Raw genomic sequence first — 127941 nt, 5'->3', positions numbered from 1 at the left:
CACTCACCTGCGCTGCGCCCTCTGGTCGGAGTGAGCTGCTGCGCTCGCGGCGGGCGGGGCGGGACGAGCTCAGGAGGGGCGGGGGCGGGGCGAGCACGAGGGCGGGGCGGGGCCAGCGCGGGGGCGGGGCCAGCGCAGGAGGCGGGGCGAGCAGCCTCCTAGGCTCCACCCCCGCCTGTCCGTAGCCCGCACCTCTCGTCCCGTTGGCGGTCACGACGACAATCTGCCCCACCGGTCCACCCCAGGCTCTCTAGCGACCCCGAGAGCCTGAGGAGGATGGAGAGGTCCCCACTCAGGGGAGGGCAGCAGGCGGCCCTGGCTGGCTTGGTGGTCTTGGGTGTCCAGGACGCTGCGTCACCCACTGGTCTCCATCCAAGCGGGGTCTCACCTGCGTAGGCCACAGACCCACCTGGGAGCCTCCGCCAGGTGCCTACTCGGGTCTGCGTGGGCCTGGGAGCCTGCGCTTCTGACTAGGCCCCAGGTGTGCTGGGGCTGCAGGCCCAGGGGCCCCCCTTTGCGAGCCCCCGCCAGGCACAGAGAGCTGGGGGGCACCTGGACGCTCCCCCAGGACAGGCCGCCAGCGCCCTTACCCCCCACCCAGGGGGCCCATCTCTGGCCAAATGACACACGGTGCCCCAGACGATGGCAGAGCCCCAAGACCCGCCGAGGGGACATGGGGACAGCTCGCGGTGACCAGGCTCCTGAGGGTGGGGGTGCTGGCGGCTCCCTGGGGGCGGTGCCTGGGCTGTTTCCCTTTCCTCTTGACGCCCCGGTGACTCCACGTTTCCCTGGAGGAGGAGGGCTCCGTCTGTAATCCAGCACATACGCACAGTGCGCCCCTCCGGGGAGGCTGTGGCAGCCCCTTGTGCACACGCGGACCCCTGCCCAGGCGGTCTCCAGCACTCCTCCGGCCGGGCCCTGTGTTCGAGGGGTCCTAGGGCTGCACAGACCTCACCCATGTGGATGCTGCCCCAGCCAGATCCCCGGCTGAGGCGAGATAGAGCCCGAAAGCAGAAACCCTCCGTCCCCAGGACGCCCACCAGTGGCTCCGTGGGCGGAGGCAGCTCCATGACCTGGAGAGGGGCTGATGCCTTTGTTCCCTGGGGCTCTGCAGGCAGCCATGCCCCCTGCCCCCCCCCCACGCTGCGGCAGGCACAGCCCGCGCTGGGGCCCAGACCCAGACGTCCCTGTGAGGCGGTGGGGAAGGCCTGGTGGGCATGGGGTGTGGCGGGGGTTGGGGGCGGGGGCGAGGAGGCCAGCCAGGACCACTGCGTCTCACTGGGCCTGTGGAGTAGGCAATCTGCCGGCGCCCACACGTGTGGCCTGTAAGCCGCCCCCCCCCCACCAGAATCCAGACAAACTCCCGCCAGACACTCAGGCGGGAGACAGTTTCTGAGCAGCCCCAAGTGCCGAGCCGAGCTCAGCGATGCGGACACACCTGTGGCCCGACAGGCAGCCCTGCTCTGTGACAGCCAGCCGAGAGGGGAGAAACGAAAAAACAATTTTTAGCAGAGGTTCTCGTAGGTTGTGATAAATACAGTTGCTGAGAGAAGCAGGGCAACAGGAGGGGCAATAACACCCAGGGCTCCGCCTGGTCCCGTGGCAGTGGCTTCCCAGGCAGAGCCTCTGGGAACCGCAGACTCCTGCCCCAGCCCCACCTGCCCCTGCCCAGCCTCCCCCCTGCTCCCCATCTTGGGGTCACACCCCACCCCCAGCCCTTCCTCCAGCACCTGCCTCACCTGTAGGGCCCCCACCTGGCCCGAGTGTGGCGTCAGGTCTGCCTGGAGGCACTGGGTGCAGGTCCTGAGTGAGGGTGGGGGCACAGCCGCGTGGGTGGGTGCTCGCCTGGCCACACCTCCCGAGTCAGGCTGGGCACCCCTGACCCCCAACCACCCGGGCCGTGTTGCCCGGCCCTCCTGGCGCCTGGTGGAGCCCAGTGTGCTCTGCAGCCCCCAGGCACCCTGAGCCCCGGCCCAGCCTGGAGGGTCAGACCAGGTGAAGCCCAGGACAGGTGAGGATTAGTGGTGCTGCGAGCCATGGCAACGGGACGATGGCTCCCGGAGGTGAGGGGGGCCCCTCCCTGGGTCCGTGGGGCCCCTCCCCAGAGGCCGAGGCCGGGGGCTGCTGGACACAAGCCCGGGCACCCCGCCCTGGGGGAGGCCTGGGGCTCACGAGTGTGCCGCCCAGCGACCGCTCAGACGCCAGAGGCCAACCCCAGTTCACCCGGACACCCCTGCAGCCCCCGTCTCTGTCCCCAGCTGGGCAGGCTCTGGGGTGGTTGCGAAGATGGAGTGTGGCGCTCCGCGTGCCCCGACCAAGCGGCCTCCTTCTGGCCACAGAAGCTTTGCCCGGCTGTGCCGGCCTGGTCCACCCTCCTGCCCTTCTCCAGTTAGCCCCCATGACAGCTCGAATGACCCTTCCTCCAGGAAGCCCCCCCCCCCCCCCCCCGGCTGCCCCACACTGCTGCCTGGCTCGCCCCTCCCCCGCAGATGCTCACGGAGGTGACAGGGCCGAGTCTGGGGCTGGCCCACGGCAGGCTCCCGACAAACACTGGGGCGCCACGCTGGCCCGGCGAGCGGAGGTTGGGGGAGGTCAGCGTCCTGCCCGCAGCGCCCTGGTCCTCCCGCCGCCTCCCAGCGGGAGCTGGGAAGTTGCGGCCTGTGCAGCCGGCTCAGGCACGTGTCTGGGGAGGTTCCGCAGCGTCCCCAGGAGGGAGGGTGGACTGCCGCCTGGGCGGCAGGGGCTCCCGCAGGGCGGCCTGAGCCAGGTCTGGGCCGCAGGGCAGGCTCCGGGCAGCGAGGGTTTGAGGACAGCGCCTTCGGAGGGGGCCAGAGTCCTGCACCTGGGGACCTGGGGGTGGCTGGGCTGACCCCCCTGCTGTGGTCTCAGGCTTCAGGGGGGCCCCTGTTAAGGGGGGGCACTAAAATGCAGCTTCCAGGCCGGCCGGTCTCAGGACAGCTTTCACTGCTCGGGCTCACGGGGAGGTGACCGTCAGCAGGGACCCGGCGAGGCCCTGGCAGGGCTCTCCGCAGATGGCCAGGAGGGGCATGCCCTGCGCTCGCTCGGCAGGGCAGGCCTGGGCGGGTCCTGGATCCAGGACAGGTGGGGGAGGGGGGATGGCAGCCCCTGTTCTTGGGGGCCCGGGGGGAATGAGGCCTGGGTGCCACACAGGAGCCCTCGGATGGGCCCTGGGTGCAGGTCCCGGGGCAGGGTTGGTGCAGGGCACGGTGGGGACACAGCCCCGTGTGTGGGGGCTCGCCTGGCCACACCCCCTGTGTCCGGCTGGCACCCCTGACGCCCGAACACCTGGGGCTGTGCTGGCTGCACATCCCGGGCTGCGGGCTGGGGGGAGCCCAGGCGGCGGGGGAACCCGGCAGGGCTTGTGTGCGTCTCCACGTTCGGCCAGTTTGATGCCGACTCTTTGGAAGCTCATTTAAGCCCCTTGATCCCCACCCTGCCCCCCGAGGCAAATCAGAGGAGGAAGTTTCCTTTGGTTTGTTCACATCAATCAACGTTCACATCAATGAGAACCCGTGTCTCTCCTGGGATGTGCACACACCGCGTCTTTTCTAGCGTGTCGGGAGGTAGCGGTGCATCAGCCGGCTCTGTTTCAGTCGAAATCCGGGCGTCAGACGGTGTATGGAGACAGAATTCCTCATGCCAGAATGCGGCCGGACGAGTCAGCGTGAAGTTGCGGAGCAGAGCGGAGCGTGGCTCTGCCCGTGTGGAGGCGTGGTGTCCCGTGCTCACGGGGGCGGGGACTTGCGGGCGAAGCTCCCCTGTGACCACCAGGGTCGGCTGCCACCCGTGGCTGTGCCCAGCGCCCCCCCACAGACCCGGCCGCCCACGGGCCTCACGCCCAGGCAGAGACTGCAGGGAGCCGCTTGCTCCTCTCGGACGGACAAGCACCTCTGCATCCTGGCGGCACAGGGTGGCCGGGCCACCTGCCGTCCCCCTCAGCTGCAGCCGACAGCACCTCTGAGAACACGGGCCCGCAAGGCCAGAGCGTCTGTCATTTCCAGGAAGCCTCTGGTATTTAGCGATTGCCCTCATTTGCAGGAGCTGCGGCAGGCTCAGCAGCGGAGTGTGCGTTCCTGGTCCTGCCGGGGCACTGTGGGCGGAAAGAAGTTCACCTGCACGTTACCTGTGGGCCTCAAACTGCCCTCTGTGGCTTCACAGGGGCAGCTGCTCACGCCCCACGTGCCGGGTGGGGCTGGGACACACCTGCCACCCCTCCCTTCCCCTCTGGGGCCCTCAGGCTGGGGTCCCCCCCCAGCCCCTGGTGGCAGGAGTGGGCACTGGGACGCCATCCCGTGCCTCAAAGGACGCTGGGCAACTCCCCCATGGAAAGCCACGGGTGTTGCCGGACACCCCCGGGGGCTGGCATGGGCGTGTCCTCGTCAGTAACCTGACGGCTCACTGGGAAGACCTGGCGTGCGGCCGGCTCCTGACCTCGCCAGCTCACGGGCATTGGCTAGAGGGCAGGACTGGGCACGGCAATCGCAGGTCGGGCCGGGGGTCTGAGGCTGCTCCATCCGCAGGTTGCGGGGGCGGGGCGGCTGCTGGAATAAACGCAGCCAGAACCAGTGTTTACTCTAGCCGAGCCTTTCGTACCTGCACATCTGTCTTCCACTGGGTTCTCTCGGCACCTGTGAGGAAGGTGGGGCAGGGACGCAGGTGAGGGGGCTCCGGGTGGGGGCTCCAGGCAGGTGCGAACGCTCTCTCTTGGCCACACAGCGGATGATGGCCGGGCTGGGATTCAGACTCAGTGCCGAGGCCTGAGCCGCTGCCTCTCCCCGGGGACACCACGCAGCTCAGCAGGTGTGGGGGGGGGGTGGCTGAGCTCCAGGAAAGGCAGCTGTGACGCCCAGTGGAGACACCCCCATCCCCGGGCTTGGGCTCCTGGGGGGAATCTCCCCCAGGCGAAGATTAGCACAGCACGAGGGAGCTCGAGGATTAGGAATCACAGTAGCGAACAATTCACAAAAAGTGATACAATGAGCATGAAATAATCAGAGAGACTAAAGTGAAAATAGAAAACATTTCCATAGCATGAAAAACAATCTGATGGAGTTTTAGCGTGAAGAGGGTAGTTACTGGTGTAAAAACCGGTGGTTTCAACTGCAGGTCAGATGTAGCCAAAAGAGAGTGCCCAGCTGGGAGACAGCCCGGAGGAAATCTGCCCTCCTCCCTTCACAATGGGTGTGGGGAGGGGCGGGGGGCTCCGGGCCCTGGCAGGGCATGTTCACAGCCCCCCCCAGGCTCCCAGACAATCCACATCACACTGACACTGTGAAAATTGGCCACAAAGACCAGTTAAGGGGCCTGCCCAGGGCACGTTACAGGTGCTCAACAGCCTGCAGGTGGTGGGGTGGGGTGGGGGAGGGGCTCCAGGCACAAAGGTCCATGGGCAGGACCCCCCCAGCCCCCCAGGGGCTTCTAAGCGCCCCTCTGAGCATCCCACTCTCTGACAATCCCCCCGTGGGTCCTCTTCCTGGGACCCCCATGTCCCCACCCTGTACCTCATCTGCCCGGACCCAGCACCCCTCTCCTCCCAGCCCCAGGGGTGGGGATAGCTCATTGCCTCCTCTGCCGCCCTGCTGTCTGCCCCTCCCCCCCCGGGAGTGGAGGGGGGTGGGGTGGGCGGGGTGGGGGCTGCAGGGGGGCTCAGCACCCACCCAGGACAGGGCTCTGCGGGTCGGGCTCTTGCTCACGTGGCCGGGAGCCCGTGGGCCAGGCCAGGCTGCACCATCCACTGGCCGGGACGCCCCTGCGCCCACCCCCACCACCCCAAGCCCCTCTCAGCTCCCGGCCTGAAACAGCCTGGAGGAGCCGCAGGGAAGGTCTTGGTCAAACCGGGGCTCCGGATCCGCCGGCCTCTGGTGCCACCTGGTGGGCACAGTGGTCACTGCGTGAGGCCGGGGCCAGGCCAGCGCCAAGGACCAGACTGGGGCGGGGGTTGTACCGGCCATGCTCACCTGCAGCCACGGCCTGCCTGGACGAGGGCAGAGGCCGTGGGGCCCGGATCCCAGCACCTCCTGGAGGCCCCCCCACCGCCCGGCCACCCCACGGCCTGGCAAGGACGGGTCCCCGCAGCTCCCGCTGTGTGGCCCTGATAACCATTCTCTGAGCCTCGATGTCGTGTGCTGCCCACCTGGCCCGGCCTGAGCCCGCATCTCCCCAGACCTCCTGCAGCGGGAGCTGGGGGCCCTCGTGGAGCCCTTGACAGGCCCCGCTCCCCACAGCCCTTCCCTTGGGGATGGCCCTGCGGCTCCATGGGCCCCAGCAGGTGGAGCGTGGGCAGGGCAGCAGGGGTGCAGGGTGGGGGCCGCCTGGACCCGTCACTGCTCCTCCCACTCCTCGAAGACCCGCCCCAGCACTGTGCTGAGCGAGGGTGGGCCCCCAGGCCTCGCGGCCACCCTGGTCTCAGCCAGGCCTGGTCGTCCTGAGCCCAGCACCTCCCAGGATTACCGGCCGGGGTCTGCACACCACCTGCCCGGCCTCACCCCACGGCAGCCCCCGCCACACCCGTGTCCAGCCTCGGGCTCCCCGCCCCTGCACCTGCCAGTGCCCCTCAAGGGCGACTCGCTGGCTGCCTGGCTGTGAGGGGGCAACCCCCTGACCCCGGACTCTGTCTATGCCCAGGGCAGCCCCGCCAAAGCTGCCCCGCGACCAGCTGGCTCTCGGATCCTCCGCTGGGCCTGATCCTGGCGACCCCAGCCCCAGGCAGCCTCCTCTCCCGGCCCCCTCCTCCTCTTCAGCCCCCCAAACCTGCTCCCCGACTGGGGGACTCCAGAGCCGCCTCTGAACCTGTGTTCTGAGAGGACCACACCCCTGCGCAGCCTGGGTCTCTTCTGAATCCCCTGGGCCCCCATCAGCCCCGAGAGACACGAGCAAAGCTGGCACTGGTCGCTGGGGGGCAGCCGCTCGGTTCTCAGAGGCTCCCCCAACTGGACCAGCGGCTGCCTGCCCAGCTCCCAACACTGGGGGAGGGGTGCTCCCGCCTGTGCCTGCTCCTTCTGCTGTGGGGCCAGGACTCCCCGTGGGGCAAAATCCCAGGGCGGGGAGCCCACCCAGCTGACCTCGGCCAGGCCACGGGGCCTGGAGGAGCTGGACCCATCTCGCTGGTGGGGTGGGACGGAGACCCTACTGCCCACCCGCCCCCCCAGCCCCGCCTGCCTGCTGCTAGCTTTGCCGCCTGGCCAGGGGCCAGCCTGGGCCCCCCTCCCCACCCCGCCTGCAGCAGCTGGCTGGCCACCCTCCAGTCGGGGACCAGCCACACCTGCCACAGCAGCTGGCCCAAAATCCCCAAATCCCGGCAGACCGGCCGCCTGGTCCCATACTGGCCGGGCCAGCGCGTCCTTGGCGGGGATGGCCGGCCTGTCCTTCGCTGAACCGGCTGTCAGGGACTGCTGCCAGGTGGGCAGGCACACAGCGTCCAGGCGCCCACAGAGGCCCGGGCGGCCAGCTGTGCAGACCCTGGCCCTTCGCCGGGTGGGTGAGCCCCCCCACCCCGGGCACTGCTGGAGCCTGTGCCAGGGTCTGACCCCACGGCCAAGGCAGGGAAGGGGAGAATCGGGGGCGTCTTCCTTCCAAGGCCCGGTGGCCTCCAGAGAGGCCTGGTCTCCCACCCCTTGTCACCGGGACCTGCAGGCACCAGCTGTGACCAGGGGGGCAGGCCGGGCTCAGAGGCCAGGGACGGGGCCGTGCTGGGGGCCGCCCAGGCTGTCCCCGACTACCTGGGGTCAGGCTGCAAGCAGCGAGACTGTGCGGTCAGTGTTACTCCTCTAGCATTTACTGGGCGCTTACTGTATGCCGGTGCCCAGCTCTCCTGCTGAGGGGCCCCAGCCCAGCCCCCGCCCCGGGTGCTGATGGCCGTGAGCTCCCAGGATGCACCTGCTGGGGTTGTGGGGGGCGTCAGCGCAGGGTAGGGTCAGGGCAGGGCCAGTGTCACCGTGAGAGGGGCTTTCCCTGTGCTGGGCTGGCCGTGGTCACTGGGCCGAGACTCTGGGCAGCCTGGGGGAGGGGAGGCTTCCTGCACAGCGTGAGGCAGCCCTGGTCGGGGGATGGCCCCAGGATCCCCCATGGGAGACGCGGTGCCAGGTGGGGGTGGGGAGGCACCAGTGCTGAGCCCCGTCCTCCCACACCGGGGCCCACCCCGGCTGCCCACATCTGCGTGCCTGTGCCCAGTCCCGGGGGGCAGGCGGCCGGGCCCTGGGCTGTGCTGGCTCCCGAGCCTCCGGCCAGCTGTTGGGGGGAGGCCGCGTCTGTCCTCGGGGCCGACAGCTGCAGGCCCGGAAGCCCCCTCCGCCAGCCCCCAGAGCAGGTGTGCCCGGGCCCAGCCGAGCCGCTGGGGACGGTCCCAGGGGTGCGGGGCCCTCGCCCGAGTCTGCCCTGCCTCGGGGCCGGGCTGGAGTTCGGGGTCCCCTGAGCCGAGACGGCCAGGCTGGCCGAGTGCTCCCCACAGCCACGTGCGCCCAAGCTGGTGAGGCCGGGGAGGCCAGGGAGGGAGGCTGACCCGGAGCACAGAGATCCCACCCGGCTGACGCCCTTCGGCTGGAGCACGGGGCGCGGCACGTGCATCCCCTCCAGTGACCTCCCGGGAAGTCCAGGCTGCGCCAGGCCCCGCCGATCGCCACCCCCGTCCGGCCTGATGCCCACACTGTCCTCACTGGCCGGGGCCGGGGCCACGGCCTGCCGTGCCCGCCTGGGCAGGACTCCGCCCTCCTGGGCCTCCACACCGACCTCCCCACCCCCACGCCCTGCTCAGGGCTGGGCCGTGGCACCTGCAGCCCGCTCTGACCCCCGCACCCAGGGCCTCCTGTCCCTGCCAGGACAGGGCCTGGCGTAGACTCTCGAGGACGAGGACCGGAGCAGTGCCCACCCGCCTGGCCCCAGGGCCCCGTGGTGCCGAGGAGAGCCGAGGCTCCGGGGGCTCCCAGGGCTGGCGCGAGTCAGGCCTCTGCCCCGTGCGGGTGCCCCTCCCACCGTGGTGCCCATTCTGCGCTGAGCGGCAACTCCCCAAAATCACATCCACCCAGAACCTCAGAACTCGGTCTTACTTGGAACTGCGTCTTTGAGAATTTAATTAGTTCAGATGAGGTCATCTGAGTTAGGGTGGGCCCCGGGTCCAATGGCAGGTGTCCTTGTAAAAACAGGGACTGTGTCGAGCCCAGGGGAGGTGTCGGGCCCACAAAGTGGGGGTGTTGGGGCCCAGGGGGTGTCGGGGTCCAGGGGCTTGTGGGGGCCCAGGGGTATCAGCTTCCAGGTGGGTCCCAGGGCCCAGGGGTGTTGCAGCCCAGGGGGGCTCCTGCTCATGCTTCTGTCACCCCCAGCGGGAGGCTGACCCCACCTTGGCCTTGGCGCCCTGACGTCCCAGCCCCCCAGTCCCCACACTGAGACCCCGAGGGCTTCGACTCCGGCACAGCGAGGTGTCTCCCGGTGCAGAGCAGAGGGGTCCCTGGAGCTGAGCAGGTGCTCGAGGGGCCTGGCCGAGGGGCCCTGGGGTTGGCCAGAGCCAGATGCCCGAGGACGGTCCCCAGCCGGTGCACTCGGCGGGTGGCAGACGGGCAGGGTGGGCCCTGCGTCTCCTCCAGGGCCGGGGTCTGTTGGGCTGACGTGACGGGGCTGCCTCCTTCGGGCCTGATCAGCCAGCGGTGGCTGCAGCCCGTCTCCGGCGCCCCTGACAGCGCCAAGCACGGCCGGGCTGGCCGAGGGCGGGAGGAGCCCCCAGCCACCCCCGGGAGGGGCTCCCGCCTCCTGGGCCCCTGTGCCGCAGTGGAGCCTTCCCGACCCCTGACCCCGTGCCCCGGACCCTCCGTGGGCTCCAAGGGCCCAGTGCAAACCGCGGCTGTCACTGGGCGTCACCGCGCAGGCCCCGCAGACGGACGGCAAGGCCGGGCCTCCACCCAGCTGCGGACTCGCCCCCGGCCCGGCCTGACACAGATTCCCAGGCTGCGGGGCTCGGGGGTGTCAGCCCCGGCCCGCCCCCCCCCGCCGAGCAGCAGCGCCCAGCTGGCAGCCAGCGAGTGGGCACCGGGCAGCCTCGCGCCCCTCACCTCCCCCACGCGTGTGCGCAGCCGCGGCCGGGAGGAAACACGCAGGTCTCACAGGCCCCAGGACTCAGAGCTTGTGGGGGACAGCCAGGTGGGAGTGTGGGGGGGCGGGTGCCCCCAGCATGTCTGCAAAGGGAGGACCAGGCGGGCTGCTCTGGGCTCTGGGCGCAGCCAGGGCAGGGGAGGAAGGCTGGGCAGGAGGGGACACAGTGTGGCCGCAGGGTGACAATGTGCAGGATCTGGAGTCTGGACGTGGGCCGGCCCCGGCCCGAGCCCCACCGCCTGCCGCACGCTGCCCCGAGGGGCAGGGACCTCGGGTCGGGGTCCCCAAGGAGGCACTGTCTGCTTGGTGGCCCCAAGGAGGCACTGGCTGCTCTGGGGACTCTGCTGTATGTGCCAGGCCAGAGGGACCAGGGTCCCTTCAGGGCAGTGCACAGCCACAGGCAGCCGAGGCTGGTCCTGGGTCCCTGGAGCCTGGTTCCCCCCGAGGGAAGGGAAGGAGGTTACCTCTGACCTCAGCCCCTGCCCAGGATCCACTCAAAACCTTCTGTGACAAACGGCACAAATATCAATCTCCCTGATTTAAACGAAAAGCACAAACTTGGGGGTCATGAAATTAGAGGGATGGCTTCAGGAATGGTTAGATCCAGGCACTAGGCTCTCCTGCCTGCCCGCCTGCTCAACTCTGCTTCTCTGTGCCCTCACTGTCCCGGGGAGGTGGCCTCCTTCATGCACTGAGCTCCCCTAAGACGAGACGCCGGTTCCCCCTGTCCAGTTCAGGGGAGCTCAGGACAGAGCCGGGGGCTGTATCATTTGCAGTGTTTCCTGCCGGGCCCTGGCCCCGAGGAGGCTGAGGCCTGGGGGCCCAGGTGAGGCCTGCAGGGGACCGTGGTGACACACAGGCTGCTGAGATGCCCCGGGGTGGGGGTCCTTGGCAGGAGCCGTCACCCTGGAAACCACCCCCCAGGCAGGCAGAGCCTCCTCCCCAGGGCAGGCTGGGCAGGAACCACAAGGGCCGGGGCGGCCGAGGGCGGGTGGGCGGCCGCGGGCTCCCTGCTGCCCCGCCAGGGCGGCTGCCCCACACTGCGGGGCTCTGAGTCCAGGGCGGGCCGAGAGGCGCTGCCTGCCGCCTGCTCACAAGGGCCCATTGTGCGGCCGCGGCTGTGGGCAGCAGGTGGCTGCCCGGTGCCACACGGGGAGGCCCTGCCACCAGCCGCGCGGACAGAGGAGGGCACCGCGGGTGCGGGGGGTGGCGCGGGGCCCGGGCGGGGCGGGGCTGCAGCGCAGAGCCCGGCTGCAGCATGAAGGCGCCTATTCTCCCGGCCGGCCCCGCCCGTGTGGCTGTGGCTGGGGCCCCCACCCCTGGGCCCCGGGCCAGGGCCTGGCTGCGCCCGGAGGTGGCAGGGCTGTGGCCTGGGCAGTGGCTGGGGCTGGGGACAGCGGTTTGAGCAGAGCAGTCCGGGCGGCCGCGGGAGGCGGTGGGAGGAATCGTAGGAAGGTGGGCGGACCATGTGGGAGGGCAGCCCCGGAGCCCCCGAGGCCAAGGGTGGCCCCTGCCGGGCTGAGTGAGCCTCAGGCGACACCCACACCCCCCTCGGCCACCCTCAACCTCCACAGTCGACAGCCCTTCTCTGTGCCTCAGTCTCCCCACCTGTACAGGGTGCAGAGTGGCCAGTGGCTGCATCCATCGGGGGCTGAGGGGTGACAGGAGCTGGCCAGTGGCCCGGCTGGTCACCGTGTGGCTCTTCTCAGAGCCCAGTCACAACCCCAACGCGCCTGTCCTCCCGCTCCCCGGCCCCTCCCCGGCGAGCTGGGCCCCGGTGGGTGGCCCCTGGTCGCGCCCCGAGCCCACCCCGCTCCCACTCCCTCGCGCAGGGCCAGCCCCGGCCGGCCGGGCGCTCCAGGCAGGCGGAGGCTCCTCCTGGCTCCCCCCGCGGCCCCCACCCGCTGGCCGGGGCACATGTGGAGGCGACGCCAGCCCCCCCCCCATGGCGGCATTAGGTAAGGACAGCTGGAGCCAGCCGGGGCGGCCACACGGCCGGACGGTCAGACAGGCCTCTGGCAACCACCTCCGGCCCCTGCCCGGGAGCCTGGGCCAGGCCGCCCTCCCCCTCCGGGCCGCGGGAGGTGCCGCCAGGCTGCCGGTGCCGCCGCAGCTGCCCACGCAGGGGGCGCCCGGCCGTGGCTTTCCAATGCACACGGGAGGCAGCAGAGGCAAACGCCAGCCTCGGCCCCAAGGCAGGATTCGGGTTGGAATAAACCTTGGCCCTGGGCCTGGAGCTCCCTGGACGCTGGCTCAGGCCGTGGGGCAGCCGGGCGGGGCGCGTCCTGTGCACCCAGGAGGCCCCCACCGCGCTGGACACGGCCACCGCCGGGCAGCACCTCCCCAGCCCCTGTGAGCACCACTGGACGGGCCATTCAGCAGACGGGGAAACGGGCTCAGGGCCCGCCTGGGCCTCGGGGCTGCGTCTGGACTCCCACCCAGGCCCCGGTGGCCGCCCCTCCCAGGGGGACGCTCCCGGGACCCACACGGCCCCTCAGAGCCTCCTCCCGGCCGGACCTCCCTGGCTGCCTGGCGGGTGGGGCCTCCGCCAAGCTCCCGGCGCAGGCCAGGCGCAGCGGGCAAACCGCTCGGCTCTGAAAGCCTCTCCCCTCCTGGCCCCGAGCACAGGCCTCCCCGTGGGCCTGTCCAGCTCCGCCCGCCCTGGGCCCGAGCCTGGCCGAGAGGCCACCTGGGGCTGGTGTCTCCGGAAGGGGCCCCAGCACAAGGCAGCCCGTGGGGCAGAGTGGCTCCAGGCAGCGGGGACTCTGGAGCAGAGACATGGTGGGGACACCCCTGCCTGGAGCCAAGGGGAGCGGGAGGGGGCAGGAAGGGCGTCTCATTGACTGACCGGAGCCAGGTGAGGGCTTCCTTTCCAGGCCTGGGCAAGGGAACTCCCTGCTCCGCCTCTCAGGCACCAGCTCAGCGCCACCTCCTCCAGGAAGCCCTCGGGGGCCTCCCCTCCCTGGAGGAGTGTTGGAGTGAGGGGGCCGAGGAAGGGGAGCAGGGCCAGGCTGTCCGGGCCACGTCCCCTGGGTCCCTGTGCTGGGGGTGCTCAGAGCTGGGAGTGCTCTCGTTTCTGGGTCCCGAGTCTGGCACGGTGCCGTTGGGCAGAAGGAGCCCCACGTGGTGAGTGTCACCCCCAGACGCCTGTGCGGGGCTCCTGTCTCTGGGCGTGTGTGACTCCCAGGTGACCCTACCCAGCACCCTACCCGTCCCCCTTCCCAGGTGCCAGCAGGCTGGCCGGGGGCACAGGTGGGAAGGGTGTTGGGAGCCTCGGAGCAGAGGGTCCCAGGGCAGGGGCTGGGGGCAGGTCAGGGGCTCCCCGCCTCGGTCACCTGCGTCTGTCGCCAGGGACAAGCTGCTGTCACGTGGCACAAACCGATTCTCTCCCGATTTCTTCCCGGGCCAATCTGGAGAAGGCTCAGACCAGGAATCCCACGGCCAGCCCCACCCCCACAGCCACCCATGGCCCAGGGCGCTAATCCCAGCCCGGTTACCTGCCCTCCCCGCAGCCCTGAGGCCCCTGCCAGTAGGGTGGGCAGGCAGCCTCATGCCCTGCTGGAGTCCCCAGGGCGCCCCCACCCCCTTGGACTGCAGCCCAGTGGCGCAGCGGCCCCTCCCCTCCCCTCCCCTCCCCGCCCCTCCCCTCCCCAGCAAGATGACTCGGCCTGAGAAAAAACTGCCGCAGACTCGCCTGGTTGAAGGTGACAAACTCCCGTCTCCACTCTCTGGGGTCCAGGAGCCTGAGATGGGCGTCGCGGGGTGGGCAGCTTGCGCAGTTACGGTCAAGTTGTCAGCTGGGGCTGTGGCGTCAGGGGCCAGATTGGGGCCGGAGGGTCACAGCCCCCCGCGTGACGGGGGACGAGGGTGCCCTGCCGACCGGCCGCTGCTGTCCCCAAGCAGGTGGCCGGAGCAAGAGCCACGTGGAGCGGAGATGCTCTAGGACCTGGCTTTGGAAGTCACACTTGTCACGTCCGCAGTGTCCTGTCCACGGCCCCGGTCACCCCTACTCCGTGCGGGAGGGGACCGAGCAGCGGCGGGAAGACCTGGGCTGAGACCCGGGTCCCCCGGAGGCTGGTGCCACGCGGGCTGCGTGGAGCTGATTCCGGTCTCGCTGCACAAAATCTCACCGTGTGGGCGAGTGCGCCGTACCCCGTCCACGGAAAGGTCCCGGGGGGAACGTGCACCCCGACATTCCTGGGGGCGCATTTGTGGGGGCCATCATCTGTTATCCTCTCTGCCGTCGTGGGCAGTGCTGCAGAGTCTCGCAGTGAGCACGACAGCTCATCACGGTTGAGCGTGACAGGTTTGGGAACTGGATGCAAAAGGGAAATCACGTGGCCCAGCTCGGAGACTCGCGCGTCCCGACCCTAACGCTGCAGTCGCTCGGCGGATCACGAGCTCAGCGAGTGCGAGACGCGGCTTCCCGGCGCCGGCCAGGGGACAGGGGCGTCCTGCAGTGGACGGGACACTGCGCCCCACGGTGCCCCTGGACTCCACGGCCCAGCCCGGCTCCCAGGACCCCGTGGGGAGCCGTGTCGCGGGATGTGCCCACCTGCCCCGCCCAGCACGCGGCAGCCCAGAGGCGGGAGGGGCTCGCCAGGGCTCCTGGTGGGACGGTCGGGACCAGGCCCCCTGCTCCCCTCCCCCGTGGGCCGAGCCCCCGCAGCCCCGCTCAGGAGCCGTCCACTGCCCCGGTTCCCTCCAGCCGCAGCTTGTGACTGGCAGTTACCAAGGAAAGCCACAAACCACCGTGCATAATCGTCCCAAATCCCCACAGCAACGAGGCACACGCCACCCCAGGTAGGGCCAGGCCAGGCTCGGGGGCTGGGGGGCAGGCAGGCTCCAGGCAGACCTGAGTCTCAGCCGCGGGGTCTCCGGGCGCCCTGCCTGGCCCCCAGCGAGCACGCCTGGGGCGTCTGCCCTGCCCTCACCTGCAGGAAGCTGGGGTGCCCCTGCAGGGAGGGGCGGGGGCTTCCTTAGGGGGTGAGGGTGGGGAGAGCCCCCAAATCGTGAGTGTGCGGGAGACGGAGGGGCGCAGGCTGGTGGGGCTGGCGGCCGAGCCATCGGCAATGCGTTACGGCAGCAGGGCCCCCCATGACGCTGCCCATGCCGCCCTCCGCTCTGGGGCTCCGGCCTTCACCTGCTGCTGCTGCCGGACCCCACGCCCAGCCCCAGCTCTGCGGATCCCAGGTGGGGTTGGGGCTTTCCCGACAGCCCGGCCGGGCCGCACACCCGCAGGATGAAACTACAGAGGACCCTGGGCCGGTCCAGGGGCTGGAGCCGGCGCAGGCAGGACCCCACCCGCCGGGGTGGGTGGCAAGCAGGGCCCTACAGACCCAGCCTCGGGGACACAGAGACAGGGAGAGGCGGCTCAGGACCCTGGTGGTGTGCAGGCAGCCTCCGTGGGGGCACTGGCTGTACAGTCAGAGCCTCCGCGGAAACCCTGGGGGGGGTTGCAGCGCCAGTTCCTCTGGGTGGTTCTCGTGCCCCTCCCTGACCGCAGGGGGTCCGGGGGCCTCCGGGGCCCGCCCACTGGGAGACCCGTGAGCAGCAGCCACAGGCGGGGTGTGTGTGTGTGTGTGTGTGTGTGTGTGTGTGTCATCCCCTGCTCAGCCGAGGGGCCCTGGGCAAGGGTGTTGGGGGTCCCCACCCCACACAGGGCCGCAGCCTGAGCGGCTTGCAGGGAGCAAGGGGGGGACAGGGCGGCTGGGCCCCCTCTGGGCCGGCAGGAAGCCCTGGCGCTCGCACACCAGCCCCTGGGCCCTTCTGGTGGCCAGGGGTTGAGGCGGGAGCGAGGGGGACACTGGCGGGGGCACCCCGTGGAGGGAAGTGACAGCTCCACGGATGAAGAGAGCCCAGCTGGGCAACTGCACACAGGTGGTGCTTAATCGGTGCAGATGCTCTGAGGGTGAGGGTGGCACCACCCTCCCAGCACCCAGCCAGAGGCTGCACACAGCAGGCGCCACGCTGAGACTGCCCCAGCCCCCACCCTCCCCGGCCTCACGGGGTTAATGATGGTGGGGGAGGGGCTGTCCTTGACCGGCTCTGCCCCTCCCCCTGGCGCCCCGTCCGTCTGCCCACTCTGGACAAGGCCCCCTTGTCCCTGCGGCCCACACTGGGGAGGGACACCGGCCTGGGCCTGAGCGCTTGAGCCCCGGCAGGCAGCGCTGGAGCCTGCGGACGGGCCCAGCTGCCGCCTCCTCCTGGCTCTGTCCAGGGCAGGGGCCCGGGCTGGCCACGGACGTGGACCGCCACCCCCAGCCACGTGGCATGGCGCCGGCAGCCCCACCGGCATCTCCCCGGCGGCTGGGCCCGCGGGGGAGACCACGGAAGTCACGATGCCCAGACCCCTGAGAGCCACCTGTGCGGCCAGCAGCCTCCGGAGCCTGGGGAAGTGGCCGCTCAGGCAGGGTCAGAGGGCACCGGCCAGGCCTCTCCAGGACATTGCATGCCCCTCCTCCCGCCCCTCCCCAGCCAGCCCCTCGCTGGGTCCAGGGCTCGGGCAGGCTGGCCACGCGTCCGGTGCCTCCGCCAGGTCCCCGCTGCCCGGGCTCCAGCACCCCCTCCCTGCTGCCCTCCCCACCGCCCCTCCCGCCCAGGCTGGCACTGCGCCCCGGCCCCACAGAGTCCTGACCTGGGGGTGCTGCGGCCCAGGGGATCCCCTGCCCGGTACAGCCCCCCCACATGCCCCCCATCCCCCCACACCCTCGTCCCACTTTCCCGTCCTCCCCGGTCGGAATCAGCTTGGACCCCAGACGACCCCCTCCCCCCCTCCGGGCTCCCGGTCTGCAGGAGGGCGAGGAACCGCGCTGCTATAAACTGGAAATGCTTTTCAGCTGCAGCGACCGGAGCCAGGAGGCCAGACCCCCACCCGGAGCTCAGCTGCAGGCTGGGCCGCCTGCCTGGCGCCGAGGAGGCCTGGGCCCCGAGGAGGGTGGTGCGCAGGGCCAGGGCCTGGCCGGGGCCTCCTATCCTGTGCTGCTCAACAAGGCCAGACGGGGCCGACGGGTGGACAGATGGATGGATGGCTGGACAGACTGACAGAGGGACCGACAGACGGGTAGAAGGATAGATGAGAGGATAGATGGAGGATGGATGGATAGATGTAGGGTTAGAAAGATGGAAAGATGGGCCGGGCGTGGTGGCTCACACTTGTAATCCTAGCACTCTGGGAGGCCAAAGCGGGAGGATCGTTTGAGCTCAGGGGTTCCAGACCAGCCTGAGCAACAGCGAGACGCTGTCTCTACTAAAAATACAAAGAAATTAGCTGGACAACTAAAAAATATATATATATATATAGAAAAAAAATTAGCCAGGCATGATGGCACATGCCTGTAGTCCCAGCTACTCAGGAGGCTGAGGCAGGAGGATCGCTTGAGTCCAGGAGTTTGAGGTTGCTGTGAGCTAGGCTGACGCCACGGCACTCACTCTAGCCCGGGCAACAGAGTGAGACTGTCAAAACAAACAAAAAAAGGAGGATGGAAAGATGGATAGAAGGGAGGGTAGAAGGACAGATGGTGGAGGAAAGGGCAGATGGGAGGATGGATGGATAGATGGAGGATTAGAAGGATGGAAAGATGGGAGGACAGAAGGACGGATGGACAGAGTCAAGGGGACCTGGGAGGTGGTGGTCGGGGAGGACAAGAGTCTTCACCCCCTTCTCTGATGGGGGCAGCGAGGGCAGAACCAGCAAGCCTGGTGTGTGGCCCTGGCCGCAGAGCCTCACGCAAACCTGCCCTCCCTGGCTCAGCACTCAGATGTTCCACTGGCGGGGGTGAGGGCTGGGCCCCATGTGGCCCAAAGTGGGCTCCAGCTCTGCCTTGCAGGATGTGGAGGTGGCGGCTGCGGCCGCTGTCCCGTGCTGCCGAGGACGGGGGAGGGGGCAGGCGCCCGGCCCTTCCGCGCCAGCGGGAGGGAATCCAGCCCCAGCTCGGGGCCCCACCTGTGCACCCCGAAGCTATGGGCTGGAGGTGTCCCCTGCGTGCCGTCCCCCAGAACCTGCATGTGACCTCATTCTGAAAAAGGGTCCTTGCAGATGTGAAAGGCCTCCCCGACCTCTCTGCGCCTCAGTTTCCCCTCTGCGCAATGGGGACAGTAACTGCGGCAGGAGGCATGTCCGGGAAGCTGCCACTGAGCCCAGCGCCCCTGGAGGGCCTCTCCGGGCAGGCCCAGACCAGGGTGCCCGTGTCCATGTTGTTACCTGTACCCCACGGCCCAGAGGTGCAGCTTCTGGCCCCGCCATCCCTCCGGCCTATGCGACTACCGAGAACTCACTGCGCCGTGCGCCCGCCCCAGCCGAGTCCTGCTCCGAGTGGCCTGCGAGGAGGGGGCCCCTCCCCGGCCCTCGAGACAGACACTTGCACGGCTTCAGTCAGGGCTGAGGCCGGACAGGGGCGGTGGTCCGGGGCCTCCGGAGGGGCTGGAACTCGGGTGCCCCCGGGGCTGCGGCCTGTGACCTGGGAGCCTGCCCCCCAAAGCCCCTGAGTGCCCCTCTGGCCTGCGGCCACTCCACCCTCTGAGGTCATTTTCCTCCCTGGCCCGCCCGCTGGAAGGAGAGCCCAGGACACCATGCGCAGGGCCAGGAGGCCGGCGCTGCCTGGTCGCCAAGCCGGAGGGGAGCAACGGAGCGTGGGAGCCGGACCAGGCCCAGGCTGAAATGGGAGGTGCAGCGGCCGCCAGGCGCGGGCTCCTCTGGGGGTGCCAGGGGGGCTGGTGGAGCCTGGGGGGGGCCCAGGGCCCGCCTGCTCAGGGCAGGTCTCCACGGGCCACACGGACGCTGGCTGGGGTGGGGGCCGGAAGTGAGAGACGCGGACCTCGCCCCGGGCCCGTTTCGCAGACGCACTTGGAGGACCTGGGCCCAGCCTCGCTGAGCCGCGTCCAGACCTGCTGGCCCCGTCGGGTGGCCGGCCACGGGCCGGCAGGGCAGGGGCGCGTGTGCTTATCCTGGGGCCGCGTCACCAAGTCCCGCACACGCGTTTCCTCGAAGGTCTGCAGCGGGAAGCCCGAGACCCGCATCCGCAGGCCGAGCTCTCTGGACAGCTCTGGGCTGGGCCGTCCCAGCCTCACCCGGCCTCTGGGTGTGGCCGGCCCCGTGGCTCGTGGCCACGTTGCTCCAGTCTCGGCCTCCACGGCCACGCAGCCTCCTCCCTCCCCGTGTGCCCCATGCGGCAGTGGCAGCTCCCTGCCGGCCACACGAGCTGTTCGGCCCCCGCACGCCCAGGGCCTGGTGGAGGGGCCTCGGCCATCTCTCTGGGAACCCCAAATCCTCTCCCCCTCACCCGTGGTGCTGGGACAAGAGCTCTGAGGGGCGTCCTGGGGAGGGGAAGCCTCGTTCTGAGCTTGCACCCCCAGCACCGAGCCCGGGCCCTGCACGCCAGGCTCGCTGTGGTGCCGGATGGCTGCACAAGGCGCGTGTGCTCACGGCGCAGGGAGCCGGCCGGAGGCTCCAGGGACAGACCCGGCGGTTTTCCTGGGCGCTTCCCGCTCTTTTGTCCCGGCAGCACCTGGCGCCCTCGGCTGGCACAGCGGGTCCGTGCACCTGGCGGTCTCCCCTGAGCGTCACGCCGCCATGGCCGGGCTGCTCCTGGGTCCCCAGGCGGCAGGGGGCCGGTCTCTGGGCCCCCCCAGGGTGGGGCGGCCGGGGTCCCAGCCTGCCTGGCTGTGTGCTCGTTGGTGAATGCGCAGTGACAGTTGTCGTGTCTGACAATCGTGTTCACTAGCTGACATGATGGCGGCCATGTGCCCAGGGAGCCACTGTCCCTGCCACCACCACGGCATCATCGCCAGAACCTTCCGGAACTCACAGCCCACAGGGAAAAAATAGCAAGGGAACAACTGTTGTGGGAGGCAGGCGCTGATGGGGGAATGCGTTTGTGCCCGTGCAGAGTGTTCCAGATCCAGAGCTGGAGCCTCGGCCCGTAGCACAGGCCTGCACCTCCCAGCCGGGTCTCGGGGCGCGTTTCGGGGGAGGGTCCGCACCCCTGGCCCAGACCCCACTCCCTGTCCCCACCATGTGGCTTTGGGCGGGGGACCCAACCTCTCTGAGCCTCTGCCGCCCACGGCCGGCTGGGAGAAGGGTCTCTGCCCGGCAGGTGCCATGAGTTATTCCCGGCCGGCAGCGCCGGAGCGGCCCACGCGGCGCCCCCCACGATCAAGGCTGTCAGCCGCCGGGTTATTCTCGCCTCCCCCGGCGTCAGGCCCACATGGGGCGAGTGCTGATTTCTCAGAGCTGCTGTAGCAAACTGGGGGTTTAGGCCAACGGGGACCCAACCTGCCCCAGTCTGGGTGCCGCAGGGCTCTGGGTCTTTGGAGGCTCGGGGAGGGGGGCACGCCTGACCCCCCAGGGCTGCTGGTGGCCTCGGCCACCCCGGCCCTCCCGGCTGCTCGGCCTCCGCTTTCCCCTGTGGCCTGAGCCACCCGGCTCCTGCACGGCCTCCACGCAAGGCATTGCACCTGCGAAGCCCGTTTCCAGGCACGGCCGGTCACAGGTGTGCAGGGTTACCATCGATCTCGTCTTCTCCGGAACGGCGTTCGCCTGTCAGAGGAAACAGCAGCCAGAGGCAACCGACCCCCGGCATACAGCCGGCGCCCAATCGATGCTTACACAGTGAGCAGGACAGGAGTCACCTCCCCCCACGGCTCGTGGGGCACGTGAGCCTGGCAGGCACCGGCCGTGACCGCCTCCTCGTAGACAGACCCGCAGACGCCACCCGCAGCGGCCAGGCCCGGGCCAGATCGCCATTCGGCCACCGCCGTCCCTCCCGGGAGTCGCCTCGAGGGCGTCTGGGCGGCTCCGGGAACCGGACGCCAACCGCGAGTCTGAGCCGAGCGTCTCAAATCTTCTGGCGTCCACGTTCGTTAAAACAAGGTGAAGCTAAAGGCGTGTGAAATTCATCGTGGTGTTTTTTTTTTTTTTTTTTTTTTTCAAGAGTGAGCAAGATGAATTTTCATTATTTTTTTTTTTTTTTTTTCATCGTGGTGTTTTATTCAACCCAATTTGTCCAAGACGTCGCCGCTGCAGCCGTGATCCGCGCGGAAGCGGCCAGCGAGGCGCTTCCGCCGTTTCCCAGCCGGCGCTGCGGAGACACGGTCCACGCCCCGCGCGGTCTGCGGCCTGGGTGCTCCATCGGGTCGCGGTGTCCTGCGCAGACGGCCCCGCGCGCAGCCTTAGGGCCCATCGTGGCCACGACAGAGCCCCGCGCTCCCCAGCCCTGCCCGCGCTCCCCAGCCCGCCTGCGAGGCCCCCCCCCCCCCGCAATTGGCGACCTTTTATGTCCGGCTACCCTCACGGAACGGAACGTGGCACTTTCGAGATCCACGTGCTGCATCCGCACTGGGTTCCTTTCCACGGCCCCATGGGGTCGGCTTTCAGGACCCAACCCGCCGCCCATGGAGACGCTCCTGTGAAGCCTGAGTGGCCGCGTGTGCGCTGAACGTGTGCAGACCTGTTTCTCGTTTGTCACCGTTCCCTACAAATACAGTTGACAACTAGGCACGTCCGCATTGTGTCCGTTCTTTCTTCTTGAGACAGGGTCTCGCTCTGTCACCCAGGCTGGAGTGCAGTGGCGTCCTCATAGCTCACTGCAGCCTCCAACTCCTGCCATCCTCCCGCCTCAGCCTCCCAAGTGGTTGGTGCTACAGGTGCGACCCACCACGCCTGGCTAAATTTTCTATTTTTTTGCAGAGACGGGGGTCTCACTATGTTGCCCGGGCTGGTCTCAAACTCCTGAGCTCAAGCAATCCTCCCGCCTCAGCCTCCCAGAGCGCCGGGATGACAGGCGTGAGCCACCGCGCCTGGCGGAGTTAGGTCTTAAGAGTTTTCTAGCGATGATTTAAGTAGCGGGAGGATGCGCAGGCTGCGTACAAACACTACGGCATCCTGTGCTGGGGGCGCGAGTGTGCGGCTGCCAGGAGGGCCGGGCAGGCCAGGCTGACAACCCCATGGTCCCTTCAGACTGTGACGCTGCCTCCTTTACAGACAGGGAAACTGAGGCACAGACGGCAGCCCGTTGCCCAGGGCCACCCGCCCGAGGGGCAGGGCTGTGGTCTTGCCACTCTCAATTCATATGAGGAACGATGGCGTTTGCCACGCGGAGACGCTGGTGGCCCAGATCCCAACGACGTTCCTGAGCTCCTCCAGCTGCCGTGCGCGGCCCGAGCTCGGGATTCGGGAAAAGCGGCGTCTGCCCGGCAGCTGCTTGCCGAGGGTTGTTAGAGCAGCGAACGCGGGACTGCTGGGGTCGGGGCTGGCTCCGGGCACTGGGGTGTCGCCGGCCCAGCCTGTCCCCACCGCTGTCCTGGCAGCCGCCCCCACGGAGGGTCGCCGTTAGAAGGGGACAGCACCCGGAAGGGGAGGAGCCGGGACCGGAACCCGGGACGTGGACTCTGGGGCAGATGTGGGCCCGGCCCGTAACCCCCGCCCAGTGTCACCCACGTCCGCCAAACAGCTGGGGCTGGAAAGGCCACGCTGGCCACGCAGGGCTCTGGGGGTGGGGCAGAGGCCCTTTCTCCCATCCTCGCCTCAGCCCTGCTTTCCCCTTTTGCAGAGGGGAAACTGAGGCACAGGGGTTGGGCCTCTGGCCCAGGGTCTCCCCCGCTTGGCAGGGTGGGACTCAAACTGGGCTTTCTGAGCCACGTTTTCTCTGCCCCCAGCTGATGTCCCTAATGACAGCAGTGACCGTGCGGGGACCCTTCCCATGGGTGGCTGACACTGTGCCTGCTCTGCCCCCACCAGGCTCCGCCCCCACCAGGCTCCACCCTACCAGGCTCCGCCCCTGACAGGCTCCGCCCCCAGGCTCTGCCCTACCAGGCTCTGCCCCACCAGGCTCCGCCCCACCAGGCTCCACCCCACCAGGCTCCGCCCCCACCAGGCCCCACCCCATAAGACTCCGCCCCTGCCAGGCTCCAGCCCCACAGGCTCCGTCCACCAGGCTCCGCCCCTGCCAGGCTCCACCCCTGCCAGGCTCCACCCCTGCCAGGCTCCGCCCCTGCCAGGCTGGATGTCGGTGCCACGACTCTGCCCACTTCACAGGCATTGTGTCTGGGGCTTGTCCCACCACCCTCCTCCCCCTGCCCCCGCCTCCCTGTTTAGGGCCGATTCGGCTCAGGGGGCCTCCCTGCCCTGTGGTGGGGAGGGTCTGCCCGGGAGGACCCTACGGATCAGGAAACCAAGGCACAGGGGTGACTGTGCCTGCCCGTCAAGTGGCGCTCCAGGGCCGCGCAGCGCCCAGCTTTCTGTTTCCCGAGAAGCAGGAGCCGCGTGTCCCACCCTGCCCCGGGCCTGTCCCCTGGGAGAAGCAGCCCGGCCAGGAGGACAGCGGCCGTGAGCCACCCGCTCTGTATCCCCCCCCCCCCCCCCCCCCCCCCCCCCCCCCGGGCCAGCAGGGACTCAGCCGTCGCCAGGGAATTCCGCCAGGTGGGCTGGGCTGTTTGCTCTCCACTGCGACGCGGAAGGTCCCGCAGGTCCCCGGAGGAGCCTGGGCCCCCGCCAAGTGGATTCCCAGGGTGTTTTCCAGACACATGGGGGGAACGGGGGCGGCTACCCCCTCCAGCTGCCCCGGGGGAGCAGACCTCCTGCCCCAGCAGCTCCCTGGAAAGGAGAGACCAGGTCACACTGAGCTCGGGGGGCATGGCAGTACCGTCACCTGCTGGAGCCCTGGGAGCCTGGACAAGCGCCGACCCCTCCCCTGCCCCAGCAGGGAGCGAGCGAGACCCCGACTCCATCATGGAAGGCAGGACCCTGAACAAGCCCCCGTGGCATCCAGGACCACGCGGGGGCCAGCCGGGGTGGCCCTGACCCCCGTGAGGGGATTCCAGGCCTGGGTCGGAGGTCAGGGCCTGCCAGGCGGCAGGGCTTGGAGACAGCTGACCCCGTCCCTCTGCCACCTCGCCCGTCCCGGGCCTCCTCCTCCCCTGTCTGTGTGCAGGTGTTGCCGTAAGTTCTAGCCAGACCCGGCGCTCCCCGACACCAGCCCAGCCGGGCACTCCCGGCCACCTCTGCCCCCGAACGAACACGCATTCCAGCCAGGAAACCCCCACTTCCTCCCTCGAGGGGAATTCGTGCAGAAGCAGAAGTTTGCTCAGACACCTTGAAAGCCCCGGGCGAGGTCGCAGCGGGGTGAGGATGGCCGCCCCGGGCGCCGAGTCCCGCGGTCAGGAGCTGTGGAAGGAAGTTCCAGGAACCCGACGCCTGGGCGTGGAGTCCAGAGCCGGGTCTCCAGGGCACAGCCCAGGTTTTCCACCTGGGCTTTGGGGCACCAGCCCCTCAGCAGGCCCCGCCCCACCGCCAGGTGACCCCGGGCAAGTCCCTTCCCTCCTGAGGCCCCTTCCCACCCCACCTGACTGCTCTGCCCAGTCAGCCCTGCCCCACCCTCCCCTGCACCTGCCAGGGGGCTGCAGCCCCAACGACCTCTGGGCTGGAGGCTGGGCCGGTCGGCTGCCTGGGCCTCGCCCTGGCTGGGCCTCATCTGGCTCCAAACACCAAGGGCCAAACAGGCTCCCACGGGGCCCATAACCAAGCCAGGCGGGAGCCAGGGCCGGAGTTCAAGCCCATCAGCTCTCATGGATGGCTGCCCACCCAGCTCCCCGAGAAGGACTCGTCCTTCCCTGCCCAGGACATCGCCTGGCCCTGGTCCCCTCTGGCTTCCTGGGGCCACCTGGGGGGGCAGGAAGGGGCGAGAAGCCTCCAGACTCTCCCTGTGCCATGGCGGGGCGAGCCCCCCCCCAGCCCGGGGTCCCTGGACGGGTGGGGGACACAGGGTGACCCCTCCCTGCACCCCCCTCCCCAGCCTTGCCCCACCCCAGGCTGGTACCCTCTCAGATCCCACCGCTGAGCCGTGGGGGACCCCTCAGCCTGGCTGCCCCCAACATGCAGCTCAGGGGCCACACGCACACGCACCTACATGTGCTCACACTGCTGCCCGCACCGGGCGCAGAGCGGAGACGTCCCGGTGCCTGGCAGCCCCCGTGGGGAGGGGGCTGTGGGCTGCGCGGTGCCCGGAGGGGCCTGCGGCTTTCAGAGGGTCCTGCCAGGGCAGGGCAGGGCAGGGCGCGGCTGCAGGGGCTCCCGCACATGAAGAGGAGTTTCCCAGCCCTGCCCCCACCCCAGCCAGCTGCGTCCAGACCCAGGAGACGGACACCTCCCCCAGCCGCCGACTTCTGGGACACCTGGGACAGTGGCCCCGACCCGAGGTCGCCGGGGACCTTCTGAGGACCACCGCCCACCCCCTCTTGGCTGCGCCTAACGGGGGCCGTGGAGCCGGGAGGGGGCAGCTCGGGAGGCACCGAGACAGCCAGTGAGGCCCTGCATCCTCACACACCTGGCCGACAGGTGACCTCGCAGGTGCGTCTCCTCTGCAGCCCCACGGGGGCGCCCGGCCCGTCTCGCCGAACACGGCTCCTCCAGACACCAGCACAGCAGCCCTGTCTCCCATCTCTTGGGGCCAACAAACGGCCGCTGATGGGATCGCCAGACGTCCGAAGGCGCTTTTTTTTTTTTTTTTGAGACAGAGTCTCACACTGTTGCCGGGGCTAGAGTGAGTGCCGTGGCGTCAGCCTCGGTCACAGCAACTCCTGGGCTCAAGCAATCCTCCTGCCTCAGCCTCCCGAGTAGCTGGGACTACAGGCATGCGCCACCATGCCCGGCTAATTTTTTCTATATATTTTTAGTTGGCCAATTAATTTCTTTCTTTATTTAGTAGAGACGGGGTCTCGCTCTTGCTCAGGCTGGTCTCGAACTCCTGAGCTCGAGCGATCCTCCCCCGTCGGCCTCCAGAGTGCTGGGATTACAGGTGTGAGCCACCGCGCCTGGCTGGAAGGTGCTTTTTGAAGGGAAAACAGCAGGTGAGCCTGGGCCTGCTCCACCGCGGCGGCGGAGCACAGGGAAGGGGTCCCCGCACGGACCGGCCCCTTCCCTCGGGGCTGCGGGGGTCTGCCCGGTCCTAGAGCGTGGGCGGGCAGTGCTCCTGGGCTGGGGCCACAGGGCGTGGAGGTCAGGATGTCGCCGGTGGGGTGGCCTTCTGGCCGCCGGGCCGCCGCCGAGCCTGCCCGTGCGAGTCCTGGCCCTCCGGGCACGTCCGGCGCGCTGGTCTGCGGCGGCTAATCCCGCGCTAATTAGATTTCCGCGTTGGCGAGTGAGGCCCCCCCGCGTGCCAGCCCGGCCTGCTGCTTGTGCTGCGCAGAATTCTAATTGTTTCCAAATTAATCCTCGGAACCGAGTGAGCTCAGCGCAGGCCAGCCGGCCGCAGGGAGGGCGCGCCGAGGCCCCATCCGCGCGAGGCAGCGCGGAGGTTGCCCTCGGCCGTGACGCCATCGCCGGGCAATGTCCAGCGCCTCTTCCAGCTCCGCCCGGCTGCCCGGCGCTCGCGGAGGGGTCCTGCTGTTTGCGCCTGGCTCCCTCTGCCCTAACCCCATTTCCCCGTTTCCGTCCACTTTGCAGCAGCCTCCGAGAGTCAGAACTCATCGCCCGCCGCCTCCAGCCAGCCCTGTGGTCTCAGCTGCGCACTGCTCCAGGCCCGGGGCTGGGCTCCGAAGGAGGGGGGCGGCACAACGTGGAGAGGTCTTTGGGGGTCCCACCCACACCAAGGAGCTCCCACCATCGGAAGCGGCCGAGGTCCCCACGCCACAGCATCATGAAGGAACAGCCACCTCCACCAGGAAGTCTTCCCTGACTGCCTTGGTCTCGCTGGGCCCCTCCGACACCCACAGTCTGCGATCGATGCCACGCAAGCGGTCACACACGCAGGCCACGTCCGCACACACGTGTCTACGCCCTACCCTGCCCGCACAGGACTCAGGCATCTTGCAAAATGGGTCCCGATGGCCAGATGAAAATGGACGGAGAGGCCAAAAGGAAAAGCAGATAGATCGGATTTCATCCAGGTCAAAAAGCTTCGTGCTTCAGAGCCCACCAGTAAGAGAGTGAATGGGCAGCCTGCTGAACAGGCGAAAACGTTTGCCGGTCACTTGTCTGACAAGGGACTGGTATCCTGAATATACAAAGAGCACTGACAACTCAACAACAACAAGACAAATCACTTCTTTTAAAATAGGCAAAGGATTCAAACAGACATGTCATCAAAGGAGATGCACCAACGGCCAACGTTTCAAGTGCGTGCAAAGATGCCACACACCACCGGTCATCAGGAAACGCAAATCTGAACCACGCTGAGACACCACTTCACAGCAGTTAGAATGGTTATTATTTGAATTATTTTATTTTATTTTTTGAAACAGAGTCTCACTCTGTTGCCCAGGCTAGAGTGCCGTGGTGTTAGCCTAGCTCACTGCAGCCTCAAACTCCTGGGCTCAAGTGATCCTCCTGCCTCAGCCTCCCGAGTAGCCGGGACCACAGGCATGCGCCACCATGCCCGGCTAATTTTTTCTATTTTTGGCAGAGACAGGGTCTTGCTCTTGCTCAGGCTGGTCTCAAACTCCTGAGCTCAAATGATCCGTCCCCCTCAGCCTCCCAGAGAGCTGGGATTATAGGCGTGAGCCACCGCCAGAATGGTCATCATTTTAAAAAGCCAGAAAATACATATTGTGAGGCCATGGAGAAACTGGAGCCCCCGTACGCTGCTGGTACGAACAGGCGCAGCCAGTTTGGAAAAGAGTCCGGTGGCTCCCAAAAGGGTAAACACAGAATTAGCACGGGATCTGGCGATTCCACTCCAGGGTCCGTTCCCAACGAAACTGAAAACACACGTCCGCGCGAGACTTGCGTGTGAATGTCCATGGCGCTGCTCACATTAGGACCAGGCGGGAGCAACCCGCCGTGGGGCAGGCGGGCGGATGGGCGGGCGCGGTGTGTCTGCACAGAGGAGGGAGATTCCGACACATGCTGCAGTGTAGACGACCCGAAACACAGGGTGCCTGGTGAGAGAAGGCAGCGCAAAGGCCACGCGTTGCCTGAGCCTGTTTCCGTGAAATGTCTGGAACAGGAAGACACAGAAAGAGGCTCCAGACCGTGGCTGTCGGGCCGGGGGTGGGAATGGGGTTGGGGAGTGTGGCCGAGGGCCACGGAGTTTCTGTTCGGAGGTGATAAAATGTTCTAAAACTAATGGTGACGGTGGTTGCACAGTTCCGGTACCTTTAGTGAGGACACTCATAGCCATGGAGCTGTGCACTTTGACGTGGTGAATATTATCGCATGTGAATTTCATCTGAAAAAAGCAAAAGGAGCGTGCAAAATTTAATAAGGAGCAAAGGAGGGAAGAAGAAATGCCAAGAGGAACCAAGACGTTCACAACCCTGTGGAGAGTCCACCAGGGTGGAGGCAGGTCACACGCTTTGCTTGGAGCTCCCAGCAGGCAAAGCCAGGCCCCGTGGGGTGTCCGGGGCTCTGCCCTTGGCGCCCCCACACCCCCTTCCCCGTGAGCCTCTTCCGGAATCTTCTGTCTCCCTGAGCCAGCGCCAGGTCCGGGAGGCCAGAGAACCTGGCCCCCCCGAGGAGCCCGGCCACCTTGGGCCAGGGCAGGGATTCCCAGCGCCAGGGACGGCCCCTGGCCACCCAGTGCTCCAGGGGCGCAGGTGGGCCAGACAGACGGACCCCCGGTCGCGCGTGGAGACAGTGTGATGGGGCCACGCTCTGTGCTGCACGGGCCTCTTGGTCAGCGTCAAAGATTAAGTCCAGCCCACTTCACAGATGGGTAAACTGAGGCCCAGGGGGACTGGGCTGCAGGCCCAGAATCCCAGCCCCAGGGCCCCTGCCCCACAGACAGCCACCCCCCATCTTTCAGGCGCTGGAGCGGCAACGGCAGGGGACAGAGAAGCCCGCTGGGCCCAGGCTGCCCTGCGGTGGGGGCATCAGTCCTGGGCTCCCCCCCCACCTGGCTTCCTCTCTTGGGGGTGAGGAGCAGTCAGGGCGGCCATGGGGGACTCCGTGGTCACTGGGGCTGTGTCACTCAGGGCCTGGGGAGGGGCCGGACGCAGATGCCCCTCCCTCCCTGCCCCCCCCCCCCGCCGCCCCCGGCTCCCCAGGTCAGATGGCCCTGCCTGCCCTTTGCCAGGGGAGGGGTGGGGGGCGCATGGCAGAGGCCGGGGGTGGGGGGTGGGGCGGGACCCAGCACCAGGCGGTGGTGGCCAGATGCCGGGAGGGGGGCAGGCAGCAGAACGCCCCCCCAGCCCCCCCCCCCCCGCCAGCGCAGCTGTCCTGCTATCGGATCACCTCACCGCGGCAAAGGCAGGAAGGAGCCCCGGCAGCTGGGTAATCCGCGCCTTCCTGGGGACACGGCGGCCTGGGGGGAGGCCGAGGCCGATTTTCCACCTGATTTAGCCGCTTCCCGGGCTCTGCGCCGGGGCCTGGAGCTGCCCCGGGACCCCCCGGCCCCAGAGCCACCCACCTGCCCACGGGGCTCTCATGGGCGCTACTCTCCCGGGACACAGCGCTCCGAGGGGCCCGCGCTGGGGACCTCGGGGGCTCCCCGGTGCCTCGGACACAGCTCACGCTGGAAAGAGAACCCGCTGGCATCTCCTCCCGACACAGGCCTGGGCTCAGGTGCCAGCTGGCTTTGGAGGAGGACGTGGCACCTGGCGTCCTCCGTCCCCGGCCTGGCTCCGTGTGCAGTGGCGTTCGCCGGACGGCGGCCGGGCACCTCCCGTGTGCTCGGCCCTGGGCCCCGGCCCCACCTGCAGGCAGAGACCTGGGGTCGTCCCTGTCACCGGGGGCTCTGCAGCCTTCTGCGACCTGCAGGCAGGTTCCCGATTGCTCGGCCTCCTCCCTCCCGCTTCTCCCCTGCCCAGCAGACTCGCTGCCCTGAGCCCCTGGGGCCCTGTGGGCTGAGAACAGGCGAGGTTGGGGGGGCGCCGGGGGAGGGGGGAGTGCCAAGGCCACGGCCAAGGGTCGTGGGGACCCTGCAGCCACAGACACTGACACGGGTACCAAGGACCACAAACGGGACGGCTTGAAGCAGCAGAAACGTGCACAGCTGGGCAGGCAGAGCTGAGACTGAGCTGCCAGCGAGACCAGGTGCCCAGGTCCGGCAGGACCCTCTGTGCCTGTTGCAGCTGCCGGGGACCCCGGCAGCCGTGGCTGTGGCCGCGTCTCTCCTCTCTGCCCTGTGCCGCCTCAGTGTCCCCGTCCTCCTCTGGGGACACCTCCAGGTGGCTTGCTCCTGCCTGCCAGACAGAGTGGCGCCCACGCCCCTGCCCTGTGCTGCTGCTGCTGCACATGTGGGACCGTCCCCTCCTGGGACCCGGCCTGGGACGTCCCCGAGACCAGCAAAGCCCCCGAAACTGTTGCTGAGCTCCTTGCCGGGGTCTGGCTGTGTCAGACCCCGAAGCCACCAGCACCTGCAGCCCAAAGGGCCCTGTCCACGCGGGGGCCCTGCCTGGCACATCCGTGGTCCACGTGGAGCCCCAGAGGCCTGAGTGGCCCCCCACCGCCGTGTGCACTGAGCCCTCCCACCCGGCGGCTGTCGCTGGTGCCGTCTGGCCTCGAGGTCACAGCCAGGCACGTTCCTGCCAGCCCCCGTCTTGCCGACCGGCAGCGCTTGTAACTCGAGGCCACCGCTGTCTGGCCGCCGGCCCGCGGCCCTCACGGGGACGTCCCCCGGCTCCTCCACACCTGCCGCTGCCTCCCACTGGCCTCTGTTATGACCTCACGTTCCAGACGCAGCAACACCGGCCCCTCCCCGGCCAGGCTGCTGGGGGGACTCGCTGGAGGGGCTGCCGCCGGGGCCGGTCTCTCCCGAGAAGCAGCCGCTCGAGCCTGGGCCCTGCTGGCCAGGCAAGGCCGGCGGCTCCGCCACACAGGCCCTGTGCCCTTCACCGCCGCCTGTGCTGCGGGGCAGCCTTCCTGGGGCCGCCCAGGTCTTGCGTGGGGCCAGAGCCAGCTGACCCCCGGCCCCGGCCCTGTCTCTTGTCCCTTTCACACCCCCAGGCCCACGTGGGCTCTGAGCTCCCCGCCTGCCCGCCCGCGCCCCCAGCGCCGTGGCTGCTCCCGCTCACCTGGGGCTCACAGGTGCAAGCGACCAGACCCGGCCACACCCATGCCGGACTCCTGCCCCAGGAGCACCCCTCCCCCAGCCCCAGGCCGGCATTCTGCTCCCGGTGAGCACTGTCTGAGCACCTGCTGTGTGCAGGGCCAGCGCTGCCCCCCAGCACCACCCTGGGACCCTGGCTGCCCTGTCCTTGGGACGTCCCTGCCCAGCCCGGACTCCCTCTTGTGTGGTCGCTGGGACCTCAGCCCTGGTAGTCGCCCCTGAAGGGACGGCCTGTGAGCCCCCCACGGCATCCGGGCAGGGACCGGCCAGCCCCAGCCAGTTTGGGGTTAAATGTCAGCTGAAAGGGAAAACCCAGGGCCCGTCTGGAAGCTCTTGTGTCTGATGGGGTTTGGCACCGGGTGGGAGTGAGGGCCGGGCCCAGCCGGGGACAGAGCCAGGGTGCACCAGGTCAGGGGCCTGGGGACAGCCACGGGGTGGAGCAGACAGCTGGGGTCCCACGAGGAAGGGTCTGAGGGACCCTCCGGGCACTGGGAGCTGGGGAGCCTCAGGCAATCCAGGAACCCCACCCCCGCCGGGCTGGGGGGAGGCGCAGAGTCTGGGCGGGGCTGGCCGGGCTCCCCGGGCCTGGCGAGCGGGGAGGGTGGGCAGGACGTGGGCTCTGTGGGTCAGGGTGGGCCACAGTAGGCTGCCCCCGCCCTGGCTGTTGGCACCTGGGCCACAGAGTGTGACCTGGGCTGGGCCCCGGTTACCCGGCCTGGCAGCTCTGGCCATGTCCACCTGCCGCAGCTCCACGCCCTCCTCCCTGGGCCGGGCGTTATTTCAGACACGACCGCAGGCCAGGCTGGGACGCGGTCCCCGTCACGGGACCCTCGCCTCCGGTGGGGAGCAGGACTGGAGCCCCCGCTGGGGAAACGGCTCCTCCAGCCCCTTGGCTGCCCCCTAGGAGGCACCGGGACACCCCCGTGGCCCCCTGCAGGCCTGGAGGGGCCACGTGGTAGCCTGGCCACGTGGCACTTCCGCCCCAGGTGCCGAGCCATGCCCCCATCTGCAGGGAAGCGACTGACGCCCCTGCCCCAGTGGTGCCGTCCCCGGGTCCCCACACCCGCCCCTCACTCTGCTGTTCCTGCTCTGGGCCAGGGTCTCACCTGGAATGGGGTCCCCAGGAGCTTGGGGGAGGGGAGGCCCCGTGTCACTGCGGGACAACGGTGGTGGCTTCCTCGTGGGCGGGGCAGGAGGACATCCCGCCAGGAAGAGGCCACAGTGGGCGCGGCGGACGCTGGGACGGGACCAGGCGGCCATCGCCACCAAGAAGGAGACCTAGGCCCGCCCAAGGCCCTGTGTCCGGGGAGTGCTCACATCCGTACTCCCAGGACTGAGCCCTCTTCAGACACAGGGTGGAGGGGCTGCACCTCACACCGACCCCCGACCCCCAACCCGTTCCCGACAGATAGCTCCCCGGCAAAGACTAAGCCTGCACCGCCCCCACCCCGGCCAGTTTCCAAAAAATCAAGTCATCACACGGTCAAGAAAATAAAATTGTCCCTGCCTGTTCCAAAGTGAAATTCCCTTCTCACCCTCGGGCTCACCGGTTACTGGAAAGTCAGTCTGACAAACGGCTCTCTGTAGGGGCGGGGCTGGCGAGTCTGCATGGCTGCCTTTGCTCACGGGAAACCTAGAAGCCGCCACCGCTGCGCCCGGCCCGTCTGACAGCCAGGGGGGCCGAGCCTGCAGGAAACACGGCCCTGGGCAGGGCCTGGCTGGAAGCAGAAACGAAGGCCGCAGGTTCGGAGGAGGACGCCCATCACCTCCAGGCGCCCGCGTGTCACGGGTGTTCTGCACACGCACACGCACACGCACACTCATGCACGCAGCGTTTCTGCGACTCTTGGCCAGGCCGCTGTGGAGGCTGGAAGAGAATCCACCAATCAGGGGAGCTGTAGGGCGACTCGCTCGCTCCTCTCCGAGCAGAAAAACACTAGTCTTCATGTGTCCACACAGCAAATCCACCCCCCGTTCACTCATTCACTCATTCACTGCCCACTCCCCTGCCGGCCAGGCTGCTTGCTGCTGGGCAGGGCCATGAGAGATGCTGCCCGGCCCCGGCCCCGGCAGGGCCTGCCCCGGCGAGGTGAGGGCGAGTGGTGGCAGCCCGGCTCTGTCACCCCAGACGCCGGGGCACAGCTGGAGGAAGACAGAGGAATCAGAGGAACTTCGCCACACTCCGAGCCGTCCAGCACCAGTGCAGACGCCTTCACAGGGAGTGAGCCCCCCGTCGAGGGAGGTAAGCAAGAAGAAGCCGGGAACACGTTGGGTTTGGGATGCTGCAGAGGAAGCGGCTGGGCCAGGGGAAGCTGGGAATGCCGCCACCTGCCCTTGGCAACGGTGTGTTCCCCAGGCCTGTTCTTTCTGCAAATGGTGAGGGTTTGGAAGGAGGCTGTGGCAGAGGCCCAGCGAGGTGGGATTGGAACTGAGGTGCTAGTGCACGGGACGCTCAGCCACCAGGTACCCTCCGTGGTCTGTCCGGCTCTGGTCGCTTCCGGCTCCTGCACACGGCTCCGGAGGGGAAGAACGTCCCTAGAGAGGGCCCTGCCACCAGGGCTGCCACAGGCACAGGGCTGGGACTGGCAGGCCCCTGCAGAGACGGCGGGTGGCCCCACGGAGTGTCAGCGTCCCCCTGAGTGGGGCGGGGGGCAGGCCACGGCTCCCAGCGCCGAGTGGCCCCGACCACGTCAGCAGTCCCCCGAGTCCAGCCCTCTCTGGGGCAGGCGCCTGCACAGGACGCGGCCCCCATGCCCACAATGGCGGGGCAGGACGCTGGCACCGAGAGCCCATGGTTGGGAGGCGCAAGCAGCAGGGCTGGGTGCGGGGGCAGGGCCAGCGCCCTCCGCACCCTCCCTGGGGCTCTCCCCCTCCGGCCCTGCCCAGGGCGGGGGTCTCGGCAGGGCCCTGCCCGGCCTTCTCGACGGGGAGGCAGACGCGCTGCCCAGGTGACCCCTCCACCCCCTAGAGCTCCTGCGCTCAGCCCGAGGCCCCCGGGGACAGGCAGCCACCCCGAGAGGGCGGGCACCGCGCACAGGGACACCTCCTCGGCGGCTGGACGGTGCCAGAACCGAGTCTTGATGGAAACAGGTCAGGAAATCCCCCCGCGTGGTTCTTGCGAAGCCGCAGTCGCCTGTGGGTGGGTGGGCTGGACCGGAGCCAGCGCCTGTGCCCAGCCCCCGCGGGCTCTTCTCCACCTCTGCCCCACCCCGTCCCATCCCTGCCCCGTCTCTCCCGGCCTGGTGTCCCCACCCAGCCCAGGCTGCAGGGGCCTCAGCCCTGGGGGTGCCCCGGACGCCCCTCGACCCCTGGGCGTGAAGCTGGCGCCACCTTCTCTCTGAGCCAATATTGACGCGGTCCCAGGAGCGGGCGGGCTGCGCCCCACACGTGCGCCTCCTGGGCGCCAGGCGCGCGGGCGGAGGGTTGGAACGCAGCCCGGCTCCCACGCGGGAGCTCACGTTGACGCCGGGAACGTGACAGCTTTTCCTTTTTCTCGTTACCATGAAACATTCGTTAGTGGCTTCTGAAGGGGCGGGAACCTCGGGATTAAAAGCTACCGGGAAAGTGAGCTCGCCGGCCCGCGGCAGGCGCAGGCACCGATGGCGCGACCGTGCGTGCTGCGGCGCGGCGGTTGCAGGGGCTTCGGAGCAGAGGTTTGGGGAGCGCCAGCCGGGAGCCGCCGCCGAGCCCGCGTCGCCTGCACGCGCGGCGGCCCTGCCCGGCCAGCGGAGGCCCGGGGCGCAGGGCCTGCAGAGCGCACCTGCCGGCGTCCGTGCCCGCGCGCCGGGGCTGCGCAGCAGACGGCAGCCTGGCCCCTCCGCGGCCTCGCCCCCAGCGGGCGGCGCGTCCTCCCGTCAGAGCAGGGCCCGGCCCCGGCCTCCCGCAGACGCGCGCCTCGGGCCGGGCGGGGCGCAGGGGGCCCGGCCGCGTGGCCTCTCACGCGTGTTCTGGGCGTGCGCACCCGCCACACGGCGCGTTTCCACAGCAACGACGGCGCTTCCCGCGGCGTCGACGCCCATCCGCTGCCGGGACACCCCCCCTTCGCCAGCTCTGCGCTGGGGGACAGGTCGCCTCCTGGTCGCGCAGGCGCGGAGCCGCGAGGAGCGCAGGTCCCCCCTCGGCGCGAGAGCCGCGCTGCGGCCGCGTCCTGCTGGGGGCGTCTCGGCGGCCGGGCGCTGTGGGCAGCCGCTCAGGGAGGACCGCTGGGTGCCGCAAGGTGCCCCCACTCCTCCTCCCCTCCTCCCCACCCTCCTCCCCTCCTCCCCACCAGCCCACCCTCCTCCCCACACTCCTCTCCCTCCTCCCCACCCTCCCCCTTCCTCCTGCCTCCCCTCCTCCTCCCCCTCCTCCCCCTCCTCCTCTCCCTCCTCCCCAGCCCCCCTCCTCCCCACCCACCCCCTCCTCCCCCTTTCCCCTCCTCCCTACTTTCCTCCTCCCCCTCCTCCTCTCCCTCCTCCCCAGCCCCCTCCTCCCCACCCACCCCCTCCTCCCCCTCTTTCCCCTCCTCCCCCTCTTTCTTCTCCTCCCCCTCTTTCCCCTCCTCCCCCTCTTTCCCCTCCTCCCCCTCTTCCCCTCCTTCCTACCTTCCTCCTCCCCCTCCTCCCCACCCTCCTCTCCCTCCTCCCCACCCTCCTCTCCCTCCTCCCCACCCTCCTCTCCTCCTGCTTCTCCTCCTCCCTCCTGCCCCTCCTCCCCCTCCTCCCCACCCTCCTCCCCCTCCTCCCCCCCTGCTCCCTACCGTCCTCACCCTCCTCCCCACCCTCCTCCCCCTCCTCCCTCTCCTCCCCTCCTCCCTCTCCTCCCCTCCTCCCCACCCTCCTCCCTTCTACCCACCCTCCTCCTTCCTTCTCCCCACCCTCTTCCTTCCTTCTCTCCCCTCCTCCTCCCCACCCTCCTCCTGCTCCTCCCCACCCTCCTCCCCCTCCTCCCCACCCTCCTCCTCCTCCTCCCTCCCCCTCCTCCCCCTCCTCCCTCCCCCTCCTCCCCCTCCTCCCTCCCCCTCCTCCCCCTCCTCCCTCCCCCTCCTCCCTTACCCCCTTCTCTTCCCCCACCCTCCTTCTCCCCCCTCCCCCCGCCTTCTCCCTCTGGCAGAGCAGAGAGCCCCCGCACCCCTGCAGCCTCTATCCCCGAGCCGAGCAGTGAAGTCCAATGGTCAGCGCAGCCACCCCAGGTCCCCTCTGGGTGCATACACTTCCTACCTTGTCCGGGCGTAGAAATTAACGCTCGGATCCCGTCCGGCCGCTGCCCTGCCCGCTCTGCTGGGAGAGGCAGGCGCTGCGTCCGCCCGGCCGCGCCGGGGCCCACAGTGCCGGGCCGGAGGCCTGCTGGCCGCGCATACAAAGCGCCGCGGCCATTATCATTCCGCAGCCGCGGTGCCCGCTGCATCTCCCGGTCATTCAGCAGCCCTTAATGACTTGTCAGTCCCTTGCCCTGCCATTTTCTGTCTAATTAATTCTTTTATTGTGCACCGGATAAAGACAGACAAAGGCCGCGCGGCAATAATGGCTCATTAAGATGCAGCGCCTTCCCGCGCTCTGGCCCGGCACCAGCGCCGCTCCGCCCGAGGTGGGCACGGCCGCCCGCGCCCCTTAACCCTTTGCGGGGTCCCCGGGGCTGGGCGCCCGGCCCTCGCCAGGGCCCTGAGGCGTGGGGCTCGGGCGGCTGCTGACTACCCCGGAAGGACCCAGCCCTGGCAGACGGGTCTCCTGAGCGTCCCAGGTTGTCCCCTGGCGGACCTCGGAGGGACGAGCCCCAGGTGCCCCGCGAGGTGGGGGAGGGAGTCGCTGCACCAGGACGGGGGTCCAGGCACGCGTGGCGTGAGATAGACCAGCAAGGCCCACGTGCTGCCACAGCCACAGCCAGCCGGGCTCAGTCGGTCCCCAGGCACCTTGGTCGCAGGGGAAACTGAGGCACGGGGTAGTATGCTGGTAGGGGCAGAGCTGCTGACCGCCCACCGGCCCACCCTGCCTTCCCTCGGGGGACGCAGCCCGGGAGGCCGGGAGCAGCCCGCTGGCTTTCAGTCCCGGCAGGGGTGGGAGCCCATCTGGGGACAGCTCTGCCCCTGCAGGACAGGCAGGAACACCAGGGGCTCTGAGGGCAGGTGGAGGTGACGGCCCCGTTGCCCAGGCTCCTCCCTCCCCGACAACCACAACTCAGGAATGTTGGGGTCCGGGGCTCAGGGCATCCGGGCCTGGCAGGGAGAGGCAACGTCTTCGCGGGCAGGGCCCAAGTGTGGGGGTTCTGAGCTGTGGCTCCGGCCGATGCCCCACCCCATGTGCCCACGGCCCCGTGGAGGGCACAAGCCCAGGCGTGGACGCCGCCATGGCGGGAGGCCCCTCACCTTGGGTCCCCCCACCCGGGGCGGGGCTCGGGGATCTGGACGAAGTGCTGGCTCCACGGCCCAAGGCTGGGGCCCGAGTGGGGCTGGTTTGTGGGGACACCTGGAGGAACGTGGCCCAGCCGCCATCCATGTGGCATGTCTGGGTCCTGTCTGCCATCCAGGGGTCACCGAGCCCAATGCCTGGGACGGCAGCCCTGGAGCTGGGGTCGGCAAGATCCTGTGTCCTTGCCCGGCTGGGGCCTGGAGTCTGGCAGACGCTGATGAGGAAGGGTCCCCAGGCCGGGCCCCCGAGTCTGCGACACCCCACTCGGGTGCTGTCCCCTCCCTGCAGCCTCCTGCCCCCGGGGACTCAGTGGGTCCCGGTTCTGCCTCTCCCAGGCAGCCCTTGGAGGACACCGGCCTTCCCGGGTGACGGCCACGCCGGCCCAGCTCACATCCACCCGGAAAACCTGCCCTGGAGCCACTCGGGCCCAGGACGACGGGGGCTTTCCCAGACCCCCAGCCGGGCGGCCGTCAGTCCCACTTCCCCTTTTGGTCTGCACAGGGCGTCTGCTCCCCGAGATCAGAGACAACGACCTCTGCTCTGGGCGAGGAATTGAGCACCGAGGAGGTTTTCCCGCTGGCCTGTCCAGGATGGGCTGGTGGGGCTCGGGAGGAGCCTGCACTCAAAGGACCCCGGCCAGCCTCGGAGGGAACGTCGCCAGCTGGGGGCTCTTGGGGAAATCTTGGGGGGCTTGTCACCTTTTGCAGCAAAACCCGCACCAGCCAGAGGGCCGGGCAGTGGCCCCACCCCGGGGAGCAGCCCTGGGGACCCAGTGCCTAGAGGCTCCCAGGACCCCTGGCCTGAGGGCCGCAGGGGTGAGGTGGGCAGCAGCAGTCAGGACACGGGGAGGGGCCGGGAGGACAGGGAGGGAGCATGGCTGGGGGGAGGGGTGCAGACAGCCGTCGGCACGTGTGCCCCTCAGCCAGGGTGTGGGTGCACCTCGAGGGGGGTGGGGACGGCCTCGATCCACGAAACACAGATGTCGGAGAACCCACAGGAGGCACCCTGGGCCGGGCCGAGGGGGCTCTTCACCCCACAGCCAGTCGGCCGGAGGGTCCGGGGCCCCAGGAGTTAACAGGCAGGAGCCCCGCCAAGGCCCAGCAAAACTCCAGGCCTTCCAGCCCTTGGGAACCTGGCAGGCCCTGCGCGGGTTCAGGGGGCCGGGCTTTGTCAGCAGCCGGACGCCTGGGGCTTTCCTTGGTCCGGGGTGTCAATGCCTGAGCTCAGAGGGCCATATGGGCCCGGACGGCCCTTGGCTGGACACAGGGCAGGCTGGCCGGCTCCGCGAAGGCAGTGGCATCAGGAGCCAGGCGGTGGCAGCCCCTCCCCAGACTCCCCCGCACCTGGGGGTCTTGGCACGGCCCGCACGTCAGGAACCCTCGTAAACCGGCGCAGCCCTCCCCAAGCGCTGCTGCTGGCAGGGCCTGGACCCAGGAGCCCGGGAGCAGGCTGGGGAGGGTGGAGGCTGGGCGGGGGCAGGGGCGGGGGTGAGGTGGGGTTCCCCACTGGGGCCGCCCCATGGAAACTGCAGCCGCAGCCGCCCCTCCTGTTTGGGTTCTCATAAGCACAGTCCTCCAGCCCCCATCTGCGCAGCACAGAAGGGGCGGCCCCAGCCCCAGCAGCCCGTGTGCCCGGGAAGCCTGGCAGGCAGACCAGGCTGTCCCCGTTGGCTGTCACTCCCCACAACCGCTTTCTCCCTAGAAACTTCCCTGCAACCAGACAGCTCTGCCCGTCCCCTCCGGGCGGCTTTCATCCCGCTCCCAGCCTGGCTCCCGGCCAGGGCCCGAAAAATGCCGCCAGCTCCCAGCACCACGCAGCCACCCAGAACGGGCTCCGGGACTCGCCCGGGAGGGAAAACGCGGCCCCGACCCGGCCCCCCTGGCCCCGTTGTGCCCACAGAGGCCCCCCAAGAAGGGAGAGGAGGCGGCTGCGGCAGGGGCAGCGGAGGGTTAAACCGAGACTCCAGGCCTGCGGGCACCTTGCGGGGTGAGAGGCTGCCCTGCCTCAGTGGGACCCCGTGTCCTTGGCCGGCTCGGGGAGCGGGGTCCAAGCCTACGCCGAGAGCACTGGGCCTTGCCCGGCCGGGCACCACCACATCCACCGTCAGAGCTCACGGAAAGCAACTCACAAAACGCAGCCCACGTAGGTAAAAAGCACTTGTTTAATTTTATCAAACGGATCTGTACAAAAGTTAGTGTCGCTTGGTCAGAAAGGAGCGAGTGACAGTCTTCCCGAGCTCGGTCGGCGCCGAGACGCACATCGCGTGAATCCGGTTTGCAGCGGTGCCCCCCGGCCCCAGAGAGAGGCGCAAAGAAAAAAAAAAAAGATTTTTTTTTTCTAGAAAAAGGTAGGAAAAGTAGAAAAAGTAAAAAGAAGCGACTTCTCAGATGTATTTGAATGTACAAAGTCTTAAAGGCACGAGTTTCCATGAAGTAGGCGGTTATCGTGTGCTCGGCGACCAGCAGAAGCTAAATCGGTCCGTCCCCGAGCACTAAGAGCTAACGTCTAGCGGAGAAGGTTCAGCTTCACAGCTTGGTGGGTGGCGCCGGTGCCACCCTCCCCAGGAAATGCCTGTCTTCTGCCACCTGGCACGCTGCGGGCAAGACCAGCCCTGCCTCCCGAACCCCAACCTAACCCTGGGTGCCGGGGGAGAGGGGGCACCTGATCAGAGACGCTACAAGGCGACCCCTTCCCCTCCTGAGGGCTTCTGGCCACCGAGCGGAGGGGGACCCACCAGGCGCCCGGGGCCTTCCTAGCGGGGGGCGGGGCGGGTGGCCTCCCTAGACGCCCCAGTCCGAGCGTGCTGAGATGCCCCCAGCCACTGCTGTGACCCTCCCCTCCCCCCGGCCCCCGCCCCCGAGCAAGCTTCCCGGCTTCCGTTTTTGTCTCATATTCTACTCTCTGCACAAATGACTTCATTAATTACAGATAAAATAACAACAGAACATAAATACGTCTTTAACAGCTCTCAAAACAAACACGTTTAAGCTTCAAAAATAAAAATTACCAAAAAATAAAATAAAAAAGAGAGAAGTTTTGTTAATCACAGCCAAACCTTGCCCGGGAGAACCGGCCACAGGGAGCGCCGGGAGCTCGGTGGCGGGTTCCCGGGGCGCCCGCTGGCTGGCGTGGAGGAAGCCGGGGCGTGTGCCGCGCCGCCCGCCGCCCTGGGAGCGTCCTCGGTTGGTGCAGGGGTATCTCGGCGCTCAGGCGCCCAGGCGGAGACCGCAAGCCTCCCCCACCGTGCTTCCTGCTGCTGCTTGGCTGAGACAGAGACGCAGACCCTCCGGGCCGCACGGGCGAGGGAGGAGTGGCCGTCCCTTGGGGATCCCCGGTCACCTCCCCGAGGGAGAAGCAAGAGAGAGGGCACGCTGTCCACCGGCAGAGGCCTCGGGGCCTCGGTGACGTTTCCGTGGCAGCAGGCACTTGGCGGGCACAGCCGGGAGGCCCGACCCGGAGGCCGGGGGCCTGGCCCGTCTTGGCAGAGAAGAGGCCGTCCTCCGCCGGGGGAGCCCTCCCCGGGCGGGGCCTCAGGGCCTGGTGAGCGTGGTGTACACCGGCTGGTCCCAGTTACTGGGCGGGCTGTGGGTGGGCGGCAGGGTCAGCCCGTTGAGCAGCGGCGAGGCGTAGGGCCGGCGCGGCGAGTGGAAGTAGGGGTACTGGTAGAGGCCGGAGGGGTAGCCGGGGTAGGGGCCGTAGTAGCCGGACGCCTGCAGGTCTGCGTAGTCGCACTGCGAGCTGGCGAAGGGGCTGGTGGCCGTGGCGGGGGCGGCCGTGGGCGCGCTGGCCTGGGCGCTGTAGGGGCCGTAGTCGGCGCGGCCGGGCGAGCCCTGGGGCTGGTCGCCGTAGTGGCCGGGGCTCAGCTGCTCCGTCTTGATGTGCGGCCGCGGCGGGCCGGCCTCCGAGGGGGAGGCCGAGGCCGGCGGGGCACCCTTGTGGGCCCACACTGGGGACGCCCCGGGGTGGGAGTAGGAGGCGCCCCCATAGGAGCCGGCGGCGGCCTGGCCGGGCTCCCCGGGGAGCGCCGAGTGGCCGTTCAGCGGCAGGTACTGGTCGAACTCGTGGACGTCGAAGGTGTCCATGTTGCCCATGACCTCACTGCTCAGCTCCGAGATGTCCACGTTGCTGAAGTCGATGTTCTGGCGCCCGCTGTCCACCAGGCGGCGCCCTTCCAGCTTCAGCTCCGGCTTGGCCGCGGTGCCGCCGCCCCCGCCGGCCTGGTGCAGGTCGGCCTTGGGGGTGGTGGGCGGGGTGGGCGGCCCATGGGTCTGCCCTGCGGAGAGAGCGCACGGCGGCATGAATGCCCCCTCTGTGGGCGCAGGAGGGGCCGCGGCCGGCCACGAGGGGAGGGACGCCACAGTCCAACCGCCGCAGGTAGGAATGAACGGCTTTTTGTTTCTCTACGTTTCCCAGAAATTCCAGCAAAGTCAGACCCAGACCTCATTCCTTGGCCGAGAAAATTCCGTCAGGCGCAGCTCTCCGGGAAGACCTCGGCCCCTCCCGGGAGACCACGGCTGGGAGAGCGGACGGCAGGCGGCGGCCGGTGCTAGCGCTCGGCCTCGGTGAAGCCACACACAACCTCCTCCCCGGCACCGCCGAGCAAACCCGGCTCCCCGGCTCCGGCCAACCTGGCCAAGGCCGCTTGGCTGCCGGGAGTCCACCCGCCCGTCTCACCTGGGGCCGAGGCTGCCGGCTGGCCCCGCTGAAAACACGCATCTCCCGGGGCACCGGACCAAGTGAAGCCAACAGAGCCGGCTGAGCAGCCCCTCGTGGGTCACAATCAGCTGTGACGGGCGGGGGGTGGGCGGCTCTCTGTTGGCACCTTCGCCAGGCTGGCAGCGAGCCCTGCCCCCACCGCTGCGGCTCAGCCTGGCCATGCCAGGCACCCAGCCACGCCCCTCCCCGCCCCTCCCCAGGGACTGTCAGATGCCACAGGGGCCCTGGCGCCCACCTGTGTGGTCGCCGTGGTGGTGCGCGTCACCGAGGCCGGCTTCGGCCTTGTACATGGCGCCACCAGGGTGGTGGCCCAGCTCGGCGCCCGAGTCCGAGTCGCTCTGGCCGGCCTTCGCGCTCTTCCTGCGGCGGGGCTGGTACTTGTAGTCCGGGTGGTCCTTCTTGTGCTGGACACGCAGCCGCTCCGCCTCCTCCACGAAGGGGCGCTTCTCGCTCTCGCTCAGCAAGCTGCAGGGCACAGGGCGGACGCAGGGATGGCCAGGGCGCCCCACGGCTCCAGCCCGGGGTGGGGGGGGGTGCTGGCAGCAGACAGCCAGGCCCGGGGACCGAGGTGCAGGGAGAGGACGAGCCGCCTTGGCCGGGGAAGCTGCCATCACCAAGAAGGGAAGGCGGGAGCCTGCTTGGGGGGCTCCTGAGAGCCAAAGGAGCGGCCCCAAACCCCTGTCCATCTCCTCTTACTGCCCCCCCTTCCCAAGCAGTCTCTCCCATCCCTTTGGGGCTTTCTGAGGGAGGCGGGCAGGACCCAGCCGAGAATTGCACTGTGGACAAAAGCAAGGCTTCCCGGGAACCGAGCCGGACCGGCGGGCAGCTGGGCCTGCAACCGCTGGGCTCCCAGACTTCACTGGGGAGACCCGGGCGTCTGTCCTCCCTGCGTCCCGGATCCCCTCAGGCTGCCCTCAGCTCCCCTCGAGCTGCCTGGACAGGGTTAGGGGAGCAGGGCTGTGCCCCAGATCCCGACAGAAGGCAGGAAGGGCAGACTTGGAAGCTACAAGTCCCCGTTCACCAGGCGAGGAGCAGGAAACAGGGAACCAGAGCCCCAAACCCACGGACTTCCATTTTAAACCCAAGTGGAGGACGCTGGGTGGGGGTGGCCTGCTCCCAGCAACAAGTCCTCCGCCGCCGTGTCCTACTTTCCGCCCAACGGCGGCTTCGCCAAGCCAGTGCGCACAAAGCCTGCCTCTGCCAGCCAGCTCCCTCCCTCCATCCTTCGCTGCTGCGGGCACAGAGGTGGCCGGGAGAGGCCGAAGCCGTGGGGACAGCAGCAGCTGGACAACTGGCAGCGGGTCCACCTGCCCGCCCCCTCCCTCCCGTGGGCGTCCTGGGAGCCCTTTCCAAGAAGGGCACCTCCAGGCAGCTTGCAGGAGGCGGCTCCCAGCCCAGCAGAGCCCCGTGCCCGGCCGGGGGTCACCTCGGGGTGCCAGCCCTGGCCCCCGGCAGGATGTCGCAGAGCTGGCGAACGAGCCGAGAGGTGCACACCACCTGGGCCACAGCTGTCCCCGCACACCCGGACCCACGCCTGGTGCGGGATCGCGTCCGCAGGGTGCTTTCCCACTCGGGTCGCGGAGCCGGAGGAGGCAGGCGTGGGGTGTCTGCCTCCGAGCCCCCGCGCTCCCCCAGGCCCCGCTCGCAGCCTGAGGCCAAGCAGCCAGGGTCCCGGTTCCCCGCGGCCTGGGGACGGCGCACTCACCGCCACAGCTTGCCCAGCGTCTTGCTCAGCTCCGCGTTGTGTAGGTGCGGGTACTGGTCGGCCAGCTTGCGGCGCGCCGCCTGCGCCCACACCATGAAGGCGTTCATGGGCCGCTTCACGTGAGGCTTGGCCTTGAGCGCGCCGCCCCCGCCCCCGCGCACCGGCATGGGCACCAAGCTCCAGTCGTAGCCCTTGAGCACCTGCGACACGGCGTCGCGGATGCAGGCGGGGAAGCGCTCGTCCGCCGCCTCGGCCGCGTCTCCCCGCCCCCCGGCCCCTGTGCTCCCCGCGCGGCCCAGGCCCTCGGAGCCGGCGGGCGACGGCGGCGCGTCCGAGTCCGAGTCCTCCACGTGCGACATGGAGCTGGCGGTGCCGGACGGGCTGCAGGGCGGCTGGGCGCGGACCTCGCTCATGTCCAGCATCGGGGCTGCGCGCGGAGGGGCGCGCACGGGGGAGTGCACCGGGGCCGGCGCCCGGGCTGCGCTGTGGCCGATCCGGGCCCCGAGGTTGCCGCGCGGTGGCCCAACCTTCGTCGCCGCCGCCGCCGCCCCAGCTCGGGTTCCCCCGCCACCACCGCCGCCGCCGCAGCTCCGTCCGGGCTCGGAGACCCGCAACAAGTTTCTTTAAGCGGCGCCCTGAGCCCCTCCCCCCACTCGTCTCCCCATTGGTCGGGGCGCTCCCCACTCCCATGGGGGCGGAGCTCGGCCGCCCCCGCCCCCCCACCCATAAAGGAAGCTCCGCGGTTCCCGCTGCGCCCCCGCCCGCCCCGCCCGGCGCGGCACCACGTGGGCCCGGCGCGCCCAGCATCCCGGGACCCGCGCCCTCCCACCTCCCGGCGCCGCGAGCCCCCCTTCCTGGGGGACCGGGAAGGAAAAACGGGTCCCGGAGGGCGGGCGGGGGCTCTGCGGGCCCGTGGCCGCTCCTGGGTGCGTCTGCCCCTGGGCCCGATGCTTAGCAAGGCAGCGAGTCCTCGGGGACACCCCCGACAAACAGCCGGTCTCGAGCCCCGACGTCTCGCCCGCAACCCAGAGGCGCCGGCCGGGTCAGCCGCCGCCTGCCCGCGGCCCAGGAGAGGGTTCGCTCAGCCGCGCAGCGCCAACGCCCGGGCTCCGCGTCCGCGGGCGGGCGCGACATGCGGGAGCCGCCAGCTCGTTCCGAGCCTGCGGGCAGCGCACGTCCAGGTAACGCGCGCCCAGGAGCTGGGCGACCCCAGGTCGCGCTCCACATCCGAGCGCGAGCGCTGGCGGGGGCGCGGTCGCCGGCCGGGCGGCTGGAGGGGGCGGGAGCGCGGGGCGGGGCCTGGGCTGACCCGGGCTGCCGAATCCCTGAGGCCACCAGGCGGATGGCGTGGCCGGACGCGGGGGCCTAGGGCCTTCCGGGTGTGACCCCGGGGTTGGAGGAGGCAGAGGCCCTCCGGCGCGGCGGCTCTGGGTGGTCCGACGGAGGCGGAGGCAGCCGCTGGCCTCTGCGCCCGGGACGCCTGGAGAGGAGGAGGGAGGGGGTGTGCCGCCCTGGTGGGGGCGGCGAGGTCGGAGAGGGAACATTTCCCTCGAGGCGAGCGCCGAGCCACCGCTGCGAGTCCCCGCCCGCGGCCGCCCCCGCGACTTGGCCCCAGGCCCGCAGTCCTCGAGCACGGCCCGGATTCTTTCGACCAACGCTCGAGGCGACAGCCCCGCTCCACCTCAGGCGGCCGACGCGGGACTCCTGCGTCTCCAAGGTGTATCCGGGAGACCCTAAGCAAGGGCCCTCCAACCGCGCACGGCCGAGTCACCCACGCCTGGGCCAGTGGCGCCGCCTCTGACCCGCCCAGCAGAGGGGCCTGGCGCTTCCAAAGGCAAGTCAAGTCGGCTGCTTGCGTTGGAGCTTCTCCCACGCGCCTTACCCGCCTCGGGCTCACTCTGGCCGGGCGAGAGATGGTGGCCCCGGCCGCCGCCCGGAGCCACAGCCTCACATTTGGAACGGGTGGCACCAGGAGCTGGGCCTTTCCGGGGAAGCATCGGTCTGGAGACTGAAGAGCCAGGGCCCGGCTGGCTGCCACCTGCCCGCGATGAGAAGGTGCTTTGGTCTGGGCCCACAGGCCTGACCCCCCCTCACCCGCAGGGCGAGGGGAGCCGTGGGGAGGCTGCCAAGGTGAGCTGTGCGCTGGGAGGCTCCACCTGAGCATGCCGCCAGGCCAGAGTGACTGTGCTGCCCTCCACCACCCGCCACCTCTGGCTCTGTCACCTGCCAAGGAAGACCCCTCCTCCCAGTCCCCGCCCTTCACCCAGGTGCCCTCGGTAGTCTGCGGAGCATCACCTGTACAGTCCCAGGTGGGGGTGCTGCCAGGGGACCCACAGACCTCGCAGGACCTGGGACCGGCAGTTGAAAGCAGGGGTTTAAGTGAAGGGGACAGGCGGGGACCTGGCCCAAAGTTACTGCCTCACACCCGCCCTGGTCCTGGGGAGCAGATTTGCACCCCTCCCTCGGCCTGGGTGGCACTGGGGCGACAGGTCTCCAGGGCTCCTCGCTGCCAGGGCAGATGGCGCAGAGGTTGCTGTGAGTGTGCAGGGCGGCCCCCACCCACTGAGGAGGGCACCACACCCATGTCCCCACCCCTGGGATCCTTGGGGGGCAGGACACTGAGCCCAGGAGTCCGGCACCTGGCCCAGGGTCACACACAGGTGGGTCAGGGCCGTCTGAGGTCCTACCTGGGCTGCACCAGTGACCCGCACCTCTCCCTGGGCTGCAGTGACCACCCAGGGGCTGGCAGGAAGTGGCAGCAGGTGGCCTCTGTCTCACTTGTGCAGGCACCATGGGGTGAGTGGGGAGGGGTGTAATCCCGGCCAGGGGTGGGCCTGGCTGGCCCAGAGGGTGTGAGAGAGGGCCTGGCCCCTCCTGACCCGGGCTCAGGGTCTAGGTCCTTGAGCCCAGTGTGGGCTGCAGGGATGTCAGACCTGTCTCCGGCCCCTCTTGCAGTCCGCACGCAGGGCAATGCCAGAGCACCGTCTGGGCTCCCTCCTCGGTTAGTGCTGACCCGGTTCAGTCCTTGGCCACTGGCTCCTGGATGGACCCAGGGACCCGGCTTTCAGAGAGGGAGGTGTCTAGGGTCGGTCTGTGTGTTCCCAAGTATAGATTAAGCACCTGCTGTGTGCTGGGGCCCTCCGCAATGGCCCTGCATGCTCCTCCCAAAGATGCTGGCCTTGGGGCGGGGGCGGTAGCCGGCAGACAAGTAGCATCTCCAGGGCACAGGCCCTCATCACTGGGCCGGGTCTGTATGAAGGGTGGTCTGGAGAGGCTTCTTTGAGCTTCTGACAATTAGACTGAGACCTGAACTTTTCAACCTCATGGAGAAGAAAAAGAGGGAAGAAAAAGCGTTCCCGGGGTGGGTGGCATGTGCAAAGGCCCTGCAGCAGCACAGAGCACGGGGGATTTGGTGACAGAGGCCCTGGTGGTTGAGGAGTTGAGGGGCAGCCGTTGGAGCCTCCGCTGTGCCCACCTCTTGGACCCCATGTCCTCATGAACAGGCCCCTTCCGTCTCCCCTCAGCCCCTCGTCCCTGCCCTCACCACTGTGTGCTGGCGGTTTCAGGGACGGGGTCTGAGCAGTGGAACTTGAACCGGGCGTGGGAAGTCGGCAGGAAGGTCTGGACCCCCACCCGGAGGCGCCCAGGGCACCTGCGCACAGGGCGTGGCTGGCGGGTGCCGCCCGCGCCCAGAGTGGGGCCTCGGGGCCACAGACCCCACTCGGTCCAGTCCTGGGCTTCTAGGGGTGGCGCCCCCCGGAGGCCGTGTGTGGACAGTGGTGTGGTGTGCCGTGTGGGGTGTGCTCATTTGCTGTGCATGTGGTGTGTGTATGGTGTGTCCTAAGTTTGTGTGTGGTGGGTGTGTGTTGTGCATATGTGAGGCATGGGGTGTATCTGTTGTGTTGGTGTATGTTGTGTGTGGGCGTGGTGGTGTGTGGTGTGTGTCTGTTGTGTGTTGGTGTATGTTCTGTGTATGTGGGTGTACGGGGTGTGTCTGTTGTGTGTATGAGTGTGTTTGGGGTATGTCTGTTGTATGTTTGGGGGTGTGTATGTGGGGTGTGATGTGTGTTATATGTGTATGTGCTGTGTATGTGGGTGTGTGTGGGTGCATGTTGTATGTATGTGTGTGGGGTGTGTCTATTGTGTGTTTGGGGGGTGTCTGTTGTGTGTTTGGGGGGTGTCTGTTGTGTGTTTGGGGGGTGTCTGTTGTGTGTTTGGGGGGTGTGTATGTGTATGTTGTGTGCATGTGGTGTGTGTTGTGTGTGTGGGTGTGTCTGTTGTGTGTTTGGGGGGTGTCTGTTGTGTGTTTGGGGGTGTGTGTATGTGGTGTGCAGTATGTGTTGTGTGTATGTTGTGTGCATGTGGTGTGTGTCTGTTATGTGTGGGGGTGTGTCTTGTATGTTTGGGGGTGTGTATGTGGGGTGCAGTGTGTGTTGTGTGTATGTGTATGTTGTGTGTTATGTGTGGGGGGGTGTCTGTTGTGTGTTTGGGGGTGTGTATGTGATGTGCAGTGTGTGTTGTGTGTATGTGTATGTTGTGTGCATGTGGTGTGTGTCTATTGTGTGTGGGGGTGTGTCTATTGTGTGTGGGGGTGTGTCTGTTGTGTGTGGGGGTGTGTCTATTGTGTGTGGGGGTGTGTCTATTGTGTGTGGGGGTGTGTCTATTGTGTGTGGGGGTGTGTCTATTGTGTGTGGGGGTGTGTCTGTTGTGTGTGGGGGTGTGTCTGTTGTGTGTGGGGGTGTGTCTATTGTGTGTGGGGGTGTGTCTGTTGTGTGTGGGGGTGTGTCTATTGTGTGTGGGGGTGTGTCTATTGTGTGTGGGGGTGTGTCTATTGTGTGTGGGGGTGTGTCTGTTGTGTGTGGGGGTGTGTCTATTGTGTGTGGGGGTGTGTCTGTTGTGTGTGGGGGTGTGTCTATTGTGTGTATGTGTATGTTGTGTGCATGTGGTGTGTGTCTGTTATGTGTAGGCATGTGTCTGTTGTGTGTTTGGGGGTGTGTATGTGGGGTGCAGTGTGTGTTGTGTGTATGTGTATGTTGTGTGCATGTGGTGTGTCTCTGTTGTGTGTGGGGGTGTGTCTGTGTTGTGTGTCTGTGTTGTGTGCATGTGGTGTGTGTCTATCGTGTCGGGGGTGTGTCTGTGGTGTGCAGTGTGTGTTGTGTGTATGTGTATGTTGTGTGCATGTGGTGTGTCTCTGTTGTGTGTGTGGGTGTGTCTGTGGTGTGTTGTGTGTGTATGTTGTGTGCATGTGGTGTGTGTCTATTGTGTCGGGGGGTGTGTCTGTTGGGTGTGTGGGGGTGTGCAGAGCATGTGTGTTGGGCTGCAGGGCCGAGCGCCCCCGGCTATCCCTCCCTGCTGGTCCCAGTGGTCCCGCCCCCCAGTGCCTGGCCCAGCGAGCCCGTCTGTGTTTTGTGCGGACTTCCAGGGAAAAGCGTGGGGCCTGCGGGGCGGGGCGGGGCGGCCGTGGAGCCGGCTGTCCTGTGTGTTGCAGCCCTGCTGGCCTCCCGGCCCTGCGCTCCGGGGCACCCGGTCAGCCTCGGAGGTTAATTGGTGCTTTTAATGACCGGCTGGTGTAGCGGGGACAGGACAGTGGCCGGGTGGAGACAGCCGCCTGCCCCACTTGTCCCCAGAGAGGCTCACGGGGCTCCACTGGGGTCCCCCATTCTGGAGCCGGCCTCCTGATAGCAGGCTCACGGGGCTGGGGGACAGCCTTCTGCTGACCCCCAACTTGGCGTCCCTGGGGTGCTCACAGTGCCAGCCGGGGCCCAAGATCTGGTCTGGTGAAGGCTGGCCTCGTCCGCTCCTTGCCCTTCCTGCTGCCTCGGTCGCGGTGGAAACCACCCTGTGCTCCTGCTCCTGGCCCTGCAGGAGTGTCTGGGCGCCCGGGCGGGGCGAGGGGCCCCCACCTGTCCCTGCACGTCATCAGCCCTCCCTCCTCCGTGCACAGGAGCCCCTGACAAATGAGTGCACACTCTCGGGTGGCCGTCCTCGTTCTGAAAGGGTGCCAGGAAGGGCCGCAGCGCTCCCTTATCCCCACCGGCAGGTGCACGCACGGAGCACAGATGCGTTGGGGACAGCCGCGGTCCCTGCTGCTCTGCATCCATTGCCCTGTGCCGCTAGCGGGTCCCCACACTCCCTGCTGTGTCCCATCCGCCCCTCCTCCCTGTCGGGGGCAGAGATGGAGCGGACACCAGTGGCTCCCTCAGCCTTGAGGCTGCACGGTCGACGGCGGGCAGAGGTGCTCCTGCAGCCGAGACACCGGCAGGCAGGGCCGGGGGCTCCACGGGCAGCGAACCATGGCGGCGCCTTCCACGGGGGAAGCCGAGTCTGTTGATGAAGTTTGAGACTCAGGTCCAGCTGTCCCCGCTCTGGACGTTTCCGTCCCATAAGCCCATGGATCCCTTCCCCGGCTGTGCCGTGCAGAGCTGACTTCTGTGCTTGCACTAGAAGGTTCTGTGACAGACACGTGGACCTGCAGCCCCATTCTGGGCCTCATCCCCTGTATCCTGGTCCCCAGCCCATTTCTGAGCCCCTCGCCCAGCCCGGCCCAGGCTCTCATTCCGGGTATGAGCTCCTCGGAGGAGCCACCCCAGGGGAGAATTTCTCAGGCCCACAGGCGGGAGGGCAGCGGGACACTGGCGGGACTGTCACTTCAGAAGAGCAGCCTTCTGGGCCTAGACAGGCTGCCAATACCAGTGTCCGACCTTCCAAGTTCGACTTTCGGATTTAATGACGCTTCTTGCCCAAAACGTCCAAATCTGAAACCTCCCGAAGCAGACCCCAGTTTTGAGTATAACCAGGCTGGATGATGGTGGCTTGAAATAAACATGTCACAAAGAAAAATCCCTTTCCAGTGAGGGGGCTCTGGCCGGCTTGGGCCCTGACCTCCTCTGCCACGACGGAATGTTCCAGAGAACCATTAGCACCACACACAAATTAAAACACGCCCTGTAAACAGATCTCTGCTGTCTCCCAAGTATTTATTTTTCTGAACATGCTGAAGGAAGGTTTACTTAAGATGCCCTCAGGCGGGTACGTGGGCACAGTGGGAGGAAGCAGCGTGGTTCTCGGCAAGACAGATGGTGCCGCTTCGAGGGGCTGCACTCGGGAGGCTCGCACGGGAGTCTGCAGCAAAGCTTTGCTCCCTGAGACTGGTGGGGATTGGTGCGAGGAACACGGGATTCCTGGGTCTGCCTTTGTGCCAATTCCCGCTGGCCTGTGGTCCCGGGGCTGTTTGTTACGCAGCACTGCTGTGGCCACTGCCGATTCACTGACGGATACTTCTCTGTGGGCAGAGTGCAGCCCGCTGGCGTCCGGTTTGTGACCTCTGGGCGGGGCAGTTTCCAAGACTCCTTCCAGTTCAGAATATGAATTCCAGGAGAAAAAAAAGTAACGTATTCTTTTTCTGCCAGAGGACCCCACGACCAGAGAACATAACTGCGTTGGGAGGTTTTCTTCCCACTCTGCCTGCGAACCGCGCCGGCCAGCTCTCGGGGCTCCACAGGGTCACATTTTCCAGGGTTCAGGGCAGGAGCACTCCTGGCGCGCAGCCGAGGGTGCAGCAGGAGACTGCGCCAAGCAGAACAGCCGCCCGTGAGTCACTGTCCCAGGACGGCGGGCAAATGGCACGGCACCTGCTCGCTCGCCCCCACCGCACCTGCCGGCCTCACTCCGGGCGTGTTGGCCGCTGGGCAGTCCGGGCGGCATCTGCCCAAACGGACCGCCCTTCCAGAAGGGTTAGCACCGACGGGGTCCTGCCCCCCTCCGTAAACAGATTTCAAGACATGAAAAATGGGGGTAAATGAAGGGTGCACGATTAGATTCGGGCCCAAGCTGAGTTCTGGTGGGTGCCAGAGACAGCTGCGACTGAATGTCGGGGACAATGGCCCCAACGCGGTGGGAGCTGCCAGGCCGGGGTGCCGGGGGGACAGCTGGGCGAGGTGCTGACAGGGGCTCATTCCTCCGTGAAGCCGGCCCGCAGCTGCTGGGAGCGCAGCCAGCCCCCGGCTGTGTGTGCCTTGGTCCTGGGGGTGGTGCTGGCAGAGGCCGGGACAGTGGGGACAGAGTCCCACCCTGGGCGTCCAAGGCGAGAGCTGGCGGCTCCTCTCAGGGAAGCACCTCCCACTCTCTCCAGAAGCACAGGGCCGCCCCGGGGCAGCCTCTCCTGTCGGCTTGGCCTTTCGTCTCGTGGTTTCTGCTCCATAGTGTGAGTCCAGGAGCCTCTCTGCCCCCCGTGGGAGAGAGGTGGCTTAGGTGGATTCTTGTCTCTGGTGGCCCGAAGGGCGCTGAGCTGCAGGGAGAAAGGACACATTCAGAGACCCCGCCTGGCAGGTGGCCCCTCTCCCCAGCATGGGTCTTCCAGGTGCCGCAGCTTGGTCTGGGTTTGCAGAGGTTTCTATTTTTCTGAGTGAAGCACAGTCTTAGGGAGTAAGGCACACGCATTTCTAAATGTTATTTTTAAATTGCCAGATGCTCCTTGGTGCAGATGAAGACGCAGGTTTGGTGTGAATGGCATGACCTATCCAGGCAGGTGACTCTGCAGCCACTCCAATGCAGGATTGCCTTTTGTTGTTTTGTTTTCGTTTATGCAGGATTGTCTTTTGTTGTTTTGTTTTCGTTTTACTTGTTTTAAAAATTGGAGTGAAATTGACACAGCATAAAATTAACCGTTTCAGGTGGTGTTTATCATGTCCACAGTATGGCACAGCCGTCACCTCTGCCTAGTTCCAGAGCGTTTTCATTGCCCCAGGGGGACACACACCCACCAAATAGTACCCCCCCCGCGCCCCCCCCCCAGCCCTGGCAGCCAGGAGCTACTTCCCTTCTCTGCAATATGCTTGTTCTGGGCATTTCACGTGAATGGAATTGCACATCACGTGGCTTCTGTGTCGGTCTTGCCTCACTGGGCTTGGTATTTTTGAAGTTGGTCCACGTTGTAGAGTGTCAGAACTTTCTTTTGATGGCTGAGCAATACCCTGGAGCACTTTGGAGCAGATTCGGGCTCGAGTCTGGAGCCTGTCCTTGGCCAGGCCATGCCCAGTCCCGAGCCCAGCCTAAGTGGTGGACGGGCAGCAGGAAACTCAAGCACAGGGGAAGCAGGCGCTCCCCGCAGGCCCCGTGCACACCCAGAGCGAGCCCGGAGCCCGGCCGGAGCTCGGAGCGCTGGATGCAGAACAAGGGCCCTTTTCTGCTCTGCACAATGCCCCATTGTGCCCCGCCAGGGGGGGACAAGCCAGCCCCAGCGAGGGGACGCTGGGAACAAAGGGGCCCTTTATGAGGGCTGCCCCCACCTGAAATGCAGCACCCAGGGTCACACCTGATGCTGGAGCTGTCCCTGCTGGCCATCGGTCCCCTGAGCAGCTCTGGCATCCAGGCAGGGACCCAGAAGTCCTGCAGCTGGGGCTGCGTGAGGGGCGGGGAGGTGCGGGTCGTGGGTCCCGTGGGAGGATGGGGTGCAGGGTGCAGGCTGGGCTAACACTTCCTGCCGTCCTGGGGTGCACACTGCTCTGCTCGAACACGCGTGCTCCACCTACTGCTATACCTTTTACACGACCCACTTGCAGCTGGGCTCCCCAGGGAGGGGTCTTCGTGGAGAAGAAAAGGAAACTTGAGGTCACACTGGGAGCTGTCCACGTACACTGTCACCCAACTCGGGGCAGGCCGGCGGGTGGCTGGGGAGGGGTCCCTGCAGCCGCTGGGCTGGGCTAGAGTTGGGAGAGCCCGTGTCCAGCCAGTCCCTGCCCTCCTGAGGCTCACACTGTGGTGGATAAAATATAATTAAACAAGCAAGGAAGCCGGATCATTTGATCAGACAAGTATTAATAATTTATGTCAAAACACTGGGAATGAAATTGAGAGGCTGGGACAAGCTGTAAAAACAAAAACAAACCCAGGACAAACATTTGCATCATACACAAAAGCGCAGCATTTTCATATGTAAAGGGCTCTTACAAATAAATAACATAAAAACCACACCTCAAAGATTTCCTTATGAGAGCCCCGAGTGTGTCCCATTCTGGGGCCGGGACCCCCACCCCTAGGGGCCAGAGGCCCTGCCCGCCGCCCCCGCTGCAGGCCTGCGCGCCCCGGTCAGAGGTCAGGGTCAGAGGTCAGAGTGCGGAGTCACCCTGCACGGCCTCCATCAAGGGCCTCGGCCCGATGCGGCGGCAGCGCCTGGGTCGGGGCTCCAGGCGGGCGGGTTCCGGCGGTGTCAGGCCCAGCCCGGCCCGGGCCCACAGCCCGGCGCGCTGGGAGCGGCGCCCGTCCGTGAACGCGGGGCAGCAGCGCGCCGGGTCGCCACGCGCCCCTCCCGCACCCAGCTCGCCCTCCCCGCCGCTGCGCCCGAGAGGCCGGCGGGGGCGGGACTCCGCTGTGGGCGGGGCGTCCGGCTTGCGGGCGGGGCCTCCCGGGCGGAGGCGGGGCGTCCGGACGCGCGTCCCTCTCCGCGCATGCGCGCCGCCAGCCCAGCAATGGCTGCGCCCGAGACGTCGTTGAGGAAGCGGAAAACCGGGGACGCGGACCCCGCGCCAGGGTCGCCGCCCGCTGAGGGCCGCGATTCCGCGGACAGCCCGGCCCGCCTCCGCCCGGGCACCTTCTGGCTGACCAGGATCGTGCTCCTGAAGGCCCTGGCTTTCGTTTACTGTGAGTGCCGGGCAGGCCCGGGCTCCCGTCGGCGTCAGCAGCGACGCACGCCCCGCACCTCAGAGCCCCGCCCCGCCCCCGCGCACGCCCCGCACCTCAGAGCCCCGCCCCGCCCCCGCGCACGCCCCGCACCTCAGAGCCCCGCCCCGCCCCCCGCGCACGCCCCGCACCTCAGAGCCCCGCCCCGCCCCCGCGCACGCCCCGCACCTCAGAGCCCCGCCCCGCCCCCGCGCACGCCCCGCACCTCAGAGCCCCGCCCCGCCCCCCGCGCACGCCCCGCACCTCAGAGCCCCACCCCGCCCCCGCGCACTCCCCGCACCTCAGAGCCCCGCCCCGCCTCCGCGCACGCCCCGCACCTCAGAGCCCCGCCCCGCCCCCCGCGCACGCCCCGCACCTCAGAGCCCCGCCCCGCCCCCGCGCACGCCCCGCACCTCAGAGCCCCGCCCCGCCCCCCGCGCACGCCCCGCACCTCAGAGCCCCACCCCGCCCCCGCGCACGCCCCGCACCTCAGAGCCCCGCCCCGCCCCCGCGCACGCCCCGCACCTCAGAGCCCCGCCCCGTCCCCCCGTGCACGTCCCGCACCACTGAGCCCCGCCCCCTCCCCTCGCACGTCCCGCACCTGTGAGCCCCGCCCCGCCCCCCACGCTCTGCAACTCTGAACCCCACCCCACCCCCGCAAGTCCAGCGCCTCTGAGCCCTGCACCTCCGAGCCTTGCACCCCGCCCCGCCCCCACGCACCGCGCACCCCTCCACGCACTGCCTCCCTGCCCCCTCCCCCGCGCACGCCCCCTCCCTATCACAATCTGGGTGAGGTGAGGCCGAAGGGGGCAGGAGACCTGGGAGGGTAGGATGAGGTCGCTTAGGAGTGACTGCACTTGGTCACTTAGGAGTGACGGTCCTCTTTGCCGTTCGTGCCCGCCCGCCCGCTGTCGTCTCCTGGACCCCACCTGGTGCTCCCCAAAGTTGGCACAGTGCAGCTTTGTGTGGCGGTGGCGGCCCCAGGGCCCCTGTCCCGAACCTCGAACCTCGGAGTCACCTGGTTGGTGATCAGGTCGGGGTTTGCGTGTGCCTACTGCCCAACTGCACAGGGCAGCCCCGCTGGGAAGGGAGTGAGAAGTTCCCACTCTTTCCCCAAATCTGGGAGCCTCCTTCCTCCTTCCCCTCCCTCTCCCAGTGCTGAGTGGAAGGTGACTGGCTGGAGTTTCTAGGCTCTTCTTTAACATTCTCAACCAGATGCTCACCCCGCCTTGGGGAGGATTACAAGAGGAGGCTGGGTGGGGAGGCGCGAGGGGCCAAGGACTTCACTGGGGTCAGCCTGATGCCTCCCTCGGGGATTTGATCCCCCCACCCCGCCCCCTGAGAACTCTCCAGCCAGGCTTCGGAGAAAAGTCAGCTCAGGCTCAAAACCTCCGGACCTGTCCAACTCCCTCCCACCCAGTGCACTAAAACCCAGAAGTCTGGTTTGGAGGGGAACCCTCCCGTGGTCACGGGGACATTAGTGAATATGCAAATAAATGTTTCGTAAGCCCAGCCTATCGGTAGTGACAGAGACTCAGAGACTGAACCCTGCGGTTCTCACGCAGGCCTGGCAGTGGGGGGAGAGCCAGGCGAGATGGCGCTGGCCAGGGCGGGCGGAGGCTGCAGAGGGGCTGGGCTGGCACCGCCCAGCACGGTTGTCCGCTGTGGGCATCGGACGGACGTCTGTCTCATTCTTCACCTGCTCTCCTCGCTCGCACGGAAGGAGGGTCCCGTGGCAGAGGCTCTGGTTGGCTGGCTATTCCTGTGGAGGGGGAGGCTGGGGCCACCTGCTAGTGCAGAACAGAGATGGGGTCACCACCATCGGGGTGCTGCGGGGTTGCCTGCGTGGGCCTCCGCTTAGGCGCGTGCGGTGCACTGGAGCACCTTCCTCTGGAGCTGTACCAAGCAGTAGTTCTCCCCAGCGGTGCTCCGTCCTCTGCAGTGTTAAACAGTCATTCCAAAAGTTTGCGCTGTCACTAGGCAAACGATGAAGTCAGGATGAAGTGAATCCGAGAATAGGCCTTTGAAAGGAGAGCCTGCACCGCAGCAGGGGCCCCAGCGGCTCTGCTGCACCAGCGCAGCCTGTGCGCCCCGCCCAGGGGCTCTCGCCAGGAGCAGAGGCTGCCTTTGATCGCCACGGCACTCTCTGTTCCATTAGACGTTAAGCTCCTGGGTCAAGCGGGTATTCTGAGCCCGGTGCCCAGCGTGGAGCAGTTTGCTTTGACATATGACATTTTTTTTTCTGTCTTGTGAGTATATTTGGGGTGGAATCAGTGCTTTTCAGCTGTATCAAGGAACCGATTTCCCACCTTCCAGGGGTGTGGTTTTCTGGCTGAGGCCTGGTGCAAGCTGATAGTCATCCTGCATTTAACTTTTTCTGGAAAGTTCTGGATCTTACTGGGACCGTGAGCCACACCCTGTCCCACAGAATTCCAGGGTTTTTCCAGGATGCCATAGGGGCTCTCCAGATATTTCACTGGAGGTTGAGTTTTACAACATTTTTGGCTACTGAAATATTTGCAATGAAACACACAGCCAAACCTGTTCTGTGGAAACTCCTGTTGAAAGACACTGAACTCAGGCAGCTTAACCTCAGGCAGCTTCTCTCCAAAGGGGTATGATAAAGACAGAGAGATCAGGGGACCTGGCTGCTTCAGAAACACAGAAAGGCCCGGTGAGGATGAAGCCAGACCTGAGAGGCCGGCTGCCAGCAACAGGCTTCTTCCTGCCCCCGCCGGGTTCTGTGTCCGTGGTGCCGGGTCCTTCCCTAGCAGCCACTGCACACGGCTCAGGCTGTGCACGCAACGGTTTCTGCACTGATGCCGCGGGGGCCGGAGCCTGTTCTGCTACAGGGAAGCCCACATCTCCCAAACGCCAGCTTCCTCTCTCAGGCCTTGAGGGTCCCTGGGAGGACTGTGGCCGCCCTGCCATGGTGGCAGTGGACACCTGACACTGCCCGCCCACTGCGCACGAGTTGCTGCCGCCAGGAGAGGCTGGATCTGGATGAGTAAAATCTCACGTGACAGGACTTCCAGGCCTGGGCCGTGGGATCTGGGTGCTGGTACCTGCCATGGCCAGGCCTGTTCCTGTCCCTGTGTGCGACAAGGAAACAGCCCAAGAGCGAGGGCTGCACTCAGAGTGGCTGGGGATGAAGGGCAGAGCAGCCTGGCCAGGAAGCCCTGTGACAGCCCCCCAGATGGCCATTGTGTTAACAAGTGCCACCTGGTCTTCTCCAATGAAGAGTGGGGCTAGCAGGGCGTACCCCTGGAGCCTTGCAGGGACCCGTCAGCAGAGCAGTACGCGCTGCTGGGAGCCCGTGCACGGGGCTGGATACGCCGGTGCTCACTTTCACTTAGAGATGAACCCAGAGTGCGGAGCCTCTTTCTGCAGGGGCTTGACGGGGTAGACGGCGGGCTGAAGACGTGGTGGAGGGTTGGGCCCTGCAGGGAGAGGCGTGTCCAGTGAAGAGCTGCTCTGCAGCCTGCAGCCCCCTGGCGCCGGGGCCCTTTGGAAACCCCCTTCTAGGATGTGGAGGAAGGTCCGCATTCGGCAGCCCAGAGCAGCTGGGGCAGAGCTGGTGGGATTCCGGGCGGCTCCTGCGTTTGTGGAAGCCGCCATCCTGAAGAGCCACGTGGTGCCGTGAGAGACCCACCAGGGCGAGGCCGGTTCAGCCTCTGCGCCCTTCTTTCATGGGCGGGAGTCAGACAGGTTTGCTGTTGATGAGAATTACACGTCGTATGTCGGCGAGGTGTTTAGGCCACGTTGGTATTGAGAAGTTATTTGGAAATAATGTAAGTACACTCGGTTGGAATTGGATTGCCTGTTCACTGAAGAGAACTTTCTGGAAGCTTGTGATTGGTGGGAACTGCGAGGCTCAGAGTTGGTCCCCCACACCCGGCTGTGTGACCTTGGCCACGTCTCTCGCCCGGACGGTTCTGTCACGAGGAGGTGGACAGCTGGCTGGCTCGGCCACCGGGGAGACTGGGGCAGACTCCTGCGAGGTGGAGTGTGTCCCCGAGAACAGAGCAGGACGCGCAGGGAGAGGCTCGAGGGCAGTCGCTGAGTGTGCCCGAGTGTAGCGAGAGGATGTCTCCTTGGATGTTCAACCGTTCAGGACACGGTTTTCCAGCTGGGGAGGTGTTTGTGCAGACGGCCAGTGTGGGTCTGTAGACTGGCGCTGTGCGGTGCCGCGCTCCACTCCTCGTCATGAGAGGAGGCTCCTGTTCTTCCCTGGGAGCCTCAGGGCACCGTTCAGTCTCAAGGCCATGTCCGCAGCCCTGGACGAGCTTCTGGCCTCGCTGCGTCCGCTCCCTCCAAGCCCCGAGTCTGCACCAAGCAGCGCCGCCCGGCGGGGCCCTGCGGCACGGTGGCTGGGGACCGCTCACGTGCCCTGCTTGGGCTGGAACCAGGAAAATGCCCTTAATGAAGCATAAACAGAGAAGAAAGTGGGCTCCTCCCTCCCAGCCCGCTGCTCGGCGTGGTCCTTGGGTGACGTGGACGCAGCTGGGCAACAGAAGGCGCGCCCACGCGGCGGGAGGGGGCCCTGACGTTTTCCCCTCCAGCCCCTGGGCAAGTTTCTTCTCCAAACCCGACTCCTGCAGGGCCTCAGAGACGTTCTGCCCAGATTCCGGTGGGTGGTCACCGGCCCCTCGGGCTCTCGACACGTGTGTGAGGCCTGCGTCTCTCGGGGCAGGTCGTCCTGTGTATGCCACGTGTCGTGCGGGGTTCCGCTGCTTCTACCCACAGTTGCCGTCTGAGTACGGCGAGGCGCCTTTAAAAGGCGCTCTGGGAAGCGCTGGCGCGTCTCGTGCTTCCTGGAGGTAAATCCAGCCTCACCCGAGCCCCTGTGGCACGCCTTCTCGACGGCACCCGGACGGGACTGACTCGGCCAGTGGAGCCGTGGCGCTGTGTTTGCCAAACTCCCAGATGCTCCTTGGAAAATTTGAGGGGAATGGAGCCAAGAGGAATGGCTGGGGTCCCGCTCTTCTGTTCTGGTCTGAGCGTTCGGTGGTTCTGAGAGTTCGTGGGAAGTGAGTGCGTGTCCCCGTCTTCGGGACGCTTGACTGCCAGCCACACGACACGCACCACCTGGCTTTCCAAGTCCTCTGTAGGAGGCTCGGGCGTGTTCGAAAAGCAAACAGCGCGCCGGCCTCGGGGCTCCTCAGCACCTGCCTTCACAAGGAGTGTGTTCGAGGTTTTCGTGCCAAGGCCTGGAATTTAACCACAGTAATAAAAACCACCCAGCAGAGAATGGCATTTCTGAGATGATTCTGTTTTGATTTTATGGCATGTTGGCTGAAATGGAAAGAAAAAGAGAGAACTGATTTCTTTCTGTGATTTTTAGAGCAAATATTTGCAGGCTGTCCTCGCTGAGACAGCTTAGGTGACACGGTGTCTCCTGATCGCTGCTCCCAGGTCGGTCCCAGGCCGGTGACAGCTGGCAGGGCCTCCAGGGCCCGGCCCGCCACCCTCCTTCCCGTGGCAGTGACTGTGCCTGTCTGAGGGGCTGGGTGGGTTGGCTCAGCTTTGGGAGCCTGTGGTGTTTTGAAACGTTCGCTCTTCTTTCTACTTCGCTATTTTTATAACATGAGTGCAGACTGAAATACTTTTGTTCTCTGGAACCTAAGTCTAATCTCTCTTCATTTCTTCCTGGTAAGTAGGAAGTTTCCTATGCGTCTTGTCTTAGAATTACTTGTTAAAACTTAGACTGGTGACACCAAATCTTGCCTTTCTTCTGTGGCATTGCAGTTTGAACCGTGCTCTGGCTGCTGAGCCATTGCTAATGAGGTTCTGGTGTGGAAGGAGCCCTAGCCCACGGGGGTTAGGGCCGGCCAGGCTGTGAAGTGTGCAGTGGCTGGCCAGCCGCCGTCTGTGCTTCTCCCGCTCCACATGCACACGCTCTCACACGCACACACTCGTGCACACGAACTCATGTACATTTGCACACAAACTCATGCAAGTATGCAGGCACGTGCACATGTACGTGCGCACACGTATACACATGTGCATACATTTGCACACACACACATGCGTGTACATGCGCACATGCATACACAGATGACCTGGGCTCCGCTGGAAGCAGCCGGCACTGTCCATCTACGTGTGGCTGCCAGGGCGGGCCTCACGGCCGGGCGTTCTTGTGTTGCTGAGAAGGGCCACAGCAGGCACGTGTGCTATGTGAACGACATCTGATTTATGTACATGCATGTGTAGGTAGAGAAAACACGCATATAACACGTCTTCCCCAGGTTGGGTTTTCCAGTATTTCCCCTGAGATTTTGAGAAAATACTGACTCGAGTCCGGAGTTTGGACTCTGCCTCCTCCTCCCGCCCCGCCAAGCCCCCACACGCCTGACAAGTGTCCGCAGATGGCTTGTCCTGCTCACAGTCCCTTTGTCCTCCTTCTCTTCCAGTCGTGGCGTTCTTGGTGGCTCTCCAGCAGAACAAGCAGCTGATTGGCAACAGGGGCCTGCTGCCCTGCAAAGTGTACCTGACCAACATCCAGCGCTACTTCCAGGGCCGGCGCGGCTGGGAGGCCCTGAGCTCCGTCCCGACCGTCTTCTGGCTGCTGGACTGGTCAGACATGAACTTCAACCTGGACCTCCTGGCGCTGCTGGGCTTGGGCATCTCGTCGTTCGTCCTGATAGCTGGCTGCGCCAACATGGTCCTCATGGCCGCCCTCTGGGTGCTCTACCTGTCCCTGGTCAACGTGGGGCAGGTCTGGTAAGTGGGCAGGGGCGGGGAGCGTGCAGTGCAGGGCTGCCGCCACCCGGTGTTCTGGGGACTGTCCCTGCGAAACTCACTCCCTGGTCTCCTGGCAGGCGTGGAGCCCGAACATGCTTTCGTCTTAGATTAATTCAGGAGAACGTTCTCATTTCACAAGGCCGTGATAGGGCCTGCTGGTGGCCAGTCACCCCGACAGCAGGAGCTGTTATGTTGGGGAACAAGACCCCGGCCTGCTGGAGTGGCGCGTCCCCACTGGGGGAGGCAGAGGCAGGGGTGGGCTTTGGCAGCCCCCTGGGGGCTGGGTTTTGAGGCCGGCCCTTGTACTCGCCCCTTCCTTATTCAAGAGGAACCATCACCAGTCCCAGGCACAGTGTTGGGGTCACAGGTCAGGCCTGCCCCTTGCAGGACGAGTGGACCTCGTGTCCATGGAGACCAGAGGTGGGCTGGGGTCTGTCCGTGTGGATGTGTGGGAGGTGGACGTGAAGGGGCTGCAGGACGGCAGACTGGGCCCCGCAAGCCCCGCCCCCGCTGTCCCGGCCCCCTGTGCACTCTCGCACCAGCCGCCCGCCCGTGGGGGCCAGGCGCAGCTCTGAGGCTCAAGGGAGGCGCTCAGGAACGCCTCAGCTCCGTCCCGCTGTGGCGTGGTGCCCAGCAGGAGACTGACCTGCGTGGCGTCGCAAGGAGCGCCGAGGGGCTGTTGCAGCCATTACTGGGCCGCAGGCGTGTCTTCATGAGGCATTTGTGAGACGTGTGTCCCCGCGAGACCAAAAGCACATCAAGGAGAACACCATGACGTTCGGCCCGTACGGGACTGCGCTGGTTTCCCGGAGAGGAATGGATGTGGTTTATCACGTTCTCTCTGAGCCGTGAGGGTGGAGATGGGAGCTGCTGCGCAGCCACCGTCGGCTTCTGCGTGGTGAGGAGGCCGTGGTGCGTGCGCCGTGCCCGGCCGTCTGGCTGCCTTGGGGGCCACCGCACTTGCCGTGTGGCCATGCACTGTGGTGAGGCAGCCTCCTCGCCCCGCAGCCCTCCCACGTTGCATTCTCAGGGTGCTGTCGCCTCGGGGACCAGCGTCTGCGCTCCCAGTCTCCCCGAGCGGTGCGCGCGGAAGTTTACAGCGCAGCTGCCTTTCCCTGTGACTCTTGGAGGCTGCTGGTGTTTGAGCCGTTGCGGTTTTACTCCAAACCAGAGGAGGAGATTTGAGCTGCCCTGGCCCAGCGACACCGGTGGGAGTCACGGCAGCTGAGAGCGCCAGGGCTGGCGCATGGCGGCAGCTCCTGGCCCGACACGAGTCTCGGGCCCCACGTCACCCCGCTCAGCAACCGGGAGAAGCTGCAGGCACTGCAGGTTTGACTTTGGAAAGCATTTCCAGTCACGTCTGGGATGTGTGGGTCGGGAAAGATTAACCACGTTTGAGGTTTTGGAGACCGGCGGAGCACTCAGGGCGAGAACATCGTCCTGTATTTCTTCACTGGAAGAGACATTCTGCTCCCCTGCCCTTGGGAATGTCAAAAACACGATTCAGATTGATTTGGGCTCCCGAAAGCCAGATGGAACGGAGGTGCGTTTTCTCAGAAGCGGCGCGTGCGCTGTTTGGGGTGGAAACGTGACGGGAGAGGCTCTCGGTGGAGACAGTGGCCGACCTGCCCTCGCTGCTGGACGCCTGCGCTTGCGGCGCCGGGTCCTGTCTGGGGGCCAGGCGTGTGTGGCCGGGGGCCCGGACTGACAGGCGCCACGCACCGGGTGAGGTGCTCAGCTGGACGCAGGCCGTCCACGGAGAAGGTGCTCTCAGCTCCCTGGAGCCTGGTCTCCCTGGCGGGTGGCAGTTTTCGGGGTGTCGGAAGCTTGCGGACAGGTGACCTTGACATCGCGCCTGGGGGGGCCGGCAAGTAGAAAGGCTTCCTCTTTCTTGCTACCCCAAATTCAAAGGTAAAGTCCGACGCAATCTCTCCTACACCCCTGTATTTCAAGTGGAGAGAGGAGCCTGTGCAGGGCTGAGCTGTCAGACGGGGGACGCCGTTGCTGGCGCGCGTCCACGTGGGGCGGGTGTGGCTGCTCACCAGCGGCACAGCGGGAGGGACGCGCCCACCCACCGGCTCGCGCGCTCCGCCGCACAGGTTCCTGGAGGCCTGTCCCTGCCCTGCCGGGAACTGGCACCTCTTGGGGGCCCGTCCACTGCTTCTCCCGGATCAGACGGAGGCCGAGATGAAGTCCCAGCGTAGGGGTCACCGTCGTCCACAGCGTTCAGAGTCTCCCGCTCTGCGGAGGCGCCAAGGCACAGGGGCTCGGCCTGGTGGTGCGCGTTGGCGACCCCGGGGCCCCGTCCCAGCGTCGGGTGTGGCTGGAAGAGCCCTGGTGTGATGATGTGCGAGGACAGGGGCGGTGGCACGGGTCACGGGGCTGTCTCTGAGGGTGTGTGGCTAGGGGTGGTCAGGGGCCATTCTGGGTTCCCTTTTCTTCAATAAAGAAGGCCTTTTTGAGAGACGTTCTGTGTTTTAACGTATCTTTAAAACCCCTGTGACCCCCCTGTCCTGGGGACAGCCACTTGATAGAGTAATGCCACATGCTGGCCGGGGCTGCTCTGTGGTCTAGGCTGTGGTCTTGCCTGTCAGTGGTCAGTGGCCGGTCAGTGGTCAGTCAGTGGCCGGTCAGTGGCCAGTCAGTGGTCCTGTCAGTGGCAGGTCAGTGGTCCTGTCAGTGGCAGGTCAGTGGTCGGCCAGTGGTCTTGTCAGTGGTCCTGTCAGTGGTCCTGTCAGTGGTCGGCCAGTGGTCCTGTCAGTGGTCCTGTCAGTGGTCCTGTCAGTGGTCCTGTCAGTGGTCGGCCAGTGGTCCTGTCAGTGGTCCTGTCAGTGGTCCTGTCAGTGGTCCTGTCAGTGGTCGGCCAGTGGTCCTGTCAGTGGTCCTGTCAGTGGTCCTGTCAGTGGTCCTGTCAGTGGTCGGCCAGTGGTCCTGTCAGTGGTCCTGTCAGTGGTCAGCCAGTGGTCCTGTCAGTGGTCAGCCAGTGGTCCTGTCAGTGGTCCTGTCAGTGGTCAGTTGGTGGTCTGTCAGTGGCTGGTCAGTGGTCAGTTGGTGGCTGATCAGTGGTTGGTCAATGGTCGGTTGGTGGCTGATCAGTGGTTGGTCAGTGGCAGGTCAGTGGTCAGTCAGTGGCCAGTCTGTGATTAGTTGGTGGTCTGTCCGTGCTGGTCAGTGGTTGGTCAGTGGTCAGTCAGTGGTCAGTTGGTGGTCTGTCAGTGGCTGGTCAGTGGTCAGTCAGTGGTTGGTTGGTGGTCTGTCAGTGGCTGGTCAGTGGCTGGTCAGTGGTCTGGTCACTCTCTTGCCTGTCACTACAGGGCTCTTTCCAGGCCAGGCGGCTCGGCTGAGCTTGGTTCTCTTGATGGGCTGGCAGCTGCGGGGGTCCCAGGCAGCTCTTGTGTCTGTCAGGGAGGGAGACAGGTGGGAGCCAGAGCCAGGACCCTGTCCAAGCATGCCCCCTCTGACTGGCCAGACACCCTGTGTGATGAGACCGAGTATCATCAAGGACACCAGTGAATTCGTGACGTGCTGAGAACTCGGCTCTGTCTGCCTTCCTGGGAACCCCGTTTCCCAGCTGTTGCATGGAGCGGAGGCTGATGATGCCATGACCTGGCCCTGGTGGCACAGCACAGTGCCGGGGGGTTGTGCAGGGGACAGGAGCTGGCACACAGGCACCTGTGGGTGAGCGCGACCCCGCCCACGTGGCTGTGCTGGCCTCGAGGCCGGCGTTCCTCACAGGTGGCAGCACGCTGGGTGAGAAGGGTGTCATCAACTGCCACCTTCCTGCAGGGCAGGGCAGGAAGCTGGCGCCCACGACTGGCTCTTCCCCGAGGCCTCTCCGTGGCCGCACGCGTGCAGTCAGGACGGGTTCCGGCATGTGCTGGGGTCGGTGCTCACCGCTGGCTGGGGCACAGGGAAGGGCACGTTCCCACCGACCTGCCTGGGCACAACTGCCATGGCTGTCGGTGGTTTGCCACGGAGCCTCCTCTTCACATGGTGCTGGGTGCCCGCTGCCCACAGGACTCATCCCGTAGGACGTTGCCCGGCCCGCGTGGCATGTGCTGGCGGCTTTCTCCACACAGCAACTTCGCCCGGCGTCTGGCGCTCTGGGAGGAGTCTGTGCAGCTGTGCGCAGGCCTGGGGGCTCCGCCTGCTGGGGTGAGGACGCTTCTGCAGGGAGCTGTGTCCCTGGCCCTGTCTACCTGTTGGCCTGCTCTCCGTGCATGTCAGCGTGGCCTCACACGTGTTTCAGTGCTTTGGATGTCTGACTCGGTCTAGGAACTTAGAGGTCTTGGGGAGCACCAGCCTGTGAGAGGATGGAGCCAGGGTTTAACGGCTGTCACCACACACGGTTTAAATGGCTCTAAAGAGGGACCCACCTCTGATCAGAACTGGCCTTTCCACAGCAGGGCCTTGCAGAGCGTCGGAGACCCCGTCGCTGCTCCTGTCTCTCCAGTGAGCGCTGACTCTGCCCGAGCGCTGTCTCTGGTCCCTCTGTCTGCGCTCTGCTTTGGCAGTGGCCCTGGGGGTTCCTCTGCTGCCGTCCGCGATGGCCAGACAGCCGCCCTGTTCTCCTTCCCAACCCCCTGGAGGAAGAAAAGACTATCTCTAGAAACTGGGACGGAAGTCGGGGTGTCTCGGGGGTCCTCCTTCCTGCAGAGGAGCTGCCGTGGGCACTTCCTTCCTAGACGGGAGGGGCGGCGGCTCCACTTCAAAGAGCGCCGGAGCAGAGGCCGGGCCGCGGGACGTCCAGCCAGTGCCAGGTGGCTTGCGCTTCCCGCCCCGTTTTTGACCAGCAAGTATGGAAAACTTGTTCTGGCTCCAGGATAAACAAAGTGAGGTTCCGTGCATCCCCCACCTGCTCCCCGCGGGTCTGCAGGTCCGTCTCGGGGGCCTGGGGCCGCGCCACACCTTAAGGTGTTTGAAGGGCGCAGACGGGTTTGATGAGCAAACGGCCCGAGCTGTCTGTTCACAAGGTCCAGGGACTCTGGGCGGAGGGTCGCCCTGCACAGCGGGTGCTCCAGGGCCTGTCCCCGCCTCTTCCGTGTCAGCAGGGCCACCGCTGGGTCCTGCTGCTTAACTGCTGGGAAGCTGGGTGTTGGCACCGTTTGTCAGACGCCTTTGTCCGAAGCACCTAAGTCCTGCCCGGAGCTCAGCGTCAGCGCCGGGGCAGCGTGTGGCCAGCGTGGCCGTCTGGGCGTCAGAACTGCACCACGTCACAGAGCACACGCAGCAGAAATCGACAGAACTAAAGGAGGAAACATGTACATTCACAGTTATGGTTGGAGGTTCAACATGGCTCTCTTAATACTCGAAAGAACAACTAAACAAACCCTGTGAGGACCAGACGCTCAGAACAGCAGCTCCGGCCACTTTGCGTGGTCGGTGAATCTCTTCGGGGTGTGTTTCCTGAGAATGTTCTTTTACATTCCTACGGGAATCACCCTCAGTACGCTCAACGTGGACCCACCTGTGACCTCATCTCCTGCTCCTTTGCTGGTTTTGTTATCTGACCTGGAACAATCTTTATGACGTTTATTTTCCAGGCTGGGGCTGGTGGTGGGCTTAGTTGTCGTATCTCTTCTGTGTCCCTCGCTTTGCGACATTCACCTTCTATGACGATTTCAGAGTCATGCGTCGCTTTGAAATAAACAGGGTTTCTCGTGGGTGTGTCTGTTTCCCGCGTCGCCTGTTCCTGGTGGGACACTGAGGTGGGCACCCGCCCAGGCACCTGCCCGTCCTCCGGGAAGGCGCTGGCTCCCAGCAGGTGAATCCCTGCTTTGGGGTGGTCACCTGGGAGTGGAGCCGTGTCCAGACCACTGTCTGTCCCTCACCCTGTGGGAGATGCCAGCTGACGTTCTGTGGCTGCACGGATGGCCACTCGCTGGCTCCCGTCCTCTGGCGTGGGAGGCGCGTCCCGCGTCGTGTTGCCGCACCTGTGTGGTCCTGCCAGGGGAGGGTGACTGACGAGGACTCCAGAGCCGTGGGCATCCGCCCGCCTGCCACGGCTGTGGAAGAGCCAACACTCTGTCCTCCTCCCTCCTCCCTCTCCTTCCTCCTCCCCACCCCCCACAGCACCACAAATGCATTCAAAGTGGGGCGGCGCCTGGGCGTGTGTCAGAGCCCTGCACTGCCAGTCCCATGTCCTGCCTTCCTGCACCCCCCACCAACCATCCCCCCACCTCCCATCCCCCACCTCCCATCCCCCCACCTCCCACCAACCATCCCCCACCTTCCATCCCCCCACCTCCCACCAACCATCCCCCCACCTCCCATCCCCCACCTCCCACCAACCATCCCCCACCTTCCATCCCCCCACCTCCCACCAACCATCCCCCCACCTCCCATCCCCTACCTCCTATCCCCCACTCTATTCCCCACCTTCCATCCCCCACCTCCCATTCCCCACCTCCCATCCCCTACCTCCTATCCTCCCCACCTCTCATCCCCTACCTCCTATCCCCCCACTCCCATTCCCCACCTCCCATCCCCCACCTCCCATTCCCCACCTCCCACCAACCATCCCCCACTTCCTATCCCCTCACCTTCCATCCCCCACCTCCCATCCCCCACCTCCCACCAACCATCCCCCCACCTCTCATCCCCAACCTTCTATCCCCCCACTCCCATCCCCCACCTCCCATCCCCCACCTTCCATCCCCCCACCTCCCACCAACCATCTCCCACCTCCCATCCCCCACCTCCCATCCCCCACCTCCCATCCCCCATCTTCCATCCCCCCACCTCCCACCAACCATCCCCCACCTCCCATCCCCCACTCCCATTCCCCCCCTTGGCTCCCAGGTGCAGTGCACACACCAAAGTCCAGCATGGGAGGGGCTGGTCAGTGGTTTTATGTATTCACAGGGCTCTGAAGCCCTCACTGTACCTCAGTCTAGAACATTCTCAGCCCACCTCAGCCCCCTTCCCCTCCCTCTGGCAGCCACTGGCCCACAGCCCATCCCTGGGGCTGCCTGTTCCGGGCCCTTCCTGAAACAGAGTCGCATCTGCGGGGCCTTCTGTGTCTGGCTGGGCTGGCGGAGCTCCCCGTCTCGGGGTTCCCTGCGGGTGTGCCCCTTTCTAGTGCCGAGAGCTGGGCCCATGCCGGTCGAGGTGGCTGGGCAGGTGTTCCTCCCGCACCCAGGTGGGCTTTGGTGCTGGTGGGCCGCGTGTGACCGCAGTCCCCAGTGTTGCAGGATGTGGGGGTCCGAATGTGGGCGACTCACCGTCGCTGTGTCCTCGCCCCATGGGGGGCTCCTGGGCCCAGCGCCTAGCAGGGGTTCTCTCGCCAGCTGCCTGACCCTGCTGACCCCGCTGTCCCGGGGCCCACGGTGGGGTGGGGTCTTCATCTGTCGGGGAGACGTGGGGTTGAACTTATCGTAGTCTTTGGTCAAAGCAAGCCACAATTTTAATACATTTTTCTTTTCCTGTTTTTCAGGTATTCTTTCGGTAAGTGAAAACCGCCACATTCGTGTCGTAGGTGTCTGCACGCATCTCCCCGCTGCTGTCACCTCTCGGGCTCCTGCCGCCAGCGTCCCAGTGTGCTGAGCCCTGGGCTCGCCGCTGCGTCCCCTGAGCCGGCTCCCGCCCAGGGAGCGGCCAGTGCCCAGGTGGAAACTCGAAAGTGCCTGGGACGACTGCGTTGTGCGATCTCGGGACCCCAGCGGTGTCACCTCCCGCCCTTCCCTGGGGTGAAGCCCCGGGCCGTCCCTCCCCCAGCACATGTGAGCCTTCGGCCCAGGGGCAGCGTGGCTTGTGCTCCGTCAGGTAGGGCAGGTTCAGGTGTCCAGCCCAGGCACGGAGGGTGCTGGCAGGGTGGCAGGAGGACAGTAGGGGAGGATGGTGGGGAGGAGGACGGTGGGGGTAGGATGGTGGGAAGAGGACAATGGGGGATGGTGGGAGGAGGACGGTGGGTGTGCAGCAGGTAGGCCCAAGGCCTCCGGGAGGTCCTGGGGCACAGGGTGGGCCTGTGAGCCGACGACCCCTCCCAGACTGAGGGAGTGGAAGAAGCAGGCTTTCGTCTGCAAGGCCGCACAGGTGTAGTAGGCCTCGGGACCAGCCTACCTCGGCCTCTCCTCGGTTCTGGGGGTGGGGTGGGGGCGTCTCGTCCAGGCTGCCCACGGCTTCAGGCCACGGAACCGTGCCCTCACGTCACAGCCACTCTCTCCGTGTTTGTTCCTTACGTATTTTCAGTCCTAAGCATTGAGGACCAGTGGTGTCAGGAGTTTGGATCTACTAAAGAAACAAACATCAGAATGTGTTCGAATATAAATTTAAAAGATTTCCTGATTCTTAATCACCTTAAAAGGCAGGTAACCGTCCGAAGCAACAGCGTCTCAGGCCTGGTGCGTCTGGGTGCTCCGGCTGGGCGGCGCAGGGACCGACCGGACGTGCGGCCCTGGGCCGTCCTGTCTGTGAGGAGGGCCGTGTCGGGAGCTCCTTCTCGGTTTGGGAGCCCGGCACGACTGCTCACAACCCGAGAGTCACACAGCGTGTTAGTTGCACAAAGCCGTGTCAAAGGGAAGGAGCTTCGGTGAGCTTGGAGGGGAGGAGAGGCGTGAGAAGGTGCCGCCGCGCCCTGCGCAAGGCCCGGCCTCCTCGAGGAGCGACTGAAATGTGTGTGGCACCAAATCCCCTCCAACGTGCACACCAACACGCCTTCTTTCCTAGCAAACTCCGGGAGGGGCCCGGCTCTCGGGTGCAGCAAGCTCTGAGCTGTTGCCAGGACATCGGGCTCTGCGCAGCGAGCCAGGCGCGCACCGTGGCCCACGCAGGGCGGAGAGGGGCAGTGGTGGCCGCCCCGGACTGGGTGCCTGGTGTCGAGTCACTGCAGGGAGGGTCAGCCAGTGGGCGGGGAGCTGCGTTGTCCGCTCCGAATCCCCCCACACCCTCGTCAGGGTGGGGCGCCGGCCAAGCAGTGGACCCCAGGCGGGTGGTGCTGGAGCTGCCCCCCACGCCCCAGCCACCGCAGAGCAAAAGGGACGTGAGGTCCCCACAGGTGGTGGCACCTGGGCCCTGTCAGGGCCGCTGTGAGGCTGCGCCGGGTGGGAGCCGAGGTGAATCTGCCCTCCGCGCATGCTGCTGTCGGCGTGCCTGGGGCCTTCACGGATGTCACTGCTGCTCTGGCGGCAGGGGTTGATTTTAGGGACGTTGGGGCAAATTGTTGACTCTTCAAGACATTTTCTGCACGAGAGCCCCGCAGGGGACTGGATCTCGTGCTGTCTCCACCCTGTGCCGCACAGAGCTTCATTCCGAGCATCGTGCAGGAATTGAGACCCCCAAGGAGCGGCCGCAGGTCCTGGGCCCGTCCCCTCCTCCCTTGTCCTGGAGACGGGAAGCAGCCGGGCACTGAGGCGGGGCCGGGGCGCCGGTCCCTGGAAGTCAGGCGTCTGCTGGTGGGGCCTGCAGGTCTCCTTCCTGTGGCTCACCGCAGGTCGCTCAGGTTTTCTCGGTGAGCACATTGTCTCACCTGGTGGTTTTTCTCTTTCTGCGCTCATGTGGTTGATAATGACACTGACCGCATCTTCGTTTTGCGAAGTGGCTTCAACCCCTTCGGTCCAGCGCTCCAGCGCTCACCGGCCTCGGAACCTCGCCCACAGCCGCACTCACAGTCCGCACGGTAGTGTGTGCTGTGTGTTGACGACGAGTCCGTTTTGCTCTTGTGTGATGAGGAAAGATTTAAAGCATGAAAGCTTGTTTTACTGTACAGGCAGCTTTACTTGTAACGTAATCAGAATAGGTGACATATACATATATGTTTTCATTACGTTATTTTTAAATGTTCACAATTTTATTTTGATAAATGAAAAATTAGAAACGTCAATTCAAAATTATAAACTAAAGTCGACGCTTAGCTGTGCGCATTCATATCACGGCTGTCGGCTACAGTCGCCGCTCGGCTGTGCGCGCTCATCTGTGGCTGTCGGCTACAGTCGCCGTTTGGCTGTGCGCACTCATCTGTGGCTGTCGGCTACAGTCGCCGTTCGGCTGTGCGCGCTCATCTGTGGCTGTCGGCTACAGTCGCCGCTCGTACCGAAGTTGTTAACAAGAGCACGGCCGCCTCGTGGCGGTGTAGCCTGTGCCCCACGGGAGGCACATCCCTAGGGAGCGGCCCCCAAGTTTCTCAAGTGAGTCACACGAGAGGAGACGCCAGTCCCCGGTGGCGCCAGCTGCACATCCAGTGCTGGGCAGCCATGCGCCAGGCCCTCGGGGGTGACGCCCGCCCCACCCGCCCGCGCAGTCGCTTCCTCCCGGACCCGGCTCCGTGTGCTCTGCCCTCGAGGCTGTCGTGGGCAGTGGTGTGTGGGGTCTGCGTGGGGTGACGGGGTTTGGCCGCGGGCCCCCTCGCTGTGCCCGGAGAGTTTGCCTTCCGTCAGCACTTTCCTGCGGCCTTAACACCCCTCGGATGCGGCCGCTCGGGCCGTGCCCGGCTGCGCCCTGCGGAGCGTGAGCGGGGCCGTGTCGCAGGACGCAAGAAACCGTGGTGTCTGTCAGACCTGAGCCCGCGTCTGCGGAGGTTTGGATGAGGCCGAGCTTTGAAGGCTGCAGGTCCGGTAACATCTACTTCAAAGGACGGGGCTGCAGTGATGAATTCACCCGTGAGTGCCGCCTGCTTCCTGCCCCCTGCGGGACGTGAGCTTTTGAGACGTGGTGAGCGTGGGCCCAGAGCCGTTCTCCAGCTTCGTGCTGTCCCTGCGTCTGAGAACAATGGGGGAGTCTGAGAGGGTGTGGGCGGGCCTGGGCGGCCCCGCTGGGCTCCCCACCTGTCCCCCCCAGGTCTAGGCACTCTTGGCAGGCGCCTCTCGAGTTCCCCGCCTCGAGCGTGGTCTTGGTTCCCCGCCCCGGGGCTCCAAGCCGAGTGCCCAGGCCGTAAGGGGGCTCCAGGGCTGAGTCCTGGAAACTGTCCCCAGCGTGGAGTCTGCAGGCAGCTCTCAGGCCTGGGCTGCAGGGTGGTCCCGTCGGCCACCAGGGTGAGGGTGGGGGATGCGTGGGAAGGGCCTGGTGGCCAGGAGCGACACCTGCCACCCAGGACCAAGCAGCAGCCTTGCCTGAGGACAGGGCGGTCCACACGGGCCAGGCCTGTGTGGGGCTTCCTCCTGCTGCCCCAGGCCGTTTTGCAGGGTCCTGGTGCCCAGACACAGCCATGAGGGGTGGGGAGACTGGCACTTTCCAGAGACTCGGGGACTGTCGTGGCCCCAGAAGGCATTTGCACTCGTCCTTTGTTTGGTTGTTTTTAGGTCAGTGGACTTGGGCGTGGGAGGGTTGGCCTCCTGGCAAGGCACGGACAGCGAGGATGTCTCCACCCTGTCCCTGGCGGGATGCAGGGTGTGGGGCCGAGCAGGGGACTGGACTGTGGTGGGGACCGTGGAGGGGGTGGGCCTGGGGGGGACGCCGTGGCCCCACTCCCCCAGGGCGCTGCAGGGGGGCTCCCCACAACCTCCCGCCCACGGCACCCACCCCACCCGGCCCGGGGAAAATCACCTTCCACGAAACTGGTCTCTGGTGCCGAGAAGGCTGGGGCCCGCTGCATCATGGGAAAACGTGCTGTTTTTACCGCAGCCCTTCAGGTGAGCACACCCGGGGCCTGGGCGTGGGGCCTGCCCTCCCATTGGCCAAGCCCAGGCAGATAAACGCCAGCTGGTCCCAGGGCCAGGTGTCGGCAAGCGCTGCCGCACACAATGGCCTCGAGGGAGACGCCGCGCTGAGCTCTGTGTCATAGGGGCCGGGATGAGCACCCCCAGGCAGCAGGTCAGTGGGGGGCTGGCGGGGGCAGGAGGGGCACAGGAGAGCGCGGGGGCCACCCTCGGGCTGGCGCAGACAGGCCCGTGCTGCCCCTCCCCTGCCCCACTGGGTCTGGCTCAGCCCGGCACCAACCCAGGCGAGGGTTATGGTTAGGGTTAGGGCCGCGCTGGCTGTTGCCATGGCCTGGACACCGCGCTCGGGGGGTTTCCATCTCGGCAGTGCCTCCCGCAAGCTGTGAACTAAATGCCCGTGTGCCCTTCATCCTGGCTGTGAACTGAATGCCTGTGTGCCCTTTATCCTGGCTGTGAACTGAATGCCCGTGTGCCCTTCATCCTGGCTGTGAACTGAATGCCCGTGTGCCCTTCATCCTGGCTGTGAACTGAATGCCCGTGTGCCCTTCATCCTGGCTGTGAACTGAATGCCTGTGTGCCCTTCATCCTGGCTGCTCTTAGATTCATGCTTTAAACGTGCAGCATAACGAGGGGTTTCCTGGCCCAGGTGGAAGATCTTATTAAAACCCGTCAGTGCCGGAGCGGGGCCTGCCTGCAGGGAGCTCCGCAGGTTCCTCCAAACAGCTTCAAGGCCCCAGTTTGGATGTGGACGCCGCAGTTCTCCTGCCGCTGCTGCCAGGGACGCCCGTCTGATCCTCTTCCCAGCCCCTGAGTGCAAGGGCACAGCTTCAGCCAATTAAATCGTCCCCGTGGTCGGAGGCGGCCCAATTGCCTGCCCCAGGCCTACTCGCTGCCAGGCTGCCGCAGCAAGGCCGACCACTGGCTCCTTCCTGGGGTCTCCTCGGGCCCTCCGTGTTGCTTAGTCGCTCAGCCTCTGGGGGGGCAGCCCCGGAGAGCGCAGCCCCCAGTGCCAGCCCAGCCTGGACGCAGAGCCCCTACCCCGCTACCTGGGCAGCGTCTGGCCCGGTCCCTCGGGGAAGCCTGGGCCGGGCGTCTCTGAGCACTTGCTGGTGACGCGTGCTGGCCGAGGCCCAGTCCCTGCCCAGCTGGAGAGGGTTCCTGCGTTCCCACCACGCGTGGCCCTCAGCTGGCCGTGAGCATCGGAGAGGGAGGGCCCCCAGGCCACCTCCAAGGCCTCTGGGCCCGAGTCTCCTCCTGGGTCTGCGCCTTTCTGGAGTCTCCCCGCTCTCCAGGGTCTTGCGTCTTTCTTGGCTCCACAGTTGTTTCTGCCTGGTCGTTTCTCTGTGTCACCACGTCACCATGCCGTCTGTCCGCTTGGCCACCAGGACACCAGCGTTGGGGGGGGGGGCAGAGAGGCGCACACCGCAGGACCTCTGGCGGGCGGGAGTGCGGCCAGCACGGGGCAGGAGGGCAGGAAGCCGCGGCTGGCACACGGGCCCCAGGGCGTGTGCAGTCCTCCGTGGGTGGGCTCTGCTTTCTGCAGGTGCACCTGGCTGCACGGGGCCTCGTTCTCAGGGTGGCCTTCCCACCTGCTCTGTCCTCGGCCTGCCGCTGACCTCCCGCCATGCCCTCCCTTCTCTCGCACCCACTCAGATCTGCTCACAAGCAGGCACACTCGAGTACACGTGTGTGCATACACATGTGCACATGCACACACACAGGGTTAGTGGTCAGTGTTTGCTTCACCCAAACCATGTTTGTATGTTACATACATTTCTTTCATTCCATGTTTTTCACTTAGTAACAGCAGGTAACAATTATCCAGTTGACCCTAGGAGAAAATGCATCTTAAAGACCACGTCTTCACGTTCACACGATCATCGACGGTTTGTTCGCTTGAATCTCTCCCTTCACGTCCCGTTCCTGCCCCTGGTTGTGAAACGTGGTGTCTCTTCAGCGTGCCCAGTTCTGCTCTGAGCTCGCGCTGCAGTCCTGGGTCCGTTCGGTGCCTCTGTCGAGACTTCGTCTTGGCCATTTCTGGTTTTCTGTGTTAGATCATGTGGACGAGGGGCCAGAGTTTGCTTTTTACCCAGAGCGTGGCGAGGACGTGGCGGCGCTCGGTGCCCAGGCGGGTTGGGGGGGCTGTCCCTCACGGCCCCTGGTCTCCCCGTCCCTGTGCCCAGGTGCGGCCTGTCGCTGCCGGCCTGGCGGGAGGTGACACCTGACTTTTGAGGGTGTGGGCGGCCACGGTGGGCGGGGGAGAGCTCCTGCGTGTCCACTGAGGGCTCTTGGCAGAGAGCACGTCTGTACGGGCCAGAGGCCCCGGGGCCCCCCCGACCTCTGCGCTAACGTCTGCTCTGGGCGGGTGCCGGCTGTGTGTGGGCGACTCCCACCCACTTCCCAGTGTGCCGACTACAGCTCCGTCCCGGTAGGTGTTGCAGCCCACGTGGCTGGACACGCCTGGCTCCACCTGTGGCAGCCTGTGCCTGGGACACCACACGGTGCTGACCACTGAGCGTGTGGGGGAAGCGTGTCCGCTGACACGGGGACAGGTCTCTGAGGCCCAGTGAGCCGCAGGAAACGGAAGCAGAGGAAGGGTCACGCCTGTGCCCCGCAGCCTGGCATAGCTTAAATACGTGGAGCATATTAATCCTAAAACTGCCTGCTGCTAAGTCTAATTTCCGTCGACAGGAAGAATTTTCATATTTACCCCGAACCAGGAAGGCTCACAAGGTCATTATGTGGGTTTGTTCTCAGGCTGCTGGAGACACCTGGATGCAGCTCGGCCACCAGGACACCTGGGGCCAGGAAGTCTGGTTGTCACGGCAACCGAGCACTAACAAGCTCTGCAAGGGGCAGGACGGAGGGTCGCAGGGGGCGTGTGGGTCACAGAGGTCACTTCCTGTTTCTCTGCAGAGCCCAGGGACGTCCTTGAAATACTGTGTTCACCACTTGCTAAGTGCTTTGCGATTAGGAGCCTTCCTTCCCTCCTAACTGCGTTTACAGCGCAGAGCCTTTCACCAGCTCTTTTTTTTAAATTTAATTTAATTAATTAATTTATTTATTTTGAGACAGAGTCTCACTTTGTTGCCCAGGTAGAGTGAGTGCCGTGGCGTCAGCCTAGCTCACAGCAACCTCAAACTCCTGGGCTCAAGCCATCCTCCTGCCTCAGCCTCCCGAGTAGCTGGGACTACAGGCATGCGCCACCACGCCCGGCTATTTTTTTCTATATATATTAGTTGGCCAACTAATTTCTTTGTATTTATAGTAGAGACGGGGTCTCGCTCTTGCTCAGGTTGGTTTTGAACTCCTGACCGTGAGTGATCCTCCCGCCCCGGCCTCCCAGAGTGCTGGGATGACAGGCGTGAGCACTGCGCCGGCCCCCCAGCTCTGAATCTCTGCCCGCTAGAAAGTGCTCTCCCTGTGGCCTGCTCTCTGGTGCAGGCCCCGCGGACGAGGCGCGGTGCGTCCCAGGCTTCTCCGTGCGCAGTCAGGCTGTGCGCGAGTTTCTCCTTGGCCGCCCAGCAGCAGATCCACAAAACGCACAGGAAATGCGTCCTGACGGGGCCATGACCTGGAGCTCGCGCGAGGCCATGACGGGGCCGTGTCCAGAGGGCCTGACGGGCTCAGGCTGGGTCTGGAGACACCTGTGAAGAGTGAGGCCCAGCCGGGCACCCCGGGACAGTGGGGTGTGACGAGCACTGGTGGCCGGGCCGCCAGGACCAGGCTGTCTGGCCTGGCCGGGGAGGGGTCAGCAGGCCTGGGCGAGACCCCCGCGTGCGGTGCCTGCTCTCTCGGGCCGTGCGCCAGCTGTGGGGGGGTGTGAGATGATGATGGCCGTCCGTGTGTGCGGGACGGGCGCTGTGTGCGGGCGCCATGGCCAAGTTAGAGACCGTTCTGCGGGTGCTCCGGCCTGGCTCCGTGCAGTCGCCGCCGTGTGCCAGGCTGAGACAGTCCACGTGTGGCCTTGGCTCTGCTCACAGAACGCATCCCAGCACTCCCGCCCTGGGCGGGGTCTCCATCACGGACGCTGAGTAGGCCGGCCGGAGCTCTCGGAAAGGCCCTGCAGACAGGGCGTCTGACCAGCGAGGCTCTCGCTCCTGGGGGTCTGAAGACGGCAGCACCGCGAGTACCGGCTGGGAAGGGTGGGCTTTCTCCTTGGCGTTGCCTTGGTTGCCGCCAGGGAGCCCGTGAGACGCCCCGAGGCCGGGGCCACAGTGGCAGAGCCTCAACCCGCCCCTGTGCAGCAGACGCTTGGCAGACGCAGGTCACGGGAGACGCTTGCCCTGGAGTTGGAGACACGTGGAGAAGTGGGGTGCACGGCTTCGCGTGTGCCGGTCACGGCGCCGTGTGGATCCGGCCTGCAAGCGCCGCCGCCTCCTGCGCCGGCCGGGCGGCGCCTGGACACAGGTCCGGTGGCCGCGGCTGTGTGGCAGCCTGCCCAGTGCCCGGTGTGTGCCGCAGCAGCTCTCCCGCGTTGGCTGCGGTGCAGTGAGACCCTGGAATGCTGCTGCACAACTTTTCATCCTAAAATGTAACCCGCGAAGAGTAAGGAAACTTTTAAAAGCTCCCAGCTCTCTCCGGGGCCACGATTAGAAGCCCCTGGGGTGGCAGAGGGCGGCCGGCTCGGCGCTGAGTGACAGCCGGGCGGGGGAGGGGCGCTCCCGCACCCGCCGCAGAGCGGAGCTAATGGGTTTCCTGCTCCTCGTGTGGATGGTGGCTGTCACTCTTGAAGGATCCATCTGTGCTATATTTAATTACTCTCTAAGTAGCTAGAACAGTTCCCACAAAGTTAACGAGGCCCTGGTCGGTGCTTTACTGCTGGCGTGGCCATCGTGGTGTTTGCGTGTTGAACCACGTGTCTGCCGTGGTCAGAGGCGCTCAGCCCCAGCACGCGGACCTGACCGTGTGTGTCTCCCGTGCCTGACGCCCGCCGCCCCGCCCCCGCCTGGCTCTAGCTCGCCCGCGGGGCCTTCGCTCCCCGCCCAGCCTCTCGGCACACGTGACCCTGGCGGGACCACGAGGCAGCTCCCGTCCGGCCCTGGCTGACCTGGAGCCGGTGGGCTGGGGGTCCCACCCCTGGAGAGCCGGACCCACCATGGGGCGTCCCGAGGGCCCCTCCCGGCTCCTCAGCACCTGCCCAACTCCTCTGCCTCAGTGGGCCGCTGGCAGGGCCTGCGTCTGACGTGTTTCGTGTGATTCAGTCACACTGGTCGTCTTCAACACCCGGCTCCATCGCCTCTCATCTCAAACTGCCGTCCCGCGTTGTCGCTCTCTCAGGAAGCTCCAGCTCAGCCCCAGCTGCTCTGCCCGGCAGGGCGCGTCCCGCCTCGCTGGCCGCCCTGACCCCCATCCAGGGCAGCGAGGCCAGGTGTGGCAGGAGCTGCTGCCAGCCGTGGGTCCTCGCCTTCCCGCCTGGGCAGCCACGTCAGGCTGGTGCCCCTGTGGCAGCCACGTCAGGCTGGTGCCCCTGTGGCAGCCACGTCAGGCTGGTGCCCCTGTGGCAGCCCTGGCCACGCTGCCCTCCCTGGTTCAGGTGCCTGCTCTTCCCGCGTTTGCCGCGGGCCCTGAGTCGCCAGGCGCGGATCAGGCCTCCCGGCGGGGAATCTTCTAGTTCCTCCGTCTCTGGTTGCCACGAGCAGAGCAGGGCCGGCCTCTCTGCCGCGCTGGTTTCACTGGGAGCAGGAGCCCCTGAGGGTGGCCCGGAGCGAGGGCGGCCCTGGAACACCCTGACGATGGGGGGCTCTGGGCAGGAGGCGGCCTCTGCACCCCCACGCGATCTCCACTGCCAGCCCCCCCCCCCCCCGTCCTGTGTCCGGCTCCTGGCAGTGTCTGCCCCGGCTGTGTCCCCGTGGCCCGGCCTGCCTGCCTGCGTGTCCCCAGGCCGTGCGCCCCTTGGTCTGCCGCTCTGGCTCTGCGGAGCCGGGTCCTGGGGTGTCCTTCTCTGGCTGGTTTTACGCAGGTGGGAAACGGGTAGTGCAGGGCTCACCGTCGGTAAGGCGGGTGGGTGGGCGATGCCGGCGCCCTGTGAGCCTGGGGAGGTCGGAGGTCGGAGGACGCCCTTTCTGGGCTGGCACAAGGAGTTCTCAGCTGTTGGTTTTGGGGCGAGAACCACGTGGCCCCGGCGTGTCTACACGTCGTTAGTGCTTTGCATTTGGAGATTGAGAGCAGAGAGACCACGTCTTCCACCTGAGCCACGGCAGCAGGTGCTTCTCCTCCGCGACTGGGGGGAGAGAACTCGGAAGGCAGGAGCAGCCACATGGCCCACGGCACACGCCAGTGTGCGTTTTCCCACAGGCCCCAGGAGCCGGCGTCTGCACGGGGCCTGCGGGGCGGGGAGGCCACAGTGCGCCAGGCTGCGGTGCTTGATCCGCTTGGCGTCTGGGCCGTCCCTGGCGCAGGAAGGATCTGTGCTGGGGCCACCGCTCACGCCAGACTGTGGAGCACTCACCCGCGTCTCAGGAGTGGCCCCGGGCACGGTGCCATCATGCCTGCGGACAAGCTTTCCCACCAGGTGGACACGGAACATGGACTGGCATTGAGGTCAGCACAGGCCACGCATGGGAGGGACTGGCCCTGCCACGGGGGCTGGTCCCCTCGCCTTGCGCCTCTCGTCTGCCCGGCTGGGGCTGGTCCACGCCTGCGCCCCACGTCTGCCCAGCTGGGGCCGGTGCCCTCACCCTGTGCCCCACATCTGTCCAGCTGGGGCTGGTCCCCTCGCCCTGCGCCCCACATCTGCCCGGCTGGGGCTGGTCCCTCGCCCTGCGCCCCACGTCTACCCGGCTGGGGCCGGTCCCCTCGCCCTGCGCCCCACGTCTCCCCGGCTGGGGCCGGTCCCCTCGCCTTGTGCCCCACGTCTCCCCGGCTGGGGCCGGTCCCCTCGCCCTGCGCCCCATGTCTGCCCGGCTGGGGCTGGTCCCCTCGCCCTGTGCCCCACGTCTGCCCGGCTGGGGCTGGTCCCCTCGCCCTGCGTCTGCCCGGCTGGGGCTGGTCCCCTCGCCCTGCGTCTGCCCAGCTGGGGCTGGTCCACGCCTGCGGGCTGAGCTGCCCGGGTCATGGCTGGCTGGCGCCCAGGCAGTCTACGAGCCACAGACGAGGACCGGGGGGCTGTGGCCCCCAAGGCTGCGGCCCCAGCTGCATCGGGTCCAGTCAGCTGCCAGGTTTGAGCCGGATGCGCCCTGAGGACTCCTGGAGTGTGGGCTTGGCCTTGGGGTGGTGTCTGTGCCCCCGCTGTGTCCTCCCCAGGTGGGAGCCTCTGGGGACATCCCTGGGGCACAGTGAGCGCCCAGCCTCCAGCCGGCACCTCCAAAGAGCAGCGCCGCTCCCCTGTCCCCGGCTACACCTGCCTCCCGGCCTCTCACGCTGAGCGGCTCCCCTGGGTTTGTGCCGGAGCCGCCGTCCTCCCCGTCACCTCCTCGGGAGAAGGGCCTGGCGGGCAGCATGGCCCAGCGTCATGTGCAGAGGACGCATGCCCGGTTCAGGCGCCTGGCGGGTCTGTGGGTCACGGTGCTCGGGGCTGGAGCGGCCCCAAGAGACACCGCACCTCAGCCCTGCCGCACGGCTGTCCATTCTCTGGGGACGCGCCGTCCCCACTCTGCGGCGGAGAACAATGGTGCCCCTTGTCCGAGGCGCAGCTGCTGGGACTCTCGGGACCCGAGCACCGAGAATAGCAGCAGGTGGGTCCCCGCGACCTTCCCTGCCCACCGCATCTGGCAGGGCCCATGGCCCGAGGCCGCGCCAGCTTCTGCCGGGGAGATCAGGGCCCCTGAGCCCCGGGGGCCGGCGGAGGGGGTCCTGCTGCAGGGACCCCGGGCCTCGATCCACGCCGCCTGCTCCCGAGCCGCTGAGGACCGCGGGCCACACACCCTGGGCCTGTGGTTCCTTTAATCTGTACCAGTTCTGCTCATTCTAGAACTTTCTGTAAGCGGAACCACAGGGTGCTTGCCCTAGTCTAAAGCCTGGTTCACTCAGCACGCCTGGGGACCCATCTCTCTGGGACTAAGCCACTGTGTGGTCCTGCGGTCCCAGGTGACAGGTGAGTCCCAGTAACCCAGCCCCTCAGTGCTTGTCCTCTTGGTGACGAGCCGCAGCCGCACAGCCCTGGGAGACAGCCCGGGGCCCCCTCGTCCACTGTGTCCTCTCGCCTGGAGGCCCCAGGACCCCAAGTGTAGCTGTGTCCCCCCGCACTGTGGCCCTGTCTCAGCGTCCGGCGCCTGCTGCTCCCAGACAGCCAGGCCCTTCCCTGCCTGTGGCCAGAGCCCGTGTCCTCTGACCTCGGGCTCCCGTCAGAACCGCGCAGTGACCCTCGGGGGCGCCGGGGTCATTTGTCGGCTGCCTCCTTCGTGGCAGGCTGACGCCTCGTCTCGTGGGCGACACGGTCGTTAAAGCAAAACACAGACCTGGGCTCGGGGCTGGAGGATGGGGGGGGGCAGACCCTCGGGGCGCAGCTCCTCCTTTATAAAATGGGTTTTCTCCTTTACAGCAGTTTTAGACTCTCAGAAAATCGCAGAGCTGGTGAACCGCGCCCCATCACCCCACACCCAGCTCCACGGAGCCGGCCGCTCTCGTGCATGGGGCTCGCTGGTCCCGCGGGTCGTCAGCCACCATCCTCGCGGGCACACGTCTCGGCCCCTCCCTGCCCCTTCCCCACCCAGGACCCTGGTGACGCCGGGCCGTCGCGGCCCCTCAGGCTCCTCGGGCTCCTCGGGCTGTGGCAGCGTCTCAGGCTTCGCTTGTCTTGGTGACCCGGGCGGCTCTGGGTGCTGGGAACTGGGTGGGGAGCCCGTCCGCGGTGTCGCTGGTTCTCACGGTGGCCGGGCCGGGCAGGACGACACCAGGCGACGTCATTCCCCGCGCACGGTCCCCGGGCACCGCTGCCCACGGCGAGCTGTTGGGCTTCTCCACGCGGGCGACTCCGCCCCTCCCGTCCTGTGCACTTCGGAAGGCATCTGTGCGGCCACACGGCCTGGCTCTGCCCCGGGGGGTCTGCGTGGGCCGTGAGGATCGTCTGCAGGGAGGCGCGTCCTGGTCCCCGCGTACCTGTCAACGTGATGGCTCATGTCACTGTGGGCTCAGGGATGCTTGTTTTGTACTTCCGGTTGTAACTCAGTGCTACTCTGTGAGCTACTTCCCTAAAAGCTTTTAATTTTAAGGTCCTTTCCAGCGTAGGGACATGTCCAGTGGAGTAGGAGCACGCCCCCCACCTCGAGCCTCTGTCCCATGTCCTGCCGGCCCCGCCATGCCCCTGCGTGCGCATGCAGGTGCTGTCTCTGTGCCGGGCAGGTGGCTCTGGTCCTGTCCGGCACCCAGGGAGGCTGGCCAACGGGGTCCCTGCCCCCCCATGGTGGTGAGCTGCCGGCCAGCCACGCCCACGACAGGGCTTGGCCCAGTGAGTTTCTGTGGGAACTGGGGCTGTCCTGACTGAGCACAGACCGGGATGGACGCACCCGTCAGGCTCCTCGCGCTGCGCCCTCCACTACCGCCTACGCAGGATGGCAGAGCCGCCTGCGCCGTCCGCCGGGCCCTCGGAAGTGGAGTGGCAGCTTCTTGCGGATCCTCCCTGCTGGCTCCACGGCTCTTCCTGGCTTCCTGCCCCCGCTGGAGAGCTGGCCACGGGCTGCGCCCTCCGCAGAGGTGGCCCGCTGGTGGACTCTCCTCGGGGACCAGGGCACAGCTGCGGCTTAGCAGGAAGGCTCTGCGCAGCCTGGCGGGCCCGTGTTCCGCCGGCCCAGGCGTCTCCTGCGCAGCGCCCCCGGGTGGCGGGCAGGTCTGAGCTGCCGGGCAGGCCCTTCCTGCGGGCACTGGGTGCCTGCGGCCCCCCGACGCCCAGCCCTGCGCTCAGAGCCACACTGCCACAGGCGCGTCCTGTGTCCTGCGCAGACGCTGCTGCCGCTGAGACGGCACGGGGTGGGGGCGTCCTGCTCTCGGTGGCCAGGTCGGCCCGCGCCACGGACTGTCTGGTGGGGCTGAGCTCAGACGGCATGGGGTGGGGGCGTCCTGCTCTCGGTGGCCAGGTCGGCCCGCGCCACGGACTGTCTGGTGGGGCTGAGCTCAGACGGCATGGGGTGGGGGTGTCCTGCTCTCGGTGGCCAGGTCGGCCCGCGCCACGGACTGTCTGGTGGGGCTGAGCTCAGACGGCACGGGGTGGGGGCGTCCTGCTCTCGGTGGCCAGGTCGGCCCGCGCCACGGACTGTCTGGTGGGGCTGAGCTCAGACGGCACGGGGTGGGGGCGTCCTGCTCTCGGTGGCCAGGTCGGCCCGCGCCACGGACTGTCTGGTGGGGCTGAGCTCAGACGGCACGGGGTGGGGGCGCCCTGCTCTCGGTGGCCAGGTCGGCCCGCGCCACGGACTGTCTGGTGGGGCTGAGCTCAGACGGCACGGGGTGGGGGCGCCCTGCTCTCGGTGGCCAGGTCGGCCCGCGCCATGGACTGTCTGGTGGGGCTGAGCTCAGACGGCACGGGGTGGGGGCGTGCCCTGCTCTCGGTGGCCAGGTCGGCCCGCGCCATGGACTGTCTGGTGGGGCTGAGCTCAGACGGCACGGGGTGGGGGCGTGCCCTGCTCTCGGTGGCCAGGTCGGCCCGCGCCACGGACTGTCTGGTGGGGCTGAGCTCAGACGGCACGGGGTGGGGGCGTGCCCTGCTCTCGGTGGCCAGGTCGGCCCACGTCACGGACTGTCTGGTGGGGCTGAGCTCAGACGGCACGGGGTGGGGGCGTCCTGCTCTCGGTGGCCAGGTCGGCCCGCGCCACGGACTGTCTGGTGGGGCTGAGCTCAGACGGCACGGGGTGGGGGCGCCCTGCTCTCGGTGGCCAGGTCGGCCCGCGCCACGGACTGTCTGGTGGGGCTGAGCTCAGACGGCACGGGGTGGGGGCGCCCTGCTCTCGGTGGCCAGGTCGGCCCGCGCCATGGACTGTCTGGTGGGGCTGAGCTCAGACGGCACGGGGTGGGGGCGTGCCCTGCTCTCGGTGGCCAGGTCGGCCCGCGCCATGGACTGTCTGGTGGGGCTGAGCTCAGACGGCACGGGGTGGGGGCGTGCCCTGCTCTCGGTGGCCAGGTCGGCCCGCGCCACGGACTGTCTGGTGGGGCTGAGCTCAGACGGCACGGGGTGGGGGCGCCCTGCTCTCGGTGGCCAGGTCGGCCCGCGCCACGGACTGTCTGGTGGGGCTGAGCTCAGACGGCACGGGGTGGGGGCGCCCTGCTCTCGGTGGCCAGGTCGGCCCGCGCCATGGACTGTCTGGTGGGGCTGAGCTCAGACGGCACGGGGTGGGGGCGTGCCCTGCTCTCGGTGGCCAGGTCGGCCCGCGCCATGGACTGTCTGGTGGGGCTGAGCTCAGACGGCACGGGGTGGGGGCGTGCCCTGCTCTCGGTGGCCAGGTCGGCCCGCGCCACGGACTGTCTGGTGGGGCTGAGCTCAGACGGCACGGGGTGGGGGCGTGCCCTGCTCTCGGTGGCCAGGTCGGCCCGCGCCATGGACTGTCTGGTGGGGCTGAGCTCAGACGGCACGGGGTGGGGCGTGCCCTGCTCTCGGTGGCCAGGTCGGCCCGCGCCACGGACTGTCTGGTGGGGCTGAGCTCAGACGGCACGGGGTGGGGGCGTGCCCTGCTCTCGGTGGCCAGGTCGGCCCGCGCCACGGACTGTCTGGTGGGGCTGAGCTCAGACGGCTCTCTGCACGTCACCTTCTGCTGACGCCGTGTCGTGGTTGTCGTTTCAGGATGGGAGTCCCAGCTCCTGGAAACGGGGTTCCTGGGGGTGTTCCTGTGCCCGCTGTGGACCCTGGCGCCCCTGCCCAGGCGCAGCCCCACGTCCCGCGTCGTGCTGTGGGGCTTCCGATGGCTGGTGTTCAGGATCATGCTCGGCGCGGTGAGTAGAGCTGTGGTTTGTCAGCGACGTGCCCCAAACGTGCTCGCGGCTCCACTCAGCCGTGCGGCTTCCAGGCGGGCGGGACGTGTCCCCCGCGCTGGCCTGTGGCTCGCTGTCCTCCCAGGCCCAGCCGGTGCGTGTCCCTCTGCCTCCCGCAGAGGCCCGTTGAGCCCCTGGAACTCAGCTGGCTCCTCTGCCATGCTCGAGGCTGCGGCCGTGGGTCCCTTCACCGGGAGCTTCTTGGGGAGCAGCCACCTCGGCCCTCCCCCGCCCCCGCTCCTCCCGGGTTCTGGGGTGTCTGAAACACTGCAAAGATTTTTTTTTTTTTTTTTTTTTTTTGAGACAGAGTCTCACTCTGTTGCGTAGGCTAGAGTGCCGTGGCGTCAGCCTAGCTCACAGCAACCTCAAACTCCTGGGCTCAAGCAATCCTCCTGCCTCAGCTTCCCGAGTAGCTGGGACTACAGGCAAGCACCACCATGCCCGGCTAATTTTTTCTATATATTTGGCCAATGAGTTTCTTTCTATTTTTAGTAGAGACAGGGTCTCGCTCTTGCTCGGGTTGGTTTCGAACTCCCGACCTTGAGCGATCCACCCACCTCGGCCTCCTAGAGGGGTTTTTCAAATAAAAATTTAAAGAGAAATATATGCAACTTTATGCATATAAATTAAGCACCTTAGACAAAATGATTAAATTTCTTCAAAGACAATAATTACCAAAGTGACAGAGGAAGAAATAAAAATTCTAAGTAGTTCTGAAAATTGAGATGAAAAGTACCTTCCTGCTAAGAACACTCAGGGCCTGAAAGACTTCAACAATGAGCTCTGCATGATATTCGAGGAAGAAGTGCCGCGGCTCCTACACACATTCAGGAACGGAGGAGCAGGACCTTCCCACACGTTGTTCCGAGGCTGTGGGGACTAGGACATTTCAAGAAAGGGCAGTCACAGAGCGGTATTCTTCACGAGCGTAGATAAAACATTCTTTAGGGATTATTAGCACATGGACCCGGCAGTACATAAAAAGTGTAATGTATCAACCAAGTGCGATTTCACCCAGAATGCAGGACTGGCCAAGCATTAATAAACTGGGGTAATTCACCAAGTTACCAGATTAAAGGAGAAAGCTATAAAATAATATGATCATTTCAATAGATGTAGAAAACACATTTGAGAAAATTAAACACTCATCCACGATTAACAAAAACAACACATGAGGCACGGAAGGGAACTTCCTCAGCCTGACAAGACGACGGCGCGAGCCACCTACGGCTGAGCCAGGCCTCGTGGTGGAGCCTGAGCCCTTCTCCCCCGAGACTGGGAGTGAGGCAGTGGCCACCCACGGCACAGGCAGTTGATGGTGCAGAGAAGGTCCCAGCTTGTGCAGCAAAGCAAGAAAAAAAGAAACGAAAGCCGTGAAGATTAGAACGGAGCAAAACAGTCTGTTTGCAGAAGCTATGAGCAGGTCACAGGCCCTGAGAGCTCACGCGGGACTGACCCACGCCTCGGTCTCCAGGCGCCGGCAGCGCCAGCCGTATTCTCACGTGCTAGTAGAAACTGTCAGAGGATGGCATTTTTAAAATACAGCATTTATAGCGACATCCAAAAGCACAAAACAGGAAATTTTAACAAAAGAAATACAAGACTATGCCCCGAAAGCCGGCAGGTGTTGCTGAGAGAGAAGGGACAGGTGCGTGAGGAGCTATACCATGTTCGTGAACTCTAGTCCTGGTGTCACTGAACTGTCCCCTGTTCCCAGCTGACCTACGGGTCTCACGAGGCCCCAGACAGGATCCCAGAAGGATGTGTTTTCAGAGACTGATGAACCGACTCTTAGATGCACGTGGAATGCCAAGGCCCTGAGCACCGGGCGACGCTGCGTAGGGAGGAGGCCGTGGGAGTCTCACCGCTGGACTCCGAGACCCGCTAGGGGACCATGGTCACGGAAGCGGTGACGTGGCGGGCAACTGTCGATGGAGGGGTTAAAGCGTGTGGCAGTCGTCCCACACTCATGTCACTGGCAGGGTTTGTGGACAAGTCAACTGAGAGAGAGAGGCCACCTCCACACCTGCTGGGACACCTGGAAACCCACCTGGGCGAATGCGCAACGCCCCCCCCCATGGTGCCACGCACACGACTGATTTGAGACTCGCTGCAGACATAAAAGCCCTCGAAGGTAGCACAGAATACTTCTGCATTCTTGCGGTAGGCAAAGATCTCCTATGACACAGAAAAACATTAATCATGAAAGAAAAAAGTAGATAAATGGAACTTCATCAAAATTTAAATTTTCTATTCTTCTAAAGACACCATTGAGAAAATAGCAAGGCACAGATTAGGAGAAAAATATTCATAACACCATCACACATGACAAAGAACCTGTATCTGGAATACATAAAGAATTCATAAAGTTCAATAATAAAGACAATTTGATTTTTAAAATCAGGAAAGGATTTTAGCAGACACTTCACAAAAGAAAATATGCAAATGGCTACTCAAAGCACTTGGAACATGGCTCAGATACATTGGCGATTAGGGAAACGGAGAGCAACCCATGCTGGGATGTTACGTCCTACCCACAAGAACAGCTAAAGTCACAGGAGTGACAGAGCCATGCGCTGGGGAGGGCAGAGTGACTCAGCGCCACAGGTGGGGCAGCCTCTCCTCGGGGCTCGTCCTCTCGCGGTCTGGGCAGGTTTCTGGCGAAGGGCCTGACCGTGGCTCGAGTGTGGGGTGGATGGAGAGTGCCGGCGTCGCTTCCGACCGGGACACCAACCGCGTCGGAGCAGGGGCCCCCGCCACGATGGACCTCAACCGCTTCCTTCCAAACACGGCCACACTAGGGTCAGGGCGTCGGCGTGGTCTGGGGACACACTCGGCCCACGCACGGCGCAGGGCTGGAAGCCAGATGAGGGCCACGCCCTGCCGGCGGCCATGGGGCAGGCGCCCATCCCCATGGGCAGCGCAGGGCTACACGTGCCCACCCCGCCCGCCTCGGTCGAGCTCCAGGTGAAACCACGCGCTCAGGCCCTGGTGGGACGGTCGAGGCAGCCAGCCCTGCAGCCGAGACAGCCGCCCCCAGGGCCTGCCGGGGGAGCTGTTCCTGGGTCTGCGCCCTGGGAAACTGGAGGAGGGGACACTCCCCGGATGGTGTTATGTGACCTGCGTAACAGGGACCCCACGCCTGGCGACGTCACGAAAAGGAAAGTTAGAGCCCCGTTCCCTGAGAGCAAAGGCACAGGAACCTGCGCCAGACGTGGGCGGATCGGACGTGGCCGCGGCAGAGGCGGCCGACCTCCCCAGCGAAGGGCAGGTGTGGCATCAGAAGGTCCGGGTCATTCGCTGTGGTGACAGGAGGAGGAGGAGGAAGAGCCACACGAGCGTGTGATAAGATTCACGGCAAAGACGTCCGGTGAACCAATGTTGGGCGGGACCCTTTCGGCCCGACAGGAGGCGTCCGAGAGAAGCCTGCCGCGCCTGTCGCTCTTGCCGCTGGGAGAGCGGAGGCCACGCGGGACGGGAGCGCGCCGGGTCCCTGCTCTCACGGCCGCCCCCAGCAGTGGGGTCTCTGTGCAACGAGACACGAAAGGGACGGGAGGCAGGAAGATTAGAGCGAGAGTGAATTATTATTCGCAGATGCGATCGTGCGTGTAGAGAACGCAGAGGGTCTGAGAAACCGTTGCTGAAATGGACACTTGGATTTATGAAGGCTGCAGGATCGATGCCAAAAACAGAGTATTTCACATTCTATTAACATATTAGAAAACAAAATTTTGAAAGTCCTATCTGCATTCATCAAAAGCCCTAGATGCCTCACTCCAATCTGGTTGGGGATGTGTAAGATACGCACATCAACAGCTGTAAGACGTGGCCGGCGTGGACTCTGAGAGACAGAATAAACGGAGATGCCATGTGCGTGAGTCAGCTCGACATCTGCCCACTTCCTAGGCCCGGGCCAATCCTGATCAAACTCCCAGCAGGCTTTTAAAAAGAGAAACTGACAAGCTGAATCCACGTCTGCACAGAAACACAGGACCCTGGAGGATGACTGAGCTGGGGCGCGCGCTGCCCGACCCACGGCCTCCCCGAGAGCAGGGCGGCGTCCGTCCCGGCCAGAGCAGCAGATCCCCGGGGGGCGGAGTCGGAGACAGACCCACCCCGCCCGTTCTCCGCCAGCGCACCACGTCAGGTCCGTGGGAAAGCGACGTCCATTTTTTACGAGGAGTGCCGAAATAGTTGGTTATCTGTATAGAAAAATAAAATGAGCTTCAAATGCTATTTCATCCATACCAAAATTTTATTTGAGAGCAATCGTGGACCTAAATGTAAAAGGAAAACAAAGTTCTTACAAGAAAACCTCTATGTGGCCAAGTGGCCAAAGCTCTAAGTCAAAACAGTAAGAAAGGAAAGTCTTGTTTAATTTTTATTTACTTATTATATTTTTATTTTTTTTTCACAAATATAAAAGCCAGAATCATAAAAGTTTTTCCAGGATAACGTAGACTGCTACCTTGGGGTATCAAAGATTTCTTGGACAGGGCACAACAACTACTGACTGTTAAAAGAAAAAGTATTGATAAATCACTCTTCGTTGGAATTAAAATTTTGCGGGAAAACACCATTAGGAAAATGAGCAGGCGACCACTGACGGGGGAAGATGTTCACAGCGCAGGGGTGTGATGAGAGATGAGCATCCGGAGCGTGCACGTCCGCTGTAAAAGCGTGGACCAGAGGCGTGCACACGCGTCACAGATGAAGGCGTGAGAGTGGTCCTGCCACGCCGCGCCCGCCGCGCAGCCGAGTCCAGCCCTCGCTGTTGACGTGGGGTGCTGGTGAGCCCGTGGGCAGCCGGGACTCCCGCACACGGGACGGGGATGGTGCAGCCGCTCCTCGGGGCTGCCGGCGTCTCGCACGGGCTGACACGTTGCCCCTGCCGCAGCCGGCGGCGTCACCGGGGCCTCCCCGGGGCAGTGCAGCCGTGTGCGCGCACAGGCTGGGACGGGAACGTTCACAGCAGCTTCATCCGTGACAACCCGACGCTGCAGACAACCCCACGTCCTCCAGCCGCAGAGCGATGGGCTGCGGCACCTGCGTGCGGGGAACAGGACGCGGCGGTCAGAAGAGCCGGCTCCCGCCGCAGGCAGCTGCGCAGACGGCGAGCCGGACCGGCGCCTGAGGCACCCGCGTGTTTGGGTGGGTCAGGAGCAGGTGGGTGGGGCTGGGCCTGTTGGAAAGCACGTGCTCCGTGGCGGGATGTCCCTGTCCTGTTCCGTGGTGAGAGGCCAACGCCCACGCCGTGCGGCAGAGCACGCTGAGCCGAGCGCTCGGGGTGTGGTTTGCTTCCTGTGAGTCGTGGCTCAGCCTTTCGACTTGGAGCCAAATCAGGGGTTTGCTTTTTGCGCACGTGCTCAGTGTGCTATGCGCCCAGCGAGCGCCACACGCCTGGCCTACGAGCAAGTTGGCTGTAACCGACGGTGACAGGCGGAAGTGAGGCGCAGTGGGCATGCAGGGCTGGGAGGCAGGACCAGGGGGTGGCCAGGCCTTCCCGGGAGGGGACGGGGACCAGGCAGGGGCACGCTGCGGCACGCGTATGGGAGCCCATGGTCCTTGCCCGCCAGCGGCCGCATAGGCAACCTGGTGCCACGTGGGACTTCCCGTGGCTGAGGAGGGCCCAGTGAGCAGAAGGCGTGGGCAGGTGCCACGCAGGGAGATGCTTCCAGGGAGGGGAGCGCCCAGGGTATGAGACGGGCCTCGCTGGTTGGTGGGGGGCGAGGCAGGCGGGGCAGGCCGTGGGCACTGGAGTCGCAGCCCGGGAAAATCACGTTAGACACGGTGACACCCACGTGGGCCACGGCACGTCCCGTGACAGCCAAACCGAGCGGCCGCGGCTGTCACTTCCTGGACAGCCTGCCCTGGTCCCAGCCCCACGGCGGGGTGAGTGTCCCCATTTGCGGCGTCACATCAGCGGGGCGGCCCTGGAGAAAAGGGCTCTTTCACGTCCCGTCGCCCGCCCGCGAGTGGGGGGTAGACCTCTGACTGCGCCGCGGAGGCGCCATGGGAATTTTTGGGAGATGAGGTCTGCAGCATCTGACCTCTGGCCCCAGCTGCGCCCCAGGCACAGCTGCTGCGACCCGTGTGCCTCTGGTGTCCAGCGTTTGTCACGGGGGGGGGGGGCGGGGGAGACGGGCTGTTTGTGCCTCGGTGGCTTACAGAGGCCTCTCGCCCCGGCGCCGCGCTGCGGACTGTCCAAGTCCTTGCCTGCCCCCCAGCTGTGCAGAGCCTGTCCGTGGGCTGTCGGCAGGACGGCTTCACAGGGTCGCCAGGACACGGCGCAGCAGTGGGGGTGCAGGTCTTCGAGGGCAGCGCCAGTTGTGTCTCCTGACTGAGTCTCAGCCCACGCGGCTCCGTGGCTGGGCTGCCCTACTGCACGCACACGCATTCTGTCCCGGGTCCACAGGGTGGGTTTCTGTTTAATTGCACATCGTTTGCAAAATTAAAAAACAGTCAAATCGAAATCCGCTCCGTCAGATTCTAAGTTAGAACGAGCATCAGCACAGTGAAGCCAGTGACTCATGCGGCGGAACTGCTGGGAGCACGGTGGCTTCCGGGAGGACGGCGCCCACACAGGGACGGGCAATGCCGCGTGTGCAGTGAATGCCCGAGACGCCAAGCCGAGCCACGGGCTGCTGCTCGGTCACGTGGCCGTGCTGCTGGGGGGCAGCGGCAGCCGGCGACCCACATCCCGGGTGTCCAGGCTCCGTGTGGCCCCGGGCTCTGCCCCTGCCTGGGGGCTCCCGCCCGAGGCCTCAAGAGCTGCGCACAGTGGGACCACAGGCCCACGCCCGCGGCAGGGTGCCGGCCCCAGCCCCCCACGTTCAGTCTCGGCGGGGGTCAGGGGGCTCCCCACCATGTCCTGTGCAGACAGGAAGTGGTCGGCGTGGACGCTGGTCCTGGGGCGCGGCGGGGTGGGGGGTCTGGATGGGGCCCTGGTGGGCCACGGAAACGGTGTCCGCGGCAGCATCGGGGCCAGGACTCCTCTCCGTGGCTGGGCCCGGGAGCTCTGCGTCCGCAAGCTGGAGCTTAGCCCTCTCAGTGCGGCGGGCCGACTAAGGCTTTTGCGTCTAGGGCGAAAAGTGCAGCGGGTCGAAATATCCTACAGAGCTGATGATGTCGGCCCGCCGCACTAAGGGTTAGAGAAGCGTGTTCAGGGACACGGGGCACGGCTGCCCCGTCACCGCAGGCCCCGAGCCACCTCCCATCACCCCGGAACGCTCTGGCGTCTCCCCGAGTCCAGGGTGGCAGGGACGTGGCTGCTCCTGCTCCTCGGGTCTGGCGCGTTGCTGGCCTGTCTGTGCTGTTTCTTTCAGAATTAATTTTGGGCTGAAAAAGCCTCAAAGAAGGCTTTGTTCCTCTGACACTTGCTCTGGGAGAAAAAAAAAATCCCGTGGAAAATCTGACATCTGCAACGTGGGGAGGAATCGCTAGATGGGAGGAATATAATTATCCTCCGCTCCTGCAAGAATGTTTCAGATTTTTAAGTGTCTCATATCAGCTTAGGATTTGAATGACATTTTAATTATTTTGTTTTTTTCTTCCTCTCCTGGTTTGAGTCTCCAAAGAGTCCCGCCCGGGCTCTGAGCCGCGCGGTGCTCCCAGGCACGTGGGCGCTGGTGGCCCTGCGCAGTGGGGCGGCGCGTTTCCGCGGCCAGGCTCCGCGCTGGTCAGTGGCCTGGTCACGGACACGCCTGAGTTCTGGAGCGCTGTTTTCACGCAAACGCCAACGAGCAGCGCGGGAGCACCAGCCGACGCCGCCTCTCTGGACTCTTGTGAGCTGAGCAAGCCCCGTTTCCAGGGGATGTGACTCACAGTTTTCAAATCAGCTCAGCCTTCGAATCTCCACGCGGTAGCGCACGTGGGTGCCCACCACACAGCTACACTCCCAGGTGCCATGACATCAGGCTCGCGGCCCGGTGGCCCAGGCTGCAGGTGTCTGGCGGTTACGGCCCTCTCGGCTTTCACACCCTCACAGTCCCCGCCCCACCCTGTGGGCTGCACGTCCTGCGCACGGCTGGGGCTGGATACTCACTGCCACCACCCGCCCAGCCCTGCCCAGGTCACTCTGCCGGCCGCTGCACAGGCCCTGCCTTTGCCGATCGCACGGTGGCCAGAGACCCAGAGACTCGCACGCAGCCCTGTCCCCACTATGCCCTCTGCCAGCTGGGCTGTGCCCCTGGTGATCCGCCAAGCCCTGGTCTCGCGTGCTGGGAGCTGCTCTGCAGACGTGATTGAAGTCTGCCTGCAGCGGACTGCAGGGAGGGCTGCGCTGGACAGCCTGGGGCAGCAGGGACGGCCTGAGGGCAGGCCGGGCTCCTGGAGGGGAAGAAATCCCACCCTGACGGCCTCCCTGCTCCACCCCACCACTCCCTACCCTTCCTTCCTGTGGGCACCCGGCCTCCCAGGGCTGCCCTGCTGTGGACTGACGTCTGAGCCCAGGGTGACGGTGTCGGGGGGTGGGCCAGAGGTGGGTGGGTGGGTAGTTGGATGGGTGGTTGGATGGGTGTGAGATGGATGAGTAAGTAGGTGGTTGGGTGGGTGGAGGGTTGGGTAGGTGGTTGGGTAGATGGTTGGATGAGTGGAAGGGTGGGTGGGTCAATAGGTGGGTGGGTGGGTGGGTAGTTGGATGGGTGGGTGGGCGGTTGGATGGGTGTGAGATGGATAAGTAGGTGGTTGGGTAGATGGTTGGATGAGTGGAAGGGTGGGTGGGTCAATAGGTGGGTGGGTGGGTGGGTAGTTGGATGGGTGGGTGGGCGGTTGGATGGGTGTGAGATGGATGAGTAAGTAGGTGGTTGGATAGATGGTTGGATGAGTGGAAGGGTGGGTGGGTCAATAGGTGGGTGGGTGGGTGGGCGGTTGGATGGGTGTGAGATGGATGAGTAAGTAGGTGGTTGGATAGATGGTTGGATGAGTGGAAGGGTGGATGGGTCAATGGTTAGGTGGATGAAGGTAGCGGGACTTGACTGGAATAGGTGAAGCTGCAGAAATCACCATCTAAGGAGAAGGCTGGGCCTATTTCTCCATCCGTGCAGTTTCTTACCTTCCAACTCAGCTAGGGAGCACGAGACAGAAACTGGAACTGAGTCTCTGTGTCGCGAGTAGTGGCTTAGCCCTGGTAGGGGACGGTTTCTCACTTGTCGGAGGTTGGCGTGCCCAGGAGAGCGCAGGCAGGCGCAGGAGCAACCTCCTTCCTGGCGCTCGCTCGAGGCTGAGGCAGCCACAGGGCCGACAGCTCACGGAGCCCCCACGGTGGCCTTGCCCGTGTCTCCTGCTGGCGCCCACGTGCTCACCTCGGGACGCAGGGCGGCACGGTGGCTCACGGGGACATGCTGCAGGCCTGAGCCTGGGGCTCCTCATGTGCTGCAGAGGGTGGCGGCCACGGCTCGTACGTGGACAAGTCTCTCTCCGGCCCACTGAGCTCCTGGCTGGTTGGTGGCGGTCGCAGTCGAGAGTTGCGCCTTTGGCGTGGTTCTTCGTGTCAGCAGAGGTGGGGTTTGTGCGCCCGGCGCCACAGGCTCATCCATGAGAAGAGCCGCATGGCCGCGGCGCCGTGGTGATGCTCGGCATCAGAAGGAAGCACAGGAAGTGTTGGCTTCATGGAAAGGAAGCCACTGTTTCTTTTTACCTGTAAGGTGTGTTTGTCAGGTTATATTCACCAAAAAGGTCTGAATGTGTTTTTGTGAAGCTGTGTCTGAATTTTACCTGTTGGAGCATTTCAGGCACCAGGTGAACCCGTTCCCCGCCGCTCCTGCCAGGCAGGTGCCCGGCCGTGGACGGTTCTCTGACGCCGTTCTGTGTTGCCTCGGCAGGGCCTGATCAAGATCCGGGGGGACGCGTGCTGGCGAGACCTCACCTGCATGGACTTCCACTACGAGGTGAGCTGCGCCCGCGCCTAGCGCACCTGCGCGTCCCGCTCCGGGGGGGACTCAGCCCAAGCCCAGGTGAGCCGCCTCATCCACGGGTCGGGCCCCTCCCTCCTTTCTCTGGGGTGGGGCAGCCACCAGGCGGCTGCAGAGCGTCTGCCCCTGGCTAGGGGGGAGGGGGTGTCAGGAAGCAGCGCTGGTCACCTGTGAGCTGAGTATCTGGGATCCGCAAGTAGCTCCCCCCCCCCCCGCCGGCTCCCTCCCTCCCGCCTCTCAGGCTGGCGTGAGCAGTTCGTAGAAGTTTGTGTTGCTGTTTTGCTCCCGAGTCGGCCTCGCCAAGCTGACCTCTGATCCAGGGATATAAATCACTCTCCACTCCCGTCGTTTGCAAAGTCCCCGCAGCAGTGCATAGAAGCCGCCTTTGTGTGGCGGGGACCGAGTTTCAGGTCAGAGCTCCAAGCCCGGCAAGCATAGCCGGCGCCACCGCGGCCAGCTCCTGGCGCAGCGCAGGGGCTGGCACTGGGACGGGCAGGACCAGCACCGTGTGCGTGTGTCCTGCATGGGTGTGTGCATGTGTGTGTCCTGTGTGGGTGTGCATGTCCTGCATACGTGTGCGTGCGTGCATGCGTGCGTGTGCGTGCATGTGTGCGTGCGTGTGCGTGCATGCATGCATGTGTGTGCATGCGTGCATGTGTGTGGCATACTTTAATCAAAGAAACAGTTGAAAATAAGAAGGTGGGAAAGATACAGTGTTGTGTAAGCAGTACTGAAGGGAAGCTGGTGCGGCTGTGCTAACATCAGACGAAGCAAGTTTTTCGCCCTGGTGACGGCCACGTGGCCTGGCTGTCATTTGGGGCCCAGGGACCCTGCTGAACACCCACCCACACCCCCGGCAGGGACATCCTCTAAACTAGGTGGCTCGCACCCGGAGAAGCCCTGCCAGCCACTCACAGAGGCTCTCGGGCCACCATCGGTGTGGAGAAACCAGCAGGAGGGGAGCCGGTCCAGGCCCCCCACCCCCCACCCAGCCGCCTTCCGACAAGCGGGAGATGCTGCCGGCTGCTTTCAGCCAGCAGAGGGGCCGGAGCCGGCTGTCCTTGGGCCGTCCTGGGACCCCGGGACCCCGGCCCCAGCAAGAGCGGCTGTGACAGGATGAGCAGTCAGGTTTAAGAGGCCCGTTGTCACCGAGGAGGATCGGGGCGCAGATTCCCCCAGACGGTTCTGATACCAGGGAGAGTCCTGAGCCGGGTCTCCAGCAAAGGGACCACGAATGTTGCAAACGCCCGTCTGTTGCTTTGGGGAGCTGAACCCAGACCTGTCGCTACAGACTCGAGGGAGATTTAACACCACCCTTCAGTTCCGCAGCATGGAATCCTCCTTCCGTGCCAGCCTCCCGGGGTCGGGGGCCGCACCCCACACTCGGCACACTGTCTGTGAGCGCGTACCCAAGAGTCACGTTGTGGGGAACCAGACCACGTCTGCTAGAGACAGGCGGCTCCCGCACTTCCGGACGCCCCTGGACGCGTGTTGGTGTGGCCGTCCCCACACCGGAATCGTCCCTCCCCTGCCAGCAGCTGCAGGGCGGTGCCGGGGCAGGCGGAGCAGGGGCGGGTGTGAGGCCGTCGGGGGGCTGGGGTATGGAGGACAGACCCTTGGGGCTGTCTCGGCAGAGCAGGGGCGTCCCCTGGGCTTGGCTGTCGCCCCAACACCCCTGGAGCAAGGGACCCAGTGTGCAGCCCGGAGGGTTGGGTCTCACAGGTGGCGTGGGCAGAGTGATCTGGATGCAGGGGCCACGGGACGTCTGTACCCACCCCCGGCCGGCCCCTCACCTAAAGGGGCTTGCAGAGGTGAGGGTCCCACCGCAGGACGCAGACCAGCCCTTGCTGGGCCCACCGGTTCCCAGAGCTCCGGAGCTGCCAGGGGTCCGGCGGGAGTGACTGACTCGGGCTGGGAGCTAAGTCTGGCCACCCCCAGGGGACAAGGCCCGCTGCCCAGGACAACTCGCTGCCTGGGCCTCCGCTGCCTGGGCCTCCCCTTGCACCGCCCCCACGCCAGGCTCCTTGCTGGGCGCTGGGGCTATTCGTGTCCCGGCACTCCCGGCGGGAGCTGCAGCATCCGAGTGTGAAGGCTCAGCCTGGCCCACGCCGTCGGTGCGTGCAGTGACCTGAGGACGGTTTGTGTCCGGGCTGATGTCACGGTGAAAACCGTGGTGTTAGCTGTGGCTGAATGACGCCCGTGGCTGGGAGCCGGGGTTTATGTGCTCGTCCTCTGGCGGTTTTATGGACTGTAAGAAAAGAACGTTCCGCGTGTGAACTGGGCCTGGGGACCGTCAGAGGCCTCGGGAGCGTGGCCTGGGGGGTGCCCCACCTCCGCTGGTTTTGTGGGGCCCACGGACTCGGCCTGTGGTCGGCACCACCTGAGGGGGAGCCCACCGGCAGGCCACGCTGGTCAGGGCCCCAGGAGACGCGGGGCGCCCAGCCTCCCATGGGCATGGACCTTCATGCTTCTCGCCAGGGACACCGGGGACAGGCTGTGGGCAGGTGCCCGGGCCCCCGCTGGGCGTGGGGGTGGCCGGGGGCAGCAGGGCTCGCTCCTGCTCCTGCCCCTAAGCTGTGCGGCCCCTCCCCGCGCCCACCCTGCTGTGTGCGCCCAGCAGGTTCCGTCTTCCCGGCTGGAAACTGGTAACACTCCGCCCAGGGTGGTGGCGAGGACGTGACACCGTGGCACACGCTGGAACGTGAGTCCCACGGGGCCAGTTAGAGATGCGAGATTGAGTCTACACACGCGGGAATCTCCCAGGTATCTTCCCGCAGTTGTTTTCTGACTTAATTCCTTTATTGTCAGAATATGCTTTATATGCCTTGAATCTTTCGTGGCCCAGAATACGGTCTGGCTTAGTGGAAGTTCCATTTGAGCTTAAAAAAAGAGTGTGTGTGTGTTCAGACTCACGAGGCTTTGGCAAAAACCAAAAGAAAAAAGGGAAACAAAGGAAAGAAGAGCGCGTGTGCTGTGTTCTGTGGGCGTTAGGCGGGTCGTTGCCGTGTTTCCGGCCCGTTTGCCGCCTGTCCTCTGTCTTGTCGGTGGCTGAGGGAGACGCAGGCCGGGCCGCGGGTCTGTCCGCCTGCCCGTGCGCGTCATTCAGTGGTGGGCGTCTGAGAGTCCACGACCTCCGTGGGCGAGACGCCGCCTCCTCTTCGCTCCTGCGACGTCCTGCTCTGGAGTCTGCATCTTTGGTGTGTGTGTGGCGTGTCTCCAGCCTTTGGCTCTGAGCCTGTGCACGCGTGAAGGTCTCTCTTCCACCCGCCTAACAGACGCTGCCCTTGACCTTCCATGTCCGGCCACGGGCATCGAATGCCACTTTCGCGGGGAGGGGCGGTCGCTGTTTGCTGGTTCTCGTTTCTCCCGCCCGTTCCTTATTCCTTTCTCTGTCTTTTTTCTTTTTTTTGGGGGGGGGGAGGGGATTGATTGAATATTTCCATGACTCCTTTTCATAGCCTTTCTTGGCTTAGTGGCTGTGCCTGTCGTGTTGTTTTTGTGGTGGTTTCAGGGCTTCTAGTGCGCGTCTTGAACCCAGCACGGTTCACTTTCAGGTGAAGTTGGATTCGCAAATGCAGAAGTGACTTCCTACCAGTTTCTCCCGTTTCTCCCTCCCGGCCTTTCTGCCGTTACTGCATGCAGTTTACTTCCTGTGTGGGATAAGGCACAGCCTTGCCAGTATTGCTGCTGTTTAAGTCGTCACATTATCTTTTAAAGTTTCTTAAATCAGATTGGAAGATAACCTGACATGTTTGCCGTTTGCCGGGCCCTCACCCCTCCGTGTGGCCCCGTGTTTCCTCCACGTAACAGGCTCCGTCACCTCTCCCGCATGGCAGGCTTGCGGGTGGCGAATCCTGCCAGCCCGTCGATGTCTGGAAAGGCCTTCACTTCACTTTCAGTTTTGAAAGAGATTGTTGAGCATGAAATTCTAGGCTGGCGGGTCTAGCACTTTGAAGAGGCTCCGCTGTGTCCTCGTTCCTGCCGTTGCCCGTGAGCCCCTCGTCCACCCTGGGCGCGTCTTCTCTGCTGCTCCGAGGCTTGCTCTCCGTCACTGGTCATGACGCGCAGGGCGGCGTTCTCCTCCTGTCTTTGGAGCTTGAGTCTGCCGGGTTAATTGGGTCTGTGGGTTTACAGTTTTCATCACGCTTGGAAAATGTTTTGCCAATATTCCTTCATCTATTTTTTCTACACCTTTCTTTCTCCTCTTCAGGGAATCTGGCTGCACATGTAGTTGGCCGCATGGCACCGATGCTTTCTAATTAGTGGCTGTGTGTGTGCATGTGCACGTGTGTGCGTGTGTCTTTCCATTTAGATAGTTTGTATGGCCGTGTCTCCAAATTCACTAATATTTTCTTCTTTCATGTCCTGTCTGCTGATAATCCTATCCAGTGCATTTTTTCATAGTAAAATGTTTAAGTTCCTTTCCCATTTGTGTGTACTCTATAGCTTTTTTTTTTTTAATAATTACCATGTCGGGATTACATTTAACATCCTAAAGTTTTAACACCCTAATTTGGATTTATATCTCCTTAACTTCAATAACATATTAATGCAAACTCTGCTGCCTTACGTCTCTGTCCCTGCTCCTTTCGGCTGTGGTGTCACAAAATTGCGTCTCTATACTTTGTGTGTCCCGAAACATAAACTAACAATTGAAAACAAAGTGTGGAGTCGCACACTGTCGTCACCACTGTGCCGGCCTTTGCCTTGCCATGCGTCTGCCTCTGCCGAGACCGTTTCTCCCCGCGCTTCACGTCCCTGCCTGGTGTCTCTTCATCCGATCACAGCGCGTCTGGCGTGGGCCTCCTTGGCACCATATTCCTCAGAGCTCCTCGAGCTTTGGGGTGTTTGTGTCTTTCATAAAATTTGAGTTTTCAGTCATTATTTCCGCAAACAGTTTCTCTGCCCCTTTCTCTCCTCCTCCTCCTGGGACTCCTGTGTGGGACACGTCAGTCCATGGGTCCCTCGGGCTCTCCGCTCGGCTTTCGTCCTGTTTCTCAGACTCAGTCATTCCCACTGTCCTGTCGTCCAGTTCACTGATTTTGTCCCCTGCCTGCTCAAATCTGCCTTTGCACCTTTCTAGTGATTTCTTCATTTCAGTTATTGTATTTTTCAGCTTCAGAATTTCTTTTTGGTTTCTTATCTCTTCAAGACAGTTGTTGTGGAGTCTTTGTCTGGTAGATCTGTCACCTGGTCTTTTACAGGGATAGGTTTTTTCCTTCTTGTGAATAAGCTGTACTTTCCTGTTTCTTTGTGTGCCTTGTGATTTTTAATTAAAAGTGGGACATTTCAATCTAACAGTGTGTAACTCTGTGATTCAGATTGTCTTCCCTCCCCCGGGGTTTGTTGTGTTGCTGTGGTTGTTGTCAGGTTGTGATTGTTACAGGCTGTGTCCGTGCCGAGGGTCAGCCTGGGCTGTCGACTCAAGGTCTTCTTGGGTCTCTTCTGAGCCTGCACAGTCACTCCCTAATTTCCCTGTACATGGAGCTGCTTTTGAATGTCCTTGTTCTCAAACATTTTTTTTCTCAAAAGGGGAAAGAGCAAAATTGAAGGGGGAAGGGGGAAGAGCTCACAGTGGTTGGGAGGTAAAACACAGCGGCCTCTTTGCGCCTCTGAGCAGAAGTGGCATCATGATCGGAGCACAGACCTGCAGCTGGAGGACGGGTCTTTGGTGGATCCTGTTGCTGGGAGGGGACACGCCGGGCTCCTGGTGCTCCTGCCTGGCTGGAGTCCAGAGCCTCTCTGTCCCCCACACCCTGCACCCCACACGCTGAGCTCGTCACCTCTGGAAGTTTGATCAGGGTCTTTTTGTATATCTTCCACGTTTCTACTTGACTTTTTTTTAACGTAAGGAACACAGTTACAACTATCTTGTCCTTGCCTGCTGGTTCCAGCCTCTGTCACCTGTGTGGGTGTCCCGTCCTGCATGCAGGGACACGGGCGAGGCCCCAGTTGCCTTGGTGGGAGGGGGGTGGTCTGGGGGGGTGCGTGTTCTTGAGGGGAGCTCCCACCTCGGCCGTGCAGGAAGGAGCCCCGCCCCATCCTGCTCGAGGCTCTGCCAGCCAGTGGCCGTCGCCGCCTTGGGCCTCAGACCCCCAGGGCCGGTTATACAGGGACCCCTGTCACTGCTGTGTTCCTGGGACTCGTGGGCCCCTTCTCTCCCTGGGGCCCCCGCTGGGTACGTCTGCATGGCCCCTTCGTCCCCCAGGACACGCATTGGCAGCGCCAGCACGAGGGGAGAGGAGAGGTTAGGGTCACCCGAGCCCCAGACCAAGAGCTGGGACTCCAGGGTGTGGCTGCCTCGGAGACCGTGTCTCTGACAAGCCAGGGGACGCTCGCAGCCGTCGGGCGAGGTCTCACACCTGGGCTCTGGGATGGCGCCGCGTGGGTGGGTGGGCAGGGGGGCATGCCAGCGCAGTTTTCACGAAATGAACCTGTGGTGCTTGAGCGTTTTAAGACACTCTTTCTGCCGACGGGAATTACACACGTTCCGTTTCTCACTGACCCAGACCGTAGTTTAGCCTCTGCCGTGGGAAGGCGGTGGCCAGACGTCTCTGCCCTTTGACCCCTTTCCCCACGGGGCCTGGGGAGGGAGTGGCGAGGGGAGAGCGTGAACCCCAGATTTGCTGCCTCCTGAATTCTTGAATGGTTGTCATCACCCTTCATATTTTCCTCATGTTTTTCTTATCTAAAGTTGTCTCTTTGGGGAGCACAGATCTGTGAGCTGTTTCCTGAGGCCTGGGGCTGGCCCGGCTCCACCACGTCACCGTCGTCCCCTAATGAGTTGGGGCTGAGCGTCCGGCAGGGGCTGCCGTGGCACCTGCAGCTCGGGAGTTCCCAAGCTCCGCTTTATGGGGCGCAACGCCGCCCGACCCCCCACCCCCAGGCTCACAACCAAGTTTCACTCTATGTCAAGGTGGTTTTTCCAGCCTTAGTGCAAACAAAAAACTGTCGCTGGGTTTCTAGGAACAGGGAGGGCGCAAGACCCACCCAGCACTGTGCGCCTGGCGGGTCAGCGCCCAGGGCCGGCCCACAGGACACAGGCCGTCAGCTCACAGAAGGGGCCTGAACGTCCGTGCTCCTCTGGGAGCCGGCGCCCCTCCCTGAGAAGGGGCCCACTTGGGAGGGCACCACGCTGACACTTCCGTCAGCACCAATTCCCGTTTATGTGACGCAGCAGCGCACCAGGAGGGCAGAGGGGCCCGGTGCCCGCATGGCGGACAGGGCGCCCTTGGTCAGGGACGAGGTGGGCGTGACCTGCAGGGCCGTCCCCCGGCTCACGGCCGCTCTCCCCGCAGACGCAGCCGGTGCCCAACCCGATGTCCTACTACCTGCACCGGTCGCCCTGGTGGTTCCACCGCTTCGAGACGCTCAGCAACCACTTCCTGGAGCTGGTGGTGCCCTTCTTCCTCTTCCTGGGCCGCCGCATGTGCATCCTGCACGGGCTGCTGCAGATCCTGTTCCAGGTGAGCTGGGCCGCGCGCCGCGTGGGGACCCTGGGGTGTCACAGGCCCCTCCCGGGGCCGCCTCCCCGCTGTGCACGCTCGCTTGTGTCCGGGCCTCCTGGGAGCGGCCTCACCAGCCCCGCCCCTGCCGCAGCCACCCGGCTGGAGGCGCAGCCTCTCCTCCCCAAGTGCGCGGCTGGCAGCAGCACCAGGCGGCCAGGTCTTGGGCTCAGCGGGCGGGAAGGGCCGGACACACCCGGCACGGACACTCCCCACGCTGGGGACCCCGCCCTGAAGGTTCCCAAGTCCCAGAGGTTTCCTGTCACACGCCCGAGGGTCCCCGCGCAGGACGGGCTGCTCCCCCTGCTCCAGAGGCTGGCCAGGGCGTGGGGGCACCCCACTCTGCGCACGTCACTCCCAGGAGTGACCAGTCTCGGGCTCTCTGCTGCATCTCCCCGTAAACGTGATCGCCCACTCGTCAATTTCCAAGACAGACGTGGTTGGTATTTTACAGTTTTTGCATCTTGCGTATCGTTTGTTTCTACGGAGGCAAAACTTCCATCCGGGGTGGGCAGATCTCGGGTGTGCTGACAGACGCACCTGGGCGCCCGCACCCTCTCGCAGGTGGAGAGGCCCCACACGCTCTCCTGTCGGTTTCCCACCTCCCCCAAGGCCGCGTGCTGGGCTGGCGTGGTGGTGCGGCGTGGCACATGCTCTGTGACCTCCTGGGTGGAGGTTTGACCACGTGGTCGGTGCTGTGTTGGGTGCACCCTGCTGTCCGCGACCACTGTGAGGTCTTGCCTTGGTTTACCGTCTGTCCGTAGACTGTGAGGTCTTGCCTCAGTTTACCATCTGTCCATAGACTGTGGGGTGGTTTCCAGTCTTTGCCGTGAGCCTGCTGTGGGCGTCCTCGCCTTGGGCCCCCATGGGCGTGTTTCAAGGCCACTGCTGCGCCCTGGGTGGGTGCACCGGTGACAGGATCGTCGACCGACGTCCGTGGTTCTCCCGAGGACCTGTGCGCGTCCTCTGGCCTCTGGACAGTTCGAGTCGCTGGTGCGGCTAGGAAGGGCTCAGCCCCGTCACAGAACTGGGCGTGTGCCCTCTGATCTCTGAGACACAGACCTCGCTCGTTGGGAGAGCTGCAGCTCTTCTCTGGGCCCTGGAAGAGGGGGTGGCCAGTGTGCCTGCCACGCACCTGGGTCCTCTCGGGCACATGGCACATGGGGCAGGGGACAGAGTGACCGTGAGCCCTGCCAGGGCCACACTCTCCTCTCTGAGCTGACCTGGGCCCTGGGGCGGCTCCAAGTGCAGCCGCTTCCTTGGCGCCGTCCGGGTTCCTGCGTTCCTTCCTCCGGGAGGGGGGTGCACACGCCTCCTCCCACGCTCGTTTGCACAGCTGCTGCAGAGGGTTCCGCAGGGCCCCGACCCCGCCTGCTCGGAGAGGAGCACGTGAGAGGTGACCGGCGGCCAGACCACCCTGCCGGCACCTGCTCTGCGGGCCGGGCAGGCGCTGGGCGGGGCTTGTGCGGGGAACTCGCGGCAGAACACACGAACGGGACGTCTCCACGTGGAGCGCAGCTGCGGCGTCAACAGTGCGCGGTGTGCGGCCCCCACCGCTCGCCCCCGCCTTTGGGCAGTGACCTTCCGCCCCTGGACCTGCCGGACCTTTGACGCGCAGAGTCACAGGAGCGCGTGCGTCCGCGAGCTCGCCGCGCCCTCTGCGCCGCCTGGACGTGCGGGCCGCTGCGCCCGACGCGCAGCCGTGGCGCGTCTGTGGAGACTCCCGCTCCGCGTCTGCCCACTTTGCTTTTCTAATAGCAGCGACGCTGATCAAGTCCTGGGTCCGTGAGCATGTCCTCTGGTCACAGAGAGCCCGCGGGCAACGTCCAGATTTCCAGCCTCTCCCTCGCCGGCTGCTCGCCGGAACATCTGCGCGTCTCCTGGGCGCCGTCCGCCCCCGCAGCCGTCTTCCTGTGCCGCCCCCGGGCGCCCCGCGGCCTCGCCCCGCCCCGGGCTCCGCAGGCCGGTCCCGTGTAGCCGCGCAGGGAGCACAGCTGGGTGGTGTGACGAGATTCGTCCCCTCCGAGGGCCGGGCTCAGTGCCCTGGAAGGCAAACAGGAAAGATGAGGTCCCCTCGGAGCGCGGGCCGCGCACTGCGGAGTCCTGTTCTCTTATTAGGAAAACAGCGACGACCGGCCGAGCTCTGTGAGGCTCTGCGCCCCAGCCACACCTGCTCTCAGGGCGGGATGCCCCAGAGGGCATCCCCTAACCGCACTCAAGGGGGACCCAGCTCTGCTCAGAGCTGCCCTGAGGCTCCACTTGGGGCCGACAGAGGGTGTGGCGTGCGCAGCGCCGGTGAGCGTCTGCTGGGAGACAGGTTTGCCACCAAACACACATGGTTCTGGTCTGAGGGAGAGACACACGTGAGCCTGGTGTGTGACAGGAGAGGTAGAAGCTGGCGTGTCCCGCCCGGGAGACCCGGCGCCTTCTCTCCCACAGAGTTGCTGTCATGTCGCTGCACCCTGAGGTCTGGGTGCCCGAACGCCTGTCCTCCTGCCTCCCCACACAGCCCCGAGTCTCCCGGGATGGGTCCCGCCAGCTCCAAGGGGACAAATGAGGCCGTGGGGGCTCCGGGTCCCAGGGCGCCACGGACAGTGGGCTGCTGACCAGGACCTGAGTCCGCCATGAGCTTCCACGTTCTCACCTCGCCCTGAATCTGCTCAGGTGCTGGGGTAGAGGAAACCACCAGGCTCAGCCCTCCCGCTCCGCAGACCCCTTCCCGCTGGTCTTCAGGGCCCCCAGCCCCGGCTGCCTTGTCGGCAAGGCCGGGCCTGCCCAAGGTCCGGCCTGCCCAAGGTCCGGCCTCAGTGCCGTCCTGCGCCAGGGCTTGGGCAGCTGCAGCCTCAGCACAGTGTCCGTCCCTGCCCCCGCCACGAGTGAGCGACTGTCGGCAAGCTCAGGGTGAAGGACCCTCGGGCTGGGACCCTCGACTGGGGACGCAGCTGACTGGCTCTGGTGCAGGGGCGTGGTGACATTGCAGATGGCGGAGGGTAAGAAATAATTACTTTTGGGCTCGGTACCAGGAAAACAAGTTTTCCAAGTTAATCCAGGGGGAGCCGTGAATCCACACTTCGTAAACCCGTCGCAATCCATGAAACCAACACGGCCGATCCCCGGTTCCTCCTGCAGACCCTCATTAGACGTCGGCATCTGCTACCTCAAACTCCTCCCCAGGTCTAGGGAGTGAGACTGGGCGTCAGTGGAAATACAGAAACTGGTGTGTGTGTGTGGGGGGGGTCAGCGTCACCTGTTAGGGCCATGCCCCGCCCCGAGTGGGAGGAGCTCAGGCCATGGGCACTCTGCTTGGCTGCGCGACTCTCTGGGCCAATGGGATGTGACAGCCACGCTGGGAGGACACCCCTCACACAGCTGGCCGGGGCCACCAGCAGTGACAGACCCCGACAGGGACAGGTGCCCCTAGGTCTAGACGGAGCTCGCTTCAGCTCCTCCGCGACCCCCCACGTGCAGCCGAGCGTGGAGACCAGCGCGGGTCCGACCCAGCACGGCAGACCGGCCTGTGAAACATCTGTGCCTTGGCGTGAGCAAAGATGCCTTAGATGGGCCACAGAAAGCACGAAGTCCAAAATTTAAAACCTGATCAACAGGATTTCGTGACAATTTAAAACTTCACCTCTTGCAAAGACGCTGTAAAGAAAACAAAAAGGCAAAGCCGCAGCTGCAGCGAGTACCGCAGAGCATGTGCGGGAACGGAGATGGACTCACTCGGCCCAGGTACGGCGTGGGCAGGACTTGCACCCACGCCACGCAGGACACACGGCTGCCCCGTAGGCTTCAGGAGACCCCGGTGTTCCCAGCTGGGCCAGAGTGCTGGCGCCCGGACCCTGCTGCGGCGGGATGTGGAAGGCGCCACCATGGGGAACAGGGCTGGTTTCTCCAGTCCCGCACCTGCCCTGCGACCCAGTCCGACTCAGCGTGTGCTGCACACGCTCCCGGACCTTGACGGCAACAGGACGCGTCTGCCCGCGCCCCGACATTCCTGGGGAGCTGCCGTGGGGGAGGCGCCCCTCCCGCTGCGGCTGACCTACGAAGAGACCATGAGACGTGGATCGGGGCTGTGGGGAGACAGCGTCACCACACGCAGGCTCTAGGGCACTTGCTGGGGATGGAATGTTCGGGATTTTAGCGACTTACACCAGCACAGACATTCGTCGAAACTGTTGGACTGTATGCTTAAAATGAGTCCGTTTTGTTTGGTTATTTTTTAAAATCTGCTTTATTGACACTTAGGAGCCGGGTGGAGACGCGGAAAGTCTGTCTCTGCCAGCTCTGTATCTCCTGCCAGGACATGGGGACCGGGTCGCCGCCCTGCCCCGTGTCCCCATGACCCTGTGGCCAGCTGCAGGCCAGCCGAGGTCCCAGGGGCTTCCCAGCCGGCGCTGAGGCCTTTGTGTTTCCCTCAGTTGTCCCTCTGCCAGGTGGGTGGGGCTCTGTGGGGCCACGCCCCTGCCCAGGCCCCACCCCAGCTCCGCCCCATCCCAGGTGGTGCTCATCGTGAGTGGGAACCTGAGCTTCCTGAACTGGCTGACCATCGTGCCCAGCCTCGCCTGCTTTGACGACGCCACCCTGGGGCCGCTGTTCCCCTCTGGGCTGCGCAGCCTCAAGTGCCGGGTCCTGGCGGTGCAGCAGGAGGATGCCCGTGGGGCTGGGCCCCAGCCCAGACTCGGTAGGTGGTGGCCCGGGTCCCCAGGGCGGGGTGGGGCAGGTGGGCCCCGGTCACGGGAGGTGGGGACATGCATCTCTCTGGGAACAGGCAGGCGACCTCAGGGCCTGCTGACCCTTAGTGAGAACTGCCAGGACTCAGCCCCGCAGCTGCCTGGAATGGGGCCCTGGGCCTGGGGACGGGGGCTGGGGGGACCCTTTCCTGGGCCTGGATGGCCCAACAGCAGCCGGGTCTCCCGGGCACACGTGGATCTCACGACCCCTCTCGGCCCAGGCTGTCTGGTGCGGCGGGCGGCCAACCTCTCGCTGGGCATCCTGGTGGCCTGGCTCAGCGTCCCCGTGGTCCTCAACTTGCTGAACAGCAAGCAGATCATGAACACCTCTTTCGGCCCGCTAAGGATCGTCAACTCCTACGGGGCCTTCGGGAGGTACGGGGCTGGGGCTGGGGCTGGCTCGGTCTGACCACTCACACCCGAGTGCTCATCCAGGGGGTGTTGGGTGATGCGGGAATGTCACCGACCCTTAGCACCGGGGACCTGGGGTGAGGGGCAGGGCGTCAGATAAGGCGGCCATGGCTGGGCAGGGCTGCGTCCACAGGGGTCCTGAGGTGGAGCTGGAGGGGTCAGCAGCAGGGCCCAGGTCACAGGCAGGTGTGGCTGTGCCCCCTGCCCCCATTCCCCCTGGAAGAGCAGGGAGCTCCTGGCTACTCCTGGTGGTCCTACCTGCACACAGGTGGCATCTCGGGGCCGGCCCCTCGGTCGCTCCCAGAGCAGGGCTGTCAGTGGCGCTGGTTTCCCAGCTCCTGGTCTCTACACAGCCTCTGCCTCCCTGGTCTCCTCCCAGGCTGCTGGAGGCAGGGCCAGGGGTGGGTCTCCAGGCAGCAGGGAGGTGAAGTTGAAACAGCCCCTGGGGGTCCAGGTGGCCCCGAGCCAGGAATCTTGTTTTCTTGCTCAGAGACGGCTGGGGGTGCCAGGCTATCTCTGGAGGCCGCGTGGGCTGGGCAGCAAAGGAGCCCCCGTCACACTGCCCTGAGGAGCCCAGCAGGGAACCTGCACCCCAGGGAGAAGCAGCAGCGCACCCCCAGGCTCAACTCGGTCTCCCCACAGCATCACCAAGGAGCGGACAGAGGTGATCCTGCAGGGTACGGCCAGCCCCAACGCTAGCGCCCCCGACGCCGTGTGGGAGGACTACGAGTTCAAGTGCAAGCCGGGGGACCCCCGGAGACGGCCCTGCCTCATCTCCCCCTACCACTACCGCCTGGACTGGCTCATGTGGTTTGCAGCCTTCGGGGTAAGGGCCCCCAGTGGGCCCCCCGCCTCCCTACGGGGTGGGCCCTGGGTGCTGGCAGCAGCTCCGGGCTCTGGTCACTCTGGCACTGCAGGGAAGGCGCAGGCCCCTGGGCACCGCGGAGGGTCGAACCCGCCCAGGACAATGACAGGGCCCACGAGACACCCAGCTGGGGGCTGTCAGCCGAGAGCCAGGCCCACAGGAGGGCGGGGTGGAACTCGCCGTCACGTCTTGCCGTCAGCAGAGGGACCTCACCACACCTCAGCCCTGAGGAACCAGGCGGGCCTGCCTCGAGGTCCGGGCAGGGACCCATGGACGTGCGGCCCCCACGGGAGCCCCTCCAGGAAAGCCAGGGCACACCCCCACTAAAGTCAGGGCTGCCAGAGGCCCAGGAGGACACAGCCCAAGGGTCGGGGCTGGCCCCGGGCACACACTGTCTCCACGCCCGTCCTCTCCCCCCAGACCTACGAGCACAACGAGTGGGTCATCCACCTGGCCGGCAAGCTCCTCGCCAACGACCCCGAGGCCCTGTCCCTGCTGGCGCTCAACCCCTTCTCCGGCAGAGACCCTCCCAGGTAGGATGGCCTCCGAGTGGGACCTCTGCCCCACCCTGCCCGTGTGACCTCCCTCCAAACCTGCCACGGCTGAGCGCCCAGCCAGCCAGGCGGAGGTGGCAGTCTCAGGGCTTGCCTCGCGCGCCAATGTTGAGGTGTCCTCTAGGTGCTCACTCTGCACCTGGCCTAGAGGGGCAAGGGCTGGAGGTGGCGGCAGACCTCTTGGGGAGGTCAAAGCCAGAGCAGGGGGGGCGGGGCCCTGCATCCTGGGAAGTGACTGGGTGACATCCCAGGGAGGTGGTCACATGGGGCCAGAGCCTTGCGGGGTCCAGGTGATGGCTGGGTGACCCAGGTGATGGCTGGGTGCGCGAGAGCAGAGCTGCTGCTCCAGCTTTCCAGACGCCCTGCTGGAGCCTGGGCCCTGGGGAGGGGAGGGCAGGGGGTGGCTGGAGACCCCTGGGCAGCCTCCTTCACAGACCTGGGCTGGGGTGGGCATGCTGGACATTCGTGTCCCCTGACGTGCTTAGAACCCAGCAGCCGCCTGGAGGGTTGGGAACAGAGGGGACCATGAGCCAGCTCGCCCCCACCCCGTCAGCTGTTGACAGAACACGCACTCGTGGGTCTCCCTCGCCGGGAGCCAGGACAGCTGCACCCTGCAGTCGCTCACAGCTGTCTGGGGGGCAGGAGGGCCCCGGAGGAGCAGCTGCACCCAGGTCTGGCCACTGGGGAGTGGGGGGAAGAGGGGTCGCTCCACATGGGCCTCAGGCCGTCCAGGGACTGACGCCGCCCCTCCCTCCTGGTGTCCCTCCGGGCAGAGCCGCCCTTCTGTGCATTCACATGAAGCCCCAGGTGACCTGCCTGCCACGTGGCCACCAGCAAACCGACAGAGGATGGCTGAGCCTGGACTGTGCAGTCACCTGAGGCAGACATTTGTCCCCAGGTGTGCTGGTGACCAGCCAGCACATGCTTCCAGGCTCGGCGGAGGGTTTGTTGTCCTCAGGCCCAGAGTGGACTTCTGAGCAATTTCAGGGGCAGGGGCCACAGTCTTGTCTAAAAGGGATGGATGTTACAAAAGTTGAGACGGTTAATCTTTTCCGTGAACTGGTAACGAATTATATTTAGGGGAAATGTTTAAAACATCTGAAATATTGAAGAGCACCCGTCCCTCTGCCACATCTTCATGACGCATGTTTTGTTTGGTAGCTGGAGCGTGCGGCATCATGGTGGGGTGTGGCCTGGCCGTGGGCTGATCTTCACTTTTTACGGTGGACGAATTAAGATGTCCATATCTGGGAAGGTGGAACAGACACCTGGTTCCTCGTGCTAAGTGCAACTAAAGACCCCGGTGTCACATAAAACCAGTGGAGGAAGGCTCACCAGTAGGAGACTCCAAACACAAGCAGCAGCACCGATGGAAGTGAGTTTCTCGGTTCTCTTTCTGCTTCGTTTCCTAGACTTGGAGATGAGGAGGTTGACGACTTGGTATTGCCAGCACCAGTGAAAGCCTGCTCGCTCTGGCCAAAGGACTGGAAAGGAGCAGCCTAACAAGACAGGAAACCCACGGGGAACGGTGGCCGCCATGCCAGGAAGACCAAGTCGGGGGCCCGCACTCCTGCTCTGAACAGGCTGTCAGGCGGTACCCACCCCTCACCAGGTGCCATTGGAGGAGGCCGAAGAGAAAGCTGAGATTTTCACCCTAGTGGGCAATACCGAGCCCCCACTTTGTGATGTCTGCAGAGACCATGTGGGGCCAGATTTCGGCCCACACCTGGCAGTACTGTCTCCCCAGGAGTGGTGAGAGTGCAGAGCCAGAACCCTCACCTGGCAGCACGGGGGAGCCCCTCTTTCCTCTAACGGCACAGTATGTATGGGAAGAAGCCACCTACAACAGGGTTAGATAAGATCCAGACTCTCCTAACACAATATCCAAAATACTCAGTTCCGCTGAAAAAATCACTTGTCACACCAAGAACATAGCAAACTGAATAATAAAAACAATAGATGACAACACCAAGACGACAGGGACATTAGGGATATTTCACAAAGGTTTTAAAACAGCCATTGTAAAGGTGCTTCAATAAGCAATTATGTGTTTTACAAATACAGGCTCAGCAAAGATATGGAAGATTTTAAGAAGAACCAAATGAAAAGTTTAGAACTGAAAGATACAATAACTGAACTAAAACACTCACTGGATGGCTCAATATCAGAATGGAGGGGACAGAAAAATAGAAATTACCCAGTGTGACCGATAATGAGAAAATAAACTGAAAAGAAATGAACAGGGCCTCAGAAACTATAGTAAAAGGTCTAAAAGGAAAAGAGAAAGACCCTGGGGCTAAAAAAGTACTAGAAGAAATTTTGGTAAAACACACGAACCTAAAGAGTCAATGAACTGAGTGAACCCCACACAGGAAAAACCCATTCAGACACATTGAAGTCAAATTTCTAAGAATAAAGACAATGAAATAGCGAGAAACACCACCCCACCCATAAAGGGAAACAGCTGGAATGACGGCAGATTTCTCAGCAGAAGCCATGAAGGCCAAGGGCACGTGTACAGCGTTGTCCAAACGTCAACCCAGAATCCTGTACCAGCAAAAATATCCTCAGAAATGAAGGGAAATCAAGGTAGTCTCAGATGAAGGAAAAGTAGGAGAATTTGTCGCCAGGATAATTAAAACAATTAAAATATGGGTAAAAACAATAGACCTTCCTTCCTTCTAGTTACTATTTCTTCTAGCACTTTTTTAGCCCCAAGATCTTTTTCTTTTCCTTCTGGGATTCCCTCTTGTGAGTTCTCAATCATGTTTGCATGTTAAGCAAAGGTTATAAAACTGTCTGAAGTGGTCCAAAATTTATGTAGAAGAAATATTTAAGATAATTATAAATGGGTGAGGGCAAATCGACATAAAGACAAATTTTGTGTACTTGAACTGGTGAAATGACACCACCAGATTATAAATTATGTGTATATGATGTAGTATGAAGAGCAACAATTAAAAAAAAATCTATACAAATAGATACACTTAAAAACTATTGATAAATCAAAATGGGATTCTAAAAAACTTTTTAATAACCCACAATGAGGCAGGGGAAAAACACCAATGAAAAAACAGAACAGATAAAAAACAAAAGTAAAATGATAAACTTAAACCATAACATATCAATAATTATATTAATCGTAAGTGGTCTAAATATACCAATTAAAAGAGATTGGCAGAATTGATTAAAGGCCACGACCTAACTATATGCTGTCTAAAAGAAACTCACTTAAAATATGGCAATACAGTTGAGCATCTGCTCAACTCACGATGGGTTATGGCCCAATAAATCCATCATGAGTTGAAAATAACATAAGTCAGAAATGCATGTAATACACCTAATCTTAGCTTAGTCTAGCTCACCTTGAACACTCACATTAGCCTACAGTGGGCAAAATCAGCTAACACAAAGCCTCTTTTATAATGTGTTGAATATCACGTAATTTACTGAATACTGAAAGTGAAAAACAGCACGACTGTGGGCACTCAAAGTATGGTTGCTACTCAGTGCACATCACTTTCACAGCATAAATTCAAAAAATTGCAAGTAGGAGACCAACTTTATGGTCAGATTAAAAGGATAGGGAAAGATATGTAAATATTAATGAAAAGAAAGCAGGAGTGACTATCAATATCAGACAAGGTAGACTTCACTGCAAAGAAAATTATCAGAGAGACATTATATACTGATAAAAGTATATACTATATACTTTATTATATAATAAAGTATATACTGATAAAGGACACAGCAGTCCTCGGTGTGTGGGTGTTAAGTACACTGCTGCAAAATATATGAAGAAAAGTCAGAACTGAAAAGAGAAATAAACGTATCCACAACTATAGCTGGATTCTTCAACACCCTTCTCAACAACTGATAAAATAACCAGATGGAAAATCAGCAAGAACACAACAATATTCTACCATCAACCAAAAGAACCTAACTGACATTTACAGAATGTGACACCCATTGAACTGGATGAAATGAAGAGTACAACATGTCAAAATGTGTGGGGTGTGGTTAAAGCAGTGATGAAAAGCACTAATTGTACACATTAGAGAAGAGAGACGGTCTCAAATCAATAATCTAAGCTCAGCCGGGTGTGGTGGCAGACACCTGCAGTCCCAGCTACTGGGGCAGCTGAGGCGCAAAGATCACTTGAGCATGGGTTCAAGGCCAGCCTGGGCAACATAGTGAGACCCTGTCTCTTAAAAAAAAGAAGAAGAATCTAAGCTCAAGATTACATCAAGAACTAGAAAAAGAAGAGAAAACCCCAAAGCAAGGAGTAGGAAGAAAATAAAGAGCAAAAAATAAAATTGAAAACAGAAAAATAGAGGGAAATCAACAAAACCAGAGGTGGTTTTTTGAAAAGATCAATAAAATTGGCAAACCTCTAGTATAAGAATGACAAAGATAATCGTCGATATCAGGAATGAAAAAGGAGACATCACTACAGCCCCCGCAGTTGTAAAAAAGGATAATAAGGGGAAAATATGAACAAATATACATATAAATTTTATAGCTTAGAGGAAATAGGCCAATTGCTCAAAAAATACAAACTGCCAAAACTCACCTGGCATGAAATAGATATTCTGAATAGTCCTTTAAGTAATAAAGAAGTTGAATTTGTAATTTAAAACTTCCAAAAAACATTCTCCAGGCCCAGATGGTTTCACTGGGGAATTCTCTCTATGCTTAAAGAAGAATCAGTGTCTATTTTATATAGTCTTTTCCAGAAAATAGAAGGGGAAATATCTCAATTTATATTATGAAGCTAGCATTTATCTGATACCAAAGCCACACAAAGATACCACAAGAAAATAAAATCACAAACTAATATCCCTTATGAATGTAGACATAAAATTTTGTAATGAAGTGCTAGTAAATAGAATTCAGCAATATATAAAAATGTTATACACCGTGACCAAGTACAGTGCATTCCAGGGATGAAGGCTGGTTCAGTATTTGAAAATCAGGCAGTGTGGTCCACCGTATTAACCAACTAGAAAGGAAAACTCACACGATTGTATCAATTGTTGTAGAAGAAGCATTTGACAGATTTAACACCTATTCATGATAAAAAAAAAAAAAACAGGAGAAGGACGTCTGCTCCCACCCCTCGCTCCTCACCTGCCAGGAGCGACGGCCACTGCAGTGAGGCAAGAAAGGAAATAAGAGGATTACAGACCATAAAGGAGTAGAGCTGTGCCCGCTTACAGATGACACGATTGTTTATGCAGAAAATCCCGAGGAATCCACTCAGAAAATCCTAGAATGAGTAAGTGAATTCAGCACAGCCAGAGGCTACAAGGCAACGCACAAAACCCAATTGCATTTCTTTTCTGTCGTCCGGATCCCCCTGACCAAGGCATCTCGAAAGACGTACTTCTCTCCTGCTGCTAGAGCCGTAATTTTACGTCGCTGCACTGTTTGCAGTGCACGGTTGGTCGTGCTCCCCTTTCTGTCCGTGAGGTGAGAGGAGCCCAGAGAGCCCCACCGGCAGCAGGCGTGCAGACGCGCCCAGCCGCGTCTCGGGCGCTCTCCGCCACGCACGGCAGCGAAGTGCTCACTGCGGCAGAGCCCTGCAGGCCGCCTCCACGAGGGAATGACTGATACGCATCGATGGCCCGTGACAAGTGAACACATTCCGTTAATGGTCCTAGTGTATCAGGCATATCAGCGATGTCTGCAACGGACGCACAGCCACTTAAATTACACATACGACGCCACTCACGAAAGCAACATGCTTAGGTGTAGATCTAACAGAACAGGTACGGCACTTGTGTGCCAAAGCCTGTGCAATGCTGCTGAGATTAAAAAAAAAAAATCCAATTGACAGACCCGCTGTGTTCCTAGGTTGAAAGACTCAGCATAGTAGAGATGACAGCCCCCTCCAAATTAGGGACAGTGTCTTGCTCCGTCCCCCAGGCTCACAGCAGCCTCAAACTCCTGGGCTCCAGCGATCCTCCTGCCTCAGCCTCCTGAGTAGCCGGGACCACTGGCGCCGCCACCACCACGCCTGGCTAAGACCCTCCAAATTTATGTACAAGTTTAACGTGATTCATATCAAAATCCCTGCAGGATTTTTTTGTAGGTAAAGACAAGTTATTCTAAGTTTCATATAGGAAAGTAAAGGAACTAGAATAGCTAAGACCATTTTGAAAGATGATAAAGCGGAAGGAGCCGTCTGCAGTTTCAAGACGCACACAGCAGCGATCGGCACCGCATGGTGTCGGCAGAGCCCTGCGCAGGGCTGCACGCGCAGATCGGCAGTGCAGAACCAAGAGACCCGAGGGTCACACGCGGACCCAGCCGTGCCCGCGGCACGAGAGTGCGTCAGCGGGGAAGCCTGGCAACAACCGGCGCGGTGGCACCGGGACACCCACCCGCTAGGCTTCCTGCCCGGCGGCTGCTGCACACAGACCCGCTCGGGACGGGTCGTGGGCTCAGATGTGAAACACACAACACAAACGTTCAGGAACAGAACCAGGGAAGATTCCTGGGATGTGAGGGGCAGAGCGTTCCTGGACTTGGCGCCAAGCGGATCATCCAGAAAAGGAAGCCTGGTGCGTTGCGCTTCATTAAAATTAAAGCGTCTGCCCGGAGACTCTGCTAACAGGACTTTTAAAACGCTGTGACTGGGAGAAGACGCTGGCAAGGCAGTGCTAATGTGTCTGACAAAGGACCTTCCAACTCGACGGTAAAACGAATAACTGGAAACGGGGACGTGAAGAGCCGTTTCTGGACGAGGGTGAGCAGGCGTCTGAGGAGCCGTGTGAGCAGGCGGGGAGGCGCAGGCCGCCCCACGCTGTCAGCCCGGCTGAGACAGTGGGGACACGCCGCCGGGTCGCTCGAGTCGCTGGTGGGAGGCAGAGCGGCCAGCCACCCTGGGAAACGGCTGGGCGGAGTCTCGAAACAAGCGCAGCCCTCGCCCACTGCTGCCCTGGGCCCGCCGCGGGCAGGGGCTGCCCTGAGGCGCCGAGAGGCTTCCAGCTCCTGCTGCAAAACTGGGGAGGGCAGAGGGCAGCTGCTGGGCAGTGCAGACAGGGCCGCGTCTGCCCCAAGTCGCAGGCGTCCACAGAGAGCCCCAGATGCTCAGTGGCCCAGCTGGGCTCGGGACAGAGACACGGCTTGGCCCGAGTAAGTCCCGGGCCACCAGGGAGCACGTGGGGCTCGGGGAGAGTCCCCCAGCACCCCACTCGTGTCTCTGAGCCCCCATCTGGGAGGGGGTCCCCAGCACGCGAGGCTCGCCGCAGAGATGGGTCAGCCGCCCGCACCCTGTGAGAGCCCCGGGCGCCCAGGACCCGCGACAGAAGTGCAGGCGCCACACCCACCTGACCAGGGCCTGCCATCCCTTCCGGGCTGGGGGTCACCTGAGGCCCAGGTGCTGCCCTCTGGGCTCCTCCCCTCCCCGGGCGGATGCTGCACGCAGGTCCCTGAGGGGTCTCCTCTCGCGGAGCACGGCGTCCACCACTGCTCTGGGCCCCTCCCCTCCCCGGGCGGATGCTGCACGCAGGTCCCTGAGGGGTCTCCTCTCGCGGAGCACGGCGTCCACCGCTGCTCTGGGCCGGGACCTGCTGTGCTGGGGCTCCCCGGGTGGTCCCTCCCCAATGGGCGGCTGCAAGGGCTCAGGGTGCTCGAGGGGCCTCCCAGCCCCGTCCCCACCATGACCCCCCCGAGTGCCGCCCAGCAGGCGGGCGAGACTGGGACCGGGGCTGACGCGCTGTCCCAAACCCCCGCAGGTGGGTCCGAGGAGAGCACTACAGGTACAAGTTCAGCCGCCCCGGGGGCAGACACGCCGCCGAGGGCAAGTGGTGGGTGCGGAAGCGGATCGGCCCCTACTTCCCGGCGCTCAGCCTGCGCGACCTGCAGGACTACTTCAGGGCCCGAGAGTGGCCGCACCCGAGGCTGGCCAGGCACGCGGCGTGAAATAAAGACAGAAGACCCGCTGCCCCGCGTGGAGTCTCACCTGCGCCCACCACGGCCTCGCTTGGTGCCCCCGCAGGAGCATGGAGAGGATGGGGGGGGCAGAGACCCTGGCGGCTGTGCCATCTGCCACGCAGGCCCTGCCCGCCTGTCCCCGCAGACCCTGCGTTCCCCGCTCCCCAGGGAGGCCAGGAAGCCCCTGCCCTGCCCCCACAGCAGCCTAAACCCTGTCTCTGCCCTCCTGTCTGTCGGGGTGACAGCCACTCTCCCCACAGGCACTGCAGCCAGCTGTGCCCACCAGCCTGTCACCTGGCCACACGAGGCTGTGCCATCAGGTGTCGGGACAAGGCGTCACCTGGATGCCTCCTGCACGCAGCACTGCACATGCACACATATGTACACATGTACACAGCCCTGCAAGTGCACACATGTGCACATACCTCCAGGCCCCTGGGTGGCCAGCATCTGTGAGGTGTGGACAGACCCACTTTGTTCTCCTGGGCGCCACCCACCTTTGCCCCCTGGCCCTGGCCCCAGGATTGGCAGCTCCGTTCCCTCTCTGCGACCCTGTCCCCCAGCCTCACGTCCCAACCTTTGACCTGCACAGCCAAGCATGGGGGGATGGGGGACTCGGGGCCCTGCTGCAGGAGGGAGGGGAGGGTGAGCGTGGGGGATGGGGCTGGTGTCCCTGCCTGGCGCAGCCGCCTCCCCACAGCCGACCGCAAGGCTCATCCCTGGAGGGGCCGGAGCAGCCCCCACCATGCGACAGCAGCCCTGCCTGCCCTGGCCTGGTGGGGGCGGGTGTGGACGGCAACATCCCCCCCCACCCCCCACACCCCCCGCCCCGGCATCCAGGGCGCCTGGAGCTCGTGGTCAGCCGCACGGCGGAGGCCCCGGCAGGGACGAGGTGGCTCAGGCCCAGGGCCAGGGCACAAGCGCGGGTCTGTGTGCAGCCCCCACAGCCTGCCTGGGGGCGGCCGGCCCAGGTGCGGACAGAGAGACCGTGTTCGGCTCCCCGGGAAACAGGGCGCCCTGTGTGTGTCGAGGCACAGACGGGCCTCAGAGGGACCAGCCTGGAGCCAGCACGTCTGCCCGGGGAGCGCTGAGCCCACCGCCGCCGCCGCCAGGCCTGGCCAGCCCCGCCTGGGGGATGTCCTTGGACGCTGCTGGTGGTGGGAGCACGAGGGGGGCTGCCCCCGCCAGCCACATGGGACGGCACAGGGCGGGCGGCTCAGGAGGTGCTGGAACCGTCCCCAGGACCATCCCCCGAGAGGCTGGGCCAGCGGGAGGTGAGGCCCGAGGACACGCCAACCCGTGGCCCAGGGCTCTGTGGGCCTCAGTTGGCCGTAACGCTGGCTCTCTGGGGACACCGGGTCTGCAGGCCCCTGCGAGACAGGGCAGGGCTGGGCAGGTGGCAGGAGGGACGGGAGGCCCCACAGGGGCTGGGGCTGCAGGTCACAGCTGGAGCCCGGGGCGGCCCCTCCCGCCCCCCGCAGAAAGCCACCGCGGCTGTCCAGGTCATGGCAGGGCGCTTCTAGGAGGAAGTCACAACAACTCGCCGCGCCGTGTCGGAGCGAGCAGCTCCGGGCGTTAGTCAGTCCGTCCACAGGGCGGTGCCTCCGCCACCCCTGCCCGGGCCCAGGTCTGATCTCCCCGGACTTTGTATGCAGGGATCCCACGTGTGGCCTTGTCAGGGCTTCTGTCACTGAGTGGCGTTTCGAGGTTACCCAAGCCGTGTGTCGGGACTCCGCGCCTGTCGTGGACGGACACGCGGCGCTCAGTCACCCACCAGCTCCGTCGTGTGTTTATGAACTCTCTGACGGAGGCCGTGGGAGGCGACCTGGGGCCTGGCCAGTCCAAGTGACATTCCAGGAATGTCCCCAGTGGCCGTGGACAGGGCTGGATGCCACATGTGGGGCGCAGGGCCTGCCGGTGACCAGGACAGGAGGCTCGGGCAGGGGCGTGGGGTGGGTGTCCCTAGGTGCTAGGTCAGTCTGGGCTCCTGAGGACCAGGTGTGACCCCTCGTGCCAGCACTGGGGGCGGGGGCCCGGCCCAGGGGAGCCCAGAAGGCAGCGTCCCTGCCCCAGGAGCACCACGGCCGGTGCGTGAGGGGGCCGGGGGTGGGGCTGTCCTCGCTCTGGGCCTCTGGGGCCTCTGCCCGGCAAGTGTCCCCACCTGGGACCCAGGGACAGTGGCGCAGGTGTCCAGGCCCAAATGGGCATCACTGCCCAGCAGAAACCGACACTCCCGCAGGCACCACTGGGCCTGGGAGAGAAGAGGCTGGGGGAAGTCGGTGGGGACAGCCCCTGCTCCCCACCACATCGGGACCGAGGGCAGAGCTGGGGCCTGGACCTAAGGGACAGAGCCTTGGGGCCACCACACGGCCCGGACACCACAGAGAGACCTGCCGTCTTGGGCCCTCCCTGTGTGGGATTCGGTTTCCTGGACGGGCGCCCTTGAGTTGCTGGATTTGGACTTGAACTTGCAGGTGGGAGCAGCGTCAAGTGGGTGAGACCCCAGGTCTGCCTCCCGCAGCCTCCTGACCTCCCAGCCATCTGTGCCCCGGGGTTGGCGCAGGGCAGAAAGTCCAGGAAGGAATCAGACTGGGTATAGGACGCCAGAGACCTGCTGCAGGGAGGGGAGGGAGCTCGAGAGCACGGCTCCTCCTCACACCAGCAGGTGCCCTCTGCACTCCCCAACAGGCCAGCTCACAGCCGCCTTCACTCTGCTCTGCGGGACAGGGACTGGGGCCTCCAGACTCAGATGGGACAGAGGTCAGGTCCCCTCCCCTTGTGGGTGAGGGAAATGGGGACCCAGGCTCCCTGAGGGACACCACCGCCCGGCGACTCCCTGACAGCAGGGTGCCCCCATGCAGGACGGCAGACCCTAGCAGCTGCCTTTGTTCTGCACGACCGACAGCCCCACCCGCCCTGGGGTGGGGTCAGGGCCAGGCTGTCCCCACACGTGCTGGCCTCTGGGCAGGAGCGAGGCCGATGGACTTGGGTTGGAAAGTTCCCAGGACCCCAGGTGTGGGGGGTGGGGGCTGGGGACATGGGGCATCCTGCTCTTGACCCTGGCCCAAGACGCCGGAGAGAGACCAGAGGAGGATGGACAGGGTGGCTCAGCCTCCACGTAGCCTCTGCCCACCAGGGCTGCTCCCCACACGGAGTGCAGCACACCTGGACAGGGGGTGCCCGGTGATGGCAGCCAAAGCCTGGGCCACCTCATCACACCCAGGCTCAAGCCAGGCCCCCAGGAAGAAGCTTCTGAGCCATCCTTGTGGCTGTTCCACATTCTAGAAAATTCCAGAGCCAGCAATTCCATCGTCCTTTCATGATGAAAACCACTCAGAAAACTAGAAATAGAAGGAACATGCTCAACATGATACAGGATGCTCAGGAAAAGCCCACAGCTGGCTTCGTTTTCCATAGACAAACACTGAAAACTTTCCCCGAGATCAGGAACGAGACAAGGACGTCCCACTTGCACCTGCTCAATGTTTCACTGGAGTTCTAGCTGGAGAAATCAATGAGGAAAGGAAATAAAGGGAATCAAAATTGGAAAAGAACTAAAACCGTCTCTACTCACAGATGATGGGATCCTGCGTATGGAAAATCCCAACGTATCCACAAAAAACGACCAGGGCAAATGAACTAACTCGACAAAGTTGCAGGACGTGAAATCACACCAACAGGCCCTCGAAGGAAGCTCGGGAAACATCCCATTTGCAAGAGCATCCGAGACAACAAAACCCCCAGGAATAAATTCCACCAAGGAGACAGAAGACCTGAGCAACCAGAACAGAACACAGAGGAGACAACCTGGAGGTGACATAAGTAAATGCACAGTCGCCCACGGTCACGGACGGGAGCCGGCATCGTCAATGGGACAACACCACACGGAGTGACGACCCCCCCAGGTGCCCGTGGCCTCGTTTGCAGAAATGGGAAAGTTCACGTGGGGTACAGGGCCCCCAGACAATGAAAACAATCTTGAAAAAGAAGGACAAGGTTGATGAACTTGCACTTCCTGATTGCAAAACTCAGCACAAAGTGAGAGTGATCAAACCAGGACGGCAACAGCGTTGAAACAGACTCACAGGTACTGGGATGGAAAACACCAGAAACAAACTACTGGGTATGTGGTCAGACGGCTTTTGACAAGGCTTCCGAGAGCATCTGATGGGGGGGAAAACACGTCTTTTCAGCAGATGGTGCTGAGCAAACTTTATAGCCACATGAGTGGGACCCTTACCTCACACCATACAGAGATTAATTCAAAGTGGATGAGACATACGAGCTAAAACTATAAAACTCTTAGAATAAAATGGGGAAAACGTTTTTTGTTTGTTGCCCGGGCTAGAGTGCCGTGGCATCAGCCTAGCTCACAGCAACCTCAAACTCCTGGGCTCAAGCGATCCTCCTGCCTCAGCCTCCCAAGTAGCTGGGACTACAGGCCTGCGCCACCATGCCCAGCTAATTTTTTCTATATATAGTTTTAGTTGGTCAATTAATTTCTTTCTGTTTATAGCAGAGACGGGGTCTCACTCTTCCTCAGGCTGGTTTTGAACTCCTGACCTCGAGCAATCCGCCCGCCTCAGCCTCCTAGAGAGCTAGGATTACAGGCGTGAGCCACCGCGCCCGGCCGGAAAAAAATTTTTTTAATTCCTCCCCTCCAGCCAAGGGCAGATCTTTATGACACTGGAGTTGGCAATGATCTTGGATATGTCACAGGCAACAAAAGACAGATACGTTGGATTTCATCAAAATTTAAAACTCCTGCTGTCATTAACCATGGCTCTTCCATCGGGAACAGCTGAGGCCTGTGGGTGACCACGCAGGTGCTGCTCCTGGTGCGGTGGCCGTGGGGGCAGCCCAGGACTGGGCTGCTCAACATCCACACTCACGGACACCGAGCACCGCTGCGAGACGCCAGCCCTGAGGACGAGCCCCGGGGGCCGTGCACTCCCCAAAAGGGCACCAGCAGCCCCCCAGCAGCCAGGACACCCGCGAGGACGGTTCCCACCTGTGCAGACTCAACTGGGGCCCGGTGGCGGCGGCGCCACCCTCGAATGGCATCCACACAGGACGCCGCTCTGCGGTGCTCCCCTGCCTCAGGCCCTGGATCCAGCGGGCCCTGAAACCACCCTGTGCCAGGGGCTGCGAGTGCGGGGTGGGCGGCCTCGACACCTGCGGGAGCCACGGGCGCAAGGCCCGGCTGGGACTTTACCCAGCAGACGCCGCGTCGCAGATGAAAGGAAGCGGTTCCGTGGAAACTGAGGGCCCCGCTCCTCGTGAAGGAACAGCAAAGCCCGAGTCCATGGCGGCCAGAGAAACTGAATTCGTGTTTGGAACTTTCCCACAAAGCCGCAGGCAGAGCGTCTTCCCTGGCGAATTCTACCTGACACTTAACAGAGAAACGGCGTCACCCTGCGCGAGCTCGCCCAGGAACAGGGGAGGGAGCCCCGCGCCGCCGGTTCCCTAGGAAACACCAGACACGACCGGCCAGCCGGACCGAGGGCACAGCGGCGTGAGCGGTAGGGTTATAACGAAACTGCCAAAACCCGGGCCACCCGGTGTCCGTGGGCAGAAAGGGCCGACTGCGGCGTCCCCTCCCCTCGATGAATCGTCCGCGGCAACGATCAAACCGACACGCAGCGCTGCGGCCCCAGAAATGTCCCGTTCCGCTAAAGACCGTGGAGACGGATGGCACACCTGCGCTCCCACCCACACGGGGACAGACGGCAGGCCGGGTTCCCTGGGCCAGGAGACCGGGAACTGCAGCAGGGACCACCTGGGCAGACCGGAATGTTCCGGCTCGGGTGCAGAGTGGTGCCTTGGCGCACACGTTTGTCAAACCACCGGGCGGCACACCCAGAACAGGTGCATGTTGTTAGTGTGAGGTGCAGCTGGCCGCCTGGACGACCCTGGCCGCAGCAGCGTGATAATTTCCACGGTCTCGACACTGACCACGCGTGTCTGGCGTCGACTTCCCACGTGGCCACGTGGCACAGGGCTGGGCGGGCACCAGCGCATCAGTGAAGGTGATGGGGAGCACACGCGGGGACGCCCACGCCAGGCCACGGTGAGTAAGACCGAGGTCTCGGCACTGGGGCAGACGCAGGGCAACAGGCACGCCGAAGTGAGTCGGCGGCGCCGTGATGGGGACAAGTGCTCACGGGGCGAGGCCCCAGGACCCCAAAGGCAAAGGCACCAGCAGCCGAGTGTCTGTCGGAGTGGATGAGCACACCATGGCGTGGACGAGGGCTCGCCGTGGGCGGGTGCGCCGTGGGCGGGTGTGCCGTGGCGTGGACGGGCGAGCCGTGGACGGGCGAGCCGTGGGCGGGTGCGCCGGGGCGTGGACGGGCGGAGCGCTGCAGGGACCTGGGGACCGGGCGTCCCATCCCCCGCCCGGTGAGGGTTACGCTGACGCTTGGGGGTTGCTTTGAGCCCGTGCTGGCGTTTTGTGTGCTTTCTCTGGTGTGTTGAGTCACAATAAAAACATTTTTTTTTTTTTTTTTTTTTGAGACAGAGTCTCGCTTTGTTGTCCAGGCTAGAGTGAGTGCCGTGGCGTCAGCCTAGCTCACAGCAACCTCAAACTCCTGGGCTCAAGTGATCCTTCTGCCTCAGCCTCCCTGGTAGCTGGGACTACAGGCATGCGCCACCATGCCCGGCTAATTTTTTATATATATATATCAGTTGGCCAATTAATTTCTTTCTATTTATAGTAGAGACGGGGTCTCGCTCTTGCTCAGGCTGGTTTTGAACTCCTGACCTTGAGCAATCCGCCCGCCTCGGCCTCCCAAGAGCTAGGATTACAGGCGTGAGCCACAGCGCCCGGCCAATAAAAACATTTTAATCGGAAATCCGTGCTTTCTCAGCGAGGCGTGAGATCTGTCTGCGTTTCCAGCGGGTTTGCGTGAAGAGCGGCAAGCGGCGTGTTGTCCTCAGGAGCACGCGGCAGCGGGGAGACCCGTCCCATGTCCACGTCCCCCCGCATGTGTGTCCCTGTCCCTTTGCTTGTGGCACCTCCTCCCCCGCACCCTCTGCTCTTGGGGACGATTTCTGTTCTCTGAGTCTTCTGAGAGGCGGCACCGGACGGGGAGGAAGACGGGAGGCGGCCTGTCGGCGCCGTCACGCGGGCCTGGGGGCCGGCTGCCCCTTCCCCGCCGAGGCCGCCCGGGCAGGAGTTCTCCAAAGTCAGGTCAGAGCCGGCAGTCGGGCCTGAGCACACCTGACCGGCCTCGACTTCCAGGGGAGCCGGGCGGCCGAGATGCCACCTGTGGGGACACCTGGCTCTAAGGAGAGCCGGGACCAGAGTCGAGGGGCAGGGGAGGCGCCGCCGTCCACCCTGCCGTCCAGCAGGAAACGCGCCGTCTGTCCTCGGGGAGGGTCGTCTGCGCCCCCCACCCCGCGCTGGCTCGGCCGGCTGCACCTGGGCCGCCAGGGTGCCCGTGCCAGCCCCGCAGCTGCGGCTTTCTGTGCCCGGTGCATTTGCATCTCAATCGGCCTGATTAATATTTAAGGGGCCAGCTGTCTGGGCCACATGGGGGCCAGGGAAGAAAACGCCTTGTTCCTTTAAAGGGTGGGCTCAAGCGGCCTTCGCTCCCCGCACGAGGCCACACTCACACGATTCTTCTGGGTGAAAAACATGAAGCGCCTCAGAGCCGCCTGTGTGGCCGCCAGAGCCCGTCCATAGTAAGCCCACAGCTGCGGCGGCTCCGCCCATCTGCCCGGCCTGCCCTGCCCTGCCGTGGCCCCGTCCACCGGACGGCACAGTCCTGAGGGCAGGGGACAGCCCCACAGTGCCCCGGGTGCCACAGGCTTGGCCACCGCCACCCCCAGGCCTGCCGGCCACCCTCCAGCACGTCCACCACTGCGCTCTGGGCAGGCGTCACCAGGCCTGTCCGTCCCTCACTGGCGGTCGGCTCCACCCAGGAGAGGTGCTGAGGGTCAGCCCGGACCCGGAAGGACGATGCAGAACTGGGTGGCGCAGGTGGCCTGCCAAGCGCCAGTCCACCAGAGCCTCAGAGTGGGACCTCTGGAATTAGGGTCTCTGCAGGTGTCATTAAGGTAAGGAACCTGGGCCCAGGGTCAGGGCCCGCACAGCCCAGGGTCAGAGCCCCCAGCCCAGGGTCAGAGCCCCCAGCCCAGGGTCAGAGCCTCCAGAGCCCAGGGTCAGAGCCCGCAGCCCAGGGTCAGAGCCCCCACAGCCCAGAGTCAGAGCCCGCAGCCCAGGGTCAGAGCCCCCACAGCCCAGAGTCAGAGCCCCCAGCCCAGGGTCAGAGCCCCCACAGCCCAGGGTCAGAGCCCCCAGCCCAGGGTCAGAGCCTCCAGAGCCCAGGGTCAGAGCCCGCAGCCCAGGGTCAGAGCCCGCAGCCCAGGGTCAGAGCCCACAGCCCAGGGTCAGAGCCCGCAGCCCAGGGTCAGAGCCCCCACAGCCCAGAGTCAGAGCCCGCAGCCCAGGGTCAGAGCCCCCACAGCCCAGGGTCAGAGCCCCCAGCCCAGGGTCAGAGCCCACAGCCCAGGGTCAGAGCCCACAGCCCAGGGTCAGAGCCCACAGCCCAGGGTCAGAGCCCACAGCCCAGGGTCAGAGCCCACAGCCCAGGGTCAGAGCCCCCAGCCCAGGGTCAGAGCCCGCAGCCCAGGGTCAGAGCCCCCACAGCCCAGAGTCAGAGCCCGCAGCCCAGGGTCAGAGCCCCCACAGCCCAGGGTCAGAGCCCGCAGCCCAGGGTCAGAGCCCGCAGCCCAGGGTCAGAGCCCCCAGCCCAGGGTCAGAGCCTCCAGAGCCCAGGGTCAGAGCCCCCACAGCCCAGGGTCAGAGCCCCCGCAGCCCAGGGTCAGAGCCCCCACAGCCCAGGGTCAGAGCCCCCACAGCCCAGGGTCAGAGCCCACAGCCCAGGGTCAGAGCCCCCACAGCCCAGGGTCAGAGCCCCCAGCCTAGGGTTAGAGCCCCCCCACAGCCCAGGGTCAGAGCCCCGCAGCCCAGGGTCAGAGCCCCGCAGCCCAGGGTCAGAGCCCCCAGCCCAGGGTCAGAGCCCACAGCCCAGGGTCAGAGCCCACAGCCCAGGGTCAGAGCCCACAGCCCAGGGTCAGAGCCCACAGCCCAGGGTCAGAGCCCACAGCCCAGGGTCAGAGCCCCCACAGCCCAGGGTCAGAGCCCACAGCCCAGGGTCAGAGCCCACAGCCCAGGGTCAGAGCCCACAGCCCAGGGTCAGAGCCCCCCCACAGCCCAGGGTCAGAGCCCCGCAGCCCAGGGTCAGAGCCCCGCAGCCCAGGGTCAGAGCCCCCAGCCTAGGGTTAGAGCCCCCCCACAGCCCAGGGTCAGAGCCCCGCAGCCCAGGGTCAGAGCCCCGCAGCCCAGGGTCAGAGCCCCCAGCCTAGGGTTAGAGCCCACAGCCCAGGGTCAGAGCCCACACAGCCCAGGGTCAGAGCCCGCAGCCTAGGGTCAGAGCCCCCACAGCCCAGGGTCAGAGCCCCCACAGCCCAGGGTCAGAGCCCCCGCAGCCCAGAGTCAGAGCCCCTGCAGCCCAGGGTCAGAGCCCCCGCAGCCCAGGGTCAGAGCCCCCGCAGCCCAGGGTCAGAGCCCCCGCAGCCCAGGGTCAGAGCCCCCCCAGCCCAGGGTCAGAGCCCGCAGCCCAGGGTCAGAGCCCCCACAGCCCAGGGTCAGAGCCCCCACAGCCCAGGGTCAGAGCCCCCGCAGCCCAGGGTCAGAGCCCCCGCAGCCCAGGGTCAGAGCTCCCGCAGCCCAGGGTCCGGCCTCCCCCAGGCTCCTGCCCACTCTCCAGGAGGAGGAGGGCCTTGGGGCGCCCACTCCCTGTCACTGGTGGAGACACTGGGTCCCCGAGCCCTCCCTGGAGGAGGGACTCCCTGGCCACAGGGGAGGGAGAGGCCACTGGGCTGCGGGGGCAGGGCCAGCCCCCACACCTGCCCCAAGATGCTGGTGACGGGGGCGCTGAGGGACGGGAGCAGCAGCCCTGGTCCCTCTCCTCCCTCCCCAGGCCCGGGGAGCGGGAGTTTGGGGGTGCCCGGCCGGTCCGCGGGGCCTGGACAGCCTGTCGCGGACACTCGGGTCTCCTCAGGGACCTGGGCGAGCGTCACCAAGGCCACCGAGGGTGCAGGGCAGCGGTGAGGCTGCTAGAAGTCAGGGGCTGGCGGGAACCCGGCACTCCTGGGGGGGGCACAGGGACACGTGGTGCCGACGCCGCCCTCCCCCTGACAACACACACGACATGCGTGTGCACACGCACACTCAGCACACATAGGTATGCGGTTGCGTGTGTGACGCTCCCTGCCAACATCTCAGCGTGTCACCGTGCGGCTGGCGAGATGCTCTGGTGACACACGAGACCTGCCCAGGCCTGGGGGACACGCCTGCTGCGGCCCGGCCCAGCCCAGCCCAGCCCAGCCCAGCCCGCCCGGCCCTTCCCAGCTCCAGCCCCCACCAGGGGCTGCGCCACTCAGCGCCCCTCCGCAGAGAGGGCTGGGGGCTCTTCTTCCTAGAGGGAGAAGCGAGAGCTTCCAGCAGCCCCAGGACCCCTGGGGGGAGCTCTCTGCTGGGGTCACGCCTCTGCCAAAGGCAGGCCCAGCCCCAGGGGGGGACGCCTCCTCCAGGGAGCCCGTGGCCTCCTGGGAGTGTCCTGTCACCCAGCGTCACGCTGACCTGTCCCTCAGCTGTGCTGCCTCCCTGCGACCCTCCACGGCGACGCCCGGCACCCACTGCCCCTGGGGACGCCACCCGGCCACCGGTCCCCTGATGGGGGGACACTGAGTGCCTTGGTGATGGAAGGGGAGGAATCCTGGCGCCAGCGGGGGCCCAGGGAGAGGCGGCTGCCGTCTGCCGGGAGTGGGGGGTGCCCGCCAGGCAAGGGTTGAACCCCTCCTGGGGGCCCTGGTGGGGACAGCTGTCCTGTCACCTGTTGGGCTCAGGCCGCACAGCTGTGCCCACAGCCGCCCAGGACACTGATCCCGGCTCAGAAAGCAAAGCGCCACACGTGTGCCCCGAACCCTGAGCTGCGCCCCTCCCCGCCGCCGGCGTCCCCCGGCCAGGCCTGCACGTGGTGCTCAGAGATCCCGAGGGCTCGGGGTGCCCAGCTTGCCGGCGGGGACGGCTCTGAGCCCAGGTCCCTTCAGGCAGCGCCGAGGACCCGCCCGTCCCCTCAGCACGAGGCCTGCGTCCCCTCTGATGTGACAGTGGGGACCCCAGAAAGAAACGCCCACGTCCTCCCCCAGAACCGAGACAGTCGCCTCACTTGGAGTGGTCTCTG

General features: G+C 64.7%; 2 protein-coding genes across 3 annotated transcripts; one reads left to right on the top strand and one right to left on the bottom strand.

The window, feature by feature from the left end:
• Positions 1-40270: 40270 nt before the first annotated feature.
• Positions 40271-44365, bottom strand: SOX8 (SRY-box transcription factor 8). The gene is made up of 3 exons (XM_012743874.3): positions 43884-44365; positions 42414-42643; positions 40271-41735 (listed from the first exon to the last, which is right to left on the bottom strand). The coding sequence occupies exons 1-3, from the start codon at positions 44303-44305 to the stop codon at positions 40993-40995; spliced, it is 1395 nt and encodes a 464-aa protein (XP_012599328.1). The 5' UTR covers positions 44306-44365; the 3' UTR covers positions 40271-40992.
• Positions 44366-54293: 9928 nt separating this feature from the next.
• Positions 54294-116697, top strand: LMF1 (lipase maturation factor 1). Of its 2 annotated transcripts, none has more exons than XM_075994923.1 (11): positions 54294-54521; positions 60953-61262; positions 68719-68729; positions 84582-84730; positions 94591-94656; positions 101979-102146; positions 106686-106869; positions 107140-107293; positions 107972-108071; positions 108611-108727; positions 116491-116697. In XM_075994923.1, exons 1-11 carry the CDS (start codon positions 54329-54331, stop codon positions 116680-116682), a joined length of 1644 nt encoding a protein of 547 aa, XP_075851038.1. In that variant the 5' UTR covers positions 54294-54328; the 3' UTR covers positions 116683-116697. The 2 variants fall into 2 exon arrangements, with proteins under 2 accessions (XP_075851038.1, XP_075851037.1); XM_075994922.1 differs by having other exon boundaries at positions 54296-54521; positions 107972-108155; positions 108615-108727.
• Positions 116698-127941: the final 11244 nt, after the last annotated feature.

This window comes from Microcebus murinus, chromosome 19, assembly GCF_040939455.1.
Source record: "Microcebus murinus isolate Inina chromosome 19, M.murinus_Inina_mat1.0, whole genome shotgun sequence".
Taxonomy (NCBI): domain Eukaryota; kingdom Metazoa; phylum Chordata; class Mammalia; order Primates; family Cheirogaleidae; genus Microcebus; species Microcebus murinus.
The sequence above is the reverse complement of the archived record's forward strand: the minus strand, read 5'-3'. Positions and strand labels throughout refer to the sequence as shown.

Bases quoted from the DNA above. Each gene is read 5' to 3' on its own strand.
- SOX8 (XM_012743874.3), bottom strand. From the start codon at position 44,305: ATGCTGGACATGAGCGAGGTCCGCGCCCAGCCGCCCTGCAGCCCGTCC. The intron at 42,644-43,883 runs GTGAGTGCGCCG...TGTGCCCTGCAG, and splicing joins ACGCTGGGCAAGCTGTGGCG to CTTGCTGAGCGAGAGCGAGA. The intron at 41,736-42,413 runs GTGGGCGCCAGG...CTCTCTCCGCAG, and splicing joins CCACCACGGCGACCACACAG to GGCAGACCCATGGGCCGCCC.
- LMF1 (XM_075994922.1), top strand. From the start codon at position 54,329: ATGCGCGCCGCCAGCCCAGCAATGGCTGCGCCCGAGACGTCGTTGAGG. The intron at 84,731-94,590 runs GTGAGTAGAGCT...TTGCCTCGGCAG, and splicing joins TCAGGATCATGCTCGGCGCG to GGCCTGATCAAGATCCGGGG. The intron at 106,870-107,139 runs GTAGGTGGTGGC...CTCTCGGCCCAG, and splicing joins TGGGCCCCAGCCCAGACTCG to GCTGTCTGGTGCGGCGGGCG.